General features: G+C 46.6%; 1 protein-coding gene across 1 annotated transcript; it reads left to right on the top strand.

Annotated features, from left to right (window-relative positions):
• The first annotated feature begins 35823 nt into the window (after nucleotides 1–35823).
• On the top strand, nucleotides 35824–93501 carry DCTD (dCMP deaminase). Its single transcript, XM_063920686.1, has 6 exons — nucleotides 35824–35935; nucleotides 45283–45394; nucleotides 54183–54318; nucleotides 57170–57286; nucleotides 64449–64545; nucleotides 90942–93501. The coding sequence occupies exons 1-6, from the start codon at nucleotides 35886–35888 to the stop codon at nucleotides 91021–91023; spliced, it is 594 nt and encodes a 197-aa protein (XP_063776756.1). The 5' UTR covers nucleotides 35824–35885; the 3' UTR covers nucleotides 91024–93501.
• Nucleotides 93502–144179: the final 50678 nt, after the last annotated feature.

The following is a 144179-nucleotide window of genomic DNA, read 5'->3' as shown; positions in this document are numbered from 1 at the left end:
GACATCATTGCCAGGCATAACTGACCACGCCTCTTCATGAAGCCACACCCCTATTTTTTCGCCCAGGGTGCCATAAGGGCTAGATCCGGCCCTGGATGGTCCCTCTCTAGGGAGCCATCGGGTAGTGACCATTGTAAATACCAAATTGCTTTCTAACAAATATTTAAAATGCCCACTCTAATATACACTGCTCAAAAAAATAAAGGGAACATTAAAATAACATATCCTAGATCTGAATGAATGAAATATTCTTATTAAATACTTTGTTCTTTACATAGTTGAATGTGCTGACAACAAAATCACACAAAAATTATCAATGGAAATCAAATTTATTAACCCATGGAGGTCTGGATTTGGAGTCACACTCAAAATTAAAGTGGAAAAACACACTACAGGCTGATCCAACTTTGATGTAATGTCCTTAAAACAAGTCAAAATGAGGCTCAGTAGTGTGTGTGGCCTCCACGTGCCTGTATGACCTCCCTACAACCCACACAAGTGGCTTAGGTAGTGCAGCGCATCCAGGATGGCACATCAATGCGAGCTGTGGCAAGAAGGTTTGCTGTGTCTGTCAGCGTAGTGTCCAGAGCATGGAGGCGCTACCAGGAGACAGGCCAGTACATCAGGAGACGTGGAGGAGGCCGTAGGAGGGCAACAACCCAGCAGCAGGACCGCTACCTCCGCCTTTGTGCAAGGAGGAACAGGAGAAGCACTGCCAGAGCCCTGCAAAATGACCTCCAGCAAGCCACAAATGTGCATGTGTCTACTCAAACGATCAGAAACAGACTTCATGAGGGTGGTATGATGGCCCGACGCCCACAGGTGGGGGTTGTGCTTACAGCCCAACACCGTGCAGGACGTTTGGCATTTGCCAGAGAACACCAAGATTGGCAAATTCGCCACTGGCGCCCTGTGCTCTTCACAGATGAAAGCAGGTTCTGACTGAGCACATGTGACAGACGTGACAGAGTCTAGAGACGCCAAGGAGAACGTTCTGCTGCCTGCAACATCCTCCAGCATGACCGGTTTTACAGTGGGTCAGTAATGGTGTGGGGTGGCATTTCTTTGGGGGGCCACACAGCCCTCCATGTGCTCGCCAGAGGTAGCCTGACTGCCATTAGGTACTGAGATGAGATCCTCAGACCCCTTGTGAGACCATATGCTGTTGCGGTTGGACCTGGGTTCCTCCTAATGCAAGACAATGCTAGCCCTCATGTGGCTGGAATGTGTCAGCAGTTCCTGCAAGACGAAGGCATTGATGCTATGGACTGGCCCGCCCGTTCCCCAGACCTGAATCCAATTGAGCACATCTGGGACATCATGTCTCGCTCCATCCACCAACCACAGACTGTCCAGGAGTTGGCGGATGCTTTAGTCCAGGTCTGGGAGGAAATCCCTCAGAAGACCATCCGCAACCTCATCAGGAGCATGCCCAGGCGTTGTAGGGAGGTCATACAGGCACGAGGAGGCCACAGACACTACTGAGCCTCATTTTGACTTGTTTTAAGGACATTACATCAAAGTTGGATCAGCCTGTAGTGTGTTTTTCCACTTTAATTTTGAGGGTGACTCCAAATCCAGACCTCCATGGGATAATAAATTTGATTTCCAGTGATAATTTTTGTGTGATTTTGTTGTCAGCACATTCAACTATGTAAAGAACAAAGTATTTAATAAGAATATTTCATTCATTCAGATCTAGGATGTGTTATTTTAGTGTTCCCTTTATTTTTTTGAGCAGTGTATATTGCAAACGCCTGCACCTCTTATTACCATGTGCCATGAATGTGCGCTATACATAGCAAAAAACACTGCATCCCATAAGAGAAAACAATACACCCACACATTATCTGAGTTCCAAAGCTCATTGATGTATATATTTGTTATTAAAAGGATATGGATTCAATATATTACAATGTACAGTATACCTATAGTTACATGGTTACAACTCATACAGTAAACAGTTAATACATACAGTTACATACAGTTACATACAGTTACAGGCCAGCGATACAATACCATTCCCTCAATGCATCTTATATCTCTCTCTCTCAGCAAATAAATACAGGAACTGGTCTGGCAGCAACTCCATCATCCTCTGGTACAAAACAGCAACTCAGAACTGTGTGTCTCTGCAATGTGCGAATCTAGTTTTGGGGGAGGGCACTTTCTCATTCATGATGAGTCACTGGTTTGTTCGTGTGCTGAACAGGTTCAGCCTTGAAGACATCCAAAGGGCTGGCGTGAGTTTCCTGTCCACTACCTGTTTCTGTAAATGTCTATTGTCCTAATAAGAGTGATTTTAGCTTTCATACATTTAATCATAACTATTTGTTGCAATGTCCTACAACTTAATAACAAGTATCAAATGAATCTACACATTAATCTGGTTGCTTAAATACCAACTATGACAGGTGTATCTTGCTTCGTTCAAATAATACACATACATGACATTACTTCATTATATAATTTTAAATCATCATGATGTCTGGCGCTTGATATTATTATAATTATGTACTGTATGAAATAAGTGTCGAATCCATCTCTGTGGCATGTCCGCGTAAATGCGTGTGTTACCATATATTGCTGTGCTCGCTGCGCGTATTTGCAAGTATAGCGACTATATGTGTGTAGAGTTTGTATATTCTTTCTATGTAATATTTTTGACTTCGACAGTCCACCCTTTGGCAGTAAACAATAACTGCCATCAATTATTAACATAAGAAAAAATATTTCAGACAATAATTGGAGACCTAGACACAAGTATGTATTCATTTCGCAAATCAGACACTTGACTATATTTGGGGAAGACAGGGAGGAGGACGAGACATCCTCTTTATGCACTCGGCCGTCACAGGACCACTGGTTGGGTGTGGGACAACATTCAACCTATAGAGTATGCTGGGACAGTGCTTTGGCCTATAATGTCTGATTTGCGAAAAAAACATTTCACACATACATGTACCTACGTCTTTGTACACTGATGTTTGGATTCGATTGAGGTTCTGCTGGGTAGATGAAGAAGACACAAACAAATCGTGAAAGTGACATATAAAATTTTCATGATTACATATTCCTATCATTTTCTGAACATTGTTTCCATTTCTGGAACGTATGCTAGGTCTGTTTAATAATTGAACAAGGGTTATAAGCAATGTCCTTCCTAAATAACATAAACCTTTGGAGTTCGGGGAGAGCCACTCATAAACCTTTCTTCCACATATATTAATGAGCTCTTTATCTGCAATGTGTGAATAGCCATTGTCTGATTGTTCCTGATTACCTCTGAACTCCATAACTACTAGACCTTTGATTTTTCTCTGACTTTAACAAACTGATCGGCTAATCCTGGGATCCTATAAGGAAATCACTCCTTCCTCCAGAACCAGTTCCAGTCCCACACTCGACTCCTCATAAAAAAAAAACCTCGCAAAAAATAAGAATTTACTTACCGATAATTCTATTTCTCGTAGTCCGTAGTGGATGGTGGGAACTCCGTAAGGACCATGGGGAATAGCGGCTCCGCAGGAGACAGGGCACATCTAAAGAAAGCTTTAGGATCACCTGGTGTGCACTGGCTCCTCCCCCTATGACCCTCCTCCAAGCCTCAGTTAGGATACTGTGCCCGGACGAGCGTACACAATAAGGAAGGATTTTGAATCCCGGGTAAGACTCATACCAGCCACACCAATCACACTGTACAACTTGTGATCTGAACCCAGTTAACAGCATGATAATAGAGAAGCCTCTATAAAAGATGGCTCACTACAACAATAACCCGAATTTTTTGGTAACAATAATTATGTACCAGTATTGCAGACAATCCGCACTTGGGATGGGCGCCCAGCATCCACTACGGACTACGAGAAATAGAATTATCGGTAAGTAAATTCTTATTTTTTCTGACGTCCTAGTGGATGCTGGGAACTCCGTAAGGACCATGGGGATTATACCAAAGCTCCCAAACGGGCGGGAGAGTGCGGATGACTCTGCAGCACCGAATGAGAGAACTCCAGGTCCTCCTCAGCCAGGGTATCAAATTTGTAGAATTTTACAAACGTATTTGCTCCTGACCAAGTAACTGCTCGGCAAAGTTGTAAAGCCGAGACCCCTCGGGCAGCTGCCCAAGATGAGCCCACCTTCCTTGTGGAGTGGGCATTTTAAGATTTTTGGCTGTGGCAGGCCTGCCACAGAATGTGCAAGCTGAATTGTACTACAAATCCAACGAGCAATCATCTGCTTAGAAGCAGGAGCACCCAGTTTGTTGGGTGCATACAGGATAAACAGCGAGTCAGATTTTCTGACTCCAGCCGTCCTGGAAACATATATTTACAGGGCCCTGACCACGTCAAGCAACTTGGAATCCTCCAAGTCCTTAGTAGCCGCAGGTACCACAATAGGTTGCTTCATGTGAAATGCAGAAACCACCTTAGGTAGAAATTGAGGACAAGTCCTCAATTCTGCCCTGTCAGAATGAAATATTAAATAAGGGCTTTTATATGATAAAGCCGCCAATTCTGACACACGCTTGGCTGAAGCCAGGGCTAACAGCATCGTCACCTTCCATGTGAGATATTTTAAGTCCACAGTGGTGAGTGGTTCAAACCAATGTGACTTTAGGAAACTCAACACAACATTGAGATCCCAAGGTGCCACTGGAGGCACAAAAGGAGGCTGTATATGCAGTACCCCTTTTACAAATGTCTGAACTTCAGGCACTGAAGCCAGTTCCTTTTGGAAGAAAATCGACAGGGCCGAAAATTGAACCTTAATGGACCCTAATTTTAGGCCCATAGACAGTCCTGTTTGCAGGAAATGGAGGAAACGACCCAGTTGAAATTTCTCTGTAGGGGCCTTCTTGGCCTCCCACCACGCAACATATTTTCGCCAAATGCGGTGATAATGTTTTGCGGTTACGTCCTTCCTGGCCTTGACCAGGGTAGGGATGACTTCATCTGGAATGCCTTTTTCCTTCAGGATCCGGCGTTCAACCACCAAGCCGTCAAACGCAGCCGCGGTAAGTCTTGGAACAAACAAGGCCCCTGCTGGAGCAGGTCCTTTCTTAGAGGTAGAGGCCACGGTTCGTCCGTGAGCATCTCTTGAAGTTCCGGATACCAAGTTCTTCTTGGCCAATCCGGAGCCACGAGTATCGTTCTTACTCCCCTTTGCCGTATAATTCTCAGTACTTTTGGTATGAGAGGCAGAGGAGGGAACACATACACTGACTGGAACACCCACGGTGTTACCAGAGCATCCACAGCTATTGCCTGAGGGTCTCTTGACCTGGCGCAATACCTGTCCAGTTTTTTGTTGAGGCGGGACGCCATCATATCCACCTTTGGTTTTTCCCAACGGTTCACAATCATGTGGAAGACTTCTGGATGAAGTCCCCACTCTCCCGGGTGTAGATCGTGTCTGCTGAGGAAGTCTGCTTCCCAGTTGTCCACTCCCGGAATGAACACTGCTGACAGTGCTATCATATGATCTTCCGCCCAGCGAAGAATCCTTGCAGCTTCTGCCATTGCCCCCGCTTCCCGTGCCGCCCTGTCTGTTTACGTGGGCGACTGACGTGATGTTGTCCGATTGGATCAATACCGCCTGACCCTGAAGCAGGGGTTTCGCTTGACTTAGGGCATTGTAAATGGCCCTTAGTTCCAGAATGTTTATATGAAGAGATGTCTCCAGGCTTGACCATAAGCCCTGGAAATTCCTTCCCTGTGTGACTGCTCCCCAGCCTCGCAGGCTGGCATCCGTGGCCACCAGGACCCAGTCCCGAATGCCGAATCTGCGGCCCTCTAGAAGATGAGCACTCTGCAACCACCACAGGAGGGATACCCTTGTCCCCGGTGACAGGGTTATCCGCTGAAGCACCTGAAGATGCGACCCGGACCATTTGTCCAGTAGGTTCCACTGGAAAGTCTTGCGTGGAATCTGCCGAATGGGATTGCTTCGTAGGAAGCCACCATTTTTACCCAGAACCCTTGTGCATTGATGCACTGAGACTTGGTTCGGTTTTAGGAGGTTCCTGACTAGCTCGGATAACTCCCTGGCTTTCTCCTCCGGGAGAAACACCTTCTTTCTGGACTGTGTCCAGGATCATCCCTAGGAACAGAAGACAAGTCGTCGGAACCAGCTGCGATTTTGGAATATTGAGAATCCAATCGTGCTGCCGCAACACTACCTGAGATAGTGCTACACCGACTTCCAAGTGTTCCCTGGATCTTACCCTTATCAGGGAATCGTCCAAGTAAGGGATAACTAAAATTTCCTTCCTTCGAAGGGATATCATTTCGGCCATTACCTTGGTAAAGACCCGGGGTGCCGTGGACCATCCCTACGGCAGCGTCCGAACTGATAGTGACAGTTCTGTACCATAACCTGAAATACCATTGGTGAGAAGGGTAAATTTTGACATGAAGGTAAGCATCCTTGATGTCCCGAGACATCATGTAGTCCCCTTCTTCCAGGTTTGCAATCACTGCTCTGAGTGACTCAATTTTGAATTTGAACCTCTGTATGCAAGTGTTCAAAGATTTTAGATTTTAGATTTTAAAATCGGTCTCACCGAGCCGTCTGGCTTCGGTACCACAATAGTGTGGAATAATACCCCGTTCCCTGTTGCAGGAGGGGTATCTTGATTATCACCTGCTGGGAATACAGCTTGTGAATGGTTTCCAAAACTGCCTCCCTGTCAGCGGGAGACGTCGGTAAAACAGACCTTTGGAAACGGCGAGGGGGATACGTCTCGAATTCCAATTTGTACCCCTGAAATATTACCTGAAGGATCCAGGGGTCTACTTGCGAGTGAGCCCACTGCGCACTGAAATTCATTGAGAACGGGACCCCACCGTGCCTGAACTTGTAAAGCCCTAGCGTCATACTGAGGGCTTGGCAGAGGCGGAAAAGAGTTTCTGTTCCTTGGAACTGGCTGATCTCTGCAGCCATTTTCCTCTCCCTCTGTCACGAGCAGAAAAGAGGAACCCTTTTGTCCGCTTGCCAACCAGGACTGCGCCTGATAATACGGCGTCTTATTTTGAGAGGCGACCTGGGGTACATCCCCTTTTTTGTTAAGGCAATACTTCCAAATGCCGTTTGGAATCCGCATCACCTGACCACTTTACTGGTATAATTGGACAACGCACTTATACTTGATGCCAGTCGGCAAATATTCCGCTGTGCATCATGCATATATAGAAATGCATCTTTTAATTGCTCTATAGGCAATAATATACTGTCCTTATCTAGGATATCAAATTTCCAGTCAGGGAATCCGACCACGCCAACCCAGCACTGCACATCCAGGCTGAGGCGATTGCTGGTCGCAGTATAACACCAGTATGTGTGTAAATACATTTTAGGATACCCTCCTGCTTTCTATCAGCAGGATCCCTAAGGGCGGCCATCTCCAGATAGGGTAGAGCCCTTGTTCTTACAAGCGTGTGAGCGCCTTATCCCCCCTAGGGGGTGTTTCCCAACGCACCCTAACCTCTGGCGGGAAAAGGTATACTGCCAATAACTTTTTAGAAATTATCAATTGTTATCGGGGGGAAACCCACGCATCATCACACACCTCATTTTATTTCTCAGATTCAGGAAAACTACAGGAAGTTTTTCCTCACCAAACATAATACCCCTTTTTTTGGTGGTATTTATATTATCAGAAGAGTGTAAACTTTTTCCATTGCCTCAATCATGCAATGTGTGGCCCTATTGGAAATCACGGTTGTCTCTTCACCGTCGACACAGGAGTCAGTATCCGTGTCGGCGTCTGTATCTGAGGTAACGGGCGCTTTAGAGCCCCTGTATGAGACGTCTGGACATGCACAAACTGAGTAGCCGGCTGTCTCATGTCAACCACTGTCTTTTATACAAAGCTGACACTGTCACGCAATTTCAACAGTACATCCACTCAGGTGTCGACCCCCCAGGGGGTGACAACACTATTACAGACACTCTACTCCGTCTCCTCATCATTTTTCTCCTCATACATGTCGACACAAACGCACCGACACACAGCACACACACAGGGAATGCTCTGATAGAGGACAGGACCCCACTAGCCCTTTGGGGAGACAGAGGGAGAGTTTGCCAGCACACACCAGAGCGCTATATATATACAGGGATAACCTTATATAAGTGTTTTTCCCTTTATAGCTGCTGTATTGTTTATACTGCGCCTAATTTGTGCCCCCCTCTCTTTTTTAACCCCTTTCTGTAGTGTAGTGACTGCAGGGGAGAGCCAGGGAGCTTCCCTCCAACTGAGCTGTGAGGGAAAATGGCGCCAGTGTGCTGAGGAGATAGGCTCCGCCCCTTTCTCGGCGTCCTTATCATCCGTTTTCTTGTATGTTTTGGCAGGGGTTAAATGCATCCATATAGCCCAGGAGTTATATGTGATGCATTTATTTTAGCCATAAAAGGTTTTCTATCGATTTATTGCGTCTCAGGGCGCTGCCCCCCCAGCGCCCTGCACCCTCAGTGACCGGAGTGTGAAGTGTGCTGAGAGCAATGGCGCACAGCTGCGGTGCTGTGCGCCTACCTTTATCTGAAGACAGGAAAGTCTTCTGCCGCCGATTTTTCCGGACCTCTTCGCTCTTCTGGCTCTGTAAGGGGGCCGGCGGCGCGGCTCCGGTGACCCATCCAGGCTGAACCTGTGATCGTCCCTCTGGAGCTAATGTCCAGTAGCCTAAGAAGCCCAATCCACTCTGCACGCTGGTGACTTCGCTTCTTCTCCCCTTAGTCCCTCGATGCAGTGAGCCTGTTGCCAGCAGGTCTCACTGAAAATAATAAACCTAAACTAAAACTTTCACAAAGAGCTCAGGAGAGCCCCTAGTGTGCACCCTTCTCGTCGGGCACAGAAAATCTAACTGAGGCTTGGAGGAGGGTCATAGGGGGAGGAGCCAGTGCACACCAGGTGATCCTAAAGCTTTCTTTAGATGTGCCCTGTCTCCTGCGGAGCCGCTATTCCCCATGGTCCTTACGGAGTTCCCAGCATCCACTAGGACGTCAGAGAAATAGAATGTCCTGAAAAAAAAATGTTTGTCAGCGGGAAAGAGAGAAAAGAGAAATAGAACAAAACAACTCTTGTTCATAACAAATCAATTACAACAACAGGTCTTTCTGCAATCCTTTAGTACGCTCAGGTAGTGTTCAACAGTGCCGCCTCTCAGTCTTCACGGAACAGAGTCTCTGGTGATACTTTTGCGATCTCACTCCATTTACGAGTTCCTTCTGGACTACCGACTTTCCTGCAATGGGAATCATGGACACAAGTATCTCTCTCGGTTACTTTCACTGGGATAGTGCTGTCAACAAAACTTGGTATGGTCCTTCCCACCTGTCTATTAGGCAACCTGAGTGTAAGAACAATCACACAGTCTCTTGATTCACAATCAAGACAGTTAGTATTTGGCGTACCAGCAATCAACAGTTTCAAGTTCTTTTATCAAGTTCTCAAATGCTGGCTCATCTCGATAAAGTACTGTACTGTCACCTCATTGGTGTATTTCTGATCATTGTGCGGATCAATCATGACATGAGGTTGTCTTCCAAAAACAACCCAAAAAAAGACACAAATACCAAAACAAAAACAAATTTTTTTCGAAGAGGATGATTCGTTAAGTGAAGGTCTGGGAGTGGTTCCGATGCTACATAATACTAGTGGCAGTATCTATGATCACAATAGTACAATTTCAAGCTTTGCTCCTACTTCTAGGGGTACCATTATCTACACACAAATTTCTGCACAATTTTTCTTTGCGGTAAACACAGCAACATCCGTGGCGGCAGGAAATGCCTCTACCCAGTTTGAGAAAACATCAGTGCACACCAATACATAACAATAATTCCTAAAGGGTGTTAACTGTACGAATTTGATTTGTATTTCCTGAAAAGATCCGTCTGCAGGAGGAATATGGGATGGCTCTGTTGGTATTGCCTTACCAATATTCTTCCTCAAGCAAGTAAGACAGGATTGCTCTCTTACTTGCATGAGAATAGAATCCTGGTGCACACCAGTAGGCTCTAATCAGTCTGCACTCTTTGCCTAGATGAGTCAGACCGTGTGCCACCTCAGCTAAACTTGGAAGGTATGCTCTGGGGGCTACTGGCTTATCGTGTCCACCTGTCCACAGTCCTGAGGACTCCTGGCCATACCCCTTTGTCCTCCAGACTGCCTTTTCCTGTAGGGAACACAAATTTTTCTTTTTCATTTTCTATCGTGAGTTTGCAATGTAGAGTATCATGAGCATAACTCAAAAAAAGAAAAAGAAAAAAATCTCTCTAGAGGAGAGAAAGAAGGAGAAAATGAAAAAGAAAAATGTCAGGTTTGCCATTCACCAACAGGCATATCAGTGTCTATACAAAATTTCCCTTCACCAGTATTTCCATTCTCCACCCTTTGTGCATGACAAGGCACACTGCAGTAATACTGGTGTTATCGTGCTGTTGAGATATACTGGGTTTGGGCAGAACTCTGAAGGACCTAGGCATGTAGAGTTTGAACTGTAATTGGGTCCATGTATTGTACCACCCTATGTGAACGCAAAAGATGAAGAGGAAAACTGTAGAGAAACAGAATAGAGGTTGGTGACAGATGAGTTTGTAAAGGTGAAGATTTTATAAAAATTTGACAACTGGATTGGGCACTACGGGGAAGTGATTCTCTACTTGGTCTACTCCCCTTAAAAAAATTCTGTGTTTATCGTATCGCTATTGGGACTATCCCAGCCATCAATCCAGTGTCCTGTCCATCCTAAGTTCATAGGGAACCCGGTATCTGTGAGATAATTTCCTCTACCTGTGATGGACATGCATCTAGAACAGTAGAATGCGACATTAGCCTTTGAGGGGTGTCTAGTATATCTTGTACTTCTTGAGCATGGTTCTCAGGTATATCCAAGAAGAAACCCTCAGGAGTACAATATATGACACACCGCATTTTACACAATAAGTCTCTGCCGAGTAGATTAGTAGGAGCTGATGCAGCCAGCAGAAAAGAATGTTTGGTTTGCAAGGGCCCTATCGTAATCTCTGCAGGTCTACTCAAAGGGTATTGTTGCACCGTTCCTGTTACTCCCATTGCCTGAATCTGTGTTTTCTATATGGCTCGTGATTCCTTACTATATGTCCCGTGGTCCCGTCTATGTGTTTAATAATGTGGCTTGTGTTTTCTGTCTAGGGGGTCTATATTGACTATGTGTTCTACTACTCCTACAATCTCTGGCAAAATGCCCTTCCTTCCTACAAGTGTAACATATTATTGACCATTAGGGATCTGGGGTTTGGACTGATGGGTCTTTCCTGTATGTGCTAGTATACTTACCGTCCTCAACCTATCCACCTGTTGTTCTCTGCGCCTAGCACTATTCTTGTGATGTTCAATAGCACACTTTCTAAGATTAGCTACTGTGACCCCTTTCCAATTTTGCAAAGAAGTCTGCACCCTGACCCTCAATGCCTTATTGAGCCCGTCCATTAGCACAGAGACAGCCACCTCCCATTTGCCAAATTAGTGTTTACCAGTGATCTTATTCCAGATGGAGAGTTTTCTATTACTGCAAGAGACAAAAAAAGAAAAAAAAAGTTTAACAAGCTTCTAGGTCATGCAAAGTATTCATTCAATCCTTCTCATCCCGTATTAAGGGTCTGTACATGGTCCAACAAACATTTCCGAGCTCATCTTGACTAGGGGCATTACTTGGAATGAATACTTCTTATATGGTAACTGAAAGAAATACCCGGGGGTTACCTTGTCTCTGTCCGCTTTCCTATTGGCAAATACTAATGTGCGGACAGGTTTTTCTCCATTTCTGACGTTACTTTCTTGATTATTTTTTTTGTTTTATTTTTGGGTTTTACTATATGTACACAAATGATACCATACTTACCTGTTCCACTGGCCTCAGCCACTTCCCCCACAGGCTACTGCTCTTCTTTTACCGGTTGGATACTCCTATGGGTGCATGAGAAATGGCTGAAAACAATCAGGTCACCTTCTCGTCCTAAATAAAACTTCAACATTCATTAGTACATATATAGGTTACAGTCATATTTTTCATATTTTTTATTATTTTCTATAGTTTGTATGCTGGCCGTAACTGCTTCCACATCTACATAAGGCGGTGTACTTGCATTCTCTTTTTTCTCTGACGTCCTAGTGGATGCTGGGACTCCGTCAGGACCATGGGGATTAGCGGCTCCGCAGGAGACAGGGCACAAAAATAAAAGCTTTAGGACTAGGTGGTGTGCACTGGCTCCTCCCCCTATGACCCTCCTCCAAGCCTCAGTTAGGTTTTTGTGCCCGTCCGAGCAGGGTGCAATCTAGGTGGCTCTCCTAAAGAGCTGCTTAGAAAAAGTTATTAGGTTTTTTATTTTCAGTGAGTCCTGCTGGCAACAGGCTCACTGCAACGAGGGACTTCGGGGAGAAGAAGTGAACTCACCTGCGTGCAGGATGGATTGGCTTCTTAGGCTACTGGACACCATTAGCTCCAGAGGGATCGAACACAGGCCCAGCCATGGAGTCCGGTCCCGGAGCCGCGCCGCCGACCCCCTTGCAGATGCCGAAAAGTGAAGAGGTCCAGAAACCGGCGGCAGAAGACTTTTCAGTCTTCATGAGGTAGCGCACAGCACTGCAGCTGTGCGCCATTGTTGTCAGCACACTTCACACCAGCGGTCACTGAGGGTGCAGGGCGCTGGGGGGGGGCGCCCTGGGCAGCAATGATAATACCTTGTTCTGGCTAAAAATACATCACATATAGCCCCTGGGGCTATATGGATGTATTTAACCCCTGCCAGGTCTCACAAACACCGGGAGAAGAGCCCGCCGAAATAGGGGGCGGGGCCTATCTCCTCAGCACACAGCGCCATTTTCCTGCACAGCTCCGCTGCGAGGAAGGCTCCCAGGACTCTCCCCTGCACTGCACTACAGAAACAGGGTAAAAAAACAGAGAGGGGGGGGGCACTTTTTTGGCGATATTGATATATTAAGCTGCTATAAAGGAAACAACACTTCTGTAGGGTTGTTCCTATATATTTATAGCGCTTGGGTGTGTGCTGGCAAACTCTCCCTCTGTCTCCCCAAAGGGCTAGTGGGGTCCTGTCTTCGATAAGAGCATTCCCTGTGTGTCTGCTGTGTGTCGGTACGTGTGTGTCGACATGTATGAGGACGATGTTGGTGTGGAGGCGGAGCAATTGCCGGTAATGGTGATGTCACCCCCTAGGGAGTCGACACCGGAATGGATGGCTTTGTTTATGGAATTACGTGATAATGTCAGCACGTTACAAAAATCAGTTGACGACATGAGACGGCCGGCAAACCAGTTAGTACCTGTCCAGGCGTCTCAGACACCGTCAGGGGCTGTAAAACGCCCTTTACCTCAGTCGGTCGACACAGACCCAGACACGGACACCGAATCTAGTGTCGACGGTGAAGAAACAAACGTATTTTCCAGTATTGCCACACGTTATATGATCACGGCAATGAAGGAGGCTTTGCATATCTCTGATACTGCAAGTACCACAAAAAGGGGTATTATGTGGGGTCTGAAAAAACTACCTGTAGTTTTTCCTGAATCAGAGGAATTGAATGAAGTGTGTGATGAAGCGTGGGTTAACCCCGATAGAAAACTGCTAATTTCAAAGAAGTTATTGGCATTATATCCTTTCCCGCCAGAGGTTAGGGCGCGCTGGGAAACACCCCCTAGGGTGGATAAGGCACTCACACGCTTATCAAAACAAGTGGCGTTACCGTCTCCTGAAACGGCCGCCCTCAAGGATCCAGCTGATAGGAGGCTGGAAACTACCCTGAAAAGTATATACACTCATACTGGTGTTATACTGCGACCAGCCATCGGCTCAGCATGGATGTGCAGTGCTGGGGTGGTTTGGTCGGATTCCCTGACTGAAAATATTGATACCCTGGATAGGGACAGTATTTTATTGACTATAGAGCAATTAAAGGATGCTTTTCTTTATATGCGAGATGCTCAGAGGGATATTTGCACTCTGGCATCGAGAGTAAGTGCGATGTCCATATCTGCCAGAAGAAGTTTATGGACGCGACAGTGGTCAGGTGATGCGGATTCCAAACGGCATATGGAAGTATTGCCGTATAAAGGGGAGGAATTATTTGGGGTCGGTCTATCGGATTTGGTGGCCACGGCAACAGCCGGGAAATCCACCTTTTTACCTCAGGTCCCCTCCCAACAGAAAAAGACACCGTCTTTTCAGCCGCAGTCCTTTCGTTCCTATAAGAACAAGCGGGCAAAAGGACAGTCATATCTGCCCCGAGGTAAAGGAAAGGGTAAGAGAGTGCACCAAGCAGCTCCCTCCAAGGAGCAGAAGCCCTCCCCGGCTTCTGCAAAGCCCTCAGCATGACGTTGGGGCTTTACAAGCGGACTCAGGGGCGGTGGGGGGTCGACTCAAGAATTTCAGCGCACAGTGGGCTCACTCACAGGTGGACCCCTGGATCCTGCAGGTAGTATCTCAGGGTTACAGGTTGGAATTCGAGAAGTCTCCCCCTCGCCGGTTCCTAAAGTCTGCTCTGCCAACGTCTCCCTCAGACAGGGCGACGGTATTGGAAGCCATTCACAAGCTGTATTCTCAGCAGGTGATAGTCAAGGTACCCCTCCTACAACAGGGAAAGGGGTATTATTCCACACTATTTGTGGTACCGAAGCCGGACGGCTCGGTAAGACCTATTCTAAATCTGAAATCTTTGAACCTGTACATACAAAAATTCAAGTTCAAGATGGAGTCACTCAGAGCAGTGATAGCGAATCTGGAAGAAGGGGACTTTATGGTGTCCCTGGACATCAAGGATGCTTACCTGCATGTCCCAATTTGCCCTTCACATCAAGGGTACCTCAGGTTCGTGGTGCAAAACTGTCATTATCAGTTTCAGACGCTGCCGTTTGGATTGTCCACGGCACCTCGGGTCTTTACCAAGGTAATGGCCGAAATGATGTTTCTTCTGCGAAGAAAAAGCGTATTAATTATCCCTTACTTGGACGATCTCCTGATAAGGGCAAGGTCCAGAGAACAGCTGGAGGACGTAGTAGCACTAACCCCAAGTAGTGCTGCAACAGCACGGGTGGATTCTGAATTTTCCAAAATCTCAATTGACCCCGACGACATGTCTGCTGTTCCTGGGAATGATTCTGGACACGGTTCAGAAAAAGGTGTTTCTTCCGGAGGAGAAAGCCAGGGAGTTATCCGAACTTGTCAGGAACCTCCTAAAACCAGGAAAAGTGTCTGTGCATCAATGCACAAGAGTCCTGGGAAAAATGGTGGCTTCTTACGAAGCGATTCCATTCGGCAGATTCCACGCACGAACTTTTCAGTGGGATCTGCTGGACAAATGGTCCGGATCGCATCTGCAGATGCATCAGCGGATAACTTTGTCTCCACGGACAAGGGTGTCTCTTCTGTGGTGGTTGCAGAGTGCTCATCTGTTAGAGGGCCGCAGATTCGGCATACAGGACTGGGTCCTGGTGACCACGGATGCCAGTCTGAGAGGCTGGGGAGCGGTCACACAGGGAAGAAACTTCCAGGGAGTGTGGTCAAGCCTGGAGATGTCTCTTCACATAAATATACTGGAGCTAAGAGCGATTTACAATGCTCTAAGCCTGGCAAAACCCCTGCTTCAGGGTCAGCCGGTGTTGATCCAGTCGGACAACATCACGGCAGTCGCCCACGTAAACAGACAGGGCGGCACAAGAAGCAGGAGGGCAATGGCAGAAGCTGCAAGGATTCTTCGCTGGGCGGAAGATCATGTGATAGCACTGTCAGCAGTGTTCATTCCGGGAGTGGACAACTGGGAAGCGGACTTCCTCAGCAGACACGATCTACACCCGGGAGAGTGGGGACTTCATCCAGAAGTCTTCCACATGATTGTGAACCGTTGGGAAAAACCAAAGGTGGATATGATGGCGTCCCGCCTCAACAAAAAACTGGACAGGTATTGCGCCAGGTCAAGAGACCCTCAGGCAATAGCTGTGGACGCTCTGGTAACACCGTGGGTGTTCCAGTCAGTGTATGTGTTTCCTCCTCTGCCTCTCATACCAAAAGTACTGAGAATTATACGGCAAAGGGGAGTAAGAACGATACTCGTGGCTCCGGATTGGCCAAGAAGAACTTGGTACCCGGAACTTCAGGAGATGCTCACGGAAGATCCGTGGCCTCTACCTCTAAGACGGGACCTGCTTCAGCAGGGACCGTGTCTATTCCAAGACTTACCGCGGCTGCGTTTGACGGCATGGCGGTTGAACGCCGAATTCTAAGGGAAAAAGGCATTCCGGAAGAGGTCATCCCTACCCTGGTAAAAGCCAGGAAGGAGGTGTCAAAGTCAGAAAAATGTCTCTATGCACGTTGCCATATTTGCACCGCACACTGGTCCGCGCTGCGCGTGCGTGCGCTCTCCCGTGAAGGCGCATACCCGCAATAGCGTGCACTCGCAGGCGCGGTATGCGTATTTACGGTAGAGTTTATGTAGTCGTAGCGTGCGACTCATTCGTTACATATTTTCACAATTAATGTAGTTTATAGATCATGGTCCCTTTGATAGTTTCTGAAAGTTTGGTTAATATAGAAGGTCCCTGAGCTAAGGAATCCCTCTTTGTATCGTACGAAGGGTCTAACAGGAATCATACAGCAGTGTTTGGTACCCATCGGAAGAGTATTTAATTAGCAATATTCCGGTGTTGGTTTGGAGCGTATTAATCGCTCGTGCGAATAGTTATGGACATAAGAAGTTTATGTCCATTTCTACTGTTTACTCATACTCAGGTATGCGGCGGGAAACCTAGTTCCCCACCCACCTGAGCTGTTTGAAATCGTCACAGCCCACCTGTATGAATCAACCTATGACCTTTTGTTATGATGCAGGGCCGAATTCCGACGTCCAATGGACAATGGGATTGTAAGGACCATGAGATTGCATTGTGTGTGGGGCATAAATAGGCAGGCCGACCACATCCAGCTCTCACTCTCTCATCAACGGTTATCTGCTGATAGCCGGGAGCTGGATATCGAGGCGCAGGCGATCATACCCTTTGTGCGTAAGTTTCTCTCCGTAATCATTGTCTTTCTGTGAGCCAATCTCTCTCTCTCTCTCTCTCTCTCTCTCTCTGTTCTGTTCTCTCATATCTCCCCTAGACTAGGCTAGTATTGTATTGTATTAGATAGTATTGTATTGTATTGCATTTAGGTCAGTGTAGTATTGTCTTTTTGTATTTATTGTTTAGTTCTGTGGTTAGGAAGTCTTTGTTATATTATAGTGTATCATTTGTACTGTTATCCCCTTTTTACAAGTATATTAGATATAATACAGTTAATAGGCTTTGGAACCTAAACCAGTATCTGTGTATTTTCTATAGTGTTAAGTGTTCACTTGAGCGTCGGTGACGCTCAAGCAGCTTTGTAGTTAGTCAGGTTACACAAGGTTGCACTTACACCCTGTACTCACATTAAGGTATTCTGTGTATTTCTTTGGTATAAGGTTTAGACATAAAGGTATAGCATTGTGAGCGTCTGCACCGCTGGTGACCTCCTCGTGGTCTCGAGCGTAAGCTACGCCATAGCGAATCATTACTCTAGTCATAGCCAATAACGTGTCCTGTGATCACTGGGCCGTGAGCGAACGTGACGCTTGAGCGTCTCGCCTACGGCTGAGCGATCGTTACGCAACTAGCGTACCATTACGGTACTTCTTAAGTAAACAGCGTACAGTGTTCTTAGCTTCATAAAGGGTTGTTTATACGACAAAGGAATTTAGCATTGTCAATTGGGGACTCGTCCTATCCTTCTCATATCTGCACTAGGTAGATCAGCAGACATTATCCCCCAGCAAAGGGTGGGAGGTTGTCTCCCAGTGCTGACGGGATAAGCGTCTGCTTCGCTTAGATAAAGAGTGCTGAAGGAATCCGGGAACCGGAAGTAAGAACAAAACGCTTGTGTCTTTTAAAAAAACTGTTTTATTTCTCTTCTGTCTTGCGTATACACGCACGCATACATTTATCTGCATTTCTTTTTCAATTTCGTATATCACTATTCCTGTTTGCCAATTTTTATAGTTGATAGAAAGTGAAAAAAGAGATTTGCTGTTATTTCATAGTAGAGGTAATAGTTAAAGTATAGACCAACACACGGCTTGTCTGGGAGATAAGACAGTCAGTGTGGTGTGCGGTAGATGATCAGGGATCACCTACATTGATAAAGGTAGAAATTGTGTTACGGTGGATCTTTGTTTTGCGTACACGTGTCCCTAACAAAAGACTTGCGTACGCAATCCAAACGGCAGACGCACGCAGCGTACATTACGCAACGTAGCGTCTGGTTACGCAACGTAGCTCAAGTCACGAAAAGCGATAATTAGCGCAAGGCGATAAGTAACGCACAGCGGTAGATAACGCGAAGCGGTAAATAACGCAAATCTATTTTTGGAAAAAATCTGAAATTTAGTTTAACAGATCCTGCTCCTAATTGGTAACACTGTTGGACTGAAGACAATTTCTGCGCAGAAATAGATATAGAAACAAAAGTGTACATGTGTTGAGTGAGTGTGGTTTTGTATACATAAGTTTATACAACTTTAAGGTGGAACCAAAAGGAAAGCCGGGTACTCGTCAAGGGACATACGTGTAAGTGACATATACGGTGGCTAGGGAGGCATCCCTGGTTAAATAATATTTGAGCATTAGAGTATAGCGGACCATAAGGTAACAAGACCAGGAGGTCATAAGGTAACAAGACCAGGAGGTCGTAAGGTAAAAGGTCCGCTATAAAAGTCCAGTGGCACAACGCCTGGGGTGTTGGTGCAGAACCCATATAGGCCATACAAGCTCTTGCTGAAGGAATCGCGGCCGGAAACATCGATTCCATTGATCTTTCAGTACATAACAAGTAGTGCTTGTGTACTGAACGATTGGACCGCACGTAATTGTGTGCAGTAGTTAGTAATCTGACCTAATACCATTAGAGTAAAGTGGTCACAAACACTATCTGTACATTCTGACGTGATTTGTGTAATTTTTTTTATTTTTGGAAGGGAAGTTCGCTGGTCACTCAGGAACTATCTAACAACCCCACCTTTACTGGAAAGAGTAAGTGTCCTGCGGGTAACCCTCATATGTTCCAGTAAACTGAAGGTTCCATAGGGGCCCTGTATCGAGTACGCCAGCACCATATCGGTGTGATCAGGTCGTATTGGTCGAGGTGGGCGAGTGAGTGGGGTACTCGGTAAACCGCCACCGCCGGCCTACTGTGGAGTAATTTGGTTGTCTGTAAAGGCTTGCTGAAAACCTTGATACAGAAATCCAAGGAGGACTAAGCAACACCTGCAGACTATGGGGGCCAGTTGCTCAGGTAGGGGGCGATCAACCCTGGTTCAGGTTGATTCTGTGAACCGACCAGTTGGGTCGGCACGATATGTAATGTGTGAAAAATATGGAATTCACACCGAATCTTTATGTGATGAATGGGAGAGAATGACTGTACAAGACAGGGACAAATTCCCAAGAATAGGTAGCTTCAGTCCAGACGTGTTACAAAATTTAAGGAGGAGGATATGTCTCGTAAAATCAGCAAAGAGACGAATTCAGCATCATGATTATTTACAGTTATGGCACCAGGAAGGTGAGATACAGAGAGGTTTGGCTCTGGCGGCAGGATCTGGGGCAGTCAGGAAGCTGATAGCCACAGCTCCTCCTCCACCATACATTGCAGGAGAGAAGTTGATTGCGGAGAGAAACGCACTGGGTTGTAAAACACAAACTCTTAGTAACCCTGTAAATGTTAATGATGTTAACCAAATAACTCATGCAAGTATTAACCCGTGCAAGATGTACCCTGTTTTGAACCTTCCTCAGGAGTGTGATCAAGAAGACGATTCAGCAACAATTTCAGCTCTCTCTCTTGCAGCCACCATAGCAGAGACCACAGTAGGCACAGCGACACCCACGAGATTAGTGAAAGCCCCTAGCGGAGGGATAGGTGAGGTCGTGTCAACGGGTAAGTACGGCACCATGCACTACACTGAAACAATTGTACCACAACAAGCTGTAGAATCTACACAGGAAGAGGCTGTTAGAATTGCTCCTGTAAGGGTAATAGCAGTTCCCAATGGAAAAACAGATGTGTCTGGAGCCACTCCCATAAGGAACATTGCCATGTACACTCCATTTTCCAGAATGGAATTAAGAACAATAGTGTCCGAATTTCCTGACCCCAGAAAGGACTTAGTTGCTAGCCAAAAATACATCAGGGATCTAGGTAACACTGTAGAACCCAACAACAAGGATTGGCAGATACTGCTAAGAGCTTGTTTACCTTCCAATGTTGACGCAACTCAATTTTTAGCTGACTGTGCATTGGATAAAGATGTACCGCTTACAGACGTGTACAACAAGGATAATGTAAAAAGGATAAATTTACAGCTAAAGGAGTATTTCCCAGCCGTTGTTAAATGGAATAAAATATTTTCCATTAAGCAAAAGGAGTCCGAAACGGCAACAGAATATTTTCACCGGGCACTATTAGAAATGGCAAAGTACACTGGTATAGAAGACATTAAGACCAACCCAAACCATCGAGAAGTAGCAGTATCTGTACTGATGGATGGTTTGAAAGAAACATTAAAAGCTAGGGTACAGACCACGCAGCCATGTTGGCGAGGTCTGTCAGTGTCCACATTGAGAGAGGCTGCTATTGATCACGACAGAAACATCACTAGGCACAGGGAATCGCAAAGTGATAAGTTGATGTCCGTAAGTATACAGGCGCTGACCACAAGGCAGCCTGCGTATGTACCACCGAATCCTGTGGGTAAGGCAAGTGTAATAACATGTTTTTCTTGTAACAGACCGGGACACTTTGCACGAGAATGTAGAACAAAGAATGTACAAAGATCTTTTCAACCCTCTAGACAACAACACAACACACGACATTGGGAGCAGGGTCCACAGAGGCGGAGTTTTGAGCCACATACAGGGGAAACAAAAAGATATCCCCCGAACAGAGATTGGCATGCCTCTGGTAGTTCCCAGCTAACTCCCTCACAAGTAGTTGCTGCCAGCGGGATTCAGGGAGGTCAGCATACCCAATAGGGGTGTGGCCATACCTGTAATCTGCACCCAGTTAAGTTGATTGCTAGTCTTGGAAGCGAACCAGAAATTGCAATCAATGTAGCTGGTAAAACTTTAAACTTTCTTGTAGACACAGGGGCGGCCAAGTCAGTGATAAATTCGACAGTGGGCATGAGAACCACTGGTAGGACAATTCCAGCCATGGGAGTAACAGGAGTAGTCCAGCACTACCCTGTTAGCAAACCAGCCGAGATTACAATAGGGCCTTTGCATACCAAGCATTCCTTTTTGCTGGCTGCATCGGCACCAACTAATCTCCTGGGAAGAGACTTACTATGTAAAATGGGTTGCGTCATTTATTGTACTCCTGAAGGTGTATTCTTGGACATCCCTGAGAATCACGCTCAGGAAGTACGAGACATGTTAGACTCCCCATCAAAATTAATGTCACATTCCATTATGACAAATAGGAATCCATCCCAAGTAGAAGAGATGATATCTCAGATACCAGAGTCACTTTGGACAAAAGATGGACAGGACACTGGATTAATGGCAAATGTAGCTCCAGTAGTTGTACAAGTAAAAGATGGTAGGATAGCTCCAAAAATCCCACAGTATCCTCTGAAGCCAGAGGTGGAGTTAGGAGTTTTCCCAGTAATAGAGCGCTTGCTACAACAGGGCATTCTAGTAAGAACGTCCAGCACAGCCAATAGTCCCATCTTCCCTGTTAAAAAGAGTGGGGGGAGGGGTTACAGGCTAGTGCAGGATCTAAGGGGGATTAACAAAATAGTTGAAAGTCAGTTCCCCGTAGTGCCTAATCCAGCTGTCATCCTAATGCAAATTCCTCCCACTGCCAAATTTTTCACTGTTATTGACCTCTGCTCCGCTTTCTTTTCGGTACCTCTGCACCCTGACAGCCAATATTTGTTTGCATTCACATACAGAGGAGTCCAATACACGTGGACTCGGTTACCCCAAGGTTTCATAGATAGTCCAAGTATATTTTCTCAAGCTTTGCATGATTGTTTACAGTCCTTCCAACCGGAGAGTGGATCAGTGTTGATACAGTACGTGGATGATCTACTACTGTGTTCTGATTCATTGGAGGCATCCCTGAGGGATACGAAACAGCTCCTGTTTCATCTTTCAGACACAGGTCACAAGGTTTCCAAAGACAAGTTGCAATTATGCCAAGCTAAGGTAAAATATTTGGGACACTGTCTAACACAAGGACTGAGACACCTGACCGCTGATAGAATCCAAGCCATTAGAGACATGACACTGCCACAAACCCAACAACAGATCAGGACGTTTTTAGGAATGTGTGGGTATTGCCGTAATTGGATCCCAGGGTTTTCCATATTGGCGCTACCTCTGCAGGAAATGGTCTCTTCAAACAAACCTGATCGGATTTCGCATACAGACGAATCCGAAACAGCATTTGAGAGACTCAAACAGTGTCTAACGCAGGCACCAGCACTAGGTATGCCAGACTATGGGAAACCCTTTGAACTATACGGAACAGAAAGTGCTGGGTGCGCAGCAGGTGTACTAACACAAAAACACGGTGACGCCAGCAGGCCAATTGCATACTACAGCGCCCAGCTAGACACGGTAGCGCGATCCCTCCCCACATGCTTGCGTAGCGTTGCGGCGATAGCATTGCTAGTGACAAAAAGCGAAGATGTTGTGCTAGGCCACAACCTCACAATCCATACACCGCATGCGGTATCTGCCTTATTGAATTCTGCCCAAACCAGACACGTCTCATCAGCAAGGTTTACGAGATGGGAATTGGCATTAATGGCCCCAGTAAACATCACCATAAGGAGATGCAGTGCATTAAACCCTGCAACATTTCTCCCAGGTGTGCCTGGTCAGACACAAAGGGTGGAAGGTGAGAGTGATGGGGAAGGAGGATTTAATGCAAAGGAAGATACACATGATTGTATGGAATATTTGACCCAAAATTTTACCGCAAGGCCTGACATCAGTGACAATCCACTGGAAGATGCAGAACTCACGTTCTACACGGACGGTAGTTGTCACAGACAGTCAGACTCGGGAGACTTGTGTACTGGATACGCAGTCGTAGATGACCAAGACACCATAGAAGCGGAACCGCTAGGCCCACCTCACTCAGCCCAGGTTGCTGAACTGGTCGCCCTAACCAGAGCATGTGAATTGGCTAAGGGTAAGTCAGCCAATATCTACACCGATTCCAGATACGCGTTCGGGGTAGTCCATGATTTCGGAGCGCTATGGCGGCTCAGAAATTTCATGACGGCGGCTGGTACACCGATAGCGCATGCAGCTCATATAAAAAGGCTTCTAACAGCGATACAGGAACCCGACAGAGTGGCTGTTATCAAATGTAAAGCACATACATATAGCCAAGACCCAGTATCCCTTGGTAACAGCCGAGCAGACGAAGCCGCAAAGCTTGCAGCTGCTACCCCCATACAGACAGACACCACACAACTGATGGTATTTAATACCATCAACACACAGAAGTTGTGTGAGATGCAGAATTTGTGTTCCACACAGGAAAGAGCAGTCTGGAAGGCAAAGGGATATGGCCAGGAGTCCTCAGGGCTCTGGACGGATGGACATGGTAAACCGGTGGCCCCCAGGGCATACCTTCCATGTCTGGCTGAAGCAGCTCACGGGCTGACTCATCTAGGCAAGGAGGGGATGTGCAAATTGGTAAGAGCATACTGGTGCGCCCCAGGATTCTCCTCTCATGCGAGTAAAAGAGCAATGTCATGCCTTACCTGTCTGAGAAAGAATGTTGGAAAAGCAATACCTACAGAACCATCCCATATCCCACCTGCCGGCGGCCCTTTCCAGGTAATACAAATTGACTTCATTCAATTACCCCCATGTCGAAATTTGAAATATGTACTTGTTTGTATAGATGTTTTCTCGAATTGGGTCGAAGCTTTTCCAGCAGCTACAAATACCGCTATGTTTACAGCTAAGAAAATTGTGCAGGAATTTGTATGTAGATATGGTATCCCTAGAATCATTGAAAGTGATAGGGGTACCCATTTTACAGGTGATGTCTTTCAAGGAATGTGTAAGTTGATGGGAATTGATAGTAAGCTGCACACTCCGTACCGTCCACAGGCGAGTGCAAAGGTCGAAAGAGTGAACAGCACTATTAAAAATAAATTGAGTAAAGTAATGACAGAGACAGGATTGACGTGGCCAGAAGCTTTACCCATTGTTTTGTATAGCATCAGAACCACTCCCAGGTCCCCTCTTAATCTGTCTCCTTTTGAAATCTTGTTTGGTCGACAACCGCATGTCATGATTAACCCTCAGGATGATTTGAAATGTAACAATGAAGTAACTGTAAAGTACTTGATTAACATGAGTAAGCAGTTGAGGAGTCAAAATGATAATCTGAAGTTGATGATTCCTGATTTACCAGATAGTAATTGTCATGACATTGAACCTGGGGATTATGTAATGATACGAAATTTTCTACGCTCAGGCTGTCTTATTGATAGATGGGAAGGACCATACCAGGTCTTATTGACTAGCACCACAGCATTGAAGGTTGCTGAGAGAGAGACTTGGGTCCATTCATCCCACTGCAAAAAGGTTGCCGATCCAGAGAAGTCCCGTGATAAGGAACAGACGGTAGAGGTTGTATCACTGGAGTGTCTGTTCCAGGAGGACTGAGGCGGCACCTGAGCCTTGAAGACCGAAAGCAGTTGTCGACTCCCTTCTCCCTTTTATTGTTTTTCTCCACTTCCCAGCCCCTCTCCCTTAAAATTTCTTTTTCCCCCTTCTCATTCTTCTCTATTTCCTCCTCAAAGATGGACTTGCCCCAAGAGACTGTGATCCGGATTTTGATGTTAACCATGATGTTGACCAGAGCAGTCTGTTCCGGCGAGAGTACCATAGAGGTCGAAAGAGGTTCTGGAATGGGTTCCGATTATGATGATGAAGGCGTAGTTTTCCAAGATCAACCAAACCAACAAGCAAAGGCGAGTATCAGAAAACGATCCGATAGAAGAAATTGTGATGGATTGTTAGCTGAAGAAAATTGTATCTGTAGGCTCTGTGATAATCTGGTTGAAGATGGATGCATAAAGAAATGCCAATCTAGTTTTAATATCCATATGGACCGGCATCCATTGAGTGACTATCACTCCTTAGTGGGTAACGTGTTAAACCAAACAGATTGTTGGGTATGCTCTCAAGTACCTCAGGGTCACAGCAAATCAGGGCTAGTACCATTTCCTTTAACGTTAGGGGAGGTACTTGAGCTAAGTGGTGGGAGACCGGTGGATCGGAGGTTTAACATCTCCAGCCCTCCTAGTTTGAAGCTCCACCAATACCATGTGGATAGGTCCCTCATATGTTTTAACATCTCCAATCCCAGAAAACCGGGAAATTGGGAAGTGTCATGGAGCAACCTTACCATGACCTTTTCACACAGAGCAGATAGAATGCCTACAGATACAGAGCTCGTACGCCACATAGCCAGTAGAGGAAAATCTTTCCGGTATCGATATACCTTAGGAAATAGGATTACTAGAGTTGGAGAGGTATCACCAGGATACTGTGCACATATCGTACAAACCGATACGTGCATTAAGCAGATGGAAGAATTAGGGTCAGGAGATTTCACCTGGAAGGTTTGTAACATGATCATGTCCTTCTCCGTCCCTTATGTTCTCCCCGATGATGCATATTTCATATGCGGGAGAAAGGCGTACAAGTGGCTTGCCCCAAACTCTGAAGGATTGTGTTATATTGGAAAAGTATTGCCTGAAGTGATGACTGTAACACATGACAAAATGAAGGACATACACCGTGGTGCCCAAGCTCCTTATACTCACACTCATTACGAGCACCGAGTTAAAAGACAACTGTCAGAAAGGTTAGAGCATCCGGCCTCTGATCTTATCCATGAATCCACCGGGATTCAGGTTCTGGTAGCGTTAGATTTCACTCGCACCGCTCGAGGTGTGATGAATTATAGATACATTTCCGCACTCGCCAATTTGTTAGATAATATCACTGAAATGTATGATGACACGTTTAGATACACTGGAAGAGAACTTCAAGCTTACAAAACAGAACTAGTTCAGCATAGGATGGTTCTTAATTATCTTACAGCAGTAACAGGCGGATATTGTGTTACATTGGCAACACAGTACGGCATAAAGTGTTGCACGTATATCACAAATAGCACCGAGGACCCGGTAGAGGTCATAGACCAAAAGATGGACGATATTCTCCAATTGAAGTGGGAATTTCGTCGAAAACACAATCTCACCCTTGCTGCTGTAGGTAATGAGCTGACTGGTTGGGTGTCATGGTTGAACCCGCGAAATTGGTTCTCCGGTTTGGGAGACTGGGCTCAAGGAGTCATAATGGATGTTGGAAAGTTTCTACTATGTATCTTGGGTGTCGTTATATCGATTGGATTGATATTTAGATGCGGGCAGGCTTTAATGAGGTGCAAACAAAGTACAAAAGTGATGAGCTTGAGGAGTGAGGAAACTGTAATTAACCTGGATTTGATTTATGACCCAATGATAGAAACCAGGATGTGATGAAAATGCGATTATACGGTCCGTTTCTTTCACCTGTTTTTCTGCTTTTCTCCAAGATACAAAGACCCCCTTGGACGAGGAAGCTGACGAGACGAGATGTATACAGACAACGGATTGACCAAAGAAGAAGATTTGACAACTTTAAATATGGACACTTGATGAACTTTGCCATGGATCCCCAGTTTCCCTAGTACTTTTAAACTCACGCTAGCCCAACATTTTTTGTAAATCTGATGGCTCAGACAAAGCTATTTGCTCATGCCCAAGGAGCAATACAGCGCAAAGAAGACGACTCTCAACAGATACCGAACACAACTTCGACGACAGATGTACATTTCCCTGACATAGAATATCATTGCATTTTCCATAAGTGTTCTTTATCTTCATCTCTACAACCCTCAGGTAATGACACACATAGACGATAGGGAATACAGGCACAGATATCAGCAACCACATACCTCCCCCATTCATGTATCATCAACTAAAATGTGCTCCCCATTTTGTTCAAAATCCGAAAAGAGCTCGGTAAAGTTTGACAGCCCATCCACAGACCTGTACCACAGGATAAGAAGGAATTCAAATGTATACTTCGCAATACCTCGAAGCTTGATTTACAACACGTACGGCACGATGATACATGACCCTCCAAACATGGACTCATACACACATGCTTCTACTTTCTCACTAGGTCATACCCTCTTCACACCTACTCCTCTCTTCTTCCTTACCCCACCATGGAAATCAATTAACCCCTGACTTGCATTTTTCTCCTTAAATGTTTTGTGGCAGTTATTATTGACTGCCAAAGGGTGGACTGTCAAAGTCAGAAAAATGTCTCTATGCACGTTGCCATATTTGCACCGCACACTGGTCCGCGCTGCGCGTGCGTGCGCTCTCCCGTGAAGGCGCATACCCGCAATAGCGTGCACTCGCAGGCGCGGTATGCGTATTTACGGTAGAGTTTATGTAGTCGTAGCGTGCGACTCATTCGTTACATATTTTCACAATTAATGTAGTTTATAGATCATGGTCCCTTTGATAGTTTCTGAAAGTTTGGTTAATATAGAAGGTCCCTGAGCTAAGGAATCCCTCTTTGTATCGTACGAAGGGTCTAACAGGAATCATACAGCAGTGTTTGGTACCCATCGGAAGAGTATTTAATTAGCAATATTCCGGTGTTGGTTTGGAGCGTATTAATCGCTCGTGCGAATAGTTATGGACATAAGAAGTTTATGTCCATTTCTACTGTTTACTCATACTCAGGTATGCGGCGGGAAACCTAGTTCCCCACCCACCTGAGCTGTTTGAAATCGTCACAGCCCACCTGTATGAATCAACCTATGACCTTTTGTTATGATGCAGGGCCGAATTCCGACGTCCAATGGACAATGGGATTGTAAGGACCATGAGATTGCATTGTGTGTGGGGCATAAATAGGCAGGCCGACCACATCCAGCTCTCACTCTCTCATCAACGGTTATCTGCTGATAGCCGGGAGCTGGATATCGAGGCGCAGGCGATCATACCCTTTGTGCGTAAGTTTCTCTCCGTAATCATTGTCTTTCTGTGAGCCAATCTCTCTCTCTCTCTCTCTCTCTCTCTCTCTCTCTCTCTCTCTGTTCTGTTCTCTCATATCTCCCCTAGACTAGGCTAGTATTGTATTGTATTAGATAGTATTGTATTGTATTGCATTTAGGTCAGTGTAGTATTGTCTTTTTGTATTTATTGTTTAGTTCTGTGGTTAGGAAGTCTTTGTTATATTATAGTGTATCATTTGTACTGTTATCCCCTTTTTACAAGTATATTAGATATAATACAGTTAATAGGCTTTGGAACCTAAACCAGTATCTGTGTATTTTCTATAGTGTTAAGTGTTCACTTGAGCGTCGGTGACGCTCAAGCAGCTTTGTAGTTAGTCAGGTTACACAAGGTTGCACTTACACCCTGTACTCACATTAAGGTATTCTGTGTATTTCTTTGGTATAAGGTTTAGACATAAAGGTATAGCATTGTGAGCGTCTGCACCGCTGGTGACCTCCTCGTGGTCTCGAGCGTAAGCTACGCCATAGCGAATCATTACTCTAGTCATAGCCAATAACGTGTCCTGTGATCACTGGGCCGTGAGCGAACGTGACGCTTGAGCGTCTCGCCTACGGCTGAGCGATCGTTACGCAACTAGCGTACCATTACGGTACTTCTTAAGTAAACAGCGTACAGTGTTCTTAGCTTCATAAAGGGTTGTTTATACGACAAAGGAATTTAGCATTGTCAGAGGTGACTGCACAACATTATCACCGCATTTGGAGAAAATATGTTGCGTGGTGTGAGGCCAGGAAGGCCCCGACGGAGGAATTTCAACTGGGTCGATTCCTACATTTCCTGCAAACAGGATTGTCTATGGGCCTCAAATTAGGGTCCATTAAGGTTCAAATTTCGGCCCTGTCGATTTTCTTCCAGAAAGAATTGGCTTCAGTTCCTGAAGTCCAGACTTTTGTAAAAGGAGTACTACATATACAGCCCCCGGTTGTGCCCCCAGTGGCTCCGTGGGATCTTAATGTAGTTTTGGATTTTCTCAAATCCCATTGGTTTGAGCCACTCAAATCGGTGGATTTGAAATATCTTACATGGAAAGTAACCATGCTACTGGCCCTGGCTTCAGCCAGGAGAGTGTCAGAATTGGCGGCTTTATCGTATAAAAGCCCATATCTGATTTTCCATTCGGACAGGGCAGAACTGCGGATGCGTCCTCAGTTTCTGCCTAAGGTGGTTTCAGCGTTTCACCTGAACCAGCCTATTGTGGTGCCTGCGGCTACTAGCGATTTGGAGGATTCCAAGTTGCTGGACGTTGTCAGGGCATTGAAAATATATATTTCAAGGACGGCTGGAGTCAGAAAATCTGACTCGCTGTTTATACTGTATGCACCCAACAAGCTGGGTGCTCCTGCTTCTAAGCAGACGATTGCTCGTTGGATTTGTAGCACAATTCAACTTGCACATTCTGTGGCAGGCCTGCCACAGCCTAAATCTATCAAGGCCCATTCCACAAGGAAGGTGGGCTCATCTTGGGCGGCTGCCCGAGGGGTCTCGGCATTACAACTCTGCCGAGCAGCTACGTGGTCGGGGGAGAACACGTTTGTAAAATTCTACAAATTTGATACCCTGGCTAAAGAGGACCTGGAGTTCTCTCATTCGGTGCTGCAGAGTCATCCGCACTCTCCCGCCCGTTTGGGAGCTTTGGTATAATCCCCATGGTCCTGACGGAGTCCCAGCATCCACTAGGACGTCAGAGAAAATAAGATTTTACTTACCGATAAATCTATTTCTCGTAGTCCGTAGTGGATGCTGGGCGCCCATCCCAAGTGCGGATTGTCTGCAATACTTGTACATAGTTATTGTTACAAAAAAATCGGGTTGTTATTGTTGTGAGCCGTCTGTTCAGAGGCTCCTACGTTTGTCATACTGTTAACTGGGTTCAGATCACAGGTTGTACGGTGTGATTGGTGTGGCTGGTATGAGTCTTACCCGGGATTCAAAATCCTTCCTTATTGTGTACGCTCGTCCGGGCACAGTATCCTAACTGAGGCTTGGAGGAGGGTCATAGGGGGAGGAGCCAGTGCACACCACCTAGTCCTAAAGCTTTTATTTTTGTGCCCTGTCTCCTGCGGAGCCGCTAATCCCCATGGTCCTGACGGAGTCCCAGCATCCACTACGGACTACGAGAAATAGATTTATCGGTAAGTAAAATCTTATTTTTTTCTACTTGTTTATTGTTGCTACAAGTTCAAACAGTTCTTATATTTCCATTCTTGTCTTATATGACTTTGGGTAGACATACCACCTGCAATACCTTAGGCTCAAACTCACCAACCCCTCTTGCTGCCACAGGTTTAAACAATTTGTATGTCTGACCCTTTGTTTTCTGGATTTTATCAGACATATCCTTATCCTTAAGTTCTGCAGTACCTCTGGTTCAAAGCTGCCCACCCTAGGGAATGGTACCCTATCTTTGTCAGTCATACGTAACCATTCATTGCAAAAAACTTCAGCGTGTGACCATATTTTCCACACATAATACCTTCTCGGTTTTAAGTCTGACCTTCTCGGTCCCAACTCTTCTGCCTGAACCCTGGCTACCATATGTCCCTTAGTTGAGCAACTGGCTCCCATAATTTGTGGGTCTTGCCTTCTCGGCTATTCCCACAAATACCAAAATACTCAATATAAGGCGACGGTGAAAGTTCTCCGAGCGCTTCCACCCACTCTCGCCCACGTTGGCCGGTACTACCATACACTGTCGATAGCGAAGGCGATGTACCCAACTTAGGGCTCCTATCAGACCTTACAGCACCGTAATTTCTTTCGGTGGAGGTTCTGTTGGAATATTTTCCTGAGAGAGGCAGCGAAAAATACCTTTTCGGTATCTTTCAACTGGAATTGTTTGTAGGGTGAAAAACAGAGAAATTAGATAACTATCCTTCACCCTTTCCAGTAAAGCCCACCAGGGAGATTTCCCGACGTTATAAAAGAAAAATCCCTTTGTCTATACAATCACGTCTGCGTATGCTTTTCCACAGCGCATATGACACAATGGTATCACGTTGTGCTGTGTAGAACAAACGGACATGCGATGCAATCGCACAGCCTATAGATACTAGTTATCTATATGCCCTAGGATTGCTGTAGACCACTTAGCCTAGACCACTCCAGACCACTTAGTTGTATGGGATCACTAAGACCACTAAGACCACTTAGTCATGCAAGGTAGCGAACCCTACGCCACCGGGCCTCTACTAACCCAGTGTTACCACTCCAGCCACTTAAACCATTTAGTTCCTAGGTTCAGCTCCACTCACTCCGCTTTCACTCACTCAAATACGCTTTGTTTTTCTGTACAGAAAATGTTCACTCGTTCTGATTGGCAGCTTTACCCCCAGAGGCAATACAGTTTTTAAACTAATTTAAAGTAACCTGCTTTTGAAATCGGATAGTTATGTGCTATTGTATTAAATGTCTACTATCCCACCTTAATTGAACAAATATCATGTGCTTTTATTATGCGCACACAACCCTACGCAAGCTTGCGTAATTACGCAACCGTGCGTACCTCTATGCCACGTGTGCGGCCTTGCGCCATGTGCACGTTTTTTTGTACGCTGTCCTCACGCTCCGTACCACGTGTACCAATGTGCGTACGCAATTCAACAAACCACACAGTCTCTATAAATGTGAGCAATACTAACTATAATCGCTCACTTAACACAACACCCAGTTTTTTCTTAACAACCATGCCAGAACTGCGTTTGTGTCTTTACACTTACTTCCTTAAATACTATTATTTCAAATTTACCTATATAGCAACAAATGTATCCGATTTCACACAGATCTATAATGACTGCAATAATCTATAATTTAAATGATATGATTCAGATTGGATAGCTATCTTGCAGAACATACACTGATATAAATATACATATACAGATAATTATAATAATATTATATATATATGTACCATTCACTGATCTCCTATGAGACACCTTACCTCTTATTTGCATATCAAAGCTATTTGCTTTTCACTGCTAAAAAAAAGCAGTTACACAGGTTAATTTGCATTTCAATGGCTATCCTCCCTAGTAAGCAGATTCTACAAGTCTTGGAAGGAAAAAAAAAGCAAAACCAACTCTTTCTTTCCTTTTTCTATCTGTGTGCAACCCCCCACTTCATGTAAAGTAATTACGCACAGACAAGAAGGACAAAAAAAAAAAAAACTTATCTCACCATTTACTCTCACTAGGCCCAACTGAAACTATTTGTAATTGACTATGGCATGGGTTAAATAAATGCATTGGTAACTCATAAATGGTGCTTGATGTTACAAAGGAAACTGATTGTTCTGAGCAGACTGAAAATCAGCTATTTAGAAAATGACCTTCCTAAAATGGCCACTGCTCCTCCCCTTCCACATCCATGAGGTTTACACAAGATGGTGGACAGACCATGTGGTTAGTCCAAAATGGAGGACAGACCATGCGGCTTCCTTTGTCACAAAGAAATCACACATTATACAAGCACCAGAAGTTATTTTAGGCCTGAGTTTAAAAAAACACTATATCAAGGCTATGCAGCAACTTTTAAATGTACTTTTAAACCTACTTAACAGATAAACAATCCAATCTGAATCAAACACAATATGACTTATTTGAACTTTGTTTTGCAACAATAAAAATACATTTTAGCATCTTAAATATTATGAGAAACACATTGTCCCTTGAAATTTCATATCATTGGCTTACTGATAACACAACAGAACACACGGATATGATTTTCTCAGCTTCACGATGCGTCCACCACAAGCTGATCGACCACAGCATCGCGTTTATAATATACAGTGCATCATTAAGACCATGATATCCCTTTACGAGCCCCCATCTGTAAATACCAAATTGCTTTCTAACAAATATTTAAAATGCCCACTCTAATATATATTGTAAACGCCTGCACCTCTTATTACCATGTGCCATGAATGTGCGCTATACATAGCAAAACACTGCATCCCATAAGAGAAAACAATACACCCACACATTATCTGAGTTCCAAAGCTCATTGATGTATATATTTGTTATTAAAAGGATATGGATTCAATATATTACAATGTACAGTATACCTATGGTTACATGGTTACAACTCATACAGTAAACAGTTAATACATATAGTTACATACAGTTACAGGCCAGCGATACAATACCATTCCCTCAATGCATCTTATATCTCTCTCTCTCAGCAAATAAATACAGGAACTGGTCTGGCAGCAACTCCATCATCCTCTGGTACAAAACAGCAACTCGGAACTGTGTGTCTCTGCAATGTGTGAATCTAGTTTTGGGGGAGGGCACTTTCTCATTCATGATGAGTCACTGGTTTGTTCGTGTGCTGAACAGGTTCAGCCTTGAAGACATCCAAAAGGCTGGCCTGAGTTTCCTGTCCACTACTTGTTTCTGTAAATGTCTATTGTCCTAACTAGTGATTTTAGCTTTCATACATTTATTCATAACTATTTGTTGCAATGTCCTACAACTTAATAACAAGTATCAAATGAATCTACACATTAATCTGGTTGCTTAAATACCAAATATGATAGGTGTATCTTGCTTCGTTCAAATAATACACATACATGACATTACTTCATTATATAATTTTAAATCATCATGATGTCTGGCGCTTGATATTATTAGAATTATGTACTGTATGAAATAAGTGTCGAATCCATCTCTATGGCATATCCGTGTAAATGCGTGTGTTACCATATATTGCTGTGCTCGCTGCGCGTATCTGCAAGTATAGCGACTTATATGTGTGTAGAGTTTGTATTTTCTTTCTATGTAATATTTTTGACTTCGACACCATGCTGCCACTTTAGTCTTGCTCCTTGGGCAGTGCTACTGAATGCACCCCCTCCCCCCTGCTTTGGACCTGTCAGTGAACCTCTCTAAGGTAATGCTCTACCCACAGCTAACGCCATCTTCAGGTTGTGTTTATTTATTTATTAACAATTTCTTATATAGCGCAGCAAATTCCGTTGCGCTTTACAATTGGAAATAATGATATAACAAATTAGGTAATAACAAACAGTCATAGAGGTAGGAAGGCCCTGTTCGCAAGCTTACAATCTATAGGGAAATAGGCATGTATACACAAGGAAAGGTGCTATCTATTGCATAGTTGTCTGCCATATTGCAAAGGTTCTTGGTGGGCTGCATGATATAGTCATACAGCAATGATGAACCGGTTTCGATAGGAAGGGAAAGTGAAGAATGAGATGACATATGAGGATATGTGTGCACTATGAAGAGTGGATGCACTGTGATAGGAAGGTTTATGAAAGTTATGTAGGCGGTTCTGGAATTTGATATGCTTGCCTAAAGAGGTGAGTTTACAGGGAACGCTTGAAGGTTTGGAGACTAGAGGAGAGTCTTATTGTGCGTGGTAGGGCATTCCACAGAGGGGGTGCAGCCCAATGAAAGTCTTGCAATTGTGAGTGGGAGCGAGTAATGAGTGTGGATGAGAGACGCAGATCTTGTGAAGAGTGAAGAGGTCGGGTTGGGAGATATTTTGAGATAAGCGAAGTGATGTCGTTTGGTTAATGACCTTGTGTGTGAGTAAAGGTATTTTATATTGAATACGGTAGGATACAGGTAACCAATGGAGGGACTGACAGAGCGGATCTGCAGACGATGAACGTCTAGCAAGGAAGATTAGCCTGGCCGCTGCATTCAGAATGGATTGTAGTGGTGAGAGTCTCGTTTTGGGAAGACGAGTTAGGAGATTATTGCAATAATCATTGGTGTTGGCTATCAGAGTCAATATCCAAAAATAGAAACTTTTTTTAAATGTAATAACTTAGTTTACACCGCAGGGCGCAGAGAATTATGGGGATTGCTGTATTCTGCGCTAATTACAGACCCTCCAACATGACCCGCCCCACTAGGTACAAAATGCTCTGTTTCTGGACTTCCCTCTTAATTTATGATTTCCATCACCTGTGATGAACTAGTTAAATGATAAGAAAGCTGTTTCTTCACAGGTGATGGCAATAATAAATTAAGAGGGAAGTCCAGAAACAGAGCATTTTGTACCCAGTGGGGCGGGTCATGTTGGAGAGTATGTAATTAGCCTATAGTATTTCTGATAACAAAACATGCTGAAACAGCTATGTCCTAACGACTGCACTATATAACCTAGTATCATTTTTCTGGAACCACTGAGTTGGCAAAGTTGCCAATATACAGTAAAGGTCTAAACTTTCCTCATTTCAAAACTGTAACATAATTAATAATTATACCCACACTAGGTCAGCATGGCACTATTCCGTATTCCTTTACTGTTATACAAATATACACAGTCAGATATTAGTATACCAGCATTATATAGGCATTAGCGTATGTGTACACAGAATTTCTCCATGTTATTAGCTTTGATTCATACTGAACGCGCACACTACAGGAGCTGAGCTAAAGTCCCCATATCACAGCACTAGCAGCAGAGCTCGGTCTCCCAGCATCACCCCGGGAATGCTGCCTGGCTGCCACCAGCACCGGTGCACTGTGGTGCGCGTAAATGTACACAGTACAGGGGAGGGGCGTGGCACACACAGGCCAATCCGCGGCTCTGAATAGACCGGGATAAATCAGGAAGTGATAAGGTTACCGCCTCACGTGAGAACTCAGGAACACTGATCATGAGCGGCCAAGCAGCAGCAGCAGCAGCAGCAGCAGGAGGAGGGAGCGGGTAACAATCTCCGGGTGACAGTAGTCAGGGGCAGGGGGCTGTTATGTAGGATAGTGCGTTACTGCTATCTGTACAGGACGCCGACTGTCTACGCTGTAGGGATTTGCATGCCCTCTCCCATCCTGTACACACGTGTGGCATCGTACACGAGATTAAATTAGCTGCATATCATATGTACCAAGACTGGATGTGTTGTGTGCCTCCCCTACTGTGCTTTCCCATCCTGACGTTCTCCATCTCAAACGGCCACTATTATGAAAGGGTTTAATTTTTTTTATTTGTGTATCAGTAACTGGTGGTCTTGCAGAGGTTTAATTCTATTGTTAAGAGAATCTGTATATTTAAACAGAGAAACTTATTTCTCAATATATGGTAATGGCATACCTCCCAACATGACCCTCTCCAGGAGGGACACAATGCTCTGCTTCTGGACTTTTCTCTTAATTTCTGATTGCCGGCACCTGTGTTGAACAGGTTAATGGATAAGAAAGGTGTTTCAGCACAGGTGATGGCAATCCTAAATTAAGAGGGAAGTCCTGGAGCAGAGCATTCTGTCCCTCCTGGGGAGGGTCATGTTGGGAGGTATGTAACGGTGAAACATTGTACCGGTAGAAGATGATCTGCCAGTTTGTTGGGGCAGCTGAATGACCTTTGCTCCGTGGCCTTACGGGATCCGGTCTCTAGGTTGACCTTTTGACCTGTCGACCAATAGTGGTCGAGCTAGTTACTATCTACCTTCCATACCACACCTGGCCTTACTGCCTGGCAGGGGTGAGAGGAATTGCCATTCACCAACCAATTTTGGGGCCTTCTGCTCTTGTACGGTACACTATAGTGCAATCCTGTACTTTGGTCTCAAGTACCCTTTTCATGGAAAAATAATAGGGTTGAAACTAGAAGAATTGTAAAATAGGAAGAAAATCTCATTACTTTAGGAAAAATACGTTATTTTCTTAAAGCATTTTACCTGTTACGATACCATTACTCTCAGACCATGGGACGTACGTGTACATTTGTGGAAGAAATAACCCTCCGCATGATGCCCAGTTCTCCACCTGCTGCCCACCATTTTTCATAAGTAACTACATTTGAGGTAGTGTGCCTCCAATTCACGTTAACGTCAAAATAAAGGTGTCCTGCACTTCTCTCCAGAGATCTGGGGCTAGAAGGGTGAGAGACTTTCAATACCCTCTATTATATCAATCAGAGTTGTGAATTGCATCTGGTGGGGGCTTTCTTTTTTTCTAATCCATAGTAAATGCATTGGAGTGCTTGGATAAGGAGTGGTGATTGTTAGTGACTACTACCCAGCTGTCGGGTGTAGTGTGGTATGCCGGCGGCCAGGCTCCCGGCGACCAGCATAGTGGCGCCGGGAGCCCGACCGCCGGCATACTGACAGTGTGGCGAGCGCTAATGAGCCCCTTGCGGGCTCGCCACGCTGCGGGCACGGTGGCGCGACACTATTTTATTCTCTTTCCAGGGGGGTCATAGACCCCCACGAGGGAGAATATATGTCAGTATACCGGGTGTCGGGATTCTGGCGCCGGTATACTGTGCGCCGGGATCCCGACATTCGGCATACTGAAGACCACCACAGCTGTCACTAGTAACTGCAATTCATTATTTATTCTAATAATTTAAATGCATCCTTTCTCTTGTGTACACCTCAAACTATACGTGTGAAGAATCAGGTTAAATTGACTGTAGCCAAATGCTCTGATAATGTTTTGTTATTCTGTTCCTCATGTATGTATGTATGTCTGTTTAAGAGGGTATATAACATAGGTATTGTTGTTTAAAATAATTTATAAATACATAAAAATAAAAACGCTGCAAAATAAATAATGGAGGAATGACACCTGTGCAGATAAGAACTCCTCAAGAGATAAACAATTCAGTGCTCTATTTATGAAGCAGTGAAGAGCTTATTTTCCACAGGGAATAAAGGTGCATACACACTGAGCGATTTTCACCCGGCCAACGATGTTCACAGGGTGAACCACTTTCCACAGTAGGAGACTGTGGAAAGTGGTTCACTCTGCCGGTAAAACAGGCCGACTGATGGCGGCGGCCAGCGATGACGTGGGAGCGCGTATCAGCGCTCATCACCCAGCCAACCAAAAGTGACCTACTTTGAGCTCAAAATCCATTAGTGTGTATGCACCTAAGGCTCTTCACTGTTTTGTGCTGTTTAGTAAAGACTTAATTCATTTAGGGGTCTATTCATGAAGCAGTGAAAAGGGTGGCGAAGTTGCCCATGGTAACCAATCAGCATTGAAGTAACATTTATAATTTGCATACTATACAATTGTACGGAGCAGCTGGTTGTTTGCCATGGGCAACTTCTCCACAGGCTCCCTTCTCCACTCATTTCACTGCTTCATGAATCGACCCCTTACTGACGCCACTTTTCCTGTAAGCAATTTATTGGATGGTGGAACACACTTTTTGATGCCACAGTATGTAATGTCAGCTTGGGATTGTGTTACCTTTACCTGGCAATTAATAGGGATCATTAAAGCTGGAGAGGTCAAACAATTATATGCATGGGTGGACAGGTGCCATGCATGCAAATTTCACATTAACTCTTTGCTACTGGCAGCCAATAAGGGGAGACCACTAACAAGGCGATACCACTGCACAGTTGAGAATTGATGGCTATCAACTGTACCCTGCAATACAAAATGCAAAAAAAGGCCGTTTGTGGCTCATATTGTTATATTGAGTCCTGTCTTTAATCACACTGCTTGTTTATGGCACCATATTCCTACCAAAGTACATCTGTCACTCGCAGAATGTTTACGTTGACCTACAAAATATGAACGATGCAAATAGCACAATAACCTTGATGTCTATATTAACACCGATTGACAAAATGCTGACCTTTGTACAATAGACTTGAAAGGTGTAATTTTATATCCTAGCAACCATTATTTATAGGGCTTACGTTATAAAAAAAAAAACTCCTATTCTAAATCTGTAAGTCTGTGCCTATGTTATGAGTGAAGTTTAATGTGATCTGACAGATACAATAGTTTCCTGTGACTGTCACTAAATAATGGTTGGTGTCATCGGACTTTAATAACACACACGCACTACTAGTCTTTGTAAGCATGTTTTCTCTTACGTCCTAGAGGATGCTGGGGACTCCGTAAGGACCATGGGGTATAGACGGGCTCCGCAGGAGATAGGGCACCTAAAAGAACTTTGACTATGGGTGTGCACTGGCTCCTCCCTCTATGCCCCTCCTCCAGACCTCAGTTAGATTCTGTGCCCAGAGGAGAAAGGGTACAAAGCAGTGAGCTCTCAAGAGTTTGCTGTTTTAAAGAATTTTGTTAGGTTTTTATTTTCAGGGAGTCCTGTTGGCAACAGGCTCCCTGCATCGTGGGACTGAGGAGAGAGAAGCAGAGCTGGCTTGTAAGGTTGGTCACTGCTTCTAGGCTACTGGACACCATTAGCTCCAGAGGGAGTCGGAACACAGGTCTCACCTGGGGTTCGTCCCGGAGCCGCGCCGCCGTCCTCCTCACAGATGCCGAAGATAGAAGCTGGGTGAGTATTGAGGAAAAGACTTCAGGCGGCAGAAGACATCAGATCTTCATGAGGTAAGCGTGCAGCGGTAAGCTGCGCGCCATTGCTCCCAGACACACACACACAAGAGGCACTGTAGGGTGCAGGGGGGGGGGTAGCGCCCCCTGGGCAGCAATAAACCTCAATTTGGGCATAAATATGTTGGATTAGGCTGTGGGACAGTAAATCCACGGACCCCCGCCAATTTCTTACAATATCATGAGGGGACCGAAGCCCGCCGTCGGGTGGGCGGGGCTTGATCCTCGGCACTAACCAGCGCCATTTTCTCCACAGAGGCTGCATGAGAAAACGCTGGCTCCCTGTTCTCTCCCCTGCTGAGCTTCACAGGCTGGAAAAAAGAGGAGGGGGGCACATTGGCGACGCAGTGAGTGGAGATTAACATTATAAATATATAAAAGCGCTATCTGGTCATATATTCCAGTGTTTGGGCGCTGGGTGTGTGCTGGCACTCTCTCTCTCTGTCTCCCCTAAGGGCCTGGTTGGGGTGTTGTCCCCTTATAGGTAACTCCCTGTGTGTGTGGGGTGTCGGTAAGTGTGTGTCGACATGTCTGAAGCGGAAGGCTTCTCCAAGGAGGAGGTGGAGCAAATAAGTGGTGTCCCCGTCGCTGGTGCCGACTCAGGATTGGATGAGCATGTGGCATAGGTTAAATGCAAGTGTGACATCTTTACATGAAAGGCTTGATAAGGCTGAATTAAGGGGAGCATCAGGGGGTCAATCCTCGGATTGGACCGATTCACAGGGCCCGTCGGGGTCTCAAAGTCCCTTAACACAAGACACTACTACCGACACGGACTCTGATTCCAGTGTCGACTATGACGAAGTAAAATTGCACACTAGGGTGACTAAAACCATTCAGTGTATGATTGTGGCTATTAGGGATGTCTTGCATATTGAGGATGAACCTTCGGTCCCCGACACAAGGGTACACATGTTTAAGGAAAAGAAACAGATTATTAATTTTCCCACATCACATGAATTAAATGAATTCTTTATAAAAGCTTGGGAGACTCCGGAGAAGAGGCCGCAGATCCCCAAAAGAATTTATATGGCATACCCCTTCCCTAAACAGGACAGGGAGATTTGGGAATCACCTCCCACTGTGGACAAGGCACTGACGCGCTTGTCCAAGAAGGTGGCGCTACCGTCTCCTGACACAGCTGCCCTTAAGGACCCTGCAGATCGCAGGCAAGAAACTACCTTAAAGTGTTTTTATTCTCATACGGGTGCTGTACTACGACCGACGATTGCGTCGGCATGGGTGTGTAGCGCAGTTGCAGCTTGGGCAGATGAGCTGACAGATAATTTTGAAAATATGGATAAGGATACTATATTCCTAACTCTAGCCCATATAAAAGACGCAGTCTTATTTATGAGGGATGCTCAAAGAGACATTGGATTGCTGGCTTCTAGGGCCAATGCCATGTCGATCTCAGCGAGACGATCATTATGGACTCGCCAATGGATGGGTGATGCGGATTCCAAAAAGCATATGGAAGTACTACCCTATAAGGGTGATGTATTGTTTGGGGATGGGCTGACGGACCTGGTTTCCACAGCTACAGCAGGTAAATCAAAATTTTCACCATATATTCCCCAACAGCAAAAGAAAATGCCACCCTATCAGATGCAGTCCTTTCGGTCGCACAAGTCCAGAAGAGGTCGGGCGTTCCTCCTTCCTTGCCAGAGGTAAGGGCAGAGGCAAAAGAGCACCTGCTTCGGCAGGCGCCCAGGAACAAAAGTCCTCCCGGGCTACTCCAAAACCCACAGCATGACGCCGGGACTCCCCTGAGGGAGTCCGCACCGGTGGGCGCACGTCTTCGACTTTTCAGCCAGGTCTGGGTCAGCTCAGACCTGAATCCCTGGGTGTTAGAAATAGTTTCCCAGGGTTACAAACTGGAATTCGAAGAGGTGCCCCGCGCCGATTTTTCAAGTCGGCCCTACCAGTTTCCACGTCGGAACGGGATGTAGTGTTAGCTGCAATTCAAACGCTGTGTATACAGCAAGTGATAATCAGGGTTCCCATGAACCAGCAGGGAAGAGGTTACTACTCAACCCTCTTTGTGGTCCCGAAACCGGACGGTTCGGTCAGACCTATCTTGAATCTGAAATCCCGAAACCTGTACATAAAAAGATTCAAATTCAAAATGGAATCGCTCAGAGCGATAATAGCCAATATGGAGGAGGGGGAGTTTATGGTGTCTCTGGACATAAAGGATGCGTACCTTCATGTCCCCATATATCCACCCCCCCATCAAGAATTCCTGAGATTCGCTGTACAGGATTGTCATTACCAATTTCAGACGTTGCCGTGTGGACTTTCCACGGCCCCGAGGATTTTCACCAAGATAATGGCGGAAATGATGGTGGTCCTGCGCAAGCATGGAGTCACAATTATCCCATACTTGGACGATCTCCTGATAAATGCGAGATCAAGGGAGAAATTGCTGAGCAGTGTGGCGCTCTCTCTGAAAGTGCTCCAGCAACACGGTTGGATTCTAAATCTACCGAAGTCACAGTTGATTCCGAAAACTCGACTACCGTTCCTAGGTATGATACTGGATACGAAACAAATGAAGGTCTTCCTTCCAATGGAGAAAGCCCAGGACATCCAGAACATGGTCAGAGACCTGCTGAAACTGAAAAGAGTGTCTGTTCACCAGTGCACTCGAGTTCTGGGAAAGATGGTGGCGGCCTACGAGGCCATTCCATTCGGAAGGTTCCATGCAAGGACTTTTCAATGGGACCTTCTGGACAAGTGGTCCGGGTCCCATCTACACTTACATCGAAAAATTACTCTGTCCCCAGGGGCCAGGGTGTCTCTTCTGTGGTGGTTGCAAAGTGCTCACCTACTGGAGGGTTGCAGATTCAGAATTCAGGATTGGATTCTGGTTACCATGGACGCGAGCCTCTGAGGATGGGGAGCAGTCACACAAGGAAGAAATTTTCAGGGACTTTGGTCAGACCAGGAGTCATGTCTACACATCAATGTGTTGGAACTCAGGGCCATATACAACGGCCTTCAACAAGCGGAGAGTCTTCTTCGAAACTTACCGGTTCTGATTCAGTCAGACAATGTCGCAGCAGTGGCTCATGTGAACCGCCAATGCGGAACAAGAAGCAGAGTCGCGATGGCGGAAGCCACCAGGATTCTTCGCTGGGCGGAAAATCACGTGAGCGCTCTGTCGGCTGTCTTTATTCCGGGATTGGACAACTGGGAAGCAGACTTCCTCAGCAGACACTATCTCCATCCAGGAGAGTGGGGACTTCATCAAGAAGTCTTTGCAGACCTAATACGTCTTTGGGGAACTCCTCAAATAGACATGATGGCGTCACGCCTCAACAAAAAACTTCGGAGGTATTGTGCCAGGTCTCGGGACCCTCAGGCAGTAGCAGTAGACGCTCTGATAACACCGTGGGTGTTCAAATTGGTCTCTGTGTTTCCTCCTCTTCCTCTCATCACAAAAGTGTTGAGGATCATAAGACGAAGAAGAGTACAGACGATACTCGTTGTCCCAGACTGGCCTCGAAGGGCCTGGTACTCAGATCTACAAGAGATGCTCACAGGAGATCCCTGGCCTCTTCCGCTGAGGGAAGACCTGTTGCAACAGGGGCCCTGTGTATTTCAAGACTTACCGCGGTTACGTTTGACGGCATGGCGGTTGAACGCCGAATCCTAGAAAAAAAGGGAATTCCGGAAGAGGTCATCCCTACTTTATTAAAGGCTAGGAAGGAGGTGACGGTTAAGCATTATCACCGTATCTGGCGAAAGTATGTGTCTTGGTGTGAGACCAAGAATGCACCTACGGAAGATTTTCATCTGGGTCGTTTTCTCCACTTCCTACAAACAGGAGTGGATATGGGCCTGAAATTAGGCTCTGTTAAGGTTCAGCTTTCGTCCCTCTCGATTTTCTTTCAGAAGGAATTGGCTTCTCTTCCAGAAGTCCAGACGTTTGTAAAGGGAGTGCTGCACATCCAGCCCCCTTTTGTGCCTCCAGTGGCACCATGGGACCTCAACGTGGTGTTGCAGTTCCTAAAATCACACTGGTTTGAACCACTTAACAAGGTTGAGTTGAAATTTCTTACTTGGAAGGTGGTCATGTTGTTGGCCTTGGCATCGGCAAGGCGAGTATCAGAATTGGCGGCTTTGTCACACAAAATCCCCTACTTGATTTTTCATGTGGATCGAGCTGAATTGAGGACACGTCCGCAATTTTTGCCTAAGGTGGTTTCTTCCTTCCATATGAATCAACCTATTGTGGTGCCTGTGGCTACAAGTGACCTGGAGGATTCCAGATCCCTGGACGTAGTCAGGGCCTTAAAGATTTATGTAGCCAGGATGGCTAGAATTAGGTAAACAGAGGCCCTGTTTGTCCTGTATGCGGCCAATAAGATTGGCGCACCTGCTTCGATGCAGACTATTGCTCGCTGGATCTGTAATACGATTCAGCAGGCTCACTCTACGGCTGGATTGCCGGTACCAAATTCGGTTAAGGCCCATTCCACTAGGAAGGTGGGCTCTTCTTGGGCGGCTGCCCGAGGAGTCTCTGCATTACAACTTTGCCGAGTGGCGACTTGGTCGGGGTCAAACACTTTTGCTAAATTCTACAAGTTTGATACCCTGGCTGATGAGGACCTAGCGTTTGCTCAGTCGGTGCTGCAGAGTCATACGCACTCTCCCGCCCGATTGGATGCTTTGGTATAAACCCCATGGTCCTTACAGAGTCCCCAGCATCCTCTAGGACGTAAGAGAAAATAGGATTTTGAACCTACCAGTAAATCTATTTCTCCTAGTCCGTAGAGGATGCTGGGTGCCCGTCCCAGTGCAGAAACTCTGCAAGACTTGTATATAGTTGTTGATTACATAAGGGTTATGTTACAGTTGGAATCGGTCTTGGACCGTTGCTGTTTTTTGTTCATACGGTTAACTGGTTATGTATGATCCAGGTTACATGGTATGATTGGTGTGGGCAGGTATGAATCTTGCCCTTGGATTTCCAAATCCTGCCTTGTAGTGTCCATCTCCTCTGGGCACAGTTCTCTAACTGAGGTCTGGAGGAGGAGCATAGAGGGAGGAGCCAGTGCACACCCATAGTCAAAGTTTTTAGGTGCCCTATCTCCTGCGGAGCCCGTCTATACCCCATGGTCCTTACGGAGTCCCCAGCATCCTCTACGGACTAGGAGAAATAGATTTACCGGTAGGTTTAAAATCTTATTTTTACCCAGAAGTCTCACCTGCATATATTATATAAATATATTCATTAGTGCTATTTATAATTTCTCTGGGATGTATTGAATGGAATATCCTGGGAGCTAAAGGCCCATACACATTAGACTATGTCGCTCTGTGAGCGACATCGTCTAACGTTTCCCCCTCCCGAGCCGGCCGGTTGGCGGCCGCCTGTACGCACTGAGCGATATGACCGCTCATATCGCACAGTGACGTCACGCCCCCGCCAGCCCTGCATGAAGGTTGTGGACGACAGTCCACATCCTTCATGCATGCCCTACCGACAGCGACGATCGTTGCCGACCCGCGGGGCCGCGCATCTGTCGTCGCTGGCGGCATACACACTTAACGATAAAATGAGCGATGTCGCTCAAGGAGGGGGAAAATGAGCGACGTCGCTCATTTTATCGTTAAGTGTGTATGGACCTTAAGACTTGACCTGATTATAAATGACAGCTGCGGTATCAATATTTACTTTACTAATGTTATTCTTAAGTGTCTTTACAATCCTATTTACATTTTGATTTTCAGGCAACCGGTTGATGCAGTGTGCAAGAAGCGGGAAGATTACTTAGAATGGTGTGAGTATTTTATGGCTGTCGCCTTTTTATCAGCTCAGAGGAGTAAAGATCCAAGTTCCCAAGTGAGTAGTTGTATTCTTTATCTCCTTTATGTTGCTTTGAGATATGTGACCCGGGAATTTGCAGAGTCTAGCAAGCAGGCAAATTCCCATCTCTCTGCTCCATGACCCTAGGCCAGAGCAGGGCGGGTTGTTTGCTTTCACATATACTGAGATCTGGGTTGATGCGCATTCATGTGCAAAAACACGGTATTTCCATGTATCTGTGAAGGGGGTATTAGTGACCTATTTGTTTTTTCCTCAAAGTGTCAGGGCACGGAGCTTAGCTCTGCCCCCTGACACCCACTAAGACACGCTAAGCCCCTGGTTCGCCCGCATTTGTACTGTAAAGCAGGGATGACCATCGACTAGTAAACCGATCAATGGATCCATTCCAGATGGTGACCATCGATGGATAACCCACCGATGGCCATCTCTAGGGGTAGCATTTGTTGGCGAGCACTAGTCCGTCAGCACTAGAATTCTCTCCTTCCCAAAGATAGTCAATGGGTCGACCCTGAATGGTTGAGTCAAAATGTCGACATGGAAAAGTTAGTGCAAAATGTTCACATGAAAATGGTCGACACAAATGATTGACACTTTTTTTTTTTTTTTTAATGGTTTTGTGTCAGATTATTTCCTGTGCATGGAAAATAATAAAAAAATGTAAAAAGAAACTTGTATTGAGCGTATGTGTGCCAACCATTGTTATGTCTACCTATTGACTATCTTTTTACTGTAGATCTATCAACGGGATACCTGCCATATATGACCTGATGTACCTATTCCTAATTAATACCTGCTGGTCCATATCCTAAAGTAGTACTAATGCTTATTGTAAAGCTTTTGCAATCTGCTGTCTTTCTGTGTGTATGTGTTTTGTCCCAATGTAAGTATTATGTTCCCTGTAATACGCTGCCATGAATATATTTTCCTAGCATTGGCAATTATATATTTAACTATATTCTCCGTCATTGGTATTGAGTCCCATTATATGTGCTGGAGCTTAGCCCATTACTCTGGCAGCATCAGATAGGTATGCGCTGGCCTCTGGTGTAATGCTGCAGAGTAACATGTGAAGCGAACAAAGGTGAGCTTACAGGAGGTGTGTGGCTCTTGACTAGTTCGGCCCTCCCTTATTACAATGTCAGCGCTTGAACTGTACAAGCCATCAAAAATAAAATTGCAAATATTGTTAATATGCCCACATCCCATTTTATTTGACTTTTATAACCATGTCGCAGGCTACGCTTCAAAAAGTAGTAGCTCCTATACTTGTCAGCTATCAGTCGGTGCTTCCACGAGTAACTGCTGGAAAATGTATAGGTTACTACATGGTGTGTGGGGAGTTTAGTGTGGCCTGGTGTGGAGCTGGCTATGGCCTCCAGTGACCTGGGTCACAGCTTCTTCTAAAACCCAGATTTCATGAAAATGGAATACCCAGCAGTTGATCTTCTGTTCCAGTAGTAAAGTGACGCTGTGGAGCTCATTCAATGTTGGATATAAACACCGCTTTTGCTGGCTTTTTTTTTTTTTTTTTCAATGCAAAATGTTTTTCTCTAACGTCCTAGAGGATGCTGGGGTCCACATTAGTACCATGGGGTATAGACTGGTCCACCAGGAGCCAATTAGCACTTTAAGAGTGTGGGATGGCTCCTCCCTCTATGCCCCTCCTACCAGACTCAGTTTAGAAAATGTGCCCGGAGGAGCCGGTCACAGCTAGGGGAGCTCTCCTAATAAAGTTTATTTTTAGAGTTTTTATTTTACAGGGAGGCTGCTGGCAACAGCCTCCCTGCAGCGTGGGACTAAGGGGGAGGGGGGGGGGGGAGCAGTGTCCGCCCTGCGGGGTCTGTGCCACTGACTCCGCTGACTGGACACTAAGCTCCAGAGGGGTTGATCGGTCTCTACCGCAGGGGAACCGCTCACCCCAGCAGCATGCCGGCGACCCCCTATAGAGCTGAATAAAGTGGTGAGTTAGTCACCGATTCTCCCCCCCCCCCCCCCCCCCCCCTCCCAGCAAGCGGTGGGCAGGTGTGAAGATGGCGGCAACAGAGGAGGGAGCATGGTATTAACCGCGCTCCCGGACGGTACCAGAGGCACACTGTGCGGCGCTGTGAGGGGTGCCCTGGGCCAGCGCTTACCCCTCACTTTTGGTCAGCAAGCCTGTCTGGCCACTGGGATCCCAGGCAACACAACTCCTCAGACAAAATTTAAACTCAGAAGAGCGGGAAGACCGTGCCGGGAAGGGGGCGGAGCTTCTCGGAGCGCACCTGCAGCATTCCAGCGCCTTTTTCCTGCATGCTGACAAGCTGAAGGAAGATCCTGGTCCCTCCACAGCAGCTCCAGTTAACTGTAACGGTACTACGGGGTTGTAGAAGGGAGGGGAGGCTAATTACTTGACTGTGTGTCCTATTAAGGTGCACAAGTCAGCGCTGAAAGGGGGTTTCTCAGTGGTTTAGGCGCTTGTGTGGGTTGGCTCCAATCTCTGTCTCTCTCTTGCCATTCTTGGGGCGGTGGAACTCTGTCTTACCCCATCCTGTGTTTGTGTGTGTGGTGTGTTTGGTGGTCACTAGCAGCAATGTCTAGGGATACAGTGTCATATGCTGCAGAGGATTTATCCTCTCAGGATGATCCCATTCTAGCACTGGTTTAGCACAGATTCCAGCAAGGGAACCAGAGTGGTTTTCCTCTATCAGGACTTGGATTTCTCAGATTTCTGACAGGGTTGCCAGTAATGAGTCTGCAAACCAGGTATTGCAGTCCTCTGTGGCTGTGTGGCCCTTGTCGGGTACTTCGGGTCTCCCCACAATATACCCCCACAAACGTGCACTTGTGCAGGTAACACAGGACGACACGGATACCGATTCGGACACCACAGATGGTGATGGGGATGTATTGCGGGGGTCCGCATCTCTCACAAGGGGGGTACAGTTGTTGATAGAGGCTATCAGGAATGTGTTAAATGTTAATGATAACACACCTGAACAGGTTGAGGAGGCTTTCTTCACTGAAAACAAGAAAGCCTCGCTAACCTTCCCTGCGTCAAAAGAGCTGAATGCTATATTTGAAAAGGCCTGGGTGAACCCTGAAAAGAAGTTTCAGAATCCTAAGAGGATTCTGGTAGCTTTCCCTTTCCCTGAGGAGGATAGGAAAAAGTGGGAAAACTCGCCTATTGTTGATGCATCTGTATCTAGACTCTCAAAGAAGGTGGTTTTACCGGTACCGGGATCTACCGCCTTAAAGGAGTCGGCAGACAGGAAAATTGATAATACTCTGAAATGAGTGTACACTGCTTCAGGGGCCATATTACGTCCCACTATTGCTAGTGCATGGATTGCAAAGGCAATAGTGAAGTGGTCGGCTGTCTTGATGGAGGATTTGGATACGATGGATAGGGATGAGGTTGCATTGTATTTACGCAACATTCATGATTCTGCAGGTTTCATGGTAGAATCCATGAAAGACCTGGATTCCATAGCTGCGGGAATTTCTTCCATGTCTGTTTTGGCTCGTCGGGGACTGTGGCTCCGCCAGTGGTCGGCCGACGCAGAATCCAGAAGAAGTGTGGAGTCGTTACCCTATACAGGCCAGGCTCTCTTTGGGGAATCCCTAGACGTGTGGATTTCTACCGCTACAGCGGGTAAGTCTCTGTATCTTCCCTCAGCAGCTCCTGCTCCGAAGAGTTCATTCTCCTCAGCTACGCAGCAGTCCTTTCGGCCCAACAAGACCAGAAAGGCCAAGTCATCCAATACCTTCTTCAGGGGTGGTAAGGTTAAGTCCAAGAAACCTGCCGCCGCAGGTTCCCAAGAACAAAAGCCTGCTTCGGGTACCCCTAAGTCCTCCGCATAACGGTGGATGGGAGGACCCGGAGGTGGGGCTTGTGGGAGCGAGCCTCTGACAGTTCAGTCAGGTCTGGGTCTCGTCCGGCCTGTATCCCAGGGTGGTAGATATTGTCTCTCAGGGATACAGGCTGGAATTTCAAAGTCTCCCTCATCGTTTTTTCAAGTCGGGCTTACCAACTCTGTTGCAGGACAGCACAGTGCTACAGGACACTGTCCAAAAGCTGGTGGAGGCACAAGTTATTGTGCCAGTTCCACCGCACATGTTGACAAAGGGTTACTATTCAAACCTTTTCGTGGTAACGAAACCGGAAGGTTCGGTAAAGCCTATCCTGAATCTAAAATCGTTGAACCCCTTTCTAAAGGAGTTCAAGTTCAAGATGGAGTGTCTCAGGGCGGTGATAGCAGGTCTGGAAGAGGGGGAATTCCTGGTATCCCTGGATATCAAGGATGCGTACCTTCACGTTCCAATCTGGCTGCCGCATCAGGCTTATCTCAGATTCCGCATTGCTGTACTGTCATTTTCAGTTCCAGGCTCTGCCGTTCGGCCTCTCCACTGCACCGAGGATGTTTACCAAGGTGATGGCGGAGATGATGATGCTACTCTGAAAACAGGGTGTAAACCTCATTCCTTATCTGGACGATCTCCTGATAAAGGCATCATCCAGGGAAAGGTTGCTCCAATCCATTGTTCTCACAACACGGCTGCTTCAGAGTCACGGGTGGATTCTGAATTTTCCGAAGTTACATTTGGAGCCGACCTGGAGATTGTCGTTTCTGGGAATGATCCTGGATACGGAAGTACAGCGGGTGTTCCTTCCGCGGGACAAGGCGTGTTTGATCCAATCCATGGTCCGGGAGGTCTTGAAGCCACCTCGGGTGTCAGTTCATCAATGCATTCGCCTATTGGGAAAAATGGTGGCCTCCTACGAGGCTCTCCAGTACGGGAGGCTTCATGCTCGGATCTCCTGGACAAGTGGTCGGGATCTCGCCTCCACATGCATCAGAGAATTCGTCTGTCGCCAAGGGCGAGGATTTCACTCTTATGGTGGCTCCAATTGCCTCACCTGCTGGAGGGCTGCAGGGTCGGGATTCAAGACTGGGTCCTGCTAACGACTGATGCGAGCCTTCGGGGCTGGGGACCAGTCACTCAAGTGGTGACCTTCCAGGGAAGATGGTCAAGCCTGGAAGCCGGCCTGCCCATAAACATTCTGGAACTAAGAGCCGTCTATAACGGCCTTCTTCAGGCGGCCCCTCTTCTAAGAAATAGTGCCATTCAAGTACAGTCGGGCAACGTAACAGTGACTTACATAAACCGAGAGGGCAGAACGAAGAGCAGGGCGGCGATGTCAGACGTCGCAAAAGTACTCCTCTGGATGGAAAAGCACCTGTTGGCGCTGTCAGCCATCTTCATTCCGTGAGTAGACAACTGGGAAGCAGACTTCCTCAGCAGAGACTATCTCCATCCGGGAGAGTGGGGTCTCCATCCGGAGGTGTTCAGGGAGGTAACAGATCTTTGGGGTCTACCCCAAATAGACATGATGGCCTCTCGTCTCAACAAGAAGCTTCGGCGTTATTGGTCCAGGTTGAGGGACCCTCAGGCAGTGGCGGTGGACGCCCTGGTGTGTCCGTGGATGTTCCAGTCAGTGTACGTATTTCCGCCACTCCCACTCATCCAAAAAATCTTAAAGCTCATAAGGAGAATAAGGGTTCAAGCGATCCTCATTGCCCCAGACTGGCCAAGACGGGCTTGGTACGCGGACCTTCTGGATCTACTGCAAGAAGAGCCGAGGCCTCTTCCTCTTCGGGAGGACTTGCTGCAGCAGGGTCCGTTCGCCTATCAAGACTTACAGCGGCTGCGTTTGACGGCATGGAAGTTGAGCGCCTGATTCTTGCTCCGAAGGGTATTCCGAAAGAAGTGATTCCTACCCTCATACAGGCTAGGAAAGGGGTAACGTCTAAACATTACCATCGAATTTGGAAGAAATGTCTCCTGGTGTGAGTCCAAGAAGCTTCCTGCGGTGAAATTTCAGCTGGGACGTTTTCTCCTTTTCCTGCTAGCAGGAGTGGATATGGGGCTGAAATTGGGATCTGTGAAGGTCCAGATTTCAGTCCTGTCCATTTTCTTTCAGAAACAATTGGCTGCCCTCCCGGAGGTTCAGACTTTATTTGAAGGGAGTTCTGCACATAACCTCCCTTTGTACCGCCTACGGTGCCTTGGGACCTTAACGTGGTGTTGCAGTTTCTCCAGTCGGATTGGTTTGAGCCTCTACAGGAGGTGGAACTCAAATTTCTTACATGGAAGGTGGCCACCTTGTTGGCCTTAGGTTCTGCTAGGCGTGTCTCTGAGCTGGGGGCTTTGTCATGCAAAAGCCCTTACTTGATCTTCCATGAGGGTAGAGCTGAGCTCCGGACTCGTCAGCAGTTCCTTCCAAAGGTTGTGTTGGCATTTCATATCAACCAACCTATTGTGGCTACTGACCCCTCGATTACTTCAAAGTCCTTGGATGTCGTGTGGGCACTTAAGATTTTTGTGAAGAGAACTTCTCGTCACAGGAAATCGGATTCTTTGTTTGTCCTATATGATCCCAAGAAAATTGGGTGTCCTGCTTCTAAGCAGTCTATTTCTCGCTTTATTAGGTTCACTATCCAGCATGCCTATTCTACTGCCGTGTCCAAAATCTGTTAAGGCCCACTCTACTCGTAAGGTGGGGTCTTCCTGGGCGGCTGCCCGGGGTGTCTCTGTAACGCAGCTTTGCCGAGAGGCAACTTGGTCTGGGTCGAACACGTTTGCAAGGTTCTACAAGTTCGATACTTTAATCAAGCTTCAGGTCGTCAGAGGCCAATCTGTTCTGCAGGAGCCTCCGCGCTCTCCCTCCCATTCTGGGAGCTTTGGTGCATCCCCATGGTACTAATGTGGACCCCAGCATCCTCTAAGACGTTAGAGAAAATAGGAATTTGATACCTACCGGTAAATCCTTTTCTCGTCCGTAGCGGATGCTGGGCGCCCGCCCAGCGCTTCGTTTTCCTGCTTATGTTATTTGGTTCAGTACCACTTCGTTTAGTTGCGTACTTCAAAGTTACTGGGTAAGTAAGGTTTCAGCCGTTTGCTGGTTAGTTCAAGCTAGTTGACTTCACGTGCCTTGTATGTGTGAGCTGGTATGAATCTCACCGCTATCTGTGTTAAGTCATTCTCTCGAAGTATGTCATCTTCTCGGCACAGTTTCTAGACTGAGTCTGGTAGGAGGGGCATAGAGGGAGGAGCCAGCCCACACTCTTAAACTCTTAAAGTGCCAATGGTTCCTGGTGGACCCGTCTATACCCCATGGTACTAATGTGGACCCCAGCATCCTCTGCGGACTACGAGAGAAGGATTTACCGGTAGGTACCAAAATCCTATTAAGTTTTTTTTTTTTTTTTTTTTCTTTCTGGGTTTGTACTTAAAATCAGGGTCCAAAAAACGAAGTCCATCTGAAAATGCCAATCCCAGTGCAAGGCTTTGCCTTTATAGGGCTGGTGCCACTATCGCAGGGAAACCCACAGCTTGGGGTCCTCCTGCCGTAGGGGGTAATTCAGACCTGATCGCTTGCTAGCGGTTTATGCAGCACTGCGATCAGGTCAGAACTGCGTATGCACTGCAATGCGCAGGCGCGTCGCCTGTGTACAAAGCGGATCATTGCTGTCTGATGGGTTTTACGAAGAATCCATTCGCACAGCCGATCGCAAGGAGATTGACAGGAAGAAGGCATTTGTGGGTGGCAACTGACCATTTTAAGGGAGTGGTTGGAAAAACACATTCGTGTCCAAGAGTTTGCAGGGCAGGTATCTGACATCAATACCGGCCCCGGACAGGCTGAAGTGATCGCAGAGGCTGAGTAAGTCCTGGGCAACTCAGAAACTGCAGTTTTGTACCGCTCGGCTGCACATGTGATCGCACACTTGCACAGCTAAAATACATTCCTCGGTTGGTGGCGATTATGCGAACGCAGGACTGCAAAAAACAGCTAGCGAGCGATCGGGTCTGAATTACCCCCATAGTACCAAACCAGGCCTAATCCAGTCGGTAGGGCAGTACGGATGGTGTAATGGTTAGCATTACTGCCTCACAGCACTGGGGTCATGGGTTCAGTTCCCATCATGGCCCTAACTGTGTGGAGTTTGTATATTCTCCCCGTACTTGCGTGGGTTTTCTCTGGGTGCTCCGGTTTCCTCCCACAATCCAAAAATATACTGGTAGGTTAATCGGCTCCCAACTAAATTAACCCTAGTGTGAATGTGTCTGTGTGTACTTGCGATAGGGAATATAGATTGTAAGCTCCACTGAGGCAGGGACTGATGTGAATGAGCAAAATATTCTCTGTAAAGCACTATGGAATATGTGTGCGCTATATAAATAACTGGTAATAAAATAATACTAGGGTATTTGAGTCCACACAAAAAACGCCCCACCCCAAGCTTACTTGGGTGAGAGGTGGTGTGCCATTGTTACATAGATTAAAGATAGATTAAAGTAACATTCCTTCCCTGTAGTCTCTAGTGGACTATAGGTCCTCCCAACATCTACAAGACTGCCTTTTAAAGGGTTGGGGATTCTGGGACCTGTAGTGTGCTAAGGAGTAATACTAAAAAGAACAATGACAGTGTATTACATTTTGTAAAATCATTCCCTGTAAGAGGGTTTTTTGTTTTGTTTTTCCAATTACACCCACACAAACACTTATTTTACTAGGGTGTGTTCTGAGTCAGACCAAACTGAATTCCCACAGTAGGTCACTTATGATGTGGGTGACTCTAAATTATGTAGATTGCGTATTTGTGTTTTAATGTAATTTACGCTTACTGTTTTGGTGTTACTTTCAATAGTCCCTTAGTTTTATACACTAATATAGTGTCAGCATGACGTGTGAAGAACTTTAAACACTTAATAAATTCACTATAAGCAAATAAAATGTATTTCCCCTTCTCTGTTTTAGGTTGGAGCATGTATTGTAAGTCCTGAAAATAAGATTGTTGGTATTGGGTACAATGGGATGCCAAATGGCTGTCATGATGATGTCCTTCCATGGGCGAGGACAGCAAAAGACAGACTTGACACCAAATATCCATATGGTATGTACGATTGTCTTCACCCTGTTTTGGATGTCGTTAGCATACATGATGAGAACTGCACTTTACACTGGAGATTATTACTTAATTAAAACTTTTAATTGATGCATCTGTGGTCTGGGTGGAGGTAAGTATTGAATCACTCGTGGGTTGGTTGACTCTGTAATAGGGATAACTGAGAGTGGTCCCCCCCATCCCAAGGCTGCTGATTCTTTAGGGAGCAGGAGGGGGGGTTTCAAGAAAGGAAAATCCTCTACTAGCTCCATTGTGGATAGTGCTAGGAATCATTCTAACTTGTCTCAATGTGCGCCTCTGTAATCATTAAGATTGGCATTACTGGAGTGACAATTTTTCCACCCCAATGGTACCAGTATAATAGAGAAGGATCACTGACACTCTGGCCTAGTATACAAAGGGAGAATACAATTAGTTGTAGGACTTACCATGTGTCTGCTGCTCCCGGGTTTAACGCCTGATACCGTACAATTAGTAGCCTGCTTTCTTGTGTTGGGAAGCCCTGCAACCGATGTGCGTTAGCCCACAAGTGTTAAGTAATGGAAAGTAAGCCCCCAAAAACTGTAAGTAAGCCCTCAAAGTTCTACTTGCACTTCAGGATGGTACAAACAGAAATCCACGTTCCGTGCAGTCTGTAAGAGAAAGCAAAGGCATGGATCAGCGAGTGTGTGCAGACATTTTTACATATTTTAACCAAAAATAGGAATGATGGCCCGTGTGTTTCCTATTTTGTGCAGTCTGTCTTTATCTATTACATCATAATGTATTGCCTTTTGCATTTTTACCCCTTGATAACAGGATTGCTAGCTCTATACATCAGAAAAATCCTAACTATATTTTATAAGAGCTGTGCTGGAAGACTTTGTTACCCTTTTAAATTAGCCATTCTCATTTATTCTCCCTCCAAATTGCTGAAATAGAATTTGTGCTGTGGTGAAAATAAGCTTAGATGTGATATTCTAATATTTCACATAGAGCCCAGCTGTGGCAGCTGTGAATGTGCTATGTAGATTAAATGGGATTTTGTAACTTTCTAGCTTCAGTGTATGTATTTTTATTTCTGCCATGTCTTTATATATTAAATTGTGTTTGTCAGTAGGAATTGGTCGCATAGGCTTTGTGAGCATAATGAAATGTCCTGCGCACAACTTGATGAGTATTGCAGTGCTTTTACTATATAAACAGATGATACCATGAGGCATTTGCAATTCTAAAAGCAATCTTTCTTTAGAGCATTACAATTGGTCCAATACTGGTCAGCACTTTTTTATTGTTTGCTTTTCTTTTCTTTTAAAATAGGACAAAGCTACCACTATGTATCATCGATCGGTCAAATCAGTGCTATAAAAATGATCGTGTCTCCCAGACCTATTCCAAGCATAGCCGATTTATGTTTCTTTCCAATGTTCTCCACTTTTTGCAGTGTTTTTCCTCACAATGTATTAGTTTAAAAGTATAAGTCCCATAGTCAATCTTTGGTTATTACAAAGCCCAAGATAGGGTTAATGTCTGGAGGGATGCGGTTACATTGCCGGCAGTCGGGATCCCGGTGGTGGTCAGGATACAGATGCCAGATTTCCGACACCTGACAATGCCGACACACGCAATCCTGACCATCAGGGTCTATTCCCACTTGTGGATGTTCACGACACCCACAGGAAGGAAACAGAACCTGCTTTGTTGCGCTCACTCCCCCCCCCCCCCCCCCCCCCCCTGCCCGCCCACATTCTCTCGAACGGGATCCCTGCATCAGGATGCTGACCGCCGGGATCCCGACCGCCGATCTCTCAGCCCCAACCTGTCTGGACATACCAAAGCTTAAATAGTGGCAAGAGCTTTCTCAGCTTTCTCAAAGCTGCTGTGAATTGTCCTAAAGTCCAGTTTGAACAGTGACTGGCATTGTATGGACAAACCATCTTTGCCTAATCTACGTACAGGACAAATATTATAATGCTGATATTCCTCAAGAACGTCTTGCCTTGCAGTATACATCTGATATACGGTTGTACTGTTGAAAATGGTTTGACCTGCAGACTCTTAATTTCCTTTGCATAGCTTTGTCCAAAACCAGCCTCTATAAAGGTACTTCTGCCCAGATTATTTACTTAGATGGTATAGGAAGCAGACCTACATTTTGGATGTAATTTGTAATACTGCAGCATCTAGTTCTCTGTGTTAAAATATGAGAATACATGTAAGTGGCTTTACTGCTGGGATTGTATACTAACAACTCGTCACAAAACTGACCATGATTCTAGTACATACTGGAATGACTCCCCTGCAGAACGCTTATTACTTTATTTCTGGTGGCTCTATCCTAAACCCTTAGCCTTCTACAAGTCTTGATATTGCATCTCAAAATTCCTATAGCCTGTAGGGTCTTATTTGCCACATGCCATTAGAACAATTGGATCGTTACTGGTGTTTGTTCAGTTGGTGACAACATTTAGCTAAATAGTGCTACATTTGGGGGAGGGATCTTTTTTTGTTTTTTCTTTCTCGTTGTTTGACTTTTTTTTTTTTTTTTTTCATATTTTCTTCATGCTGCGGGGAAGAGGTTGGTATCTGTATATATTTGGTGAATGTTTCAGCCATTTAAATCCAGACGTGTGAAATACTCATTCTGCATGTGTTTATTTCAGTAAACTAAGTTTGGTGAAGCAGTAAATCCTGCCTTTCTTGTAAGGACTTGGCTAACTAGACAAGGCTGTTAATAAGCAAGTCTTTTCCGTAAATGTGAAAACTAGCCAGTTGCCTTATCTACATTATAGCTGACCTACAAAGGAAATATAATACTTCTGCCATTGTCAGCAGTAACTTTTTTAAATTTTTTTTTCAGTTTGCCATGCCGAGTTGAATGCCATTATGAACAAAAATTCTGCCGATGTAAAAGGCTGTGTCATGTATGTTGCTTTGTTTCCATGCAATGAGTGTGCTAAATTAATCATCCAAGCAGGTAAGGACTTGAGTTAAGGACAATTACTTAGCAGCTCAGTAAAAATGCATATTGCAACCAGAAATGTATGTGGTAGCACTCCTAAACCTGGAACCAGTACAGACTTCCTCTTTTGTGCCAGATTTCCTTAATACCTGTTAGAGATGTGCGCAGACCCCAGTGTGTTGGTTTTGGCAAAACCACCCTTAGTGTTTTTTTTTTTTTTTCTGGTTTTGGCAAAAGCACCAGAGTATTTTGGATCTTGATTTAAAAAAAAAACAAAAATAGCTAAAAACAGGTACTTGTTGACCACCTCACAGCTTACAATATTGTTCTACAAATATTGTCCAAAGGCTGACCGGCTAAACTAAGCAACAGAGCAACGGCACAAACGCACAGCTATTTGTGATTAAAAATAGGTTCCAAATTAGTAATGTAGTAGAGCAATAACCAATAAAATAGTTTTTCTATGCATTGAAGACAGTCTCCAATGCCCCCCTAAAATACAGGCCATCCTAAAAAGAAAAGTTGTGTAAGATGGCCTTCTCACCCACCCACATGTTGTATATGTAAAAAGTACATGCACAGTTTAACAAATCAAGCACATTAGCGACAAGGACTACCACTTTTGTGGCTGAACTGATTGGTTTGTTTGGGCCCCCACAAACCAAGCTACCGATGGCTTGCTAAAAGTGTTATACATTGTCACATTGAGAACATGTCATACTCAGACATAGCTAACGTGGACACACCTAGACTCTCCTAAGGGATTTGTGAAATTTCTGACCACACCGTTTGTTCTTCAGCCTTAGTGGGGCAGTTTCTTAAACTGTGTCCCCTGGATCACCTTTAGTAGATGTTTAAGTACTGTCATGACTGGCAGCAGCCACAGCATTGGTACTTAGTTGGTGCTCCTGCTCTTCTGTCGACAGTGCTTTTAGTAATGGTGGCACACTGGCACCTAATAATTTTTCGACCATTTCATTTAAATGTTTTACTGTGCCTGCACTGAACACACAACACAGTGCCTCGCAGTGCTGCAGCCCACTACACCACACCATAACCCTCTGGGGTCCTGTGTGAAATGGCACGCAAATCCCCAAGGAAAGGACTTTTTCTAGAATCCAAAACACGTGAGATCTGATGCCAAGAAGACCTTTTGCCTCATTTTGAATTTTGGGCCTGGCAGGAAAACCTGAGACTGGGCTTGGAACTAGTTTGAAACTGCGAATTCAGGTTGGTTCGTTATACGAAAAACAGAACTTGCACATTTCTATTTCCTATGAAAACTGTTGCTAATTACCATACAATATTAATTGTATCAAATCATTTGGATTAAAAACGGCTGTGTAGTATGACGTAAGAAAGATGCTTTCTTTTCCAATGATGACTAGTGCTGTGTTCTGGACTGTTCTGAAAACCTGTCTTATAAGGATATGCTGTAATTCAGAAGTATCCTTCTAAAAGTCATGTGACTGCACTAATGAAATCTGGGTATCTTGCTACAGCACCGTTACACTTTAATTTATTCTCTTACATACGCCCTGTTGTGTTACAGCCTATGTTACTTTGATGCTGTGTTTGTTCTGGACCTGATGCTAAACTGTTTTCTCTAACGTCCTAGTGGATGCTGGGGACTCCGAAAGGACCATGGGGAATAGCGGCTCCGCAGGAGACTGGGAACAAAGTAAAAGCTTTAGGACTAGCTGGTGTGCACTGGCTCCTCCCCCTATGACCCTCCTCCAAGCCTCAGTTAGATTTTGTGCCCGAACGAGAAGGGTGCAATCTAGGTGGCTCTCCTGAGCTGCTTAGAGTAAAAGTTTAAATAGGTTTTTTATTTTCAGTGAGACCTGCTGGCAACAGGCTCACTGCATCGAGGGACTTAGGGGAGAGAAACGAACTCACCTGCGTGCAGAGTGGATTGGGTTTCTTAGGCTACTGGACATTAGCTCCAGAGGGACGATCACAGGCCCAGCCATGGATGGGTCCCGGAGCCGCGCCGCCGGCCCCCTTACAGATGCTGAAGCAAGAAGAGGTCCATAAATCGGCGGCAGAAGACTTTCCTGTCTTCATAAGGTAGCGCACAGCACTGCAGCTGTGCGCCATTGCTCTCAGCACATTTCACACTCCGGTCACTGAGGGTGCAGGACGCTGGGGGGGGGGGCGTCCTGGGAAGCAATGAATTTACCTTAGTTGGCGAAAAATACATCACATATAGCTCCTGGGCTATATGGATGTATTTAACCCCTGCCAGTTTTCCAGTAAAAAGCGGGAGAAGAGCCCGCCGTGAAGGGGGCGGGGCCTATCTCCTCAGCACACAGCGCCATTTTTCCCACACAGCTCCGCTGGTAGGAAGGCTCCCAGAATCTCCCCTGCATCCTGCAACTACAGAAACATGGTAAAAAAGAGAGGGGGGCACTTATTTGGCAAAATAACAGATATAAGCAGCTATAAGGGATAGACACTTATTGTAAGGTTGTCCCTATACATATATAGCGCTCTGGTGTGTGCTGGCAAACTCTCCCTCTGTCTCCCCAAAGGGCTAAGTGGGTCCTGTCCTCTATCGGAGCATTCCCTGTGTGTGTGCTTGGTGTCGGTACGTGTGTGTCGACATGTATGAGGAGGAAAATGATGTGGAGGCGGAGCAGAGTGTCTGTAACAGTGATGTCACCCCCTAGGGGGTCGACACCTGAGTGGATGTACTGTTGAAAATTACGTGACAGTGTCAGCTCTATATAAAAAAACAGTGGTTGACATGAGACAGCCGGCTACTCAGCTTGTGCCTGTCCAGACGTCTCATAGGCCGTCAGGCAGATGGCAGATACAGACGCCGACACGGATACTGACTCCTGTGTCGACGGTGAAGAGACAACCGTGATTTCCAGTAGGGCCACACGTTACATGATTGAGACAATGGAAAATGTTTTATACGTTTCTGATAATACGAGTACCACCAAAAAAGGGGTATTATGTTCGGTGAGGGAAAAACTTACCTGTAGTTTTCCTGAATCTGAGAAATAAAATGTGTGATGATGCGTGGGTTTCCCCCCGATAACAATTAATAATTTCTTAAAAAGTATTGGCTGCATACCCTTTCCCGCCAGAGGTTAGGATGCATTGGGAAACACCCCCTAGGGGGGGATAAGGCGCTCACACTCTTGTAATAACAAGGGCTCTACCCTCTCATGAGATGGCCGCCCTTAAGGATCCTGCTGATAGAAAGCAGGAGGGTATCCAAAAAAAGGTATTTACACACATACTGGTGTTATACTGCGACCAGCTATCGCCTCAGCCTGGAGGTGCAGTGCTGGGTTGGCATGGTCGGATTCCCTGACTGGAAATATTGATATCCTAGATAAGGATAGTATATTATTGCCTGTAGAGCATTTAAAAGATGCATTTCTATATATGCATGATGCACAGCGGAATAATTGCCGACTGGCATCAAGTATAAGTGCGTTGTCCAATTCTACCAGTAAAATGGTCAGGTGATGCGGATTCCAAACGTCATTTGGAAGTATTGCCTTTGAAAGGGGACATTTGGGGTCGGTCTTTTAGACCTGGTGGCCACGGCAACAGCTGGGAAATCCACGTTTGTACCCCAGGTCGCCTCTCAAAATAAGACGCCGTATTATCAGGCGCAGTCCTTTGTTGGCAAGCGGACAAAAGGTTCCTCTTTTCTGCTCGTGACAGAGGGAGAGGAAAAAGGCTGCAGAGATCAGCCAGTTCCCAGGAACAGAAACCCTTTCCAGCCTCTGCCAAGCCCTCAGTATGACGCTAGGGCTTTACAAGCTCAGGCACGGTGGGGGCCCGTTCTCAATGAATTTCAGTGCGCAGTGGGCTCACTCGCAAGTAGACCCCTGGATCCTTCAGGTAATATCTCAGGGGTACATATTGGAATTCGAGACGTCTCCCCCTCGCCGTTTCCAAAAGTCGACTTTACCGACGTCTCCCTCGGACAGGGAGGCAGTTTTGGAAGCCATTCACAAGCTGTATTCCCAGCAGGTGATAATCAAGGTACCCCTCCTGCAACAGGGAACGGGGTATTATTCCACACTATTGTGGTACCGAAGCCAGACGGCTCGGTGAGACCGATTCTAAAATCTAAAATCTTTGAACACTTACATACAGAGGTTCAAATTCAAGATTGAGTCACTCAGAGCAGTGATTGCGAACCTGGAAGAAGGGGACTACATGATGTCTCGGAACATCAAGGATGCTTACCTTAATGTCAAAATTTACCCTTCTCACCAAGGGTACCTCAGGTTTATGGTACAGAACTGTCACTATCAGTTCAGACGCTGCCGTAGGGATGGTCCACGGCACCCCGGGTCTTTACCAAGGTAATGGCCGAAATGATGATGTTCCTTCGAAGGAAGGGAATTTTAGTTATCCCTTACTTGGACGATTCCCTGATAAGGGTAAGATCCAGGGAACAGTTGGAGGTCGGTGTAGCACTATCTCAGATAGTGTTGCGGCAGCACGATTGGATTCTCAATATTCCAAAATCGCAGCTGGTTCCGTCGACGTGTCTTCTGTTCCTAGGGATGATCCTGGACACAGTCCAGAAAAAGGTGTTTCTCCCGGAGGAGAAAGCCAGGGAGTTATCCGAGCTAGTCAGGAACCTCCTCAAACCGAGCCAAGTCTCAGTGCATCAATGCACAAGGGTTCTGGGTAAAATGGGGGCTTCCTACGAAGCAATCCCATTTGGCAGATTCCACGCAAGAACTTTCCAGTGGGACCTGCTGGACAAATGGTCCGGGTCGCATCTTCAGATGCATCAGCGGATAACCCTGTCACCAAGGACAAGGGTGTCCCTCCTGTGGTGGTTGCAGAGTGCTCATCTTCTAGAGGGCCGCAGATTCGGCATTCAGGACTGGGTCCTGGTAACCACGGATGCCAGCCTGCGAGGCTGGGGAGCAGTCACACAGGGAAGGAATATCCAGGACTTATGGTCAAGCCTGGAGACATCACTTCACATAAATATCCTGAAGCTAAGGGACATTTACAATGCTCTAAGCTTAGCAAGACCTTTGCTTCAAGGACAGCCGGTGTTGATCCAGTCGGACAACATCACGGCAGTCACCCACGTAAACAGACAGGGTGGCACAAGAAGCAGAAGGGCAATGACAGAAGCTGCAAGGATTCTTCGCTGGGCGGAAAGTCATGGGATAGCACTGTCAGCAGTATTCATTCCGGGAGTGGACAACTGGGAAGCAGACTTCCTCAGCACGACCTCCACCCGGGGAGAGTGGGGACTTCACCCAGAAGTCTTCCACAGGATTATAAACTGTTGGGAAAAACTTGACAGGTATTGCGCCAGGTCCAGGGACCCTCAGGCAATAGCTGTAGACGCTCTGGTAACACCGTGGGTGTACCAGTCAGGGTATGTGTTTCCTCCTCTGCCTCTCATACCCAAGGTACTGAGATTGATAAGATGGTGAGGAGTAAGCACTATATTCGTGGCTCCGGATTGGCCAAGAAGGACTTGGTAACCGGAACTTCAAGAGATGCTCACGGAGGATCCGTGGCCTCTACCTCTAAGAAGGGACCTGCTCCAGCAAGGACCCTGTCTGTTCCAAGACTTACCGCGGCTGCGTTTGACGGCATGGCGGTTGAACGCCGGATCCTGAAGGAAAAAGGGCATTCCGGATGAAGTCATCCCTATCCTGATCAAAGCCAGGAAGGATGTAACCGCAAAAACATTATCACCGCAATTGGCGAAAATATGTTGCGTGGTGCGAGGCCAGTAAGGCCCGACGGTGGAAATTCGACTGGGTCGATTCCTACATTTCCTGCAAACAGGAGTGTCTATGGGCCTGAAATTGGGGTCCATTAAGGTTCAGATTTCGGCCCTGTCAATTTTCTTCCAAAAAGAACTAGCTTCAGTCCCTGAAGTTCAGACGTTTGTAAAAGGGGTACTGCATATACAGCCTCCTTTTGTGCCTCCAGTGGCACTTGGGATCTCAATGTAGTTTTTTTTTTTTTGGATTCCAAAAGTCACTTTGGTTTGAACCACTTAAATCTGTGGAGTTAAAATATCTCACATGGAAAGTGGTCATGCTGTTGGCCCTGGCCTGGGCCAGGCGCGTGTCAGAATTGGCGGCTTTATCCTGTAAAAGCCCTTATCTGATTTTCCATTCGGACAGGGCGGAATTGAGGACTCGTCCTCAATTTCTCCCTAAGGTGTTTTCAGCATTTCACTTAAACCAACCTATTGTGGTGCCTGCGGCTACTAGGGACTTGGAGGATTCCAAGTTGCTGGACGTAGTCAGGGCCCTGAAAATAGGTTTCCAGGACGGCTGGAGTCAGAAAATCTGACTCGCTGTTTATCCTGTATGCACCCCACAAGCTGGGTGCTCCTGTTTCTAAGCAGACGATTGCTCGTTGGATTTGCAGTACAATTCAGCTTGCACATTCTGTGGCAGGCCTGCCACAGCCAAAATCTGTAAAAGCCCATTCCACACGGAAAGTGGGCTCATCTTGGGCGGCTGCCCGAGGGGTCTCTGCTTTACAACTTTGCCGAGCAGCTACTTGGTCAGGGGCAAACACGTTTGCTAAATTCTACAAATTTGATACCCTGGCTGAGGAGGACCTGGAGTTCTCTCATTCGGTGCTGCAGAGTCATCCGCACTCTCCCGCCCGTTTGGGAGCTTTGGTATAATCCCCATGGTCCTTTCGGAGTCCCCAGCATCCACTAGGACGTTAGAGAAAATAAGAATTTACTTACCGATAATTCTATTTCTCATAGTCCGTAGTGGATGCTGGGCGCCCATCCCAAGTGCGGATTGTCTGCATTACTTGTACATAGTTATTGTTACAAAAATCGGGTTATTGTTGTTGTGAGCCATCTTTTCAGAGGCTCCTTCTGTTATCATACTGTTAACTGGGTTCAGATCACAAGTTGTACGGTGTGATTGGTGTGGCTGGTAATGAGTCTTACCCGGGATTCAAAATCCTTCATTATTGTGTACGCTCGTCCGGGCACAGTATCCTAACTGAGGCTTGGAGGAGGGTCATAGGGGGAGGAGCCAGTGCACACCAGCTAGTCCTAAAGCTTTTACTTTGTGCCCAGTCTCCTGCGGAGCCGCTATTCCCCATGGTTCTTTCGGAGTCCCCAGCATCCACTACGGACTATGAGAAATAGAATTATCGGTAAGTAAATTCTTATTTTTGCTTTTAGGTATTAAAGAAGTGATATACATGTCGGATAAGTATCATGATTCACCAGAAATGAAAGCTTCAAGGCACATGTTTGACCTAACTGGTATCAAATACACGTAAGGACATAACACTTCTAAATATTATTTCAATTTTTTTTTTCTCTTACGTCCTAGAGGATGCTGGGGACTCTGTAAGGACCATGTGGTATAGACGGGCTCCGTAGGAGACATGGTCACCTAAAAGAACTTTCTAGTATGGTGTGCACTGGCTCCTCCCTCTGTGCCCCTCCTCCAGACCTCAGTTAGATCTTGTTCCCAGAGGAGATAGGGTGCATTACAGGGAGCTCTCCTGAGTTTTCTGTAAAAATAATTTTGTTAGGTTTTTTTATTTTCAGGGAGCTCTGCTGGCAACAGACTCCCTGCATTGTGGGACTGAGGGGAGAGAAGCAGTCCCACTTCTTAAGAGTTAAGGGCTCTGCTTCTTAGGCTACTGGACACCATTAGCTCCAGAAGGAGTCGGAACACAGGTCTCACCCTGGGGTTCGTCCCGGAGCCGCGCCGCCATCCTCCTCACAGATGCCGGAAAAAAGAAGCCGGGTGAGTATGTCAGACATAAGAAGACATCAGGTGGCTGAAGACTTCAGATCTTCCTGAGGTAAGCGCGCAGCAGGAAGCTGCGCGCCATTGCTCCCACACTTAAACACACATGGCACTGATGGGTGCAGGGCGCAGGGGGGGGCGCCCTGGGCAGCAATAAACCTAGATTTAGGCAAAAAAGTATGTAGCTAGGCTGCGGAGGCAGTAAACTACGGATCCCCTCCATTTTTTTTCAAATTCACGAGCGGGACCGAAGCCCGCTGCACGAGGGGGCGGAGCTTGATCCCTCAGCACTAACCAGCGCCATTTTCTCCACAGAGGCTGCAGAGAATGCTGGCTCCCCGGACTCTCCCCTGCTGAGCATCAGAGGGCTGAGAAAAAGAGGGGGGCACATAATTAAGGCACAGTGAGTAGGGAAATATATATATATATATATATATATATATATATATATATATATATATATATATATATATATACATACATACATATACATATACATATACATATACATATACATATACATATACATATACATACACACACGCACGCGATCTGGGTTTTTTCCCTTGGGTCAGTTGGCGCTGGTGTGTGCTGGCATACTCTCTCTCTCTGTCTCTCCATAGGGCCTTCTTTAGGGGATTGTCCCCTTATAGTTATATCCCAGTGTGTGTGGGGTGTCGGTATGTGTGTCGGCATGTCTGAAACTGAAGGCTTTTCCAAAGAGGAGGTGGAACAGATGAGTGGGGTGTGTCAGTCGGCGGTGCAGACTCGGGATTGGATGGATATGTGGCATATGTTAAATGCTAGTGTAGCTTCACTGCATAAAAGACTGGACAAAGCAGAGTCCAGTGCGTCGGCAGGTAATCAATCTACGGATTATACCGACTCACAGGACCCATCTGAGTCTCGGAAACGTCCCTTCTCACAAATTAGGGACACAGATACCGACACGGACTCTGATTCCAGTGTCGACTATGATGAAGCAAGATTGCACCCCAGGGTGAGAAAGTATTCAGTGCATGATTATTGCAATAAAAGATGTTACATATCACTGATGAGCCCTCGGTGCCCGACACGAGGATACACATGTTTAAGGGAAAGAAACAAGTTATAAACTTTCCTCCTTCCCATGAAATTAATGAGTTATGTGAAAAAGCATGTCCAGATAAGAAACTGCAGATTCCCAAAAGGGTTCTTATGGCGTACCCTTTCCCTTCACAGGACAGGGTACGTTGGGAATCCTCTCCCACAGTGGACAAAGCCTTAACACGCCTTTCCAAGAAGGTGGCGCTACCGTCCCCTGACACAGCGGCCCTCAAGGATCCTGCGGACCGCATGCAAGAGACTACACTAAATTCTGTCTACACTCATACTGGTACTTTGCTTAGACCAGTAATTGCGTCGGCATGGTGATAAAGCTAAATATTTATCTTACTTAAAACCCTTTAAGAGGTCAAAGAACACAGTACGCTATTGGCGTATGAATTACCGTAAGGGTACGCACGTCGCGTAACAATCGCTCAGCCGTAGTCGAGACGCTCAAGCGTCACGTTCGCTTACGGCCAAGAGATCACAGGCAGGCACGCTATTGGCTGCCGACTAACGTAATGGATCGCTATTAGCGTAGCGGACGCTCGGGACCACGAGGAGATCACCAGCGGCGCAGACGCTCACAAAGTTAAACCTTTATAACTATACCATAAACAATGTATTGTGCAGTAAACCTTGGTGTAGTGGTAGAGAGTAAATACAACACAGTGTAACCTTATTAACTTTAAAGCTGTTCGTGCGTCTCCGACGCTCTGAGTATACTTAGAAATATAAGAAATACACAGATACCGATCTTTGGGTCTAACGCCTTATATGAATGTTATTTGCAAAAGAATAAAACAATACTAGTCATACACTACCAATATAACATAGACTAACTAACCAGATAACTACACATGAAATACAATAATGGTACAATAATACTTTAAGAGGAAAAGAGAGAGAAAAGGGGAGAAGAGAGAGATATGGCTCACAATAACAATTAAAGACAATATGATTGCAGAGAAGCTTACACATGTGAGGAACAATCGCTGCGCATGTTAGTCAATGCTGAGAATCTTTGTGGAGAAAATACTTGAGCTTACCCATACTGGCTGTCCCTATATACACAACCCTACAATACCGCATGGGACAGAAGCTAGACTCCATTTTGGGAAACCTCCCATGATTCCAAGGACTGCAACACATGGTTGAAAGGGGGAGGGGAAAACACCCAGCAGCAGCCATTTTACTCAAACCAACTAATCTTATTCCACATTCCAATCCAACTTCCTAGAACCATCTTATTCAATTTCACATTCCAAACAAACTTCCTAGAACCATCTTATTCAATTTCACATTCCAAACAAACTTCCTAGAACCATCTTATTCAATTTCACATTCCAAACAAACTCAGTATCTCAATAACCAGAGCATATGGTATGCTGGCTATGCGATATGAATCATCACAAGACCAGATCACAATGTAACCACACATATCAGCCTGCCATTGCTACAAGCACATGACTACAGTAACAAAGGAAGTATGCTTTGACTTCAAACCTTCAGCAAGATGCATCATGTAAAACTACTATAATCTGTTATAACTCACCATCCATAAATGTATACCAGGAATGCTATGCTACAGATTGTCTACTGTTCCAATTCATTACAGATTTCATAGAGTATTATCACCAACACATAACAATCCCACAACTACACAAGCCTCATTATCTTTAAGCCATTTGTATCTCCAAACCAAACCACTCTATACCAATCACTTCACAACTACTCTACCTCAAACACATATCTAAACTATTCTATGCCAATCAGCCATGTGATATTGAGATTATGATACTTAGCCTTTGTAAGGTGCCTGGTGATGATCCAGCCATGCTTCTGAGAGCTTTGTTCTGAGTGTAGCTACATTACATCTGTTCTCTGAGGCCACAAGCAACTGAACACCTCTCTCTAGCCAGCAACAACTTTCCTGTTTTTCCTAGTTCCTGGGGGAGGGGTCTCTCTTGCTTTGTATATGCTGATCAGGTTCAGCCCTGAAATCTGGCAAAAGGGTTGGCTTGATCATTCATTGTTCTAACAAAATGATCTTAGCTTTTATACATATAATCATATCTATCCGCTGCAATGTCCCACAACTTCACAACAAGTATCAAATTAATCTACACATCAATCTGCTTGTTTCAATATTGAACATGATGGGTTTATCTGGTTCGGTTCAAATAATACACATTCATGACATTAATTCATTAGCTAATTTTAAATCTCCATGATGTCTGGTGCTTGATATTATTATAATTATGTACTGTATGAAATAAGTGTCGAATCCATCTCTGTGCCATGTCCGAGTAAATGCGTGTGTTACCATATATTGCTGTGCTCGCTGCGCATATTTGCAAGTATAGCGACTTAAATGTGTGCAGTTTGTATGTTCTCTCTATGTAATATTTTTGACTTTGACAATGGGTATGTAGTGCAGTAGCAGCTTGGACGGATACACTGTCAGCTGACCTTGATACCCTAGATAGGGATACAATTTTGTTAACAGGACGCAGTCTTGTATATGAGGGACGCTCAAAGAGACATTGGTTTACTGGGTTCAAGAGCCAATGCTATGGCTATTTCGGCAAGAAGAGCCTTATGGATCCGCCAATGGACGGGGGATGCAGACTCAAAAAGGCATATGGAGGTTTTACCTTACAAAGGTGATGTATTGTTTGGGGACGGCCTCGCGGACCTGATCTCTACAGCTACCGCGGGTAAGTCGACCTCTTTACCTTTTGTTCCCCAACAGCAAAAGAACCCCCCACAATATCGGATGCAGTACTTTTGGTCGCATAGATCCAGAAGAGGTCGGGGCTCCTCTCTCCTCGCCAGTGGTTAGGGTAGAGGAAAGAGGACACCTGCTGCGGCTGGTTCCCAAGAGCAGAAGTCCTCCCCGGCTTCCGCTAAGTCTACCGCATGACGCTGGGGCTCCCCTGCGGGAGTCTGCACAGGTGGGGGCACGCCTTCGACTATTCAGCCAAGTCTGGGATCAGTCAGATGTGGACCCTTGGGTGATAGAAATAGTCTCCCAGGGCTACAAGCTGGAATTCGAAGAGGTGCCCCCACGACGATTTTTCAAGTCGGCCTTACCAGCTTCTACCCCAGAGCGGGAAGTAGTGCTAGCTGCAATTTAAATGCGGTGTCAACAGTGAGTGATTATCAGGGTTCCCCGGAGCCAACAGGGAAAAGGTGGTTATTCAACCCTATTTGTGGTTCTGAAGCCGGATGGTTCGGTACGGCACATTTTAAACCTAAAATCCCTGAACCTGTACCTGAAAAGATTCAAATTCAAGATGTAATCGCTCCGAGCGGTGATAGCCTGCCTGGAAGGGGGGGATTTTATGGTGTCACTGGACATAAAGGATGCTTACCTTCATGTCCCCATATATCCCTCTCATCAGGAGTACCTGAGATTCGCGGTACAGGATTGTCATCAGTTTCAGACGTTGCCGTTTGGCCTGTCCACGGCCCCGAGGATTTTCACCAAGGCAATGGCGGAAATGATGGTGATCCTGCGCAGGCGAGGAGTCACAATTATCCCATACTTGGTCGATCTCCTGATAAAAGCGAGATCAAGAGAGCAATTACTGGAGAACGTGTCACTCTCTCAGAGAGTGCTTCAACAACATGGGAGGATTCTCAATCTACCAAAGTCACAGTTGGTTCCGACAACTCTATTACCGTTCCTAGGCATGATACTGGACACGGAACAAAGGAAAGTTTTCCTCCCGTTGGAAAAAGTCCAGGACCTCCAGAACATGGTCTGAGAACTACTAAAGCCTAAAAGAGTGTCAGCTCATCAATGAACTCTGGTTCTGGGGAAAATGGTGGCAACTTACGAGGCCATTCCCTTCGGCAGGTTCCATGCAAGGACGTTTCAATGGGATCTTCTGGACAAATGGTCCGGGTCCCATCTACAATTACATCAAAAAATAACACTGTCCCCCAGGGCCAGGGGGTCTCTTCTATGGTGGCTACAAAGTGGTCACCTTCTAGAGGGTCGCAGGTTCGGCATTCAGGACTGGATCCTGGTAACCACGGATGCGAGCCTCCGAGGATGGGGAGCAATCACCCAAGGAAGAAATTTTCAGGGACTATGGTCAGACCAGGAGTCCTGTCTACACTTCAACGTGTTGGAGCTAAGGGCCATATACAACGGCCTTCGACAAGCGGAGAATCTTCTTCGCAACCTACCAGTTCTGATTCAATCAGACAATGTCACAGCAGTAGCTCATGTGAACCGCCAAGGCGGGACAAGAAGCAGAGTCGCGATGGCGGAAGCCACCAGGATTCTTCGCTGGGCGGAAAATCACGTAAGCGCTCTGTCAGCTGTCTTCATTCTGGGAGTGGACAACTGGGAAGCAGACTTCCTCAGCAGACACGATCTCCATCCAGGAGAGTGGGGACTTCATCAAGAAGTCTTTGCAGAGATGACTGGTCTCTGGGGAGTTCCTCAAATAGACATGATGGCGTCACGCCTCAGCAATAAGCTTTGGAGGTATTGTGCCAGGTCCCGGGACCCTCAGGCAATAGCAGTAGACGCTCTGGTAACGCCATGGGTGTTCCAGTCGGTCTGTGTTTCCTCCGCTTCCTCTCATCACAAAAGTGTTGAGGATCATAAAACGAAAAAGAGTACAGACAATACTCATTGTTCCAGACTGGCCTCGAAGGGCCTGGTACTCAGATCTTCAGGAGATGCTCACAGAAGATCCTTGGCCTCTTCCTCTAAGAGAGGACCTGTTACAGCAGGGGCCCTGTCTGTTCCAAGACTTACCGTGGTTACGTTTGACGGCATGGCGGTTGAACGCCGGATCCTAGCGGAGAAGGGTATTCTGGAGGAGGTCATACCTACTCTAATAAAGGCTAGGAAGGAGGTGACGTCAAAACATTATCACCGTATCTGGCGGAAATATGTCTCTTGGTGTGAAACCAAGACTGCTCCTACGGACAATTTCCATCTGGGTCACAGACAGGAGTGGATATGGGCCTAAAGTTAGGCTCTGTTAAAGTACAGATTTCGGCTTTGTCAATATTCTTTCAGAAGGAATTGGCTTTTCTTCCAGAAGTCCAGACTTTTGTAAAAGGAGTACTGCACATCCAGCCTCCTTTTGTGCCCCCAGTGGCACCATGGGACCTGAACGTGGTGTTGCAGTTCCTTAAATCACACTGGTTTGAACCCCTTAAAACGGTGGAGTTAAAATTTCTCACCTGGAAGGTGGTCATGTTGTTAGCCTTGGCATCTGCGAGGCGTGTGTCAGAATTGGTGGCCTTGTCTTACAAGAGCCCTTACTTGATTTTTCATGTGGATAGAGCGGAATTGAGGACTCGTCCTCAATTTTTACCCAAGGTGGTGTCTTCATTTCATATGAACCAACCTATAGTGGTGCCTGTGGCTACGAGTGACTTGGAGGATTTTATGTCCCTGGATGTAGTCAGGGCCTTAAAAATGTATGTAGCCAGGACGGCTAGAATTAGGAAAACAGATGCATTGTTTGTCCTGTATTCTGCCAACAAGATTGGCGCGCCTGCTTTGAAGCAGACTATTGCTCGCTGGATCTGTAACCCGATTCAGCAGGCTTATGTTACGGCTGGATTGCCGTTACCGCATTCAGTAAAGGCCCATTCCACTAGGAAGGTGGGCTCTTCTTGGGCGGCTGCCCGGGGCGTCTCGGCATTACAGCTTTGCCGAGCAGCAACTTGGTGGGGGTCAAACACCTTTTGCTAAATTCTACAAGTTTGATACCCTGGCTGATGAGGACCTAGCATTTGCTCAGTCGGTACTGCTGAGTCATCCGCACTCTCCCGCCCGATTGGGAGCTTTGGTATAAACCCCATGGTCCTTACGGAGTCCCCAGCATTCTCTAGGACGTAAGAGAAAATAAGATTTTAAACCTACCTGTAAATCTTTTTCTCCTAGTCCGTAGAGGATGCTGGGCGCCCGTCCCAGTGCGGAAAATCTGCAAGACTTGTATATAGTTATTGCTTACATAAGGGTTATGTTACAGTTAGAATTGGTCTTGGACCGATGCTGTTTGTTCATACTGTTAACTGGTTATGTGTATTCCAGGTTATATGGTATGATTGGTGTGGGCAGGTATGAATCTTGCCCTTAGATTAAGAAAATCCTTTCCTCGTATTGTCCATCTCCTCTGGGCACAGTTCTCTAACTGAGGTCTGGAGGAGGGGCATAGAGGGAGGAGCCAGTGCACACCATACTAGAAAGTTCTTTTAGGTGCACATGTCTCCTGCGGAGCCAGTCTATACCCCATGGTCCTTACGGAGTCCCCAGCATCCTCTACGGACTAGGAGAAAAAGATTTACCGGTAGGTTTAAAATCTTATTTTTTCTCTAGCATCCATAAGGGATATTGGGGAGACTTAGTATGATGGGGTATAGACTGTCCAATGGAGCCGGTGCACTTTAAATTTCTTCACTGGGTGTGCTGTCTCCTCCCCTCTATGCCCCTTCCCACAGACAGTTTAGAAAAAAGTGCCCTCAGGAGAGGATACACATCTCTGCAGCTCCAAAGAGTTTTCTTCAATTTCTTTTAAACTTTTATTATTTTCGGTATGCTGGTTGGGCAACCGCACACCTGCACCATGGGAATTAGGGATGGAGGGGGGTCACCGTTCTTGCGAGGTGTCAGAGCTGCTTCCCCGCTGCAGGATCACTGTCCTGAGAGGTTGTTTGTTCAGCAGGGAACTGCGCCTTATCTGTCGCAATTGCAGCACGCCGCACACCCTTAAAATATGCCTGAAGGTGATGTCTGTGGGGAGTACAAACCGGGGGCCACACTAGGGGGACCCCCGGTTCAAAGTACGGCTGAACGCGAGTGCGGCATATGGGACCCTCCTAGGGGGGGACCTGCTAGAGCCACCTGTGTAAACTGGCTCACGATGGCTTAAACTAGCACTTGTATGATGTTTTCTCTAACGTCCTAGAGGATGCTGGCACTCCGTAAGGACCATGGGGATAGACTGGCTCCGCAGGAGACATGGGCACTTTAAGAAATACTTTGGATCTGGGTGTGCACTGGCTCCTCCCTCTATGCCCCTCCTCCAGACCTCAGTTTGATACTGTGCCCAGTGGAGACTGGGTGCTTTCAGGGAGCTCTCCTGAGTTTCCTGTAAAAGAAAGTATTTTAGTTAGTTTTTTTATTTTCAGGGAGCCTGCTGGCAACAGGCTCCCTGCATCGAGGGACTGAGGAGAGCGAAACAGACCCACTTCTCTGAGTTTCAGGGCTCTGTTTCTTAGGCTACTGGACACCATTAGCTCCAGAGGGATCTGAACGCTGGTCTCACCCTCGCCGTCCGTCCCAGAGCTGCGCCGCCGTCGTCCTCGAGGAGCCGGAAGATAGAAGCCTGGTGAGTATGTGAGGAAAAGACTTCAGAGGAGGCAGAAGACACCTTGATCTTCATAGAGGTAATGCACAGCAGTGAAGCTGTGCGCCATTGCTCCCATTCACCTCACACACATCGGTCACTGTAAGGGTGCAGGGGTGCGCCCTGGGCAGCAATAAAAACCTCCTGTGGCAAATACACATATATACATGTACAGCTGGGCACTGTACATGTATAAAAAGAGCCCCCGCCATGTTATTAAGAAATTTGAGCGGGACAGAAGCCCGCCGCTGAGGGGGCGGGGCTTCTCCCTCGGCACTCACCAGCGCCATTTTTCTCCACAGCACCGCTGAGAGGAAGCTCCCCGGACTCTCCCCTGCTTGGCACACGGTGAAAGAGGGTTTTAAAGTAGAGGGGGGGGGGGGGCACATAATTGGCGCATATACATGCTACAAAAGCGCTACTGGGTAAACATTCTGTGTTTTTTTCCTGGGTCATATAGCGCTGGGGTGTGTGCTGGCATCCCCTCTCTCTCTCTGGAGCAGATGTATTAACCTGTAGAAGGCATAAGGAAGTGATAAACCAGTGATATGTGCAAGGTGATAAAGGCACCAGCCAATCAGATCCAATATGTAAATTAACAGTTAGGAGCTGATTGGCTGCTGCCTTTATCACCTTGCACATATCACTGGTTTATCACTTCCTTATGCCTTCCCCAGGTTAATACATCTGCCCCTCTGTCTCTCCAAAGGGCCTGGTGGGGAACCTGTCTTCAGAAAAGAGCTTCCCTGTGTGTGTGTGTGTGTGTGTGTAGTGTGTCTGTACGCGTGTGTCGACATGTCTGAGGTTGAAGGCTCACCTAAGGAGGAGGGGGAGTGTATGAATGTTAGGTCTCCGTCGGCAGCGCCGACACCTGACTGGATGGATATGTGGAATGTTTTAGGTGCTAATGTTAATTTATTGCACAAGATTAGACAAAGCTGAAGCTAGGGTACAGTTAGGGAGTCAACCCATGTCTGTCCCAATGTCGCCGGGACCTTCGGGGTCTTAGAATCACCCACTATCCTAAATAGTTGACACAGATACCGACACTGATTCAGACTCCAGTGTCGACTACGATGATGCAAAATTGCAGCCAAGGGTGGCTAAATGTATTCGATATATGTTTATCGCAATTAAAGATGTTTTGCATATCACTGAGGAACCCCCTGTCCCTGACACGAGGGTACACATGTATAAGGGAAAGAAACCTGAGGTCACCTTTCCCTCTTCGCATGGACTGAACGAATTATGCGAAAAAGCGTGGGAAACTCCAGACAAAAAACTGCAGATTCCCAAAAGGATTCTAATAGCGTATCCTTTCCCGTCACAGGACAGAATACGGTGGGAATCCTCCCCTAGGGTAGACAAAGCTTTGACACGCTTATCAAAAAAGATAGCGCTCCCATCCCAAGATACGGCTACCCTCAAGGATCCTGCTGACCGCAAGCAGGAGGTTACCTTGAAGTCCATTTACACACATTCTGGTACGTTACTCAGACCGGCAATTACGTCGGCCTGGGTTTGTAGTGCTGTAGCAGCATGAACAGATTTCTTATCAGCGGATATTGAGACCCTTGATAAGGATACCATTTTAATGACCCTAGGGCATATAAAAGATGCTGTCTTATATATGAGGGATGCTCAAAGAGACATTAGTTTACTGGGTTCCAGAATAAACGCTATGTCTATTTCTGCTAGGCGAGTCTTATGGACCCGACAGTGGACGGGTGATGCCGACTCAAAGAGGTATATGGAGTTTTTGCCTTACAAGGGTGAGTAATTGTTTGGAGAAGGCCTCTCGGACCTTGTCTCCACAGATACGGCAGGTAAATCGAATTTTTTGCCTTATATTCCCTCACAATCTAAGAGAGCGCCTCATTATCAAATGCAGTCCTTTCGTTCAAATAAAAGCAAAAGAGTACGTGGATCGTCCTTTCTTGCCAGGGGTAAGGGCAGAGGAAAAAAGCTGCACAACACAGCTAGTTCCCAGGAACAGAAGTCCTCCCCGGCCTCTGCAAAATCCACCGCATGATGCTGGGGCTCCCCTGAGGGAGTCCGCTCCAGTGGGGGCCCGTCTTCGACTTTTCAGCCACATCTGGGTTCACTCACAGGTGGATCCCTGGGCAATAGAAATTGTTTCCCAGGGATACAAGCTGGAATTCGAAGAGGTGCCTCCTCGCCGGTTTTTCAAATCGGCGCTACCAACTTCTCCCCTGGAAAGGGGGATAGTGTTACATGCGATTCACAAATTGTGTCTTCAACAAGTGGTGGCAGAGGTTCCCCTGCTTCAGAGAGGGAAGGGGTACTACTCAACTCTGTTTGTGGTCCCGAAACCGGACGGTTCGGTCAGACCCATTTTGAATTTAAAATCCCTGAACTTTTACTTAAAACGGTTCAAGTTCAAGATGGAATCACTCAGAGCGGTCATCGCCAGCCTGGAAGGGGGGGATTTTATGGTATCTCTGGACATAAAGGATGCATACCTGCATGTTCCCATATATCCTCATCAGGTGTACCTGAGATTTGCAGTACAGGATTGTCATTACCAATTTCAGACGTTGCCGTTTGGGCTTTCCACGGCCCCGAGAATTTTCACCAAGGTAATGGCGGAAATGATGGTGCTCCTGTGCAAGCAGGGTGTCACAATTATCCCGTACTTAAACTATCTCCTCATAAAAGCGAGATCACGGGAGAAGTTGCAGAACAGCGTATCCCTTTCACTGAAGGTGTTACAGCGATACGGCTGGATTCTCAATACTCCAAAGTCGCAGCTGAATACTATGACTCGCCTGCCCTTCTTGGGCATGATTCTAGACACAGACCAGAAAAGGGTTTTTCTTCCGATAGAAAACGCGCAGGAACTCATGACTCTAGTCAAGAACCTGTTGAAGCCGAAACAAGTGTCAGTACATCATTGCACTCAAGTCCTGGGAAAAATGGTGGCGACATACGAAGCCATTCCCTTCGGCAGGTTCCATGCAAGGACTCTCCAATGGGACCTATTGGACAAATGGTCCGGGTCACATCTGCACATGCATCAGCGGATCACCCTGTCCCCCAGGGCCAGGGTATTTCTCCTGTGGTGGCTGCAGAGTGCTCACCTTCTAGAGGGCCGCAGGTTCGGCATTCAGGATTGGATCCTGGTGACCACGGACGCGAGCCTCCGAGGTTGGGGAGCAGTCACACAGGGAAGAAATTTCTAAGGCCTTTGGTCAAGTCAAGAGACTTGTCTTCACATCAACATCCTGGAACTAAGGGCCATATACAATGCCCTGCGTCAAGCGGAGACCTTGCTTCGCGACCGGCCAGTTCTGATCCAGTCAGACAACGTCACCGCAGTAGCTCATGTAAACCGCCAAGGCGGCACAAGGAGCAGAGTGGCGTTGGCGGAAGCCACCAGAATTCTTCACTGGGCGGAGAATCATGTAAGCGCACTGTCAGCAGTGTTCATTCCGGGAGTGGACAACTGGGAAGCAGACTTCCTCAGCAGACACGACCTGCATCCGGGAGAGTGGGGACTTCATCAGGAAGTCTTCGCACAGATTGCAAGTCGGTGGGGACTACCCCAAATAGACATGATGGCCCCCGTCTCAACAAAAAGCTACAATGGTATTGCGCCAGGTCAAGAGACCCTCAGCGGGTAGCTGTGGACGCCCTAGTGACACCGTGGGTGTTCCAGTCGGTCTATGTATTTCCTCCTCTTCCTCTCATACCCAAGGTGTTGAGAATAATAAGAAAGAGGAGTGAGAACAATACTCATTGTTCCAGATTGGCCGCGAAGGACCTGGTATCCGGATCTGCAGGACATGCTCACAGAAGATCCGTGGCCTCTTCCTCTAAGACAGGACCTGTTGCAACAGGGTCCCTGTCTGTTCCAAGACTTACCGCTGCTGCGTTTGACGGCATGGCAGTTGAACGCCGGATCCTAGCGGAAAAAGGTATTCCGGATGAGGTCATTCCTACGCTAATAACATTATCACCGAATATGGAGAAAATATGTTTCTTGGTGTGAGGCCAGGAATGCTCCTACGGAAGAATTCCATCTAGGCCGGTTACTTCACTTCCTACAAACTGGAGTGAATTTGGGCCTAAAATTAGGCTCCATTAAAGTTCAGATTTCGGCATTATCCATTTTCTTTCAAAAGGAATTGACATCTCTACCTGAAGTACAGACTTTTGTGAAGGGAGTACTGCATATTCAGCCTCCTTTTGTACCTCCGGTGGCGCCTTGGGACCTTAACGTGGTAAGTTTTCTTAAGTCACATTGGTTTGAACCACTTAAAACAGTGGAGTTGAAATATCTCACTTGGAAGGTGGTCATGTTGTTAGCCTTGGTTTCAGCTAGGCGAGTTTCGGAATTAGCGGCTTTATCACATAAAAGCCCCTATCTGGTTTTCCATATGGATAGAGCGGAATTGCGGACCCGTCCTCAATTCTTACCTAAGGTGGTCTCATCCTTTCATATGAACCAACCTATTGTCGTGCCTGTGGCTACACGTGACTTGGAGGATTCTGAGTCCCTTGATGTGGTCAGGGCTTTGAAGATTTACGTGGCCAGAACTGCTAGGATCAGAAAAACAGAAGCACGGTTTGTCCTGTATGCAGCCAACAAGGTTGGCGGCCCTGCTTCAAAGCATACTATTGCTCGCTGGATCTGTAATACGATTCAGCAGGCGCATTCTACGGCAGGATTGCCGTTACCAAAATCGGTTAAGGCCCATTCCACTAGGAAGGTGGGCTCGTCTTGGGCGGCTGCCCGAGGGGTCTCGGCACTACAGCTGTGCCGAGCTGCTACTTGTTCGAGGGTCAAACACCATTGCAAAGTTCTATAAGTTTGATACCCTGGCTGAGGAGGACCTCCTGTTTGCTCAATCGGTGCTGCAGAGTCATCCGCACTCTCCCGCCCGTTTGGGAGCTTTGGTATAATCCCCATGGTCCTTACGGAGTCCCAGCATCCTCTAGGACGTTAGAAAAAATAAGATTTTAAACCTACCGGTAAATCTTTTTCTCGTAGTCCGTAGAGGATGCTGGGCGCCCGTCCCAAGTGCGGACTACTTCTGCAAGACTTGTATATAGTTATTGCTTTCATAAGGGTTATGTTATAGTTTTGTCGGTTTTGGACCGATGAGATGTTGTTGTTTCATACTGTTAACTAGATAGTATATCACAGGTTATACGGTGTGATTGGTGTGGCTGGTATGAATCTTGCCCTTAGATTAACAAAAATCCTTTCCTCGTACTGTCCGTATCCTCTGGGCTCAGTTTCTCTAACTGAGGTCTGGAGGAGGGGCATAGAGGGAGAAGCCAGTGCACACCCAGATCCAAAGTCTTTCTTAAAGAGCCCACGTCTCCTGCGAAGCCAGTCTATCCCCATGGTCCTTACGGAGTCCCAGCATCCTCTACGGACTACGAGAAAAAGATTTACCGGTAGTTTTAAAATCTTATTTTTAAGCATGATAGTAGACATTGCCAGTATAAAAATCACTGTAGCTCCAGTGCCATTGGGGGGGCGGAGCTACCTCAGAGTGGGACCAGAGGCATTTTGGCGCCTTCCTCTGCTTAATGCAGCAGCAACCTGACTCCCAGGACATGCTGGAAAACTGGTACAGGGTGTAGCAAAGGGGTAGAGCCGCTTTTGTACACAATCTGTGTCCTCTACAGGACAGAAATTACCAGTGTTTCACTGTGATATAGTTAGCTGATGGCATAACTGGGGCTGTAAAGCTAGGGGTGTGCTGGTGTCTTTTTTTCTCTGCGTCTCCTCTCACATACAGCAAGGGTAGGCTTGCTAAGCATTACTGTCTGTATGTATGTGTATGTCATTGTGATTACTGTAAACATGGGTAAACACAAACTTTGTAGTGTATGCCACACCAGATTCTCTACCTTATCTACTGATACTGTTTCATGTGAACAATGCAGCCAATCTTAACAAATCAGTGAAGAGGATGGGGGAGAGGGTCCAGAGCCCTCCTGGCTAGGGGCTTTTGAAACTGTCTGTCATCACAACTCACTCCTAATGGTCAGAAAACTCCGCTACTACAACAGGCTGTTGCAGACTAAGCGCTAGGACAGATGTAACACAGCCCCCTATCTCTCATGCAGGTCCACAGAAGCGTGGTTTACCTGTCCTACTCTGATTCAGATGAGGATATACAGGAGGATGGGGAGGACTTGGATCCCATTAGTGGGGATTCAGATTCTGCTCAGGGTATTGAACCCCTAATCCTGGCTATATGGGACGTGTTAAAGCTCCCTCTAGAGGACTCTGCGTCACAGCAGTAGTTTTTCTTGACCCAAAACAAGCCTAATGTCACTTTCCCTGATTCTGCAGAGTTAGATGACCTATTCAAGTTGGCCTGGAAAAATTCAGACAAAAAATTCTAAGTGTCAAAAAAGTTTTTGCGCACTTTCCCATTTGCTCCTGAAGGTAAGAAATTCTGGGAAGAACCCCCGGGGGTTGATCTTGCAGTCTCTCGACTGTCCAAAAAGGCGGTGCTGCCTCCTGCAGGCTCCTTTACCATGAAAGATCGTGGGGACAGAAAGATAGACTACACTCAAATCTATTTACATGGCAGCAGGTGTATCGCAAAGGCCGGTCATAGCAGGTTGCTGGATGACCCATGCCATTCATACTGGGCTACTCATATTCAGGAGGGCCTCTCTTGGGATATGCCTCTGGTCACTACGGTGACTCTCCTGAAGCGCACATTCAGGACACTGCACGCGTCCTGTGTGACTCGCTCAAGGAGATGGGCAATATTAATGCTAGGACTTCTGCCATGGCAGTGTCGGCGTACATCAATCGGCAAGGAGGGACTAAAAGCAGAGCCTGCATGCGAGAGGTGTCAAGGATACTCCTCTGGACAGAAAGGAATGGAAGAGCAATGTCTGCAATCTTCATTCCATGTGTGGACAACTGGGAAGTGGACTTCCTGAGTCGTCACTATCTCCACCCGGGGAAGTGGGGGCTTCACCATCAGGTGTTTCAGCAGATCGACCGGTGGGGTTGCCCACAAATAGGCATGATAGCTTCTCGACTCGAAAATAAGCTTCACTGGTATTGCTCACAAACCAGGGACCCTCAGGCGAGGCCAGTGGATGCACTGTCACCTTGGTCTTACCGGCTGGTCTACCTGTTTCCTCGGATTCCGTTGCTCCCAAGGGTGCTCAAGCAAATCCGAAATCAAGGAGTCCAGGCAATTCTGATTGCCTCGGATTGGCCTCTGAGGGCGTGGTACGCGGATCTTCTGGCCATGTCCATCGAAGACCCTTGGCCTCTACCACTAAGAAGAGATCTTCAACAAGGACCATTAGTCTACCCGGACTTACGGCGACTTCGTTTGACGGCATGGAGGTTGAGCGGAACATCCTAGCTCACAAAGGCCTTTCCAAAAAAGTTATTGCTACCATGGTTCATGCCAGGAAACTTGTGACTTCAAAACACTATCATCATATCTGGAGAAGATATGTCTCTTGGTGCGAGAAACCCGTATTCACCTGCAGAGTTCCACTTGGGACGTTGCTTGCGTTTCCTGCAGGCTGGTGTGGATAAGGGCTTACGTCTGGTCATTAAGGTCCAGATTTCAGCTCTCCATTTTCTTCTAGAAGAAATTTGCACTATTGGCAGAAGTTCAGACCTTCTTGCAAGGGGTACTCCACATGCAACCTCCTTTTGTGCGCCCTGGGTTTGAATGTGGTGTTGGAATTTCTACAGTTCTGGTTTGAACCTCTGACTGTAGAAGATAAGTACCTCACGTGGAAGATGGTGATGTTACTGGCCATGGCTTCTGCTAGGCGTGTATCAGGCTTGGGGAGCCTTATTGTATAAAAGTCCATACTTGATATTTTACGAGGACAGAGTGGAGCTCAGGACTAGGCAGCAGTTCCTGCCGAAGGTTGTGTCGGCGATTCACCTGAATCAACCTATTGTGGTTCCATCCGGTTCTGGTTCTTCTGTTCCTCTGGAGGCATTGGATGCTGTGCGAGCCTTGAAGATCTGTCAATAGAACGGCTCGGATCAGGAAGACTGATTCCTTGTTCGTGCTCTATGATGCACCGAAAAAGGGTTGTCCTGCTTCGAAGCAGTCCATTGCTCGTTGACTTAGGCTTACTCTCAAACAGGCCTATGTGTCGGCAGCCTTACCTGTTCCTAAGTCTCTGAAGGCCAACTCTAAAAGATCAGGGGGCTCTTCCTGGGCAGCTGCACGTGGATTTTCGGCCTTGCAACTATGCTAAGCTGCTACCTGGTCGGGGAAGAACACTTTTGTAAGGTTCTACAACAGAGGTTCTCAAACTCTGTCCTCGGGAGCCCACACAGTGCATGTTTTGCAGGTAACCCAGCAGGTGCACAAGTGTATTAATTACTCACTGACACATTTTAAAGTCCACAGGTGGAGGTAATTATTTCACTTGCGATTCTGAGAGACCTGCAAAACATGCACTGTGTGGGCCCCCGAGGACCGAGTTTGAGAACCTCTGTTCTACAAGTTTGATACCCTGGCCAAAGAGGATACCCAGTTTGGGCAGGCGGTGCTGCAGAAGTCTCTGCACATTCCCACCCGTTCTGAAAGCATTGGGACGTCCCCATCGTACTAAGTCTCCCCAATATCCCATATGGATTCTAGAGAAAATAGGATTTTAATTACTTAACGGTAAATCCTTTTCTCGTAGTCCATAAGAGATATTGGGTGCCCGTTTCAGTGCGTTGACTTTTCTGCAGGTTCTCTTTTATGTGGTTACCTGTTCAGCTGCTGTTGTTACCAGCCGTTGCTGGTGGTTGTAGTATGTAAGTGGTATGCTGGTATGTAAATCTCACCACTCGTGTTTGTTCCTTCTCTCATATATGTCCTTTCTCCTTAGGGCACTGTTTTACCTGTAGCTGCCTGTGGGAGGGGGCATAGAGGGGAGAAGCCAGCACACCCATTGGACCCAGTCTATACCCCATCGAACTAAGTCTCCCCAATATCCCTTATGCACTACGAGAAAAGGATTTACCGGTAGGTAATTAAAATCCTATTTCTGCTGCTGGTACACTGGTATTCCACAGGGAATAACATCGCGGTGTAGAGTTGGATCTTGATCCAAGGCACCAACAGTCTAAAGCTTTGACTGTTCCCAGGATGCACTGCACTGCCTCCTCTATAGTCTCCTATATATACAGGAGCTCAGTTTGTAAGTTGGTGCCTGCCGTGCAGGTCACTAACAGGGGTAGCTGCGCTAGGCAGCCCTGAAAAGAGCTTTTTAGAAGACTTCAAGGGCCGCAGCACTTTGTCTTTATGAAATGCTGTGCTTCATCACCTCCCTCAGTGGCTCTGCATACTCCCGCGGCCTGGTTCCCGGGTACTTGTAGCGGAGACGCATCGGTTTTTCAGGCACACCACTGCTGTCATTCTCCAGGATTGCGTGACTGCACTAAGGGAAGGAGGTAAGATAAATCGTGATCCGGTCGCGGTCCAAGGAGATGGACCGCGCCGCTGCCTTGGACACTGTGTCGCACAGGGACCCCACTATATCCACCAGGGCAAAGAGCACGGGTCGGATTTATTAAAATCCGTTTGTAAAAGGCTCCACAGTACCTGGTGGTGAAGTCCAGCAGAGGGGATAAGGTGCTGACCTGTAGCCCCTCCCCCAACACCGGGCACCATCTACTGCTGGTGTTCCTGCCCTGGAGCTGCATCGCTCTCTCCCTCACTCCCTGAAGAGATTTTGGCGCCATTACATAGCTGGGCTGATCTCCGCGACTGCTGAACACTGTCTCCTCTGTAAATCCGCCTGTATCATCAGCGCTGTGCATTTACATTTAGTACAAGTATTCTGTGATATATATCCAGTGTTTACTGTGCATTGTTATATCTTTATGCATACATACCTATATGTAATTACTAGTCCAGTGCAGTTTTATTGTTTATATGTAATTCCTGCATTGTGACTGAGTGCCTGTAGCTGCTGTGTGGATTTCATTCTTGTGTATCACACGTTTGCTATCACTGTATTCTGTACCCTGGGGAACTAGGTGCGTCGGGGTCTCATATAATATATAGTGCTACACAGGGTATACTGTCTGTATTTCTCACTGTGTTTTTCAGTCACCCCACACCACTTAAATCCTCTGTTTGTGCTCTGTATTTACTGTCACAAATCGCAGGGGATTATTTTCTGGTTTTTGTGTTTGTCTGGCTATATTGTACTGTTACGTCCTAAAGCAACATCCCATACAATGTATGCTACACAGGGTGGGACATCCGCTGACGCTCTTGCATCATGCAGTGCTGTCGTTACTGATTCTCCAGTGGGGGAAGTGTTTGCTGCTAGTTCAGGCACTGGGGGTCATACATCTCCCAGTCTGTCTGTGGCACCTGTGGTCAATCAAGACCCACCTTGGGCTGCTTTTTCAAATATGCGGACTACGCTGGTATTGTCTCACGCCCCCTGTGGACCTCCTGTTCCATTACAGCCATATATTGCCCTGTAGTTAATCCGCCATGGGCGGATACTTTGTCTTCCCAGTTACAGCAATTAAATCAGACTTTGATTAGACAAAAGCCCACCCCACATCCTAAGGGGTCATCTAAGTGGGTAATGTCTTCCTCTCAATCCACAAATTTTTCGGATAATTCTTCCGATGAAGATGGGGACTATACTGATCCGTCAGACACTGATAGTTGCTTCTGACGAGGAATCTACAACCCAGGTTGTTGATCCTGACCTTGTGGAGGCTATCAAGCTGATTCTCCAAATTGATGATATTGATCCTCCTGTTACATGTAAGAAACTTGATAAGTTTAAACGTCAGAAGGTTGCTAAAGTAGTTTTCCACATTCTGACCTTTTAATTGACATACGGCAGGAATCCTGGTCATCTCCAGGAAAGAGGTTTTCCCCATTTAAAAAGATGCTAGCTTGTTATCCTGTCCCTGCAGAGTTGAGTAACAAGTGGGAAACTCCACCGCCGGTGTATTCTCATGCCTCCCGTCTCTTGGTGTCATCTAGTCTGCCTGTCACCACTGTCACCTCACTGAAGGAACCGACAGATAAGCGTGTGGAGGGGATGCCTGAAGTCTATTTACACTCTTACTGGTGCTGTACATAGACCCACTATGGCTGCCTCTTGGGCGGCAAAAGGAATTGAAGCATGGGTTCAGGCAATTGAGGATGAGTTACCTCAGGATTTTTCTGACATTGCCAGACAATATCTGTCGTATATTACCACAGCCTCTCGCTATATTCAGGAGGCGGCCTCTGATGCAGGGGTCATGGCGGCCAAGGCATCTACTACATCTATCCTGGCTCGCCGGATTCTGTGGTTGAGGTCCTGGAAAGTGGACCTGGACTCTAAAAAGACCTTGAAGGTAGTCGATTTCAAGGGAGACCTACTTTTTGGGGAGGGTCTGAACAAGATTGTGACTAACTTGGCGACGGCCAAGACTGTGTTTCTCCCAAGTACTAATCCTTCTCAGAAGGCTAAGAGTACCACTTTTCGTTCCTTTAAACCTCCAAGGTAAGCAAAAGGTCAGGCTTACCCGAGACAGGCTCGTACTTCCAAAACCACTAAGCCCAAATCTAAACAATCCTGGGCCACCCGTCAGCTTCTTCCAAACAAGACAAGCCTGCTGCATGATGGGGCGGGCATCCCCCTGGGGGACCCCAGGTTGGGAGGCAGACTTCTGCAGTTCACCCAGGCCTCGTTAAAGACCACTTCAGACGCCTGGGTGCGGGAAGTTGTCTGTCATGGGTACACAGTCTCTTTCAAGAGACGTGTCCCTCGCCAGTTCTGTTCAACGGTTATTCCTTCGGATCTGCAAGATCTACACCTGGTTGTACAATCTCTCTAGGAAACAGGAGTGGTAGTCCTGGTACATCTCTCCCAGAGAGGCAGGGGTTACTATTCGACCCTGTTTCTAGTTCAGAAACTGAATGGGTCTTTCCAGCCTAACCTCAAATCATTGAACAAGTTTGTAAGAGTGTCCAAATTCCATATGGAAACTCTGCGCTCTATTGTGCTGGCCATGGAACCCGAGGACTATATGGTATCCCTGGACTTACAGGATGCTTACCTGCACATACCTATTGCCATGTCGCATCAGCAATATCTGCGGTTTGCTGTTGGCAACCTTCAGTTACAGTTCCAGGCTGTGCCATTTGGACTGGCCACAGTACCTCGGATTTTCACCAAGGTAATGGCCGTGATGACTGCTATCTTCCTTAGTCAGGGTATAAGGATCTTGCTGTATCTGGACGACTTGCTGATTCTGGCGAACTCCCAAGATGTCCTCCCCAGTCAACTGGAGATTTCGGTCCAATTCCTACAAGCCCACGAGTGGCTTATCAATTGGAAGAAGTCCTTGCTGGTCCCTGCTCGGAGCATGGTGCACCTGGGGGCGCTGCTGGGGACACACAGCCGAAGACTGTTTCTGTCTCCGGAGAAGGTTCTGGAAAAGATCAGATGCTTCCTCTTTCGCCAGAGAGCGTCAATACACTCTGCAGTGCAAGTACAGGGCCTCATGGTGTCGGCCTTCGACATTATGGAGTACTCTCAATTTCATTCCTGTCCTCTGCAGAGGTTAAAACTTTCCAAATGGGACGGCCTGCCTCATCGGATCAGGTCTCAAATGATATCCTTGGCTTGGCTTCGGAGGTTCGTCTGTCACTGAGCTGGTGGCTACAAGACCACCAGTTGAGAAGGGGCCGTCCCTTCTGGATCTCCAACTAGGTACTCCTGACAGCGGACGCCAGTCTGCGAGGTCGGGTCGCGGTGTTGGAGCAACACTCTCTCTCCAGGGTAGGTGGACCAGGGAGGATTCTCTCTTCCCGATAAACATTCTGGAATTGCGGGCAGTGTTCAATGCGTTGACACTGGCCTTGCCTATGGTACAGAACAGGCCTGTTCAAGTTCATTGGATTTAAAGGTATGAGACTGCGCTCTCTGTCAGTGGGTATCCCTGAAGGACTGTGCTGCTGGGGGTGTGGCTTTACTACGTCAGACCACTAAAATAAATACAAGGAAAGAATAGGTTGCTCCCTGCGCACTACCTTATGGGAAAAAATACAATTGTAATCTGTATTATAAATATAAACAAATTTATTGGGTGTAGTATTTTAAGATTACTTCAAACTACTGTGATCTATATGAATATTCCACAAAAATGGCCAAAGTTCATAAAATTATAAAACTAAAAAATACTATATGGTAAATGAATATTCCCGAACTGGGAAGTAGTTGTTTGAAGTAATCTTAAAATACTACACCCAATAAATGTATTTATAATACGGATTACAATTGTATTTTTTTCCTATAAGTTAGTGCGCAGGGAGCATCCTATTCTTTACTTGTATCTGTTCAAGTACAGTCAGATAACGCCACCATGGTGGCGTACATAAATCAAGGTGGCATTCGAAGCCGCATGGCAATGATGGAAGTGTCAAAAATCCTCCAATGGGCGGAACGCCATCTGCCAGCCATATCGGCAGTGTTCATTCCGGGGGTCCTCAACTGGGAAGCGGACTTCCTCAGTAGTAAGGAAGTGCATGCCAGACAGTGCAGTCTTCATCCCGAAGTCTTTACAACTCCTAGTGTACAAGTGGGGCCTACCAGATGTAGACCTGATGGCATAATCACAAGGTTCTGGTTTACGGAGCAAGGACAAGGGATCCTCAATCAGTGTTCGTGGACGCACTGGCAATTCCATGGAACTCTCAGCTGCCATACGTGTTCCCTCCAGTGTCACTCCTGCCCAGGGTAATACAGAAGTTCAAGCAAGAAGGAGGAATACTACTTCTAGTTGCTCCAGCGTGGCCCAGACTGCATTGGTTCCCAAACTTTCAGGGTCTCTCGATAGAGCGTCCTCCTCTACTTCCTCAACGCCCAGACCTCCTCGTTCAGGGCCTTGTGTCTACCCGGACCTGGCCAGATTGGCTTTGACGGCGTTGCTCCTGAAGCATCACTCCTGAGAGCAAAAGGATTCTCCGAGTTTCTATGTTGAAAGACCGTAAACCAGCTTTGGCTCGGATTTATTATAGGGTCTGGAATTCTTGCTTCACCTGGTGTGCTGCTAAGATTTATGATGCATATAATTTCAAAACTTCCAGACTGTTGGCTTTTCCTACAGCAAGGTTTAGACGTAGGCCTTCATCTGGCCTCCCTCAAGGTTCATATATCTGTCTTGTCGGTGTGGTTTCAGAGAAAAATTGCATCTCTTCCTGACGTTCACACTTTCACTCAGGGTGTTCTACAGATTCAGCCTCCCTATGTCCCTCCTGTGGCTCCATGGGATCTGTCTGTCATCTTGAATGCCCTGCGAGAGTCTCCATTTGAACCTCTTGAGTCTGTGGACCTTAAATGTCTTATGCTTAAGGTTGTATTTCTGTTGGCTGTTGCCTCTGCAAGGAGGGTGTCTGACTTAGGCACTTTGTTGTCGTCTACCCTTTCTGATTTTTCACCGTGACCGGGCTGTTCTTCGAACTCGCCTGGTTATTTGCCTAAGGTGGTATCATCATTTCATCTTACCCAGGATATTGTGGTTCCGGCCTTCACCTATACTGATCTATCCTCCAGACAACGATCTTTGGATGTGGTACGGGCTCTCTGTTTATGCGGAAGGGACGTCCTCCATCAATCAGGAGGTTGGATTCCCTTTCTGTACTTTTTGGTTTTCACAAACGTGACTGTCCTGCGAATAAGCAAATCTTGACCAGATGGATTAGAATGGTGATTGCACAAGCTTATGCGCAGGCTGGGCTCCCAGCTCCTGATGCTATCAAGGCCCATTCTACTCGGCCGGTTGGACTTCCTTGGGTGGCCCGCCTTGGCGTGTCCTCAGAACAATTGTGCAAGGCATCTACATGGTCTTCTGTGAACACGTTCATCAGGTTCTGTGCCTTTGATACTTCCGCCTCCCAGGATGCTTCCTTTGGATGCCGGGTTCTTGTGCCCGCTACAGTGCGTCCCCTCCCATGAGGAACTGCTTTAGGACATCCCTGATGTTATTCCCTGTGGAATACCGGTTTACCCCACTGCAGAAAAGGAGATTTACGGTAGACTTACCATTGTTAAATCTCTTTCTGTGAGGTACACTGGATTCCACAGGGCGCCCACCCTGTCGCACTACGCTTCTTTGGGTTTGTATGTCATTAGCCGCTAGTCTCTTCTCCTGTCGCGAGAATGTGGTTCTATGTGACTAACATCTACCGTCTTTTACCTGCTACTGCATTGGACTGGTTAACAAAACTGAGTTCCAGTGCCTGGAGGCGGTGCAGTGCATCCTGGGAATAGTCAAAGCTTTAGCCTGTTGGTGACTCAAGATCCAACTCTTCACCCCGATATTACCTGTGGAATCCAGTGTACCTCGCAGAAAGATTTAACAATGGTAATTCTACCATAAATGTCCTTATTGTTTTTTATTTATTTATTTTTTGTTTTTGCTTAACCACTTAAGTGACTTTTTCAAAATTGTATTTGTTAGATTTTTGTTTAAAAATAAATAAATAAATATATATATATATATATATATGTATAATTTTTTTTTTTTTATTGCACCCCCACACACACCCCCAGGTGTATTTTGCATACCCTCGTGTCCATAGGTCCCCCCAGTGGCAAAAATTCCATTGATCTCAACCCCCACTCCTCCAGTGGTAATAGTCCTCACTCACCCTCCACTGTTTATTGCTCCCCTCTCGCATTCTGCCCCTCCAGCCATATAAAATGTTTTTTGTTGGACATCATATACACTCCATCTTATTGCTGAGCGCTGCTTAGCGTGGGCCAGTAGAGACTGATTATCAGTGTGAAGGTGATATCTGCACACTGCAGAGATCAGCATAGTTGTGCTGGGGAGGGAAACTGTCCCCCACCTAGCTCTTTTAGTATTGGCGCATGCACCCCAGAGTGCTGCTCACACGGCATTCTGGGGCGCGGATTTTCGGAATAATGTCTGTGTCACAGACCACAACATCACTCCCAGGGGGCTCTAGCAGCAGGAGGATGGAAATAAATTTCCCCCATCCAGAAGGGGAAAGCAGCGTGGCATCACGGACATATGGGATACAACCTGATCAGGCAATGCACTCCTGGCTGAGGTCGTTCCCCATATGTTTATGCCAGTTAAGTGATTAAAAATAAATATATAAATGTGAATTATCATTGTGTAATTTTTAACTTCAGCTAAAGTTTTAAGTGTTAGGATTCCAGTAGCAGTCTGCTTTTGATTCTGTGGTGTAGGGGGAAGGGCGGGAGAGAGCACACTCCCCTGAGTCTCGTCTCTACCCAAATTTGATTGGCTGATAAGGACATCTCTGCTGTTCTGAGAGCTGCCTGCCTGTAGGACCTTGTGATCTGTTGTGTTGTGTTTTTTTTAAAGTCCCCCACCATCTGTGTTTATGATCACTGTCACTGCACTAAGTGGATTCACCTGACACAGCAGAGCTGTCAATGGATGCCCATCCAAATTTGATTTGGGACTGTTCCCCATGCTACACTCCTGTGAGTTCGCTGTAGTGCCCCAGTCTGGCTACCACTGACCCATCCATTATTACTCATGTGCATTTGTGATTATGCTCCCCTCTGAACTAGTACTTGTGTAGTATAAAACATCCCAGATGAGATGGGCCAAGTGGTTCTTATCTGCCATCAAATTCTTTGTTTCTTTGAGAGAATATCTAAAACTTTGAAGATGTGTGTTCGCCTGTTTGGCTGAAGTTGGGCACTATGGAATATAAGTGCATCGCAAGTAATCAGGAGAAGTCTTTGGGAGGGATTCAGTTCATTGCAATGTGCCTCTTGACATCACCGCAACGTCCAGCTGTGCATATTGCCATCTAAATGTTTGCCAGGTTCTCCTTACTTCTCTGTGGGGTGCCAGGGAAAATTAGCAAAAATATTAGTCATGAAGTTCCTTTGTGTGACCCTTCCAGATGCTTTGTAGGATTCAAACCAATGTATTCTCTGTGGACACTTTGTCTCTAATACAAGCGGGTCACATTTACCTTTTTTAGGTCAATTTTGACTGCGCAAAAAAAATGTAGATAAATTTCAGATGTTCTGAGGTTATAAAAACGTAAGCATACTAGTTAAAGTTTTTTAATCTAACTTCGGCAGAGAAATAGAGACATTTTGCACAAAGGAAAAAAACTTCGGCAATGAAACCAACTCCTGGAGCTCAGTTGTTAGAAACGTTTTCTTTTCCTTTATAATTTATGATCTCAGTTAGCTGGAAAAAAAACACACACATTCTCAGCAACCCCATGTGTCTTTTTGTTTCAGTCTATCCCTTTCTAAGGATTCTCTCTGCATGGGGCACTATAATTGGCTACTCTAGAGGGAGCGTGAAGCCTAGGCAATGTATCCCCCCCCCTCAATCCCCTCCTCCCTTCTCGTATCATTCTTGCAGAAGCAAACTAGTCTGGGCACATAACTAACCTATATATATTTTTATATTTTCAGGAAATTTGTTCCCAAGCGGAAAAATATAGTCATTGACTTTGATTCGATCAATAACAGCAGACAGAGTCCAGCACCTTTGTGAAGACTTGGAAGTATTTCTAGTTACTGTTGTATGATCCATCCTGGCTTTGCAGATTCTCGCTGGTATAAGGATGTAAAGTTAGATGTTCTCTGTACCTACATAAATTGTCCCTGCTGCTTTTTGGGTCTGTTACTGTAAATGCAAGCCTAGATACACCAAATGCTGCACTGTTGTTTTTGTTTAAATGTGATGATGGATAACAAGTATGCACAAACTGTTACGGAGTGGTTGTTTTTTATTAGGTCCTGTGTTGTATCTAAAAGTTTCTTTAGATTTTGCTGTATTATGTATTTTTAACTTTTTTTCTTTTCTTGTTCTTTTTTTCATATTCAAGTCTTGTTCCGTATAGCAATCTCATGATAAATATCTGTTAAATGTTTGTGCTACTAGATTTTACTATTGTTTTTTTTTTTTTTTAATATATATAATATTTTAAAAGAATTGTCGATGCTCGTTTTCCAAATGATACTCTGTATGTTCATTAGACCAATCCTTTTATAGCTTTACTGTACATTAAATTGCCTCCTAACTTTAACATCCTAGCTTTTCTAAAAAAAAAAAAAAAATATATATATATATATATATATATATATATATATATATATATATATATATATATATATATTCCTATTATGTTTTTATTAAACATTGGATTAAAAACTGTCATGCCTGGATTTTTCCCCTCACCTTTGTAATACTTGGTAAAGGTCACACAGCTAGTAAAGTTGAAAAAAGTCACTTGTTCCTTCCGTACAATTGATCCAGAACAGGGAGAAATGATACTTTTATCGCAACAGGTGTCATTATTGCATAATGCTGAGGCGATGCCCTTCCCTCTGTCCACCAAAAATGAAACCTTTCTGGTTAACTATCACCTACTGTAGTAATGTCCTGTAGTAATTATACCTACTGTACAGATACCATTTCTTGTAAGAAAGGCATCCAGTCCATTTGAAGATTGTTGGTAAACTTTCTAACCTACCAGTTACGATTCTGCAGCTTTAACCACTGTTACAGCAACTAAACCATTACTATGGGGATGGTGTAAAATGCATAAAAAATGTGTTGATGCTTGTTTTCCATATGATGCTCTGTATGTTCTTTAGACCAATCCTTTTATAGCTGTACTGTACATTAATTTGCCTCCTAAATTTAACATCCTAGTTTTTCTAACCCCTTAATACTTTAACCCTTCCATTCTGTTCTAGAAGACGTTTGCAACCTCACACTTTTCTATGTCCTTATAGTGAGATGCCCAAGATGGCATCCATATTCCTCATTTGTCCCCTTTTTATGTATCTTCGTATTTTCTTCCCTATTCTGCTGCTAATCTTTTTCCTCTTAGCTAGTGCTCTTAGGCCGGGTACACTCTAGAACGATGTGTATCCGGACGATATGGCACTGCATGCGATATCGTACTGTTGGCTTTGCAGCATGGCTGATTGGATGATATTGCATGTGACCGCTGGAGCGCACAGATTCAGCGTATCTGCTGAATGATTTGGCAGATATAGCGGTCTGATTTTATTCAATAAAGTTTGGAGACATACCATGGCAGTTTCTTTTTTTTATTTCATTTGTAAGAAGCATTCAGAATGGTTAGACACATCTTGTGAGTATAAGAGTGGTAAGGAATGATCAGTGTCGAAAACTCATCTGTAACTGTATTGAATCTAGTAAAGAATACAGTAATATATCAAAGGATTATCTAAAGAGACATTTGGTATATCTGCGTCTTTGTCTAGATCTGCTCCTGATCCTTCTACTACAATCTGTTAGGTGCAGCAATTATAAAATCAATGTCAAATATATATACAGGTTGAGTATCCCATATCCAAATATTCCGAAATACGGAATATTCCGAAATACGGAATGTTTGGAGTAGAACAGAGATAGTGAAACCTTTGTTTTCTGATGGCTCAGTGTACACAAAGTTTGTTTAATACACAAAGTAATAAAAAATATTGTATTAAATGACCTTTAGGCTGTGTGTATATGAAACATAAATTAATTGTGTGTATGTACACACACTTTGTTTAATGCACAAAGTTATTAAAAATATTGGCTAAAATGACCTTCAGGCTGTGTGTATAAGGTGTATATGTAACATAAATGCATTCTGTGCTTAGATTTAGGTCCCATCACAGTGATATCTCATTATGGTATGCAATTATTCCAAAATACGGAAAAATCCGATATCCAAAATACCTCTGGTCCCAAGCACTTTGGATAAGGGATACTCAACCTGTACTACTTCAGAACAGAGGTCGTTGACACATAAGATCCTGACACAGAATGACTCATTAAAAAATTAGAACAAATTAAAAATATAGTAGGAATAGAAGAAGGGGGGAGAACGTGGACAGTATGTACTGTTTAGTGTGTTTTACGGTGTATTGCAGTTGCCTCATACCGCTTTAATTCAATATGTCTTGTATTTACTGTCACATAAATCAGGGGGTTATTTGCATGTATTGTATTTGTCTAGGCTTTATTGTACCATTATGCTCTACGGCTACATTCACTATAATGTCTGCCACACAGGGCGGGAAATCCGCGGACGCTTCTGCATCATGCAGTGCTTGCACCAAGGATTTACCTGAGGGGGAAGTTGTACTTGATGGTTTGTGTATTGGGTGCCATACATCTCCCAGTCAGCCTGCAGCTCCTGTTGCCAATCAGGAGCCACCTTGGGCAGCTTTCTCAAGTATGCTGAATACGCTTGTGACACGTCTTACGCCCCCTGTGGGACCTCCTGTGCCATTTCTGCCACATATTTTTCCCTGTAATTCCACTCTGGGCGGATACTTTGTCTACCCAGATACAACAATTAAATCAATCTTTGGTGAGACAAAAGTCTACCCCACGTCCTTCTGGGGTCAAGGGGTCATCTAAGTGGACCGTTTCCTCCTCACAATACACTTATTTCTCTAGCTGAGCGACAGCGGAAATGGCACCAAACGGTTACGAGCTTTCTGGCCTCCCAGGATGCATCGGGGCTTCACCCTATAATCCAGCCCACTGACTCAGTCGAATCAGTTTGTTGTTTGGTGCGGCAGGAGCCGAACTATGGTCACTGGGCTGCTGTTAATAGCAGCCTGAAGCTTTTATTATTTTATTTTTATAGTCTTACTATGTTTTTTTGAGTGACTTTTTTCTTAACAGCGTCTTAAACGCATATTAGAAAGAGTTGCTCCAACAACTCTCCACCGGGTCGCAACAATGCTGACCTTTGCGGTATAGTGCTGTCTTGATGGGCGTCTGTGTCTGATGATTCTAGCAGGTCCAGCAGACGTAACCAAGCTGTGGCTGGAGCATGGGGAGAAGGTAAGACAATGGATTTCCTCTTACTAGGGGTTCCGGACACAGCTACACTGTATTGGAGGAGACCACAAACAGTGTGTTGATGCGCCATCCACTCTTAGGTGCGACAGCGCTATGCTTTAAGGATCATAGGCGCCAAGACTAGGTTGAGGCCGTGATACTTAGAGTTTAAGTCAACAGGGGGAATTAAATGCTCCTGGCTGCCCCTCCCCCAAGTTCATGACCAGTTTCCACGCGTCTCCCGTCCATGAACTAAATTACCTCACTTCCGTCTCAGACGCTACCACGAGGGTACTCGGTCGCAGCTTAGACGCTGCTGTTGTGTACACTAAAGTTGCCGCCTAGACCGAGTCGCAGGCTATAGCGTCTGCATACAGTGAGCGTCCGTGTCTCTCATCCGTTATCAGAACGGTAGTATACACCAGTAGCGTCTGAATCCACTCAGCGTCTTGCGAGCGTATTTGATGGATATGGAAGTGTGGTGAGTCTCCCTGTATCCCACTCTATGGAGAAATGGGTTATACAGTACTAAAAATTCTCTCTACTTGTTAGTTAGAATTGTTAATTTCTGCTGCGGGGTACACTGGGCTCCACAAGGATTGGACAATGGGGTGTAGAGTAGGATCTTGATCCGAGGCACCAACAGGCTCAAAGCTTTGACTGTTCCCAGAATGCACAGCGCTGCCTCCTCTATAACCCCGCCTCCCTGCACAGGAGCTCAGTTTTGTAAGTTGGTGCTGCAGTAAGCAGGCACTGCTGAACAGAGGGGCTGCTCCAGGCAGCCCTAAGAAAAGCTTTTTATGAGGTAAAAAGTGAAGAATTCAAGGGCAGCAGCGGTGGTAAATGTCTTGTGACATTCACTGCTGCAGCTCCAGCTCTCCCCAGCGCCGCTGTACACTCCCGAGCCCTGGTTGCCAGGTACCTACAGCAGAGGCTCCGGTTTTCTTCATGTTGGACACACACGGCTGGGGTTCTCCAGGATTGTGTGGCCGCGCTTCGGGAGATGGTAAGTGGGTCCCGCTTGCGGGACCCGGTCTTTATCGCGATCCAGCGCGGTTAGTGGGAGGTGGGCCGCGCGCGCTGGCGGTGGATACAGGTGATCCCACTAGATCACCAGGCGAAGGTCAGGTTTTCTCTCTAAACCAATTCTTATATCGCCCACAGTACCCGGTGGTTTTGCCAGCAGAGGGGATAAGGCTTAGACCTGAAGCCCCTCCCCCAGCCCCAGGGCGCCATTTCTAGCAAGTGTTCCCACCCTGGAGCTGCATATCTGTCTCTTTCTCACTCCCTGTCAGTGTCTGCGGCGCCATTATCCCTCAGCTCACTGTTCCTGGGACTGCTTGGGCAAATCCTCCTATGTAAAGCCGCCTGGTTGTCAGTGCTGTTACTTTACATGACACTTAAGTATTCTACCTGCCTTTTTTAGTCAGTGTTCGTAAGAAAGAGTGCATTTAGTCAGGGTTTTCTAGTACAATTACCCTGTGATATACATCCAGTTCTTACTGTGTACTGTTATATCATTTGTTATATAGGTGTGTAAGCTAGTCCAGTGCAGTATTATTGTCAGTAATAACCTCTGCATTGTACAAACTGTGACTATCTGTGTGTGCATTTGATAGCTGAGTGGTGTCCATTTCGTGTCTTTCACTCAACCTGCTATCCCTATATTCTATAACCTGCGGGTCTTGGTGCGTCAGATTTTATCAAATATAGGATTTTCACAAAGATATACTGTATTACGTATTTTTCTCTGTGATTTAGTCACCATATCTCTCCTTTATCTCTGCTAGTGCTGACTACACTGCACATGGGTTTGGGTTTAGAGATATAGTGCTGCTAATATTTGTACTGTGTTACCTCATACTGCAAGTTATATCATGTCTGCTTCTGAGGGTAACGGTTCTGGGGCGGAACACACTGCCGGTGTTGCTGAAGCCACAGACACACGAGGAGAATATAGCAGCTGTGGGCTCTGGTTCTGGGGGCTTCTCCCCCCCCCCCCCCCAGTGGGACTGTGGCAACCGAGGCACATACTGACCCACCGTGGGCCGCTTTTTCCACGCTTCTGTATACGCTAGTTCATAAACTAACACCCTCTATGGGACCCACAATGCCGGTACAACCGTATGTGGTCCCTGCAGCTAACACGCCTTGGGCGGACGATTTATCTGCTCAGTTAAAGAAGTTGAACCAGTCCCTGAATACTAAAAAGTCCGACCATCGCTCGCCTAAGTCCAAGGGGTCCTCTAAGCGAGCGCTTGTCTCCTCACAATCCACTGCTGTCACTGACACCTCGTCTGATGAAGACGGCACGTATACTGACCCCACAGGTTCTGACTTGGATTCGGCTGATGGGGAGGATAGTTCACATGTGGATGTTCCTGATCTTTGGAGGCTATTAAATTAATTTTACAGATTACGGATGATCCCGAGCCATCCGTTCCTCCTAAGAAACCAGATAAGTTCAAGCATCAGAAGGTGATTAAACAAGTTTTACCTCACTCTGACTACCTATTTCATATACGTCAGGATCCCTGGGAAAACCCGGGTACGAAGTTTGTGCCTCAAAAGAAAATGCTGGCTCGCTATCACCTCCTGCCCGAGCTGTCTAAGAATTGGGAAACGCCTCCTCCAGTGGACTCGCATGTGGCTAGGATGGTGGTTTCCTCGGCTCTACCGGTCACCACCGTCACGTCTCTAAAAGAACCTACGGATAAACGTGTGGAGGGTTGTCTGAAAGCGATTTACACCCTCACGGGTGCTGCACAAAGGCCCACTATTGCAGCTACATGGGCTGCCGAGGCTATTGAAGCGTGGGCCTTGGAGTTAGATACTGAAATCTCCTCTGACCATGCTAGACAATGCTTGTCCTATATTGTCACAGCTTCTCGCTATATTAAAGAGGCGGCTTCGGATGCTGGTATCCTAGCAGCCAAGGCCTCTTCTACGTCCGTCCTGGTTCGCCGGATGTTGTGGCTGAGATCCTGGTCTGTGGATCTGGACTCTAGAAAAACCCTGAAGGTACTCCCTTTCAAGGGAGATATTCTGTTTGGGTAGGACTTAAATAAGATATTGGCTGACTTGGCTACTGCCAAAACTGCCTGTCTACCAAATACCGCTCCTTCTGTGTCGAAGGCTAAAGGTACGTCCTTTCGCCCCTTTCACCCTTCAGGTAAAGCAAAAGGTCAGGCGTACCATAAGCAGGCACGCACTTCCAAACCTGGTAAGCCGAAGCCCAAAAGAGCCTGGGCTGCCCGTCAGCCAGCTTCCAAGACCGATAAGCCTGCCGCATGACGGGGCGGGCCTCCCCCTGGGGGATCCGGCTTCTAGGGTATACCCAGGAATGGTTGAAGACCACTTCAGATGCCTGTGTACGGGAAGTCGTCACTCGAGGTTACGCCATAGCCTTCAAAAACCGACCCCCTCATCGATTTTGCCAGACAGACGTCCCGTCGGACTAGACAAAGGCAAACACTGAATTCGGTGGTACAGACCCTCCTGGATACAGGAGTTGTAGTACAGGTGCCTCTTGCTCAGAGGGGCCGGGGGTACTATTCTCCGCTGTTTCTAGTCCCGAAACCGAATGGGTCCTCCCGGCCCATTCTCAACCTCAAGGCATTGAACAAGTTTGTGAAGGTTTCCAAGTTCCGTATGGAAACCCTTCGCTCTATAGTTCTAGCCTTGGAACCTGGGGACTACATGGTCTCCCTGGATATACAGGATGCTTACCTGCATATTCCTATAGCAGCGTCACATCAGCAATACCTGAGGTTCGTTATTGGCAACCTTCATTACCAGTTTCGGGCGTTACCTTTTGGTTTAACTCGCGGAGCCGTTGTTTTCACCAAAGTAATGGCGGTGCTGACGGTGGTAGTCCGCCGTCAAGGGGTCAGGATACTGCCGTACCTGAACGACTTGTTAATACTGGCAAATTCCCCAGAACTTCTCCTGTGTCATCTGGATATGACGGTCCGGTTTCTACAAGCCTACGGGTGGCTCATCAACTGGAAGAAATCCTCCCTGGTCCCTGCTCAGAGCATGGTGCACCTGGGAGCGCTATTGGACACTCACAACCAGCGGTTGTCTCAGGAGAAAGTCCTGAAGCTTCAGGACCGGATTCGTTGCTTCCTTTCTCGTCCACAAGTGTCGATACATTCGGCGATGCAGTTGCTGGGTCTCATGGTCTCAGCATTCGACATGGTGGAGTATGCTCATTTCCATTCTCGCCCCCTCCAGAGGCTGATTCTAGCCAAGTGGGACGGCCTGCCTCACCGGATCAGGTCTCACATGATCTCATTGACTCCGGAGGTCCGTCTGTCGCTACTTTGGTGGCTCCGGGACCAACAGGGGCCGTCCCTTCTGGATATCCAACTGGGTCCTGTTGACGACAGATGCCTGTCTAAGAAGTTGGGGCGCGGTGCTGGAGCAACACTCCCTTCAGGGTCGGTGGACAAAGGAGGAATCTCTCTCGATCAACATTCTGGAATTGCGGGCGGTCTTCAATGCGTTAAACCTGGCCCAGCATTTAATTCAGAACCGTCCTGTTCAAATACAGTTGGTCAACGCCACCACAGTGGCTTACATAAATCATCAAGGCGGCACTCGAAGCCGTTTGGCAATGAAGGAAGTCTCACGGATTCTACGTTGGGCGGAACGCCATCTACCGGCCATATCCGCAATATTCATTCCGGGAGTCCTGAATTGGGAAGCGGACTTTCTCAGTCGTCAGGACATGCATGCCGGCGAGTGGAGCCTCCATCCAGAAGTGTTTCAACTCCTAGTGGAAAAGTGGGGTCTTCCAGATGTAGATCTGATGGCGTCTCGACACAATCACAAGGTTCCGATCTTCGGAGCAAGGACAAGGGATCCTCAAGCAGCATTCGTGGATGCGCTGGCATCTGCAAGCCATATTGGCAGTGTTCATTCCGGGGGTCCTCAACTGGGAAGCGGACTTCCTCAGTCATAAGGAAGTGCATGCCAGACAGTGGAGTCTTCATCCCGAAGTCTTTCAAACTCCTAATGTACAAGTGGGGCCTACCAGATATAGACCTGATGGCATAATCACAAGGTTCTGGCTTACGGAGCAAGGACAAGGGATCCTCAAGCAGTGTTCGTGGACGCACTGGCAATTCCATGGAACTCTCGGCTGCCGTATGTGTTCCTTTCCGGTGTCACTCCTGCCCAGGGTAATTTGGAAGTTCAAGCAAGAAAAAGGAAATCTGCTTCTCATAGCTGCGGCGTGGCCCAGACGGCCCTGGTTCTCAGACCTGCAAGGCCTATCGTCCGCGCGTCCACTTCTGCTTCCACAATGCCCAGACCTCGTTCAGGGCCCCTGTCTCTATCAGGACCTAGCCCGGCTGTCATTGAGGCGTGGCTCTTGAAGCTTCTATCTTGATGGCTGAGGGTTTTTCTGAAGAGGTCATTAAAACTATGTTGCGGGCCCGGAAACCGGCTTCTGCTCGGATTTACTATAGGGTCTGGCATTCCTACTTTGTTTGGTGCGCATCTAATAATTATGACTCTTCCAAGATTAGTACAGCCAAACTTTTGGCTTTTCTGCAGCAGGGCCTAGATTTAGGCCTGCGTCTGGCCTCCCTCAAGGTTCATATTTCGGCCTTGTCGGTGTGGTTTCAGAGAAAAATTGCGACTTTACCTGATGTTCATACTTTCACTCAGGGTGTGTTGCGTATCCAACCTCCTTATGTCCCGCCTGTGGCTCCTTGGGACTTGGTGGTTTTGGAGGCGTTGCAGGAGCCTCCGTTTGAACCCCTGGGTTCCACTGACCTTAAGTGGCTTTCCCTTAAGGTGGTGTTCTTGCTAGCTATTGCCTCTGCTAGAAGAGTGTCGGGTCTGGGTGCCTTGTCTTGTAGTTCCCCCATATCTGATTTTTCACCGTGACCGGGCGGTTCTTAGGACTCGTCCCGGATATTTACCTAAGGTGGTTTCTTCGTTCCACCTTAAATCAGGAGATTGTGGTTCCGGCCTTTGTCTCTCCTGATTTGTCTCCCAAAGAGCGGTCTTTGGATGTGGTACGGGCTCTCCGTATCTGCGTGAAGAAAACTGCTTCTATTCGAAAATCTGATTCTCTCTTTGTTTTGTTTGGATTTCACAAACGTGGCTGGCCTGCTCACAAGCAGACCCTGGCCAGATGGATTAGAATGGTGATTGCACATGCTTATGTGAAGGCTGGTCTGTCAGCTCCTGTTCACATTACGGCCCATTCTACTCGGTCTGTTGGACCTTCTTGGGTGGCCCAACGTGGTGCGACCCTAGAACAATTGTGCAAGGCGGCTACGTGGTCTTCTGGGAACACGTTCATAAGGTTCTATGCCTTCGATACTGCCGCTTCCCAGGATGCTTCCTTTGGACGCCGGGTTCTTGTGCCCGCTACAGTGCGTCCCCTCCCATAAGGAACTGCTTTAGGACATCCCCATTGTCCAATCCTTGTGGAGCCCAGTGTACCCCGCAGCAGAAAACGAGTTTTATGGTAAGAATTTACCTTTGTTAAAACTCTTTCTGCGAGGTACACTGGGCTCCACAAGGCGCCCACTCTGACGCACTTAGCTTCTTTGGGTTGGTATGGCATTAGCCGCTGACACTTCTCCTGTCGTGAGTGTGTGGTGTATGTGGCTACTAACTGCTGTCGTCTCTTTTCCTGCTACTGCATTGGGCTGGTTAACTAAAAACTGAGCTTATGTGCTGCGAGGCGGGGTGATATAAGAGGCGGCGCTGTGCATTCTGGGAACAGTCAAAGCTTTGAGCCTGTTGGTGCCTCGGATCAAGATCCTACTCTACACCCCATTGTCCAATCCTTGTGGAGCCCAGTGTACCTCGCAGAAAGAGATTTAACAAAGGTAAGTTCTTACCATAAATCTCGTTTTTTTGGTATATATTGCATATGAGACTTGTATATTACTGTTGTTTTCTGCATGATATGTTTAAAAAAACTGGTTAAAAGTAGAGATGAGCGCCTGAAATTTTTCGGGTTTTGTGTTTTGGTTTTGGGTTCGGTTCCGCGGCCGTGTTTTGGGTTCGACCGCGTTTTGGCAAAACCTCACCGAATTTTTTTTGTCGGATTCGGGTGTGTTTTGGATTCGGGTGTTTTTTTTCAAAAAACCCTAAAAAACAGCTTAAATCATAGAATTTGGGGGTCATTTTGATCCCATATTATTATTAACCTCAAAAACCATAATTTCCACTCATTTTCAGTCTATTCTGAATACCTCACACCTCACAATATTATTTTTAGTCCTAAAATTTGCACCGAGGTCGCTGGATGACTAAGCTAAGTGACCATAGTGGCCGACACAAACACCTGGCCCATCTAGGAGTGGCACTGCAGTGTCACGCAGGATGTCCCTTCCAAAAAACCCTCCCCAAACAGCACATGATGCAAAGAAAAAAAGAGGCGCAATGAGGTAGCTGTGTGAGTAAGACTAGCGACCCTAGTGGCCGACACAAACACCGGGTCCATCTAGGAGTGGCACTGCAGTGTCACGCAGGATGTCCCTTCCAAAAAACCCTCCCCAAACAGCACATGACGCAAAGAAAAATAAAAGAAAAAAGAGGTGCAAGATGGAATTGTCCTTGGGCCCTCCCACCCACCCTTATGTTGTATAAACAGGACATGCACACTTTAACCAACCCATCATTTCAGTGACAGGGTCTGCCACACGACTGACTGATATGACGGGTTGGTTTGGACCCCCACCAAAAAAGAAGCAATTAATCTCTCCTTGCACAAACTGGCTCTACAGAGGCAAGATGTCCACCTCATCATCATCCTCCGATATATCACCGTGTACATCCCCCTCCTCACAGATTATCAATTCGTCCCCACTGGAATCCACCATCTCAGCTCCCTGTGTACTTTGTGGAGGCAATTGCTGCTGGTCAATGTCTCCGCGGAGGAATTGATTATAATTCATTTTAATGAACATCATCTTCTCCACATTTTCTGGATGTAACCTCGTACGCCGATTGCTGACAAGGTGAGCGGCGGCACTAAACACTCTTTCGGAGTACACACTTGTGGGAGGGCAACTTAGGTAGAATAAAGCCAGTTTGTGCAAGGGCCTCCAAATTGCCTCTTTTTCCTGCCAGTATAAGTACGGACTGTGTGACGTGCCTACTTGGATGCGGTCACTCATATAATCCTCCACCATTCTTTCAATGTTGAGAGAATCATATGCAGTGACAGTAGACGACATGTCCGTAATCGTTGTCAGGTCCTTCAGTCCGGACCAGATGTCAGCATCAGCAGTCGCTCCAGACTGCCCTGCATCACCGCCAGCGGGTGGGCTCGGAATTCTGAGCCTTTTCCTCGCACCCCCAGTTGCGGGAGAATGTGAAGGAGGAGATGTTGACAGGTCGCGTTCCGCTTGACTTGACAATTTTGTCACCAGCAGGTCTTTGCACCCCTGTAGACTTGTGTCTGCCGGAAAGAGAGATCCAAGGTAGGTTTTAAATCTAGGATCGAGCACGGTGGCCAAAATGTAGTGCTCTGATTTCAACAGATTGACCACCCGTGAATCCTTGTTAAGCGAATTAAGGGCTGCATCCACAAGTCCCACATGCCTAGCGGAATCGCTCCCTTTTAGCTCCTTCTTCAATGCCTCCAGCTTCTTCTGCAAAAGCCTGATGAGGGGAATGACCTGACTCAGGCTGGCAGTGTCTGAACTGACTTCACGTGTGGCAAGTTCAAAGGGCATCAGAACCTTGCACAACGTTGAAATCATTCTCCACTGCACTTGAGACAGGTGCATTCCACCTCCTATATCGTGCTCAATTGTATAGGCTTGAATGGCCTTTTGCTGCTCCTCCAACCTCTGAAGCATATAGAGGGTTGAATTCCACCTCGTTACCACTTCTTGCTTCTGATGATGGCAGGGCAGGTTCAGTAGTTTTTGGTGGTGCTCCAGTCTTCTGTACGTGGTGCCTGTACGCCGAAAGTGTCCCGCAATTCTTCTGGCCACCGACAGCATCTCTTGCACGCCCCTGTCGTTTTTTAAAAAATTCTGCACCACCAAATTCAAGGTATGTGCAAAACATGGGACGTGCTGGAATTTGCCCATATTTAATGCACACACAATATTGCTGGCGTTGTCCGATGCCACAAATCCACAGGAGAGTCCAATTGGGGTAAGCCATTCTGCGATGATCTTCCTCAGTTGCCGTAAGAGGTTTTCAGCTGTGTGCGTATTCTGGAAAGCGGTGATACAAAGCGTAGCCTGCCTAGGAAAGAATTGGCGTTTGCGAGATGCTGCTACTGGTGCCGCCGCTGCTGTTCTTGCGGCGGGAGTCCATACATCTACCCAGTGGGCTGTCACAGTCATATAGTCCTGACCCTGCCCTGCTCCACTTGTCCACATGTCCGTGGTTAAGTGGACATTGGGTACAACTGCATTTTTTAGGACACTGGTGAGTCTTTTTCTGACGTCCGTGTACATTCTCGGTATCGCCTGCCTACAGAAGTGGAACCTAGATGGTATTTGGTAACGGGGGCACACTGCCTCAATAAATTGTCTAGTTCCCTGTGAACTAACGGCGGATACCGGACGCACGTCTAACACCAACATAGTTGTCAAGGACTCAGTTATCCGCTTTGCAACAGGATGACTGCTGTGATATTTCATCTTCCTCGCAAAGGACTGTTGGACAGTCAATTGCTTACTGGAAGTAGTACAAGTGGGCTTACGACTTCCCCTCTGGGATGACCATCGACTCCCAGCAGCAACAACAGCAGCGCCAGCAGCAGTAGGCGTTACACGCAAGGATGCATCGGAGGAATCCCAGGCAGGAGAGGACTCGTCAGAATTGCCAGTGACATGGCCTGCAGGACTATTGGCATTCCTGGGGAAGGAGGAAATTGACACTGAGGGAGTTGGTGGGGTGGTTTGCGTGAGCTTGGTTACAAGAGGAAGGGATTTACTGGTCAGTGGACTGCTTCCGCTGTCGGCCCAAGTTTTTGAACTTGTCACTGACTTATTATGAATGCGCTGCAGGTGACGTATAAGGGAGGATGTTCCGAGGTGGTTAACGTCCTTACCCCTACTTATTACAGCTTGACAAAGGGAACACACGGCTTGACACCTGTTGTCCGCATTTCTGGTGAAATACTTCCACACCGAAGAGCTGATTTTTTTGGTATTTTCACCAGGCATGTCAACGGCCCTATTCCTCCCACGGACAACAGGTGTCTCCCCGGGTGCCTGACTTAAACAAACCACCTCACCATCAGAATCCTCCTAGTCAATTTCCTCCCCAGCGCCAGCAACACCCATATCCTCCTCATCCTGGTGTACTTCAACACTGACATCTTCAATCTGACTATCAGGAACTGGACTGCGGGTGCTCCTTCCAGCACTTGCAGGGGGCGTGCAAATGGTGGAAGGCGCATGCTCTTCACGTCCAGTGTTGGGAAGGTCAGGCATCGCAACCGACACAATTGGACTCTCCTTGTGGATTTGGGATTTCGAAGAACGCACAGTTCTTTGCGGTGCTACTGCTTTTGCCAGCTTGAGTCTTTTCATTTTTCTAGCGAGAGGCTGAATGCCTCCATCCTCATGTGAAGCTGAACCACTAGCCATGAACATAGGCCAGGGCCTCAGCCGTTCCTTACCACTCCGTGTGGTAAATGGCATATTGGCAAGTTTACGCTTCTCCGACAATTTTATTTTAGGTTTTGGAGTCCTTTTTTTACTGATATTTGGTGTTTTGGATTTGACATGCTCTGTACTATGACATTGGGCATCGGCCTTGGCAGACGACGTTGCTGGCATTTCATCGTCTCGGCCATGACTAGTGGCAGCAGCTTCAGCACGAGGTGGAAGTGGATCTTGATCTTTCCCTAATTTTGGAACCTCAACATTTTTGTTCTCCATATTTTAATAGGCACAACTAAAAGGCACCTCAGGTAAACAATGGAGATGGATGGATACTAGTATACAATTATGGATGGACTGCCGAGTGCCGACACAGAGGTAGCTACAGCCGTGGACTACCGTACTGTACTGTGTCTGCTGCTAATATAGACTGGTTGATAAAGAGATGTAGTAGTAGTAGTATGTATGTATAAAGAAGAAAGAAAAAAAAACCACGGGTAGGTGGTATACAATTATGGACGGACTGCCGAGTGCCGACACAGAGGTAGCTACAGCCGTGGACTACCGTACTGTACTGTGTCTGCTGCTAATATAGACTGGTTGATAAAGAGATGTAGTAGTAGTATGTATGTATAAAGAAGAAAGAAAAAAAAACACGGGTAGGTGGTATACAATTATGGACGGACTGCCCAGTGCCGACACAGAGGTAGCTACAGCCGTGGACTACCGTACTGTACTGTGTCTGCTGCTAATATAGACTGGTTGATAAAGAGATGTAGTAGTAGTATGTATGTATAAAGAAGAAAGAAAAAAAAACCACGGGTAGGTGGTATACAATTATGGACGGACTGCCCAGTGCCGACACAGAGGTAGCTACAGCCGTGGACTACCGTACTGTACTGTGTCTGCTGCTAATATAGACTGGTTGATAAAGAGATGTAGTAGTAGTAGTATGTATGTATAAAGAAGAAAGAAAAAAAACCACGGGTAGGTGGTATACAATTATGGACGGACTGCCCAGTGCCGACACAGAGGTAGCTACAGCCGTGGACTACCGTACTGTACTGTGTCTGCTGCTAATATAGACTGGTTGATAAAGAGATGTAGTAGTAGTATGTATGTATAAAGAAGAAAGAAAAAAAAACCACGGGTAGGTGGTATACAATTATGGACGGACTGCCCAGTGCCGACACAGAGGTAGCTACAGCCGTGGACTACCGTACTGTACTGTGTCTGCTGCTAATATAGACTGGTTGATAAAGAGATGTAGTAGTAGTAGTATGTATGTATGTATAAAGAAGAAAGAAAAAAAAACCACGGGTAGGTGGTATACAATTATGGACGGACTGCCGAGTGCCGACACAGAGGTAGCTACAGCCGTGGACTACCGTACTGTACTGTGTCTGCTGCTAATATAGACTGGTTGATAAAGAGATGTAGTAGTAGTATGTATGTATAAAGAAGAAAGAAAAAAAAACCACGGGTAGGTGGTATACAATTATGGACGGACTGCCGAGTGCCGACACAGAGGTAGCTACAGCCGTGAACTACCGTACTGTGTCTGCTGCGACTGGATGATAAATAATGATATAAAAAATATATATATATCACTACTGCAGCCGGACAGGTATATATTATATAATGACGGACCTGCTGGACACTGTCGGCAGAATGAGTTTTTTATAGAATAAAAAAAAAAACACCACACAAGTGAAGTCACACGACGAGTGTTTAACTTTTTCAGGCAATCACAATATAGTATACTATACTACTAACTATACTGGTGGTCAGTGTGGTCAGGTCACTGGTCAGTCACACTGGCAGTGGCACTCCTGCAGCAAAAGTGTGCACTGTTTAATTTTAATAATAATATGTACTCCTGGCTCCTGCTATAACCTATAACTGGCACTGCAGTGCTCCCCAGTCTCCCCCACAATTATAAGATGTGTGAGCTGAGCACAGTCAGATATATACATAGATGATGCAGCACACTGGGCTGAGCAGTGCACACAGATATGGTATGTGACTGAGTCACTGTGTATCGTTTTTTTCAGGCAGAGAACGGATATATTAAATAAAACTGCACTGTCTGGTGGTCACTGTGGTCAGTCACTAGTAAACTCTGCACTCTCTACAGTTCTACAGTACTCCTAAGCTCCAGTAAATCAGGTCAATCTCTCTCTCTCTCTCTTCTAATCTAAATGGAGAGGACGCCAGCCACGTCCTCTCCCTATCAATCTCAATGCACGTGTGAAAATGGCGGCGACGCGCGGCTCCTTATATAGAATCCGAGTCTCGCGAGAATCCGACAGCGTCATGATGACGTTCGGGCGCGCTCGGGTTAACCGAGCAAGGCGGGAAGATCCGAGTCGCTCGGACCCGTGAAAAAAAACATGAAGTTCGTGCGGGTTCCGATTCAGAGAAACCGAACCCGCTCATCTCTAGTTAAAAGCAGAAATACAATTTTCCTACGTACTTGTAAGTTATTATGATGGTGATTGTATTCTCATATGACAATGTTTAATGTTTTAACATGGGGCTGACTGCTCGTATGTGTGCTAACTTTTTTATATGTTGTCAGTCCTGTTCTGAACCTCAATTCAGGTGCACGGTTGTGGTCAGGTTGATCTCACTTCTATATATTTATATATAGGTGATTTTCAGTCACAAATTGTGTAGTCATAAACAGAATATTACCATGTCTATGAGCGGCAAAAGTGACGAGGAGAATTTATCAGGCACTCCTACATCCTTACCATGTTTATCTTGTAAAACAGGGTTAATTGGTATAAGCCAGTTGGTCACTTATGAGGGGTTATGTGCGAACTGGTTTGCTTTTCAGCAAAGTAAAAAACAGGAATTGGTTCAACAACCAGCAGAGCCACCATGGAGTATGTTCTCACAGACTTTGTCTTCAATAGCGGACAGATTAACTCTGGCAGCTCCACCCCAGGGAATAGGTTACACTATTAACCCATACATGCAGCTCCCTTCCTATGGTTTGGTTCCAGTAGCTTCTACAAGTAACCAAGGTACAGGTAAGATTTAGACAGATACGTCTATGTTGCATACTACACAAGATGATACAACAGATGATGATACAGTATATTCAAATACTGTATATGATGATCAATCGCAGAGTTTCAGCTCAGGATGTAGCTGAACTTATTGATGCAATGAAGGCTATTCTCTCTTTGGAAGAAACAGCCACAACAGTGTCAAAATCTAAAGCACCTGTGTTTAAATGAACAAAAACAGTCAAGACTGAATTCCCAGCGTCAGTGGATCTGACTGAAATGATGGAAGAATCCTTGGTGACTCCCAGTAAATATAAGATTCTGAAAAAATGTGATTCTTACTATCCATTTCCAGCTGCGGATTGTTCAAAAAGAAGTTCTTCCTAAAGTAGATGCGCATGTACTGCGACTTGTGCATAAATCTGCTTTGCCATTGTCGTCTACCTCTTTAAATGATGTCACCGACAGAAGGGTAGATAGCTTCTTGAAAAAGATATTTTCTCTCTCAGGAGCAGTGGTAAGGCCTGCTATGGCCTCAGCCTGGATGGCAAGGGCAATGGTAGAATGGATGGAGGAACTAGAGAATGGCCTCTCCCCTCTTAATAGGGAGCAGGAGTATCATCTGGGCCGTTTAAGACAAGCTGCCCAATATTTGGAAGTAGCAGCAATAGATATGGGTACGATTGCTTATAAAGCATCAGCCTTGACAGTAGCCGCTCGTAGAGCAGTTTGGCTACGCACTTGGAAAGCAGATGCTGAATCCAAGAAAGAATTGGAAGCATTGCCTTTCATTGGTAATATATTGTTTGGGAAACAATTGTCAGATATTCTAGAATCGGAAGCTGAATCCAAAAAGGTCAGATTTCCGGCTAGTTATAACCCTAAGACTAGGGGTTCAAAGTTTCGGCCACTTCGATGGCAAGGCAAAGCAAAGGCTAAAGAGGAGTCTAAGCAACCCCAGTTCAATAGATCGGCATGGGGTAGGAAGCAATGGGCTAGTAGAAAGCCAGCTTCCAAGCCTGAACAGAATCCATCAGCCTGAAGAGACGGGCCTCCGCCTGGAGGATTCCAGGGTTGGGGGCCGACTCCTTCGTTTTGCACACATATGGCAACAGTCGACGACAGATGCTGGGGTGCAGAAGGTGGCAGCCTCCTCAAAGATTTTTTTGCACCAGCCCGTCTCGTATAGAGTTGAAGGCCAATGCCCTGCAAAAAGCAGTTCAGAAATTGCTTCAGTCCGGTGTAATTGTCTCAGTTCCCCCATCACAAAGGGGACAGGGTTTTTACTCCAATCTATTTTTGATTCAGAAGCCAAATGGGTAATTCCGACCAATTCTCAATCTCAAAATGTTAAACAAATACATTTGGATTCCAAGGTTCCACATGGAGACATTACGCTCCATAGTGTTGGCTATGGAACCGGGAGATTACATGGTAGCTCTGGATATACAGGATGCTTACCTACATGTGCCTATAGCAAGGTCTCATCAATGTTACCTCAGGTTTGCCATCCTCCAGCAACATTTTCAGTTCCAAGCCTTGCCCTTCGGGCTAGCAACAGCACCCAGGGTGTTTACCAAACTTATGGTGGTGATGGCAGCTTATCTCCGCGAGCAGGGGATAAGAATATTTACATACCTCGACGACCTGTTAATCCTAGCACATTCGCAGGAGTTACTTTTGAGCCATCTTCAACAGACAGTTTGTCTACAGAGACACGGGTGGCTCATAAACTGGGAAAAGTAATCTCTGAATCCGTCACAGCAGATGGTTCATCTGGGGGCCATATTGGATTCAGGTCTACAGAGCGTTTTGTTACCAGAGAAAAAGATGGTGAAGGTGCAGGTCATGACTCAGGAGGCGTTGCACACTCGGACAATGTCAGTCCATGCAGCAATGCGGCTGTTGGGTCTGATGGTGTCAACCTTCAACATGGTGGAATATGCGCAATTGCACTCCAGACCACTATAGCACCTTATTCTGGCCAAATGGAACAGAAATTATCAGACAATAAAAAAGCAGATGATAAGGTTTCCGGTAAACGTAAGAAGGTCTCTAGCTTGGTGGCTACAAAGGGACCATTTAGACAAGGGGAGACCCTTTTGGATAAAAGAATGGCAAGTTCTGGCAACAGATGCCAGTCTTCAAGGCTGGGGAGCGATACTCGAAAGCCTTTGGTTCCAGGGAAAATGGACCATAAGGGAAAGTCGCCTGCCAATAAATCTGTTGGAAATAAGGGCCATTTATATGGCTCTAGTTCAGGCAAAGGACAGTCTGCAAGGAAGACCGGTCCAGATTCGCTCAGACAATGCAACAGCAGTAGCATACCTCAATCATCAGGGAGGAACCCACAGCAAAAGATTGATGGAGGAAGTAGCTCCCATACTAAGGTGGGCAGAGCTCCATCTTCCAGCATTGTCGGCAGTGTTTGTTCCAGGTGTACTGAACTGGGAAGCGGATTTTCTCAGTCGACACACCATTCAGGAAACAGAATGGGCATTACACCCAGAAGTATTTCAGACCATAGTGAACAGATGGGGTCTACCAGAGATAGATCTCATGGCGTCTCATCTAAACAACAAAGTTCCGAGGTACGGATCAAGAACAAAGGATCCCAGAGCGGTCCTTGTAGACGCACTGTCAGTGAAATGGAAATTTCATCTGGCATATCTGTTCCCTCTAATTTCTCTGTTACCCAGAGTAGTGAGGAAAATAAAGCAAGCAAAGGGAGCCATAATTCTAATAGCTCCAGCTTGGCCAAGAAGGCATTGGTACACAGATCTACTAAGAATGTCCGTGGAAGCACCGATACTGCTCCCTCAACGTCCTGATCTGCTAATGCAGGGTCCTTGTTGTCACAGCCATCTGGATCGTCTGTCTTTGACGGCATGGCTGTTTAAACCTCTATACTAGAAGCTAGAGGATTTTCGAAGCAAGTAATTCAAACTATGTTTAGAGCAAGAAAGCCTTCCTCAGCTCGTATTTATCATTGAATATATGGCAAGCCTATATTCATTGGTGTAGTGAAAAAAGTTTGAATCCAAGATCTTTTAAAGTATCCAGGATTTTGGATTTCCTACAAGCAAGATTGGATAAGGGTTTGAAAGTAGCTTCCTTGAGAGTTCAAGTATCAGCATTAACTGTATGGTTTCAGCGAAAGATTGTTGACTTACAGGATGTGCGTACTTTCTTTCAGGGAGTTGTACACATTCAACCTCCACTTGTTCCTCCTGCAGCTCCCTGGGATTTGAATCTATTTCTTAAATGGGAACTCCGTTTGAACCACTTAAGAGAGCAGATCTTATATGGTTAACGGTTAAAGTACTCTTTCTACTGTCAATGGCCTAAGCTAGAAGAGTATCAGATTTAGGAGCACTGTCGTGTAAGTCTCCTTTCCTAAGTTTTTTTTCCAGATAAAGCAGTTCTCAGAACTAGATCTGGTTATCTTCTGAAGGTGGTTTCAAAGTTTCACCTTAACAAAGAGATTGTAGTCCCAGCTTTTCAGGTATCGGGACTTTCTGCAGGAGAAGCGTTGCTGGACGTAGTCCGAGCATTAAGAATCTACATAGATCGTACTAGTGCCATCAGAAAAACAGATTCTCTCTTCATCCTCTACGGATTTCTTAGAAGAGGATGGCCTGCTAGTAAACAGACGCTGGCAAGATGGCTCCGAATGGTAATATCAGAAGCTTATTCTCGTGCAGATCTCCCTACTCCGGCTAATGTCTCTGCTCACTCTACACGTAAGGTAGGGCCTTCATGGGCAGCACAACATGGTGCTTCAGCAGAACAGACTTGTAAGGCAGCCACATGGTCTTCCATAAACACATTCATCAGACATTATGCCTTGGATAGTTTTGCCTCTCATGACGCAGAATTCGGGAAAAAAGTTCTGTGTAATCAGGAGCGTCCCTACCACTAAAACTGGCTTTGGGAATCCCAATGTTATCCTGTGGACCCAGCCAGAAAAATATACGTTATGGTAAGAACTTACCGTTGATAATGTGATTTCTCTTATGTCTACAGGGATCCCACCCTGCCGCACCTGATTTGAGGATCTTTACAATCACTAAACCTTTTCCCTCTTGCATGGAAGGGTGTGCATGTGTGTTCTTATCGCCTGAATAGGTTTCTGCCTGATGCTCCTGCCTATATTGCTGTGGAAAGAACTGATTTGACTGAGTCAGTGGGCGGGATTATATGGTGAAGCCCCGATGCATCCTGGGAGGCCAGAAAGCTCGTGGCCGTTTGGTGCCATTTCCGCTGTTGCTCTGGCATATCCCAATGTTATCCTGTGGATACCTGTGGACATAAGAGAAATCACGTTATCAATGGTCATTTCTTACCATAACGTATATATTTCAGGTAATTCTGATGAGGATGGGGAAAATACTGATCCGTCAGACACTGATACAGTTGCTTCTGACGAGGAACCTACAACTCAGGTTGATGTTCCTGACCTAGTGGAGGCTATCAAGCTAATTCTACAAATTGATGATGAGGTAGGTCCCACTACTGGGTCTAAGAAACCTGATACCTTCAAATGTCAGAAGGTTACTAAAGTAGTCTTACCACATTCTGACCATTTAATCGACATACGTCTGGAATCCTGGTCTTCTCTCTGTCTAAGAAGATGATGGATCGTTATCTCATCCCTGCAGAGTTGAGTAACAAGTGGGAAAATCACCGCCGGTGGACTCTCATGTCGCCAGTCTTGTGGTGTCATCTACTCTGCCTGTCACCATTGTCACCTCACTGAAGGAATCAATTGATAAGTGTATGGAGGGATGTCTGAATACTATTTACTCCCTTACCGGTGCTGTACATAGACCCACTATAGCAGCCTCTTGGGCCGCAAAAGGAATTGAAGCATGTGTTCAGGCATTAGAGGATAAGCTACCTCAGGATATTTCTGACACTGCCAGACAATATCTGTCTCATATTACCACAGTCTCCCACTATTTTCAGGAGGCGTCTTCTGAGGCAGGTGTAATGGCGGCCAAGGCATCTACTATGTCTATACTGGCTCGCCGAATTCTGTGGTTGAGGTCCTGGAAGGTAGACCTGGACTCCAAAAAGACCTTGGAGGTGCTTCCTATTAAGGGAGACATCCTATTTGGGGAGGATCTGAACAAGATTGTGACTGACTTGGCGACTGCTAAGACTGCATTTCTCCCAAGTAATAATCCTTCTGCTCCGAAGGCTAAGAGTTCCACTTTTCGTTCCTTTCGACCTCCAGGGAAAGCAAACGGTCAGGTGTACCCGAGACAGGCTCATGCTTCCAAAACCACTAATCCCGAACCTTAACAATCCCGGGCCTGTCAGCCTGCTTCCAAGCAAAACATGCCTGCTGCATGACAGGGCAGGCCTCCCCCTGGGGGATCCCAGGGTGGGAGGCCGACTTGTGCAGTTCACCCAGGCCTGATAAAAGACCAGTTGTCTCTCACACAGTTGTCTCTCTACACAATCTCTTTTAAGAGACGTCCCCCTAGCAAGTTCTGCACGACGTTTATCCCTCCGGATCCATTGAAAGCACAAGCTGTACACCTGGTTGTGCGATCCCTCCTGGACACAGGAGTGATCGTGCCGGTACCTCTGTCCAGAGAGGCAGGGATTACTATTCAACCTGTTTCTAGTCCCGAAACTCAATGGGTCCTTCCGGTCTATACTCAACCTCAAATCACTGAACAAATATGTGAGAGTGTCCAAGGTCTGTATGGAAACGCTGCGCTCGATTGTACTCTCCATGGAACACAGAGATTATATGGTATCCCTAGACATACAGGATGCTTACCTGCATATACCTATTGACATATCGTATCCGCAATATCTTTGGTTTGCTATTGGCAACCACATTATCAATTCTGGGCTCTGCCATTAGAACTGGCCATGGCCCCTCGGATCTTCACCAAGGTCATGGCCGTGATTACAGCCATTCTCCGCCGTCAGGGAATCATGATCCTGCCGTATCTGGACGACTTGCTGATCCCGGTGAACTCCCAAGAAGAAGTTCTTCTCAGTCACCTGGAACTCACAGTCCAATTCCTACAAGCCCACGGGTGGCTCATCAACTGGAAAAAGTTCTCGCTGGTCCCTGCTCGGAGCATGGTGCATCTGGGGGCACTGCTGGACACACACAGCCAAAGATTGTTTCTGTCTCCAGAGAAAGTCCTGAAACTTCAGGACAGGATCAGATACTTCCTCTCTCGCCCAAGAGTGTCGATACACTCGGCGATGCAAGTACTAGGCCTCATGGTGTTGGCTTTCGACATGGTAGAGTACGTTTAATTTCATTCCTGCACTCTGCAGAGGTTAATCCTTTCCAAGTGGGACAGCCTGCCTCATCGGATCAGGTCTCAAATGATCCCCTTGACTCCAGAGGTTCGTCTGTCACTGAGCTGGTGGCTACAGGACCAACAGTTGAGCAGGGGCCGTCCCTTCTGGATCCCCAGCTGGGTCCTGCTGACATCGGACGCCAGTTGGGAATGGGGGTTGTGTTGGGGCGCGGTGCTAGAGCAACACTCTCTCCAGGGTTGGTGGACCAAGGAGGAATCTCTCCTCCCGATAAACATTCTGGAATTGCGGGCAGTGTTCAGTACTTTGACTCTTGACCTGCCTCTGATACATAACAGGCCTCTTCAAGTACAATCAGACAACGCCACCACGGTGGCATACATAAATCATCAAGGTGGCACTCGAAGCCGCATGGCAATGATGGAAGTTTCAAATATCCTTCGTTGGGTGGAACGCCATCTGCCAGCAATATCGGCAGTGTTCATCCCCAGAGTCCTCAACTGGGAAGTGAATTTCCTCAGTCATCAGAACCTACATGCCGGAGAGTGGAATCTTCATCAGGAAGTCTTTCAACTTCTAGTGGACAAGTGGGGTCTACCAGATGTAGACCTGATGGTGTCACGACACAATCACAAAGTTCCGGTCTTCGGATCAAGAACAAGGGATCCTCAAGCAGCGTTCGCGGACGCACTGGCAATTCCATGGAACTTTCAGCTGCCCTATGTGTTTCCTCTAGTGTCTCTCCTGCCAAGGGTTCTATGAAAGTTCAAGCAAGAAGCAGGAATACTACTTCTAGTTGCTCCAGCGTGGCCCAGACGGCATTGTTTCTCAGACCTGCAGGGTCTATCGATCGAGCGTCCTCTTCTACTTCCTCAACGCCCAGAACTCCTCGTTCAGGGCCCTTGTGTCTACCCAGACCTGGCCAAACTGGCTTTGACGGCGTGGCTCTTAAAGCTTCCCTCCTGAGAGCCAAAGGATTCTCTGAGGCGGTTATCCAAACTATGTTGTAGGCCCGCAAACTGGCTTCTGCACGGATTTTTTACAGGGTCTAGAATTCTAACTTCACCTGGAGTCCTGCTTAGGATTAGGATGCATACAATTTCAGAACTTCCAGACTTTTGGCTTTTCTGCAATAAGGCCTGGATTTAGGCCTTTGTCTGGCCTCCCTCAAGGTTCATATTTCTGCCTTTGTGTGGTTTCAGAGGAACATTGCGTTTATTTCTAACATTCATGCTTTCACTCAAGGCGGTTTACGGATTCAGCCTTCCTATGTCCCTCCTGTGGCTCCATGGGATCTGTCTGTTGTCTTGAATGCCCTACAAGAGTCTCTTCATTTGAACCTCTTGGGTCTGTGGACCTTAAATATCTTACGCTTAAGGCCGTGTTTCTGCTGGCTACTGCCTCTGCTAGGAAGGTGTCGGACTTAGGACCTTTCTGATTTTTCACTTTGACCGGGCAGTTCTCCAAACTCGCCCTGGTTATTTGCCTAAGGTGGTGTCATCTTTTCAAGATAACAAAGAGATCGTGGCTCCGGCTTTTATCTCTTCTGTTTGTCCTCCAAAGAGCGGTCTTTGGATGTGGTACGGACTCTCCGTATTTATGTGGAGATGACTGCCTCTCTACGGAGGTCTGATACTCTTTTTGTACTTTTTGGTTTTCACAAACGTGGCTGGCCTGCGAATAAGCAAACCTTGGCCCGATGGAAAAATGGTGATTGCACAGGCTGGCCTTCCAGCTCCTGATGATATCAAAGTCCATTCTACTCGGTCTATTGAACCTTTTTGGGCGGTCCGCCGAGGCGCGTCCGCTGAACAATTGTGCAAGGCTGCTACGTGGTCCTCAGTGAACACGTTCATTAGGTTTTATGCCTTTGATACTCCCCTCTCCCAGGATGCTTCCTTTGGAGGCCGGGTTCTTGTGTCCACTACGGTGCGTCCCCTCCAATGAGGAACTGCTTTATGATATCCCCGATGTATTACCTGTGGAACCTAGTGTACCTCGCAGAAAGCGATTTTAACTATGGTAAGTCTACCAGAAATCTCCTTTTTGCACTGTACACTGAGTTGCCTTGTCCAGACTAGATATGAAAAGATCCCATTTTTTATAAAAGTTTGTACCTCTTTTCTCCACATAAGGTAACGTGGCTTGTATTTCTAGGAACAATATTTTTAGTAACAAGTTTTTCAACTCCATTATTGTAGGGGAAAGCGTATAGATCCAATGACACAATATAAGCTTTTTCGCTATAATAGGATTTTAATTACCGACCGGTAAATCCTTTTCTCATAGTCCATAAGTGATATTGGGGAGACATAGGGGGTCATTCCGAGTTGATTGCACGTAGCAACTTTTTGCTGCTCGTGCGATCAACTAGACGCTGCCTATGAGGGAGTGTATTTTAGCATAGCACGGCTGCGATCGCTTGTGCAGCCCTGCTATTCTAAAAAAGTTTTGTGTAAAACAAGACTAGCCCTGCAGTTACTTACCCTGTGCAATGGATCCAGCAATAAAGGTCCTGGAATTGACATCAGATATCCGCCCTCAAGATGCCTGGACACGCCTGCGTTTGGATCTCCACGCCTGTAAAACAGTGAGTTGACGGCCCGGAACGCCTTCCTCCTGTCAATCTTCTTGCGGTCTCGGTAGCGACCGCTTTCTTCGTATGCGGTGTTGCTGCCCGGTGATGGCTGTCGCTGGGCAATGAAGTGCCTGCGCAGTTCCGACCCGTCCACACCGCAGCAATGAACCACAGCGTGCGAACGAGTCGGAATGACCCCCTTAGTACGATGGTTTATAGACGGGGTCCAAAGGAGCCAGTGCACTTTAAATTTCTTCATTGGGTGTGCTGGCTCCTCCTCTCTATGTCCCCTCCCACAGGCAGTTAGAGGTAAAACAGTGCCCAAAGGAGAGAGGACATAATTGAGAGACGCAACATAACACTGTGGGTCATTCCGGGTTGATCGCTCGCTAGCTACTGTTAGCAGCCGTGCAAACGCATTGTCGCCGCCCACCGGTGAGTGTATTCTTGCTTTGCAGAAGTGCAAACGCTTGTGCAGCAGAGCGGCTGCAAAATCATTTTGTGCAAAACAAGACCAGCCCTGTAGTTACTCTTTGTGTGCGTTGATTCTAACGATGGAAGGACGGCTTTTGACATCACACACCCGCCCAGCCACGTTTGTGTTTTTCTAAGCACTCCCTTAAAACAGTTGGTTGCCACCCAGAAATGCCCAGTTCATGTCAATATTCCTGTGTTCTGCCGTGCGATTGAAAGCTTCGCTAGAACCTGTGCAAAACCACAAAGGACTTTGTAACCGTACGTCGCGCGTGCGCATTGTGGAGCATACGCAGAAATGCCGATTTTTAGCCTTATTGCTTCGCTGCAAACAATGGCAGCTAGCGATCAACTCTGAATGACCCCTAATAAGTGGTGAGATTTACAGACCAACACAACATGAACACAAAACAACCAGCAACGGCTGGAAACTACAAACGGCAACAGCTGAAAGGTAACCATATAAGAGAACCTGCAGAAACGTCAACGCACTGAGGCGGGCGTCCAGTATACCTTATGGACTACAAGAAAAGAATTTACCAGTAGGTTTTTAATATCCTACTTTCTCTAGCATCCATAAGGGATATTGAGGAGACTTAGTACGATGGGGACATCCCTAACCTTCCAGAATGGGCGGGAATGTGCGGAGACTTCTACAACACCACCTGCCCAAACTGCGTATTCCCTTTGGCCAGGGTATCAAACTTGTAGAACCTTACAAAAGTGTTCTTCCCCGACCAGGTAGCAGCTCGGCATAGTTGCAAGGCCGAGACTCCACGTGCAGCCGCCCAGGAAGAGCCCACCGATATTGTAATGTGGGCCTTCAGAGACTTAGGAACAGGTAAGGCTGCTGACACATAGGCCTGTTGGATAGTAAGTCTAAGCCAACGAGCAATGGACTGCTTCGAAGCAGGACAATCCTTTTTCTGCGCATCATGGAGCACGAACAAGAAATCTGTTTTTCTGATTTGAACTGTTCACTTGACATAGATCTTCATGGCTCGCACAGCATCCAATGTCTCTGGAGGAGCAGAAGTGCCAGAACTTGATGGAACCACAATAGGTTGAGTCAAGTGGAACGCAGAGACAACCTTCGGCAGGAACTGCTGCCTAGTCCTGAGCTCTGCTCTGGCCTCGTAAAAGACCAACCAGGGAATTTTACACGATGAGGCTCTTGTGAGCTTGGATGTTCCGCTCAATCTCCATCCCAAGTCGCCGTAAGTCTGGGTAGACGAATGGTCCTTGTTGAAGATCTCTTGTTAGTGATAGAGGCCAAGGGTGTTCGATGGACATGTCCAGAAGATCCGCATACCACGCCCTCCGAGGCCAATCCGGGGCAATCAGAATTGCCTGGACTCCTTGATTTCTGATCCGCTTGAGCACCCTTGGGAGCAATGGAATCGGAGAAAACAGGTAGACCAGCCGGTATGGCCAAGGCGACATCAGTGCATCCACTGCCCTTGCCTGAGGGTCCCTGGTTTGTGAGTAATACCAGTGAAGCTTCTTGAGTCGAGAAGCCATCATGTCTATTTGTGGGCAGCCCCACCGGTTAATGATCTTCTGAAACACCAGATGGTGGAGTCCCCACTCCCCTGGGTGGAGATCGTGACGACTCAGGAAACCCGCTTCCCAGTTGTCCACTCCCGGAATGAAGATTGCTGACAATGCTCTTGCTTTTCTTTCTGCCCAGAGGAGTATCATTGACGCCCCTCGCATGCAGGCTCTGCTTTTTGTCCCTCCTTGCCGATTGATGTACCCCACCTCTCTGGTGTTGTCCCACTGTACTTGGATTGCATGATCCTTGAGTAGAGGAGACGCCTGAATGTTGATTGGAAGGAGGGCTTCGTGGGCTGACCACCTGCCCTGGAACTGAGCCCCTTTGGGGGACAGCTCCCCATCCTCTCAGACTCGCAACCGTCGTGAGAAGGATCCAATCCTGAATCCCGAAACGCTGGCCTTCCAGGAGATTGGAGTTCTACAGCCACCACAGGAGGGAATTCCTGGCCTGAGGTGACAGCCGTATCATCTGCTGCATCTGTAGATGTATTCCGGACCACTTGCTCAGGAAATCTAATTGAAATGTTCTGGCATGGAACCTCCCATATTGGATTGCCTTGTATGAGGCAACCATCTTCCCCAACAAACTTATGCAAAGATGGATAGATACTTGAGCAGGTCGGAGCACCATACAGACCATCTCATGAAGCGTTCTCGCCTTGTCCTTCGGGAGGAACACCTTCTGAGCCACAGTATCCAGGAACATCCCCAGGAACAATAGCTGCTGAGTTGGCTCCAGGTGTGACTTCTGTAAATTGAGAATCCACCCATGGTGTGACAAGTTGGATAGTGCAATCGATATGGAGCAATAAAAGCTCCCTGGATCTTGCTTTTATCAGGAGATCGTCCAGGTAAGGGACAACATTGACCCCCTGGACCCGGACCTGGAACATCATCTCCGCCATTACCTTTGTGAATACCCTCGGAGCTGTGGACAGGCCGAAGGGTAATGCCTGGAACTGGTAGTGATCGTCCAGTAGGGCAAACCTCAGATAAGCCTGATGGGGTGGCCAAATTGGAATCTGAAGGTAGGCGTCCTTGATATCCAGGGAAACCATGAATTCCTAATCTTCCAGGCCCGCAATTACGGCTCTTAGGTATTCTATCTTGAATTTGAAAACCCTGAGATAAGGGTTCAAGGACTTTAGATTTAAAATGGGTCTTACTGAACCGTCCGGCTTCGGTACCACAAACGGGTTGGAGTAATAACCCTTTCCCTATCATTGTATTGGTACTGAAACAATGACATGGGACTGGACCAACTTTTGGATGGCCTGTTGCAACGTAACTTGCGTATCCTCCAAAGCTGGTAAGCTTGATTTGAAAAATCTTTGGGGAGGAGCACCGTCGAACTCTAGCTTGTATCCCTGAGAAATGAGGTCCCTTACCCAGGTATCCTGGCAGGAGCTTTCCCAGATGCGGCTGAAGTGATGCAGTCATGCTCCCACCTCGAGGTCCCCTCAGGGTGGGTGGGCACCGTCATGCTGAGGACTTGGTGGAAGCAGAACTGGTTCTCTGTTCCTGAGAACTGGTGTTCACAGGTCTTGTCTTACTTCTGGTGCCTCTAGCTGCATTGGAGGCACCTCTGGCCCTAGATCGAAATATGTTAGACCGAAAGGACTGAACAGACGGCCCCGGGTAGGCACGCCTGGCCGGCAGGGCCCCAGAGGGGAGAAATGTGGATTTCCCTGCAGTAACCTTAGAAATCCATGTATCCAACTCAACCCCAAAGAGCCATTCCCCAGCACTGCCTTTTTTGACAGTCGATAGACTGATATGTCAACTCCCGGGGGTTCTTCCCAGAATTTCCTACCTTCAGGAGAAAATGGGAAAGTGTGCAAAAATAATTTTGACACTTGGAATTTTTTGTCTGGATTTTTCCAGGCTAACTTAAAGGTCATCTAACTCTGCATAATCATGGAAAGTGACATTAGGCTTGTTCTGTGAAAAGAAAAACGACTGCTGTGGAGCACCATCTTCTAGAGGGAGTTTTAACACGTCCCGTATATCCAGAATGAGGGGTTCAATACCCTGAGTAGAAGTGGAATCCCCACTAATGGAATCCAAGTCCTCCCCATCCCCCTGTACCTCTTCATCTGAATCAGAGAGTAGAGCAGGTAAACCACGCTTTCTCCGGCTGGGTCCACAGGTTATCCACAGGATAACATTGGGATATGCTTGAGCGTCAGCGGATTGGCACCAAATCGATCACAAGCTTTGTGGCCTCCCAGGATGCACCGGGCCCATCCATATAATCCCGCCCACCGACTCAGTCAAATCAGTTTTTTTGTTTGGTGCGGCAGGAGTCGGACCATGGTCACAGGGATGCTGTGTTTAGCAGCCCTAAGAGCTTTTTTTTAAATTTATTTTTGTAGTCTTACCTTTTTTTGAGTGAACTTTCCTAACAGCGTCTTACACGCATATTGGAAAGAGTCGCTCCAACAACTCTCCGCCGGGTCGCAACAACACTTACCCACGGTACAAGTGCTGTCTCGACGGGCGTCTGTGTCGGATTTTGCTAGCAGGTCCATCAGACGTTACCAGGCTGTGGCCGGAGCACGGGGAGAAGGTAAGGCATCGGTTCCGCTTAGAGGGGGAATACGGACACAGCCGCACTGATTTGGGAGGAGACTACCAAACAGTAGCTGGCGCGCCACCACCACAGGTGCTCTAGTGCTAGGCTTTAGGAATCAGAAGGCGCCAGGAATAGTTTGAGGCTGCGATCCCTAGGGTTGATGCCAGCAGTGGGGAGTCAGATGCTCTCCTGGTCGCCCCTCCCCCCAGTTCATGACAAGTTTCCGAGCGTCTCCCGCCATGAACTGATTGCCTCACTTCCATCTCAGACGATACCACGAGGGAGCTCGGTCGCAGTGTGGCGCTGCGTCTGTATACACTAAAGTTGACCACTAAGAGACTGGGTCGCAGACAGAGCGTCTGCATGCACTAACGTTCACTGAGCGTCTGTGTCCAATAAAAATACTGGAGCAGCTGTGTACACTAGTAGCGTCTGGATCCACTCAGCGGTTTGCTAACCTATTGATCAATCCTGGAAGTGGGGTGAGTCTCCCTGTATCCCACTCTACAGAGTAAGGGTTATACAGCACTAAGGGGGTAATTCTGAGTTGATCGCAGCAGGAACTTTGTTAGCAGTTGGGCAAAACCATGGCCCTCATTCCGAGTTGTTCGCTCGCTAGCTGCTTTTAGCAGCATTGCACACGCCGCCGCCGCCCTCTGGGAGTGTATCTTAGCTTAGCAGAATAGCGAACGAAAGATTAGCAGAATTGCTACTAAATATTTTCTTGCAGTTTCTGAGTAGCTCCAGACCTACTCCTAGATTGCGATCAGCTCAGTCCGTTTAGTTCCTGGTTTGACGTCACAAACACGCTCTGCGTTCGGCCAGCCACTCCCCCGTTTCTCCAGACACTCCCGCTTTTTTCCCTGACACGCTTGCGTTTTTTAGCACACTCCCGGAAAACGCTCAGTTACCACCCAGAAACGCCCCTTTCCTGTCAATCATTCACCGATCAGCAGTGCGACTGAAAAACGTAGCTCGAACACCAGCAAATCTAAGTTTTGTGTTAAATAACTTAGCGCATGTGCTCTGCGTACCATGTGCATGCGCAGTTAGCAACAAATCGCAGCATAGCGAAAATCGGCAACGAGCGAACAACTCTGAATGACCCCCATGTCCACTGCAGGGGAGGCAGATATAACGTGCAGAGAGAGTTAGATTTGGGTGTGGTGTGTTCAATCTGCAATCTAAATTGCAGTGTAAAAATAAAGCAGCCAGTATTTACCCTGCACAGAAACAAAATAACCCACCCAAATCTAACTCTCTCTGCACATGTTATATCTCCCTCCCCTGCAGTGCACATGGTTTTGCCCAATTGCTAACAAAGTTCCTGCTGCGATCAACTCATAAAATTCTATCTACTATGTTAGTATAATAGTTAAGTTTAGTGCCTATTGCATATGAGGTACAAATGCTGTGGTTTTCTCCGCAATTGCGTCTGAATAAATTAAAATAACTATAATACAGAAAACAGTAAATGTACATCTACATACTTGAAATGTGTTTGTAGTTGATAATATGCTCATATGACTAATAATATGTGGCTGACTGCTAGTGTGATTGCTGACTTTATATATGTTTGTCAGTGTTTCTTTTTCTGAACCTCAATGCTGGTGCTTGTGTTGGGGATTGATATAACTTTTTATGTAATATAAAGTGTATTCAGTTACAGATTGTGTAGTACTGTGGATGAGTTGATTATTTATCATGTCTAAGAGCGGCAAAGGTGACGAGGTTACTACAGTAACACCAGCACTTAAAACATGTTTATCCTGCAAGGTTGGATTAATAACTCAATCCTTGGGAAATAATGGGTTGTGTGCAAATTGCTTTTCATTTCAGCAGACTACTAGGCAGATCCCTGTTCAACAACAAATAGATCCACCTTGGGCCATATTTGCACAGACTTTATCCAGTATAGCTGACAGGTTGGCCCCTGCAGCTCCTATCGCAGGAATAGGTTACACAATTAACCCTTACATGCAGCTCCCATCTTATGGTATAGACCCTACAGCTTCAGCTTCTACAAGTCAACAAGCTGATAAACCGAAGGTAAATAGATCATCCAATTCGCAAGCTACACAGGAGGATACAACAGATGATCACTCCATATACTCTACTTCACCTTTTGAAGAACAAATAGAGGGCTTCAGCTCAGAAGATATAGCTGAGTTAATTAGAGCAATGAAGGCTATTCTGTCTCTTGAAGATTCAGTTGAGCCAGTAGTAAAAACTAAAGCACCTGTTTTTAAACGTCCCAGAACAGTGAGGGTAGAATTTCCAGGGTCAGAGGAACTGACGGAAATTATGGAGGAACCTTGGGCTACACCCAATAAGAAATATAAAATCCCAAGGAAATGGGATTAGTACTACCCTTTTCCAACTGGGGACTGTTTAAAAAGAGACCTGCCTCCTAAATTAGGTACGCACGTCATTCGACTGGTGCGAAAATCCGTTTTACCCTTGCCTTCAACATCATTAAATGATGTCGCAGACAGGAGAGTGGATGGTTTTTTGGAAAAAAAATGTTCCCTGTTAGGGGCAGTCATAAGGCCGGCTATGGCCTCGGCCTGGATAGCAAAAGCGGTAGTTGAATGGGCTGAAGAATTAGAGAATGGGCTTTTAGCACCTACTAGGGAGCAGGAGTCTCATATAGCCCATATGAAACAGGCTGCATTATTTCTAGAAGAAGCAGCAATGCATATGGGTACGATTGCTTCCAAAGCTTCAGCTTTAACGGTAGCCGTTTGCAGAGCAATTTGGCTACGTACATGGGAAGCTGACTCAGAATCCAAAAAGGTTCTGGAAGCTTTGCCTTTTGTTGGGAACATTCTTTTTGGAAAGGAATTGACAGAGATACTGGAGTCAGAGGCTGAATCCAAGAAGGTTACATTTCCTGCCAGTTATACTCCTAAACCTAGGGTTTCAGGTTTTAGGCCATTTCGGTGGCATGGTAAAACAAAAGGTAAGAGTGAAACTAAGCAAACCCAGTACAATAAGTCTGGTAAAACAAGGAAGCAGTGGGCCACTAGAGGGCCAGCTTCCAAACCAGAACAGAAACCATCAGCCTGAGGGTGCGGGCCTCCACTTGGGGGATTCCAAGGTAGGGGGCCGTCTTCAGTTTGCACACATATGGCAGCAGTCGACAACAGACGATTGGGTGCAAGAAGTGGTATCTCGGGGTTATGTTTTTCCATTCAAAAAGCAGCCTGCTCTAAGGTTTTTTTGTATCAGCCCATCTCACATACAGACGAGGGCAAGGGCACTGCAAGAAGCAGTTCACAAATTGCTTCAGTCAGGAGTAATCGTCCCAGTACCTCCGGAACAACTGGGGAAGGGGTTTTACTCCAACCTATTCTTGGTTCAGAAATCAAATGGGTCGTTTCGCCCCATTCTCAATCTCAAAATGTTGAACAAATACATTTGGGTACCGAGGTTCCATATGGAAACAATACGTTCCATAACTTTGGCCATGGAACCAGGGGATTACATGGTATCTCCGGATATACAAGATGCTTATCTGCATGTGCTGATAGCATTGTCCCATCAGTGTTATCTCAGGTTCGCTATCCTCCAGCAACATTTTCAGTTCCAAGCCTTACCCTTTGGGTTGGCTATAGCCCCCAGAGTATTCACCAAGATTATGGTGGTTATGGCAGCTTATCTCCGCAAACAAGTAATAAGAATTTTTCCATACCTCGACGATCTTTTAATCCTGGCACAGTCCCAGGAATTGCTCTTGAGCCATCTCCAACAGACAATAACTTGTCTACAAAAACATGGATGGCTCATAAATTGGGCAAAGTCGTCTCTAATTACGTCACAACGGATGATTCACTTAGGGGCTGTATTGGATTCAGGTCTGCAGAGGATAATTCTACCTGTGGGAAAAATATCCAAGGTGCAGTTGATGACTCAGGAATTGTTGCACAGTCAAACAATATCAGTTCACACGGCTATGCGAGTGATGGGGTTGATGGTGTCGACATTCGACATGGTGGAATATGCACAATTCCACTCAAGACCTTTGTAACATCTGATCCTTACCAGATGGAATGGAGTACATCAGACAATAAAGAAACAAATGATGGTACTTCCAGTAAAGGTAAAAAGGTTGTTAGCTTGGTGGTTACAGACATCCCATCTAGACAAGGGGAGACCCTTTTGGATATCAGATTGGGTGATCCTGACAACGGATGCCAGTCTTCAGGGCTGGGGAGCAGTGTCTGGAAAATTATGGTTCCAGGGACAATGGACCAAAAAAGAAAGTTGCCTGCAAATAAATTTGTTGGAACTATGAGCCATATACATGGCACTGATTCAGGCAAAGGACATTCTGCAAGGAAAACCAGTCCAGATCCGCTTGTACAATGCAACGGCAGTAGCGTACCTCAACCATCAGGGAGGAACTCGCAGCCAAAGAGCAATGGAGGAGGTAAGTCACATACTAATGTGGGCAGAACTCCATCCTCCAGCATTATCCGCAGTATTCGTTCCAGGAGTCCTAAACTGGGAAGCGGACTTTCTCAGTCGGCACACCATTCAGGAAACCGAATGGGCTCTACACCCGGAGGTTTTTCAGACTCTAGTAGACAAGTGGGGGTTGCCAGAGATAGAGCTCATGGCGTCCCGTCTGAATCACAAGATTCCGGTATACGGGTCAAGAACAAAAGACCCCGGAGCGTTCTAAAGCCCTCCAGGGGGCTCCGTTTGAACCACTTAAGAAAGTGGATCTTAAATGGTTGACAGCTAAAGTACTCTTTCTTCTGACTATGGCATCAGCTAGAAGAGTATCAGATTTAGGAGCGCTGTTGTGTAAGTCTCCTTTTCTGATTTTTTATCCAGATAAAGCAGTTCTCAGAACTAAGTTTGGTTATCTTCCAAAGGTGGTCTCTAAGTTTCACCTTAACAAAGAGATTGTGGCCCCGGCTTTTCAGGTAGCGGGACTGTCTGTGGGAGAAGCATCGCTGGACGTAGTCCGTGCATTAAGAATCTACGTAGATCGTACCAGTGCCATCAGAAAAACAGATTCTCTCTTCATCCTCTACGGATTTCATAGAAGAGGATGGCCTGCTACTAAACAGACGCTAGCAAGATGGCTTCGAATGACGATTTCACAAGCATACTCTCGTGCTGATCTCCCTGTTCCGGCTAATGTCTCTGCTCACTCTACACATACGGTAGGTCCATCATGGGCAGCACAACATGGTGCTTCAGCAGAACAGATATGTAGGGCAGCCACATGGTCTTCCATTAACACATTCATTAGACATTATGCCTTGGATACCTTTGCCTCTCATGACGCTGAATTTGGGCGAAAGGTTCTTCTGTCCAATCAGGAGCATCCTCACCGCTAAAAATTTGCTTTGGGAAATCCCAATGTTATCCTGTGGATAACCTGTGGACCCAGCCGGTGAAATATACGTTATGGTAAGAATTTATCGTTGATAACGGTATTTATCCTTTGTCCACAGGGATCCCACCCTGATGCACCTGATTTGAGAATCCTTAGACTCACTAACCTCTTCCCTCTTGCGTGGAAGGGTGTCATGTGTGTTCTTCTCGCCTGAATAGGGTTCAACATAATGCTCCTGCCTAATTTCTTTGGAAACAACTGATTTGACTGAGTCGGTGGGCGGGATTATATGGACGGGCCCGGTGCATCCTGGGAGGCCACAAAGCCCGTGATCGATTTAGTGTCAATCCGCTGACGCTCAAGCATATCCCAATGTTATCCTGTGGAAACCTGTGGACATAGGAGAAATACCGTTATCAATGGTAAGTTCTTACCATAACGTATATTTTGTGGTCCTGAGTTAGAGAGGGGGACTGTGCAACATCTGCGCTAGCAGCTAGGTCTACAATAGCTTGTTGCAGTAGCTGAGTTTGTTGAGCATTAGCAGTGAGTTGTGATGACATATCAGACATCATAGTTTTAATGGCATCTAGGCAGGAAGGCTCTTGACCCTCTCCCCCAGCCCTCTCACTGAGTTGTGAAGATTGGCTGCATTGTTCACATGATACAGAATCAGATGATAAGGGAGAGAATCTGGTGTGGCATACAGTAAATCACAATCACACACACACACAGTAATACTTAGCAAGCCTGCCATTACTGTATGTGAGAGGGAGGTATAGAGAGGAGACCAGCACACCCCAGCTACATAGCCCCAGTGAGGCTGTCCGCTTATTATATCACAATGAAAACCTATGATTTCTGTCCTGCATAGGACACAGATTGTGTACAATAGCGGCTCTCCCCATTTGCTACACCCTGTACCAGTTTTGCGGCGTGTCTTGAGAGTCAGGAGGAGCTGTGTAAGCCTGCTGCTGCTGCAGTAAGCAGAGGAAGGCTCCAAAATGCCACTGGTCCCGCTCTGTGGTAGCTCCGCCCCCCCCCCCCCCCCCAAAAAAAAAGGCGCCGGAGCTACAGAGTTTTTTATACTGGCAATGTCTCCTAAAGTGCTTAAAAACATCACACAAGTGCTAGTTTAAGCCACCGCTAGCCAGTTTACACAGGGGGCTATAGGGGGTCCCTCCCAGGAGGGTCCCATATGCCTCCCCTGTGTGTCAGCTGCACCTTGAACCGTGGGGCCCCCGGTTTGTACTCACCACTGTAGTCACCTTCAGGCTAGTGTTAGGGGTGTGCGGCGTGCTGCGATTGAGACAGCTAAGGCGCAGTGCCCCGCTGAACAAACAACCTCTCAGGACAGTGCGGTGGTCCTGCAGCGGGGAAGCGTCTCTGACACCTCGCAAGGCCAGTGACCGTCTGTCCCCCCCAACTCCCACGGTGCAGGTAGGTATGCTGTTGCCCAAACAGCATACCGAAAATAACAGATTTTAAATAAACTGTAGAAATCTCTCTGGAGCTGCAGAGATGTGCATACTCTCCTGAGGACACTTTTCTAAACTGCCTGTGGGAGGGGGCATAGAGAGGAGGAGCCAGCACACCCAGTGAAGAAATTTAAAGTGCACCGGCTCCTTTGGACCCCGTCTATACCCCATCGTACTAAGTCTCCCCACTATCCCTTATGGATGCTAGAGAAATAAGGATAACAACGGTACAATCAATCGATTTTGTGGACCTAAGTCCCAGCCGTGATAAAATAGAAATAGACATGCAGCTGGATTTTTCTTCAGTCGTAGGGAGAATAAAGAATTAATGTACTAAGTAATCTATCCCAGAAAACCATAATTTTACCACACTCCCAAAAATTGTAAAAACTTGCATTAGACATTGTACATTTGGGATATTGACCCGTGTCTTCAGGTACAAAGTAAGATCGTTGCTGCGGAGAAACATAAGCTCTGTTTGTAAATTTCAAATGAGTGTCCTGTAGAGCAGATGATTGTAAGTATTTCATTGTATAAGATAACGTTTGCAATAATGTGGGCAAGGAGGGGAGATCCGGAATATCCCTTAACCATTTAAAGTATAAATCACGTCATGACAAAGTTTATTCCTGATTTGGTGAGGGAAGCATATAAGTTTTTAATACGATAGCCCATACCAGTACCAGAAGATAACAGAACCATTATAGGATCAGACCTGTCAGGGCTGGACATCATCGGTGGGGAGGATTGCGCATAATGACGCGCCTGTAAATACATGAAAAATTGTCTGTTGGGCAGAGAATATTTGTTGGCTAAATCTGAAAAGGAGTAAATTGTGGCCCCGTGGTCAAAGACATCTCTAATGGAAGAGATACCCTTATCGTTCCATTCAAGAAAAATGGAATTCTCTAAACAAGGTAGAAATTGAGGATTACCCCATAGTGTATTGAATGGGGAATCGGTATGTTTCCTACTAAACTTTTTGTTAATCGATATCCAAGCCTTATACGTGTAAGTAAAACATTCTTCATGGTTCCCATAGGGAGCAAGTGTTTTGGGGTGTGTAGTAATGCTGCTGGTGAATATGGGTGAAATAAGTGTTCCTCGAAAACAGTATCCGTGTAGTAGGAATGGTGAGTAAACCAATTGGTAATGTATCTAAACAGCGGCCTGAGAAAAGGAATCAATGTCAGGCATGCCAAAACCTCCATCAACTTTAGCCAGTTTCAATCTATCAAAATAGATTCTCGGCTTCTTCACTTCCCAAGCAAATTTGGAAAATAATGTTCTAAACCGCTTAACATCATGTTTGGTAAGTTGCAATGGCAACATCTGGAGTACATATGAGAGTTTAGGGAATACAATGTTTTTGATCACCGCAATGGGGCCAGAAAGGGACAGAGGTAATGACAGCCAGCCATGTAACAGCTTCTCCACAGATACATAAATTGGAGAAAAGTTTGCAGAATATAAATCATTTAGGTCTGAGGGATCATAATCCCTAGATATTTAAGTGGGGTTTTGCTAAGGGCAAATCACGAGAAAGTGGGAGAATTCGTGAAATTATCTAAAGAAGTATACAGCGGAAAAATTTGGGACTTTACATAATTTACTTTAAATCCTGAGAAGGACCCAAAATAGTCGATGATCTGAGTAATTATTGGTATGGACGAGGTAGGGTTAAAAATAAATAAAAGCATATCTTCCGCAAATAGACTAAGTTTAGTTTCATACGAACGAATACTAATGCCTGTGTAGAGGGGCGAAGTACGTAGTGAGACCGCTAAGGGTTCTAGGGCCACGGCAAACAGTAAAGGAGACGGGGCAGCCCTGCCTAGTGCCTCTATAAATATGTACCAGAGAGGAAAGGTAACAATTAGATAAAATATGGGAGGAAGAATTAAGGTATAAGGTTTTGATGACACTGGTGAACTCTGCATCAAGGCCAAATCTCCCCATAGTTTCAAATAAATGATCCCATGTAACTAAGTCAAATGCCTTTTTTCGGCGTCAAGGGATAACAAAGCATGGGGGTCAGTGGTTCCCGAGGACTTCCACCATTGCATCATTTTAAGAATTTTTCTAACGTTTACTGCAGAGTGATGGCCCCAAACAAATCCCGTCTGGTCCGGGTGATTAAAGAGAAGGAAGTAGGGTTTTAAGGCGATCTGCTAAGATTTTGGTGAATAATTGGTAGTCTGTATTTAACAGAGAAATCAGTTCATAGGATCTAGGGCTTGTGTGTTCTCTTCCAGGTTTATGTAAAATTCTAAGTAGAGCTGAATTAAAATATTGTGGGGGGGTCCCTGTAAGGAATAGATTATAAACTGCTCAAAGTGGTTTAACTAGTTTGGGGCTAGTATTTTATAGTATTCGTTCAATAGGCCATCAGGACCAGGGGCTTTACCCGATTTGAGTTGTTTTATGGCTGAAAGCAAATCTTCCTCAGTGATTGGTGACATCAATTTGTGGGAAATCTCAGTAGGCAATTGAGGTAGAGAAATCGTAGACCAAAACGTGAGTTTTTGAGAAGTGTCAATCTGGGGTTGTCTATATGGGTGGTATTCATGTGACCGACGGTCTGCTGACCGACAGTCACATGACCTCCTCCACCATCTCGCCGGCTCAGTATCCCAATGGTCGGCATGCCGACCAACAGGGACTATTTCCAGACACCCATAGAGTGGGAATAGAACCCGTGGCGACCGCAGGTCGCCACCGAGCCCGCAGCGTGGCGAGCGCAGCGAGCCCGCAAGGGGCTTGCTGCACTCGCCCCTCTCCGCCGGGATCCCGGCATCGGTATGCTGCCGGGATCCCGGCGTCGGTAAGCTGACCGGCGGTCAGGAGACCGCCGGTCAGCCATACTACACCCGTCTATATAGATCAGAATAAAATTGGTGTAGGATGTCTGAGATGTGAATACCCGTAAAGACCAATGTGCCATCAGGCTTCTTCAAAGCTTGAATGACTGACGGAGGTCTATGACCCTTTAATAGATTTGATAACATTTTGCTGGAGCGGTTACCAAATTTGTGAAATCGAAATTGTGACAGAAAAGTAATTTTAGATTCAATTTGGGAGATAATGGAATCAAAAAGTATCTTTTGCTTATTATAGGAGACCCTTGTCTCTAAAGAAGGACGTTGTTTAAAAGTCTGATTTGCTGCTGTCAGTTTTGGTTGGGCGTCTAAATACAATATTTGAGCATCTTTACGATGTTTGGAGGTATAGGATATAATAGAGCCTCGTAAAACAGGCTTTGAGGCCTGCCAAAACAGCAAAGGGGATTCATCCTCAGTAGTTAAATTATTATGTTTGTAGTCCATCCATGTTCCTAAATTGAATGGAATTATAAATGAGGCGAGGGGAAATGCCATTGTAAATTTGGCCCTTTATCAGCAAAGTGGCAAGAGTTGCCCAGCAGACTGCGTGGTCTGACAAAGAAATTGGTTCAATGCTGGAGACGCGTATCCAACCAAACAGTGAAGTAGACATTAACATATAATCGATCCGTGATAGGGAACCATGGGCCGCGGATAAGCAGGTATAATCACAGTCAATCGGGTGACACTCCCTCCCAAATAGGGAATGCCATATTTTAGGGTGGTACAGTTTTGTTCCGATCAGGGATAGGACAAGCAGTAGAATTTAAATCTCCTGCAAGGATAATATTCTCATGGGCATGTGGATACAATTTAGTCACGATATTGAGAAAAAATGATTGTGGGTTCGCATTAGGGGCATAAATATAGCATAGAAGGAAGCATGTGTTTCTAATTGTGGCATCAACCACAATGTGGAAATTAGGTTTTACATTTCTAAAGAGCAACTGTATTCTAGATATTTGCAGAAAATATGGACTGCTGTGAAGAAAATAAAATTTTATATTACACTTCTAAGAAACTTAAGGCATTAATTTGTATATGATACATAGGAGTACTATAATTAGTCAGACTCCGTATGTAACACATTCTCAGCCTACAGAGCCTAGATCACATAGAACGGTATCCTATTACAAGACAGAAAACATTGGGTACAAAAAACGTCCGCTCTTTGCACTTTTTTTTGCGATGTTTCACCAATCTTTTTTTTACAGTCTATCTAATTAGGATTGCCAGTAAAAAAAAAAATTATAATTCAATGAAACCTATGTTTTTGTAAGAAACAGCAACGGGGCAGTTTCAGGGGATTTGGTCCCGAGGCAAGTGAAACAAAATACCTAATGACCGCGTCAACCTGCAGTGTCAAATGCCTGCCACAGCAGACTGGGACTGCACGGAGGGCACCGCGACCTGTGAGCTGGCATTCAGCGCTGTGACCCTCATGAGGGAAGCCGGGGCAGTGATCTAACCCGCATACCCCCTCTTCCCCTGCCCCTTGCAGTGGTCACATGACAGGGAGCAGTCGTGTGACTGGGGGAGCTGGAGTGCTGCACGGATAAGCCGCAGCTTGTGCCGGCTTAACAGAGTTTATAGGATAGCCCAGGGCGATATCATTACCCGTGGTAATGTACCATGGGTAATTGAATATCCCGCTTAGTTAAAGGTATGCAAACTTCTCAAGGAAAATAAGAATTTACTTACCGATAATTCTATTTCTCATAGTCCGTAGTGGATGCTGGGGACTCCGTAAGGACCATGGGGAATAGCGGCTCCGCAGGAGACTGGGCACATCTAAAGAAAGCTTTAGGACTATCTGGTGTGCACTGGCTCCTCCCCCTATGACCCTCCTCCAAGCCTCAGTTAGGATACTGTGCCCGGACGAGCGTACACAATAAGGAAGGATTTTGAATCCCGGGTAAGACTCATACCAGCCACACCAATCACACCGTATAACCTGTGATCTGAACCCAGTTAACAGCATGATAACAGAGGAGCCTCTGAAAAGATGGCTCACAATAATAACCCGATTTTTGTAACAATAACTATGTACAAGTATTGCAGACAATCCGCACTTGGGATGGGCGCCCAGCATCCACTACGGACTATGAGAAATAGAATTATCGGTAAGTAAATTCTTATTTTCTCTAACGTCCTAAGTGGATGCTGGGGACTCCGTAAGGACCATGGGGATTATACCAAAGCTCCCAAACGGGCGGGAGAGTGCGGATGACTCTGCAGCACCAAATGAGAGAACTCCAGGTCCTCCTCAGCCAGGATATCAATTTTGTAAAATTTTACAAACGTATTTGCTCCTGACCAAGTAGCTGCTCGGCAAAGTTGTAAAGCCGAGACCCCTCGGGCAGCCGCCCAAGATGAGCCCACCTTCCTTGTGGAGTGGGCATTTACAGATTTTTGGCTGTGGCAGGCCTGCCACAGAATGTGCAAGCTGAATTGTACTACAAATCCAACGAGCAATAGTCTGCTTAGAAGCAGGAGCACCCAGCTTGTTGGGTGCATACAGGATAAACAGCGAGTCAGATTTCCTGACTCCAGCCCTCCTGGAAACATATATTTTCAGGGCCCTGACCACGTCTAGCAACTTGGAGTCCTCCAAGTCCCTAGTAGCCGCAGGCACCACAAATAGGTTGGTTCAGGTGAAACGCTGAAACCACCTTAGGGAGAAACTGAGGACGAGTCCTCAATTCCGCCATGTCCGAATGGAACATCAGATAAGGGCTATTTCAGGATAAAGCCGCCAATTCTGACACGCGCCTGGCCCCGGCCAGGGCCATCAGCATGACCACTTTCCATGTGAGATATTTTAACTCCACAGATTTAAGTGGTTCAAACCAATGTGACTTTTGGAACCCAAAACTACATTGAGATCCCAAAGTGCCACTGGAGGCACCAAAGGAGGCTGTATATGCAGTACCCCTTTTACAAACGTCTGAACTTCAGGGACTGAAGCTAGTTCTTTTTGGAAGAAAATTGACAGGGCCGAAATTTGAACCTTAATGGACCCCAATTTCAGGCCCATAGACACTCCTGTTTGCAGGAAATGTAGGAATCGACCCAGTTGAATTTCCACCGTCGGGCCTTACTGGCCTCGCACCACGCAACATATTTTCGCCAATTGCGGTGATAATGTTTTTGCGGTTACATCCTTCCTGGCTTAGATCAGGATAGGGATGACTTCATCCGGAATGCCTTTTTTCCTTCAGGATCCGGCGTTCAACCGCCATGCCGTCAAACGCAGCCGCGGTAAGTCTTGGAACAGACAGGGTCCTTGCTGGAGCAGGTCCCTTCTAAGAGGTAGAGGCCACGGATCCTCCGTGAGCATCTCTTGAAGTTCCGGTTACCAAGTCCTTCTTGGCCAATCCGGAGCCACGAATATAGTGCTTACTCCTCTCCATCTTATCAATCTCAGTACCTTGGGTATACACTGACTGGTACACCCACGGTGTTACCAGAGCGTCTACAGCTATTGCCTGAGGGTCCCTGGACCTGGCGCAATACCTGTCGAGTTTTTCCCAACGGTTTATAATCATGTGGAAGACTTCTGGGTGAAGTCCCCACTCTCCCGGGTGGAGGTCGTGCTGAGGAAGTCTGCTTCCCAGTTGTCCACTCCCGGAATGAATACTGCTGACAGTGCTATCACATGATTCTCCGCCCAGCGAAGAATCCTTGCAGCTTCTGCCATTGCCCTCCTGCTTCTTGTGCCACCCTGTCTGTTTACGTGGGTAACTGCCGTGATGTTGTCCGACTGGATCAACACCGGCTGACCTTGAAGCAGAGGTCTTGCTAAGCTTAGAGCATTGTAAATGTCCCTTAGCTTCAGGATATTTATGTGAAGTGATGTCTCCAGGCTTGACCATAAGCCCTGGATATTCCTTCCCTGTGTGACTGCTCCCCAGCCTCGCAGGCTGGCATCCGTGGTTACCAGGACCCAGTCCTGAATGCCGAATCTGCGGCCCTCTAGAAGATGAGCACTCTGCAACCACCACAGGAGGGACCCCTTGTCCTTGGTGACAGGGTTATCCGCTGATGCATCTGAAGATGCGACCCGGACCATTTGTCCAGCAGGTCCCACTGGAAAGTTCTTGCGTGGAAACTGCCGAATGGGATTGCTTCGTAGGAAGCCACCATTTTACCCAGAACCCTTGTGCATTGATGCACTGAGACTTGGCTCGGTTTTAGGAGGTTCCTGACTAGCTCGGATAACTCCCTGGCTTTCTCCTCCGGGAGAAACACCTTTTTCTGGACTGTGTCCAGGATCATCCCTAGGAACAGTAGACAAGTCGTCGGAACCAGCTACGATTTTGGAATATTGAGAATCCAACCGTGCTGCAGCAACACTACCTGAGATAGTGCTACACCGACCTCCAACTGTTCCCTGGATCTTACCCTTATCAGGGAATTGTCCAAGTAAGGGATAACTAAAATTCCCTTCCTTTGAAGGAATATCATCATTTTGGCCATTACCTTGGTAAAGACCCGGGGTGCCGTGGACCATCCATACGGCAGCGTCTGAACTGCTAGTGACAGTTCTGTACCATAAACCTGAGGTACCCTTGGTGAGAAGGGTAAATTTTGACATGAAGGTAAGCATCCTTGATGTTCCGAGACATCATGTAGTCCCCTTCTTCCAGGTTCGCAATCACTGCTCTGAGTGACTCAATCTTGAATTTGAACCTCTGTATGTAAGTGTTCAAAGATTTTAGATTTAGAATCGGTCTCACCGAGCCGTCCGGCTTCGGTACCACAACAGTGTGGAATAATACCCCGTTCCCTGTTGCAGGAGGGGTATCTTGATTATCACCTGCTGGGAATACAGCTTGTGAATGGCTTCCAAAACTGTCTCCCTGTCAGAAGGAGACATCGGTAAAGCCGACTTTAGGAAAACGGCGAGGGGGAGACGTCTCGAATTCTAATTTGTACCCCTGAGATATCACCTGAAGGATCCAGGGGTCTACTTGCGAGTGAGCCCACTGCGCGCTGAAATTCATTGAGACGGGCCCCCCACCGTGCCTGATTCTGCTTGTAAAGTCCCAGCGTATACTGAGGGCTTGGCAGAGGCGGGAGAGGGTTTCTGTTCCTGGGAACTGGCTGATTTCTGCAGCCTTTTTCCTCTCCCTCTGTCACGGGGCAGAAATGAGGAACCTTTTGCCCGCTTATCCACGAAAAGACTGCGCCTGATAATACGGCGTCTTCTCATGTTGAGAGGCGACCTGGGGTACAAACGTGGATTTCCCAGCTGTTGCCGTGGCCACCAGGTCTGAAAGACCGACCCCAAATAACTCCTCCCCTTAATAAGGCAATACTTCCAAATGCCGTTTGGAATACGCATCACCTGACCACTGACGTGTCCATAACCCTCTACTGGTAGAAATGGACAACGCACTTAGACTTGATGCCAGTCGGCAAATATTCCGCTGTGCATCACGCATATATAGAAATGCATCTTTCAAATGCTCTATAGGCAAAAATATACTGTCCCTATCTAGGGTATCAATATTTTCAGTCAGGGAATCCGACCACGCCAACCCAGCACTGCACATCCAGGCTGAGGCGATTGCTGGTCGCAGTATAACACCAGTATGTGTGTAAATACATTTTAGGATACCCTCCTGCTTTCTATCAGCAGGATCCTTAAGGGCGGCCATCCCAGGAGAGGATAGAGCCCTTACAAGCGTGTGAGCGCTTTATCCACCCTAGGGGGTGTTTCCCAACGCACCCTAACCTCTGGCGGGAAAGGATATAATGCCAATAACATTTTAGAAATTATCAGTTGTTATCGGGGGAAACCCACGCATCATCACACACCTCATTTAATTTCTCAGATTCAGGAAAACTACAGGTAGTTTTTCCTCACCGAACATAATACCCCTTTTTGGTGGTACTCGTATTATCAGAAATGTGTAAAACATTTTTCATTGCCTCAATCATGTAACGTGTGGCCCTACTGGAAGTCACATTTGTCTCTTCACCGTCGACACTGGAGTCAGTATCCGTGTCGGCGTCTATATCTGCCATCTGAGGTAACGGGCGCTTTAGAGCCCCTGACGGCCTATGAGACGTCTGGACAGGCACAAGCTGAGTAGCCGGCTGTCTCATGTCAACCACTGTCTTTTATACAGAGCTGACACTGTCACGTAATTCCTTCCAACAGTTCATCCACTCAGGTGTCGACCCCCTAGGGGGTGACATCACTATTACAGGCAATCTGCTCCGTCTCCACATCATTTTTCTCCTCATACATGTCGACACAAACGTACCGACATACAGCACACACACAGGGAATGCTCTGATAGAGGACAGGACCCCACTAGCCCTTTGGGGAGACAGAGGGAGAGTTTGCCAGCACACACCAAAGCGCTATATATATACAGGGATAACCTTATATAAGTGTTTTTCCCCTTATAGCTGCTGTATTGTTAATACTGCGCCTAATTAGTGCCCCCCTCTCTTTTTTAACCCTTTCTGTAGTGTAGTGACTGCAGGGGAGAGCCAGGGGAGCTTCCCTCCAACTGAGCTGTGAGGGAAAATGGCGCCAGTGTGCTGAGGAGATAGGCTCCGCCCCTTTTTCGCGGACTTTTCTCCTGCTTTTTTATGGATTCTGGCAGGGGTTAAAATTCATCCATATAGCCCCGGGGGGCTATATGTGATGTATTTTCGCCAGCCAAGGTGTTTTTATTGCTGCTCAGGGCGCCCCCCCCCTAGCGCCCTGCACCCTCAGTGACCGAAGTGTGAAGTGTGCTGAGGAGCAATGGCGCACAGCTGCAGTGCTGTGCGCTACCTTGGTGAAGACAGGATGTCTTCTGCCGCCGATTTTCCGGACCTCTTCTGTCTTCTGGCTCTGTAAGGGGGCCGGCGGCGCGGCTCTGGGACCCATCCATGGCTGGGCCTGTGATCGTCCCTCTGGAGCTAATGTCCAGTAGCCTAAGAAGCCCAATCCACTCTGCACGCAGGTGAGTTCGCTTCTTCTCCCCTTAGTCCCTCGATGCAGTGAGCCTGTTGCCAGCAGGTCTCACTGAAAATAAAAAACCTAAACTAAAACTTTCACTAAGAAGCTCAGGAGAGCCCCTAGTGTGCACCCTTCTCGTTCGGGCACAGAGATCTAACTGAGGCTTAGAGGAGGGTCATAGGGGGAGGAGCCAGTGCACACCAGATAGTCCTAAAGCTTTCTTTAGATGTGCCCAGTCTCCTGCGGAGCCGCTATTCCCCATGGTCCTTACGGAGTCCCCAGCATCCACTTAGGACGTTAGAGAAATTTTAGAGATGTTCTTCAGCAAAATCTATTACAGTATCATAAACTGATTGCAAAAGTTACGACTAAATTAGAATAAACTGAGATCCACTGACTAAATCTTGAGTAAAACAAAGCAGTAAAAGAACCCCTAAAACTAAATTTAAAATCCTTGTCGAAATGAACACTGCTGCATTCTACACCATTCTTTATCCAAAGGGGCATGAGGCAGGGGTGTCCATTGTCACCACTCTTATTTGCAGCTGCTCTTGGACCGTTGGCGATAGCTTTGCGATAGTCTCCAGATTTCACTGGTATCATAATTGGAGATCAAGAATGTAAATCGTCACTATTTGCAGATGACATGCTGCTTTTTATCTCCAAACTATACCGGCAATCTTGAATGTCATACAAAAGTTTAGCTCTTTTGCAGGTTATCGCATCAACATTGATAAGTCGGAATTACTTCCAATTACTACCCCTTTTTTTGCACACATGCCCCATAAACTTATAGGCCCTACACAGTGGGCGATATCAGTCAAAGATATAAACGATCTCGTTCATTACTGAACGAGATACCGTTCATATCTTTCAGTGTGGTGGCACCAGCGATGAACGATGCGCGGCCCCGCGCTCGTTCATCGCTGGTGCTCCGTTGGCTGTGCATGCAGGCCAATACGGACGATCTTGTCCATATTTGCCTGCACTTCTATGGAGCTGGTAACTGCCCCCCTGCCGCCGGGTCGGCCGTATCTGCCGTCGGGCAGCTCGGCGGCGGACCGACAAATGTGTAGGGCCCTTTAAATATTTAGGTATCATTATTAGTGATGAGCGGGTTCGGTTCCTCGGAAACCGAACCCCCCCGAACTTCACCCTTTTTACACGGGTCCGAGCCATACTCGGATTCTCCCGTATGGCTCGGGTAACCCAAGCGCGCCCGAACGTCATCATCCCGCTGTCGGATTCTCGCGAGATTCGGATTCTATATAAGCAGCCGCGTGTCGCCGCCATTTTCACTCGTGCATTGGAAATGTTAGGGAGAGGACGTGGCTGGCGTCCTCTCCGTTATTGTTGAATTTGATTGTGCTTATTGCTTAATTCATTGTGGGGAGGACTGGGGAGCAGCTGTATAATATAGGAGGAGTACAGTGCAGAGTTTTGCTGATCAGTGACCACCAGTTATCCGTTCTCTGCCTGAAAAAAACGCTCCATATCTGTGCTCAGTGTGCTGCATATATCTGTGCTCACACTGCTTAATTGTGGGGACTGGGGAGCAGCTGTAATATAGCAGGAGTACAGTGCAGAGTTTTGCTGGCAGTGACCACCAGTATACGTTGTCTGCCTGAAAAACACTCCATATCTGTGCTCAGTGTGCTGCTTTATTGTGGGGACTGGGGACCACCAGTATAATTAATATTATATAGGAGGAGTACAGTGCAGAGTTTTGCTGACCAGTGACCACCATTATACGTTGTCTGCCTGAAAAACACTCCATATCTGTGCTCAGTGTGCTGCTTTATTGTGGGGACTGGGGACCACCAGTATAATTAATATTATATAGGAGGATTACAGTGCAGAGTTTTGCTGACCAGTGACCACCATTATACGTTGTCTGCCTGAAAAACACTCCATATCTGTGCTCAGTGTGCTGCTTTATTGTGGGGACTGGGGAGTCGGGACCACCAGTATAATATTATATAGGAGGAGTACAGTGCAGAGTTTTGCTGACACAGTGACCACCAGTATACTATATATAGCAGTACGGTACGGAAGGCCACTGCTGTACCTACCTCTGTGTCGTCATTAAGTATACTATCCATATCCATCTACATTCTATACCTGTGGTGCATTTTAGTTTTGCAGTTTGCTGACACAGTGACCACCAGTATACTATATATAGCAGTACGGTATGGAAGGCCACTACTGTACCTACCTCTGTGTCGTCATTAAGTATACTATCCATCTACATTCTATACCTGTGGTGCATTTTAGTTTTGCAGTTTGCTGACACAGTGACCACCAGTGTACTATATATAGCAGTACGGTACGGAAGGCCACTGCTGTACCTACCTCTGTGTCGTCATTAAGTATACTATCCATCTACATTCTATACCTGTGGTGCATTTTAGTTTTGCAGTTTGCTGACACAGTGACCACCAGTATACTATATATAGCAGTACGGTACGGAAGGCCACTGCTGTACCTACCTCTGTGTCGTCATTAAGTATACTATCCATCTACATTCTATACCTGTGGTGCATTTTAGTTTTGCAGTTTGCTGACAGTGACCACCAGTATATATAGCAGTATGGTACGGAAGGCCACTGCTCTACCTACCTCTGTGTCGTCAAGTATACTATCCATCCATACCTGTGGTGCATTTCAGTTATGCGCAGTATATATAGTAGTAGGCCATTGCTATTGATAGTTACTGGCATATAATTCCACACATTAAAAAATGGAGAACAAAAATGTGGAGGTTAAAATAGGGAAAGATCAAGATCCACTTCCACCTCGTGCTGAAGCTGCTGCCACTAGTCATGGCCGAGACGATGAAATGCCATCAACGTCGTCTGCCAAGGCCGATGCCCAATGTCATAGTAGAGAGCATGTAAAATCCAAAAAACAAAAGTTCAGTAAAATGACCCAAAAATCAAAATTAAAAGCGTCTGAGGAGAAGCGTAAACTTGCCAATATGCCATTTACGACACGGAGTGGCAAGGAACGGCTGAGGCCCTGGCCTATGTTCATGGCTAGTGGTTCAGCTTCACATGAGGATGGAAGCACTCATCCTCTCGCTAGAAAAATGAAAAGACTTAAGCTGGCAAAAGCACAGCAAAGAACTGTGTGTTCTTCTAAATTACAAATACCCAAGGAGAGTCCAATTGTGTCGGTTGCGATGCCTGACCTTCCCAACACTGGACGGGAAGAGCTTGCGCCTTCCACCATTTGCACGCCCCCTGCAAGTGCTGGAAGGAGCACCCGCAGTCCAGTTCCTGATAGTCAAATTGAAGATGTCACTGTTGAAGTACACCAGGATGAGGATATGGGTGTTGCTGGCGCTGGGGAGAAAAATGACAAGGAGGATTCTGATGGTAAGGTGGTTTGTTTAAGTCAGGCACCCGGGGAGACACCTGTTGTCCGTGGGACGAATATGGCCATTGACATGCCTGGTCAAAATACAAAAAAAATCAGCTCTTCGGTGTGGAATTATTTCAACACAAATGCGGACAACAGGTGTCAAGCCGTGTGTTGCCTTTTGTCAAGCTGTAATAAGTAGGGGTAAGGACGTTAACCACCTCGGAACATCCTCCCTTATACGTCACCTGCAGCGCATTCATCATAAGTCAGTGACAAGTTCAAAAACTTTGGGTGACAGCGGAAGCAGTCCACTGACCACTTAATCCCTTCCTCTTGTAACCAAGCTCCTGCAAACCACACCACCAACTCCCTCAGTGTCAATTTCCTCCTTACCCAGGAAAGCCAATAGTCCTGCAGGCCATGTCACTGGCAAGTCTGACGAGTCCTCTCCTGCCTGGGATTCCTCCGATGCATCCTTGAGTGTAACGCCTACTGCTGCTGGCACTGCTGTTGTAGCTGCTGGGAGTCGATCGTCATCCCAGAGGGGAAGTCAGAAGACCACTTGTACTACTTCCAGTAAGCAATTGACTGTCCAACAGTCCTTTGCGAGGAAGATGAAATATCACAGCAGTCATCCTGCTGCAAAGCAGATAACTCAGGCCTTGGCAGCCTGGGAGGTGAGAAACGTGGTTCCGGTATCCACCGTTAATTCAGAGGCAACTAGAGACTTGATTGAGGTACTGTGTCCCCGGTACCAAATACCATCTAGGTTCCATTTCTCTAGGCAGGCGATACCGAAAATGTACACAGACCTCAGAAAAAGAGTCACCATTGTCCTAAAAAAATGCAGTTGTACCCAATGTCCACTTAACCACGGACATGTGGACAAGTGAGCAGGGCAGACTCAGGACTATATGACTGTGACAGCCCACTGGGTAGATGTATTGCCTCCCGCAGCAAGAACAGCAGCGGCGGCACCAGTAGCAGCATCTCGCAAACGCCAACTCGTTCCTAGGCAGGCTACGCTTTGTATCACCGCTTTCCAGAAGAGGCACACAGCTGACAGCCTCTTACGGAAACTGAGGAACTTCATCGCAGAATGGCTTACCCCAATTGGACTCTCCTGGAGATTTGTGACATCGGACAACGCCAGCAATATTGTGCGTGCATTACATCTGGGCAAATTCCAGCACGTCCCATGTTTTGCACATACATTGAATTTGGTGGTGCAGAATTATTTAAAAAACCACAGGGGCGTGCAAGAGATGCTGTCGGTGGCCCGAAGAATTGCGGGCCACTTTCGGCATTCAGCCACCGCGTACAGAAGACTGGAGCACCACCAAACATTCCTGAACCTGCCCTGCCATCATCTGAAGCAAGAGGTGGTAACAAGGTGGAATTCAACCCTCTATATGCTTCAGAGGATGGAGGAGCAGCAAAAGGCCATTCAAGCCTATACATCTGCCCACGATATAGGCAAAGGAGGGGGAATGCACCTGACTCAAGCGCAGTGGAGAATGATTTCAACGTTGTGCAAGGTTCTGCAACCCTTTGAACTTGCCACACGTGAAGTCAGTTCAGACACTGCCAGCCTGAGTCAGGTCATTCCCCTCATCAGGCTTTTGCAGTAGAAGCTGGAAACATTGAAGGAGGAGCTAAAACAGAGCGATTCCGCTAGGCATGTGGGACTTGTGGATGGAGCCCTTAATTCGCTTAACCAGGATTCACGGGTGGTCAATCTGTTGAAATCAGAGCACTACATTTTGGCCACCGTGCTCGATCCTAGATTTAAAACCTACGTTGTATCTCTCTTTCCGGCAGACACAAGTCTGCAGAGGTTCAAAGACCTGCTGGTGAGAAAATTGTCAAGTCAAGCAGAACGTGACCCGTCAACATCTCCACATTCTCCCGCAACTGGGGGTGCGAGGAAAAGGCTAAGAATTCCGAGCCCACCCGCTGGCGGTGATGCAGGGCAGTCTGGAGCGAGTGCTGACATCTGGTCCGGACTGAAGGACCTGCCAACGATTACTGACATGTCGTCTACTGTCACTTCATATGATTCTCTCACCATTGAAAGAATGGTGGAGGATTATATGAGTGACCGGATCCAAGTAGGCACATCAGACAGTCCGTACGTATACTGGCAGGAAAAAGAGGCAATTTGGAGGCCCTTGCACAAACTGGCTATATTCTACCTAAGTTGCCCTCCCTCCAGTGTGTACTCCGAAAGAGTGTTTAGTGCAGCCGCTCAACTTGTCAGCAATCGGCGTACGAGGTTACTTCCAGAAAATGTGGAGAAGATGATGTTCATCAAAATGAATTATAATCAATTCCTCCGTGGAGACATTCACCAGCAGCAATTGCCTCCACAAAGTACACAGGGACCTGAGATGGTGGATTCCAGTGGGGACGAATTAATAATCTGTGAGGAGGGGGATGTACACAGTGAAAGGGGTGAGGAATCGGAGGATGATGATGAGGAGGACATCTTGCCTCTGTAGAGCCAGTTTGTGCAAGAAGAGATTGATTGCTTCTTTTTTGGTGGGGGCCCAAACCAACCAGTCATTTCAGTCACAGTCGTGTGAAAGACCCTGTCGCTGAAATGATGGGTTCGTTAAAGTGTGCATGTCCTGTTTATACAACATAAGGGTGGGTGGGAGGACAATTCCATCTTGCATCTCTTTTTTCTTTCA

Source organism: Pseudophryne corroboree, chromosome 1, assembly GCF_028390025.1.
Source record: "Pseudophryne corroboree isolate aPseCor3 chromosome 1, aPseCor3.hap2, whole genome shotgun sequence".
Lineage (NCBI taxonomy): Eukaryota > Metazoa > Chordata > Amphibia > Anura > Myobatrachidae > Pseudophryne > Pseudophryne corroboree.
Note: the sequence above shows the minus strand (reverse complement) of the source record. Positions and strands in the feature narration are given on the sequence as shown.

Bases quoted from the DNA above. Each gene is read 5' to 3' on its own strand.
- DCTD (XM_063920686.1), top strand. From the start codon at position 35,886: ATGAGCGGCCAAGCAGCAGCAGCAGCAGCAGCAGCAGGAGGAGGGAGC. The intron at 54,319-57,169 runs GTATGTACGATT...TTTTTTTTTCAG, and splicing joins TGACACCAAATATCCATATG to TTTGCCATGCCGAGTTGAAT. The intron at 64,546-90,941 runs GTAAGGACATAA...TTATATTTTCAG, and splicing joins CTAACTGGTATCAAATACAC to GAAATTTGTTCCCAAGCGGA.